The sequence below is a fragment of the Platalea leucorodia genome, assembly GCF_965183815.1.
Source record: "Platalea leucorodia genome assembly, chromosome: 5".
NCBI classification, from domain to species: domain Eukaryota; kingdom Metazoa; phylum Chordata; class Aves; order Pelecaniformes; family Threskiornithidae; genus Platalea; species Platalea leucorodia.
Genome location: NC_138827.1, coordinates 78,359,932 through 78,504,110, shown reverse-complemented (window position 1 = coordinate 78,504,110; position 144,179 = coordinate 78,359,932). Strand labels below are relative to the sequence as shown.

The 144,179-nt window shown below is 39.6% G+C and overlaps 1 protein-coding gene and 3 long non-coding RNA genes across 8 annotated transcripts; all 4 read right to left on the bottom strand.

Annotated features, from left to right (window-relative positions):
* Window positions 1-10,916: 10,916 nt before the first annotated feature.
* LOC309590413 lies at window positions 10,917-36,625 on the bottom strand. The gene is made up of 4 exons (XR_014228142.1): window positions 36,523-36,625; window positions 30,742-30,932; window positions 11,891-11,987; window positions 10,917-10,987 (listed from the first exon to the last, which is right to left on the bottom strand). It is a non-coding gene; the product is annotated as an uncharacterized lncRNA (long non-coding RNA).
* A 21,831-nt stretch (window positions 36,626-58,456) lies between these two features.
* LOC309590996 lies at window positions 58,457-63,645 on the bottom strand. The gene is made up of 5 exons (XR_014228244.1): window positions 63,342-63,645; window positions 62,627-62,722; window positions 61,650-61,779; window positions 58,667-58,824; window positions 58,457-58,540 (listed from the first exon to the last, which is right to left on the bottom strand). It is a non-coding gene; the product is annotated as an uncharacterized lncRNA (long non-coding RNA).
* Window positions 63,646-69,346: 5,701 nt separating this feature from the next.
* On the bottom strand, window positions 69,347-75,838 carry LOC309590997. The gene is made up of 4 exons (XR_014228245.1): window positions 75,549-75,838; window positions 74,389-74,517; window positions 71,354-71,407; window positions 69,347-69,411 (listed from the first exon to the last, which is right to left on the bottom strand). It is a non-coding gene; the product is annotated as an uncharacterized lncRNA (long non-coding RNA).
* A 7,125-nt stretch (window positions 75,839-82,963) lies between these two features.
* Window positions 82,964-120,317, bottom strand: SP3 (Sp3 transcription factor). 5 transcript variants are annotated; one of them, XM_082311655.1, is made up of 8 exons: window positions 120,039-120,317; window positions 119,591-119,715; window positions 119,297-119,413; window positions 108,762-108,852; window positions 107,490-108,656; window positions 94,744-94,936; window positions 86,975-87,171; window positions 82,964-84,729 (listed from the first exon to the last, which is right to left on the bottom strand). In XM_082311655.1, exons 1-8 carry the CDS (start codon window positions 120,043-120,045, stop codon window positions 84,413-84,415), a joined length of 2,214 nt encoding a protein of 737 aa, XP_082167781.1. In that variant the 5' UTR covers window positions 120,046-120,317; the 3' UTR covers window positions 82,964-84,412. The 5 variants fall into 5 exon arrangements, 4 of the variants coding, with proteins under 4 accessions (XP_082167781.1, XP_082167780.1, XP_082167782.1 ...); XM_082311654.1 differs by having other exon boundaries at window positions 107,490-108,852; XM_082311656.1 differs by lacking the exons at window positions 82,964-84,729; window positions 86,975-87,171 and adding exons at window positions 87,702-87,759; window positions 89,478-89,580 and having other exon boundaries at window positions 107,490-108,852.
* Between the last annotated feature and the right edge of the window lie 23,862 nt (window positions 120,318-144,179).

Here is a 144,179-nt window from a genome sequence, read left to right as displayed (position 1 = left end):
ATTTCAACTGAATCAGAGAGGTCTCTGATCCTAGGCCAGATGAAAATCCACAAAAACAACCATTAAATACATCACCATTTTTCTCAGGAAGTACCTGCATAATAAAAAATAGCTCTGAGTTTCCATAACTGGCAGCATGAATAAGCAAGCAAGGATTGCAGACAGAAGGATGAGCTGTATGCCTGGTTGGGAGCAGGCTCAATAAGCCTTTCAGATGTTAGAGTCATGAAACAGTGGTACAAAAGTAAAGAAAGAGGTAGGAGAAACAGTCAAGAGGGCAAAGAGTACGAAAAACCTAATAAGGGCCTTACCATGCTGCAAATTGCTATCTTATTGTCTCTCCCCATCTGGCAGTCTGTTACTGGATCATCAGATACGCGGACAATTCAAGCGTAGCATGACCTTGTTCTGGATTTCAGTCAACTTTTGAGAATTGTGTAGCAAATGGATGATCAGCTGGCCTAGCTACTCACAATGGCACTGGCTGCTGTTTTGTTCATATTTGTAGCACTGGCCATCCCTCCTCCACTACTTTTGACACTCTTCCTCTTTGATTACTTTCCATCCCATTGAGAAGCTCAGGTAGCCAAGTCCAATTTGCCAACTACTCAGGATTCTCTGAGTCTGATATAAAGTAATTTGAAACATTAGCAACTCTCCTAATTATCTCAGTCATTGCAATCACCATGTGAGACAAAACAGTGATGCCTGGGGAAGGCACAGAGGCATGACTAGCCAGCACTGTAGACAGACGTGGAACAGAAAGACCACTCACCAAGCCACAGATGCTTTACTCTCTATTGATTTATACTTTATGTGTCTTGGTGTTCACTATAGCAAGACATATATCTCACATGAAAGTCTGTTTAGGGAGCTTAAAATGTTGGAATCGGTAGAGTGTTTTTATTTTACTGATGAATGAGCATTTGAGGCCACTATTACTGTTTCCCTGCAAAGGAAATTAATGTGTCAGACCTTACTTGGTGGGTGTTGCTATGAATTTCACTGTATCTGTGAGGAAGATAAGAGAAAGGTAAATATCAGTCCAATATAAACCTTGGTTATACAGAAATAAAATCCATGAGTTGATGTGTACAGGAAAATGACTTGCAACATACACCATAAAAAAATAGAAAATAAAAAAAGAACAAAGATCATCAGCTAACAGGAATCACAGTAGTTACACCAATTTTTTATTTTGCAAACAGCATTGTCCATTGAACTCCAAGCTACTGTCAGCATCCTTCTATTCCACCTGATCATATAAATCACTTGCATAGATCCTTAAAGCCTCTTGTGGCCGACATTAGGTAGTATTACTTACAAATACACTGCCAATTTGAAGACAATGAAGAAATAAAGAAAAATAAGTTTTTTAACTTCCCACATAGTTATTTCAAATGCTTTCTGTTTGTCAATCTTTTTCTGTACCTGTCACAGGCATTCTATTCAGATTTGTATTACAAATAAAACTCTGTGTAAGCACATATTTGTCCTACTATAAGAAAATCCTGAAATTACAAAGCTACAGAAAAGGAAAAATGAAGGTTTAATGTCACGCAACTTCAGAACTCAGACTTGGCATTAGTTAAAAACTAATTGCAAATTCACTATAAGCCGCATATGCTTCATGAACTTTTCTTCAGGAAAGATGACATAGACTGTAATTAAGGATAATTAATGTGTCAGATTCTGATAGCCTTAATCAGAAGCTTAATGCTTTGACCACTCTTTTTATCAACAGGTACTTTATAGGCCTGGCCTGAAGAATTCATTGTCTAGACCAACATGGCATAAACCGACAAAGCATCACATCTTCAAGGGCAAAAACCCATGACAAAGTTAAATAGTGACCATCAGACCCCAGTATTTTGTTTGAGTATTTTATTAGATGTTTGGGTCCAAATTCAACATAACATTTTAAGCCTATGATTAAGGTTCCATTGAAATCAAAGCATTCACAGCATGTGCCTACAGTTCAGTATGTGTTCCCATGGTTTTTTGAATATAGCTAGACTGTTAAAAAAACCAAACCAAACCAAAACAAAAACAACAAACACGAAAGTATAATGCTGTTAGAGATTTTGGCAATTTGTTTCAAGAATACCAGGCCAAGCTGCTGAATAAGTTAAGACAACACCATCTGGATTTCTAAAATGAGGCTTCCTAAACAGTTGTCATTATCTGGATTGAAGTACAACCAAGCAAAGAAACAACGTAAGTAGAGAAATCACTTTTTAAATTCTCTGTGAAAACATTATTTTCCAATTACGATTCCTGTTAACAATATTCCATCAACTCAATTATAGTACAGTGCCAGAACAGAGTAGTGACTTAGTGATTTAGTGAATTGCCTGCTGAAAAGTCAAGTATGACAAAAGTTGGTGTAATGAGGTCCATGATTTTCAAGGAGGTGGTCTTCAGCCTCCTTTACAGAGACCAGCTCTGTCAGTCTCACTAGTTCTTCCTTCTTGGTCCCTATATGAGAAGCAAAGCCATATTTGCTAATTTACTTTGGGTTAAAAGCTTAGGTCTGTAGGCAAGAGTAGATTAAAAGACAATTTAAAATAATTCCAATTGTTAAAGTAGAAATCGAACTCAGGTAATGAAAAAAGAAAGCCCAGTGTTGGCATGAAAGTGTTATATCATTATGTAATATTCCGTTTCACTATTGTGCAAATCAGATATTAATAGAGATGCTGATTTACATATATAAAGTATATATATGCTTTCATATGCACACATCAAACTTATGTATTTGTGTATGTACAAACATATATATACACATATGCTATGATCTATTTAAGAAAAAGAAGCAGAAAGCCCCATAGTGCCTTTTCTTACTGTTACAGCTAGTAAAGGCATTAGCCAGATGTTGAAACTCATAGGTATCAAACAACAGTGATCATTATAGTCTTCAATCACCCCATTTAGAATTTACAATAAGCTAAGCAGAAAACCATTATTTCCACCTTCAATATAAAGTTTTCCTCAGGCTGCAAACAGAGTTCTGCAATGGACTGATGCACCATCTGTTCTAACTTCAGAACCCTTTTCCGTGAAACTTCCAGCAAGGGGAACAAGCTATTGATGAGACCCAGGAATATAAGGACATCATTAGTTAGTATCATAGTAAGATTAAAATCCCTTGAGGGCTCTCATCAAAACCTAGATTAAAAAGAAACAAAGGGAGAAAAGACTGACATTATAATAACAAACCATAATATAAGGCATAAAATTAACAAACATTATGAATTAATCATACTTAGACAATTACAATCCATATGGCTAGTTAAACTCAATCTGCTACCTGTAGTGACATAGTCTGGATACTGTATATTCAATGCCAGTGCGTTTCTCCCAGGATGTAATTACTTAATTTTGTGAATGAGAAAATGATGTGTAAAAGCCAATGTTTCCACAGATCCAATGCCCTAAGTCAGATAAAATGCATGAATGCTTATCAAATCTCATGACACTTTTTAATCCTATTTCATCACACTCATATTACCTTTAGGTATGTAGAAACAGTAAATTCACATTCACACTAACTACTACGGTTAATACAAGAAACAAACTGGGTTCAAAGTGTAGGTTTCTGCAAACAGGACTCTTAAGATGTAGATGCCAATGAATGGCATAAGATTGATGAAATCAGTAATTCTTCTGAAGTTTTTTCATCACTTGAAGGATACACATTTGGATCCTGAGAATAACCACTTCTTTCCATTCCACCTACATTCAGACAGGAGATTTCAATCTCTCAAAGGACTTGGCCTTGAGACTCTGGTGTAGTACCCTCCTTTGTCACATATAGCACGTCATATCTGGTGACATTATACATTCTAAATTTGGGATGTTAAGACCTCCTCAAAAATAAAAAAAGGACCAAGCCAGCTCTCTAATATTTTAGTCCTAGGTGGACTCTGTAATGAATTTCAAGCTAATGCTTGGTCTTTCCCCATCCCAGTCTTGAGGTCCAACCTGTTCTTCTAGAACATCTGGAAGATTCTCCTAAAACAGCTTACATTCAACATCAGCAGATCAGTTGGGCAATATAACAATATAGTTCATCAGTTTGCTTGTACCCTGAACAGACATGAATTAAAAAACCATGAACATTAAAAGTAATAACATACATGCACAAAAAAAAGGGAGCTGTTACATGGAAAAAGACCAACAGGTACTGTTCAGACTGGGCTGCTAGAATGAGGAAAGACAGTATTCTTATATGCCTACCAGAGGATTGGTTTTGGAGGAAGGAGAGGACATCACCTTTCACTTACCTCAGAGTGACTTTCCACAACGGTGACAGAACATAAAAGATTGATGGTAGATGGCATTCCTGGTCATTTGTTGTGGCTTTAGTGCTGAACAACCACGAGCTACTTGGGTTTGCTTTCACTGGCACTCATGTAAAATGTTAAATGGTTATTACAAATAGGTAGGACTAGTAAAGCACACTGAATGAGCAACCCAAAAAAAAGAAACATTTTATGAAATAGTAAGGGTTTAGCAGAGCTATGACAGCAACATGCTCGTAGGTCCAGAAATTATGATCCACTCTTCCCTATTTAAATATTCACAAAGTAATATCAAAACCCAACACAGCCCTACAAGATCCAGGTTTACTTCAGTCCTTTCATTTCAGGAGCACAATCACAACCAAGACATTTAATTACTTTGAGACCCTGGTCATAGAAATCCAAGTTACTTTGCATCTATAGGTGAAAGTGCAAAAGAAATACATAATGACTGTTTGAAACAAACAGACATTTGTTATCCCCAGCATTTTATTACTTTATATCTTAACACTGATGCAATCAGATACAAAATAAGTTACACACAAAGCATTTCTGGTTTTTTTGTTTTGTTTTGTTTCAGTGTTTTGTTTTGTTTTGTTTTGTTTTTTTCCACTGGACAGGCACAAAGAAATGGAACATTTTCACTTTCCCAATCTCTGACTGGAGAGCATTATTTAGAAAATATGTACTTTTCTTTGGGTCCATAATCTCATTTATCTTCATTATTTCAGACTTGTGACACCTACTACATTATGCGATTCCAGAGAGGACATTTGGTTTCCTTCATAGGCAGTATGATGTGCCCTGAATATATTTAAAAGTTACACTGTGCTGTCATAAGTAAACTAATCCCAGAGACAGCACAGAAGGCTTTAGAACACAAATGGAGCTTTTTCCCTGGCCAAGAGCAGTCTTGGCCCTGATGACTATGACCAGGACAAGTCTCCCTTATTCAATAATATGTATTTCATTAAAGAAACCAAAGGGCGCTCTAGTCAGTCTAGAGTGATTATTAATGTACATTCTGAACAGTTAAAATCATCCAGCTTTCAGCCACATGCTTTATAATACCTTGTGAGGAGTGCTATACTCACCATGAAATCCTGTGCTTGTCATGTCTTATTGCTTAATTAAAATAATGTAATCAAAAACCTCACAGAACAAATGTTGACTGAAAAAATTATGCTAATCTTATATGTATCTACTATTCACATATTACTTTGAGCAGAATAAGTTGACTAATATGTTAATAAAATGAAACATACCCAACTATCTTGTCAAATGCTATTTTTATCTCAGCATTTACATACATTTGTCATGAAGAGGGTACATTCTGAGTAAAAGGAATAAACACTGTTATGATTAAACATGTCTGACACGATGTTCTCATCTGAGCATCAGGCAATGCCACATGCATAGGAAACTCTCACTCATGCAGTCATAAGGCCAATGGCCTTACATCAAAATTGAACATATAGTGAGGGGGACAGCTTGATTTAGTAAGGAGATGCATCTGATTATATTTGCTCTGAATTTGGCCTTGAGCACTCAGGTGAAAAACGTGGCACAAAGCTTGAACCAAGTACAGCCTGGTAGGATTGAACAGTGCATTTCACTGAGACCAGAAGAATTTTTGTATGGAAGGGAGAGACTGAGCAGAATCTTCTCACTCTCTGCAGCTACTTCAGGAAGTTATCAGTGTCAGGAAGCAAGGGGGACCTGGTCCCCTCACACAAGCAGACATGCTTGTGTGAGGGGGACCCGGTCCCCTCACACAAGCAGACATGCTTGACTCTCTGCACCAGGAAGGACTTGAAAAATGTTGCACTTACAAAAACTGATAGTTAAGGAAAAGGGGAATAACAGAAAGACTAGTAAGGAGAGGGACTGGAGAAGTGGTGCCATTTGTCCCTTTGGAAAAGGCCAGGTAAACCTATATAATTATGCACCCCAGTTTTCTTAGAAAGGACAGGTCTTTTAGCAGCCTTCTTTCCTCTACTCTCTGAAGGCACTGGAAAGAGATAATCAAGACCTGAGCTCATACAGGAGTGTACACTAATGACTTGCCTGCTTTCTCTCGTACTGCTGCTGGTATTCAAGTACAATGCGAAGAGTATTTCTCACATTCTTGCTACTGAATATGCTGGGAATCCTCTATAGTCCATTTCTAATGGATACTGCCCTGCCCCCCAAATTCTTTAGTATGCTTGCCTAGCAGCAGCATTACCAGAAAGTTTAATTTTTTTCCCTCCAGCACCCATTTAGATACAATATAATGTGTAGAGACATATTAACTTTCTTACAAGTCTCCTTGAATTTGCAGCTCTTTTGATGTCAACACTGTTTCACACAGAAGTCTGAAATCACCACTGTATAAGCTTTACAGGGTGGAAAGAAAACACGAACATGTGAGACAGAGTTGTCCTGCCACCAGCCTCTATGTTGTTGATTATGAGAATTTGTGCCTAATCCGTAGATCAAGCAAAAGCATCAGTGGCTTAATGACAACATCAAATTAACTAACAAGATATCTATGAGCAATAGGGATGTTTTATAGTAATCTTTGAACTTTTACATTTTCAGACTTAAAAATGTACAGGAAACAAATTGTTAACGCTAGCAATAAAAAAGACAAGATTAAGAAAACCCCATTAGTAGTTCACATAGCAATAAACATTTTCTTGTCTTAGATTAAAAGACCATAAATGTCTTGGAATTTGATAAGCACAAAAGATTGTTTTTGTACTAAGCCAATTTTCAAAAAAGGAAGCCTATGTGCTTTTCTAGAATAATGATAAAAAAAAAAGAGAAAGACATTAAAACCTGAATTTAGCATATACACACAACAAAATTTGTAGTAAATCTCTCTTGGAACAGTCAGAAAAAATCCTCTAATAAGACAGTAATTCTTTAGTACTATATGCCATCTTTTACCTAAATATTTCAGATACTCAAGGGGGAAGAAACCTTCCAGATTTTTTTTTAAGTTAAAGAAAAATTTTGCTTCTCCCACACAGTATCACATAGCTCAAATTCTTAATACTGCTAGTTCCCTCACAGTCTTCTGTAATCTGTTTTGCAATGGAATATGCCATTAGATCTTAAAGTCTTACTTGTCTCAAGTCTTTCTAGCAAACTGCCCTCATGCCAGTTTCTTGATCTTCAGCTCTAGCTTTTGCTTATTTCTTATTAGTGGTAGCTTTACTTTATGACCTAATGCTATCATTCAGAAAAAAAAAAGGAGGGGGGGAGGGGTGTTATATCCACCAAAAAAGACCTTTAATATTTTCTGGAAGACCTCTTTTTTCTGGATTTACTGCTATGAAAATCTGCCATTTTCAATTCAGTAGTTTCACCTAAAAATCAGAAAAAGGTTACTGTGCCACAGGAGAACACAAAAGTAAGCCTGAAAAATCACTGTATTTCTGATTTAACTTTATCCTTTAGCCAAATACCATCCTGCAGTATCTTAACTTAAAGTACCACAACAGAAAGCATATCTACAGAGATGAGTTCATAAAAGCATTCCTATACTCCAGTTTGGCATAAGCTTTTATAGATACTTCAAACTAGTGACGGTAAAAAAGAAAAAGAGCCAGCTGCAGTGATGAGAGCCCAGAATACCAAGACAGACTTTTTTGTAGAGTGTTCTAAACATAGTTCATTTGATTCACAGAGATTTCAGACAACATTATAGGTACTTCTGTTGCTACATATGTTAGAAGGATAACCCTGTCAGCAGAAAAACTCTAATGGCACATTGCATCTTTTCTGATCTATGACAAAGGGATACTTATTCATTCACTGCATGGTGATAAGTAAGAAGTGTACCTTCAAAAGAGGGCTCCGTTGTGCCAAGGCACTTATTTATTTTGGAAACATGCTACTCTAGAGAGACTGGGAAGTAGCCTGCCTTTAGGAGAAGGTTATCTGCCAGAGATCCACAGAAGCGTAGAATCATAGAATCATTTAGGTTGGAAAAGACCCTTAAGATCATCGAGTCCAACCATTAAATGGACTTGCGATACCCAGCACTTTCAAAAAGAGCAAGGCACCACCTCGTATCAGACCTGAAGTAACTAACTTCACACATTGCAGACAGAAGCACAGAATCACACAACAGCTGAGGTTGGAAGAGACTTCTAAAGATCATCTAGTTCAAACCCCTTGCTCAAAGTGGATCAATTACAGCAGGCTGCTCAGGACTATGTCCGTTTGGGTTGTGAATATCTCCAAGGACAGGGACTCTACAATCTTTCTGGTCAACTTGTTCTATTGTTTGACTTCTCTGACAGTAAATAAGTTTTCTTCTTATGTTTAAGTGGAATTTCCTTTATTTCAATTTGTGCTCATTGCCTGTCATCCTGTCACGGGGTACCACTGAGAAGAGTCTGGCTCCACCTTTTTTACTGCCTACCATTAGGTACTTATACACATTGAAAAGATCTCCCCTGAGCCTTCTCTTTTCAAGGCTGAACAGTCCCAGCTCTCTCAGCCTCTCCTTGTATGTCAGATGCTCTCATCCCTTAACCATCTCTATGGCCCTTCACTGGACTTGCTCCAATATGTCCATGTCTTGTACTGGGGAGCCCAGAACAAGAACATGGTCTTGCTGCCTTCATCTCACTTCATTTCGTGGTGTCTTATGCCTCTTATATACTCCTAGTGCTATAAGCTTTACCATAAAATTATTCACTCCTATTTATATATCCGACCACATGTTCTCTGCTTAAACTAGATCTGCATTTTTATTTAATGGATGTGAGACTTCATATATCACAACTTATGACAGTTACTTTTAATCTCCTCTAAGAAAAACACAGAATAGTCCAGCAAGAGGGTTGTTTAATTTAGTTCAAGAATTTTTGGAATGAAAACAATTAGTAGAACAAGGTAAATCATCATCTATCAAAGCAGTTCTAATGTTGTAGTGACTTCTAGCAAGCCCAGTAAAACAAGGAAATCAATTATCACATTGTGTTAGATTCAGAAGTAATACAACATACATAATCTCATCAGCAACAGTGGATATATAAATTAAGAGTATACAATTAATCAATCAGACTATTCCTGAATTAATTATGTAAAGAAAAATCAGCAGGCAAGGGCAGGATTGTATATAACACCACACTTCTCTTTTTACTAACACTTTATGTAATCATAAAATCAGTCTGATTTTAAATTTAAAGCAAAGAGTGCAGTCTCTCTAGGGCAGGGCCAGTGATGAATTTTACTAGCATTTTGGTCTTTGAATTATTTGTGTTTATATGAGACATCACTCTCGTGCCCTTTAGTTTCACCTGCTGTGTGTACCATGGTGCTCTCCTGTGATCAGTTCCACTTCTCTAGCATATTTCAATATATTATATGTAATAGCCATATCTTCATTGCAGAGCACTGTTTACTTACCTCTGAAGATCCTCAGGAGCCCATTCTGTGACCGCACGCTACATTTGTGGCAGCTCTAGGTAGGTCATAAACACATAAGGAGTATCAGTCCTCATGCTTCACGATATAAACTGTATGTCTGTGGGATGCTGCAAAGGGTTTCCACAATTATCATCAATGACAACATTTTCCACAACTAGATAATTCCTATCCTGTATGTAAATTTTTAAACTTCCTCTAAGTATTCAGTTCTAGGACACTAAAGACAGAAGAGTGTCCTTTTGGTCTGACCTATAGTCTGTTCTGAATCAGCATTTCCCTTCCTTTCCTTTCAAATTACTACTTTGATAACTATTCCATGACTCTCCCATAGGCTGCTGATATTAAGACAGAGTTAGTTTGATACCTACAGTTTGGTAATCACTACAAAATTCAGTTAGCCAGGCCTACTGGCTACTTTATATGACATAAATTCTTGTTAATTAAGAAATATGAAAGTGTTGCAATTGCCATTCTGGCAATGAAATAGATAAAACTGCAAGAAAAAAGTTTAGTATTTTTAATACTGAGGACCAGACCACCAGCAGATAAAAGGACCTGGTTCAGCTGACTTGAGCTTTGTGTTTACAACAGCCTCTCCTGTTCAGATCATAACAAACTAAGCACATGGAGGTGTGACTACCTTGCTTTTCAGTTGCACTTATTCTAAACCGACATAAAGCTTCAGGTACATAGGATGATTTTATCATTGACCTGAGTGAAAGAACTTGTCTATCTCCTGCCTACTCATCTGAGGAAATAGGGAACAAAAATCAGCAGCATAAACCAGGGATACTGCATGAATGCTAGCCAAATAAGCTTCAGCAGAAAAGGCTTCTCCCTGTGTTTCTTTGTACCATCAGATTCCACTGAATTCTAGGCTTACTGCTAGATTGCTAAATAGTGTTACAGCTAAGGAAAATCAGGCTGTCAAAAACATTTCATTTCAAAAATACTACAAGTGAAAATTTTATGAAAATTTCTTTGTACTTTGTCTCCTTCCAAAAGCAGTATCATTTCAGTGCGAGGTGGTCACAGGTTGCAATACTGCTATCTTTTTTAACAATTCACTAATTGCTAACAGGTTGCCAGATTTTTATACAATCTTAGTCAAATACATTACTTTGTAGTCTATTCACTCAGAATGGCTGAAAAGATAGTTACCAGAGATCACCCGAGATTCTTGGCCATTTCTGTTTTCATGTTTCAGCATGACTCACAGATAAATGGTGAGATTTGGTAAGGGTTTCATATACCTGCAGAAACATTCTTTTTCACTTTAGTATGAATCAGAACTGAAGTTACATGACACAGCTAACTACAGAAGACTTACATATGCTTGCCAAATAACTGATTTTCACAAATTAGAAAATACCGAATGGGCAAATACTGCACTAGATTAACCGCAGCTACGTATCTGTTCTTTACCATGGACCAGTACCAGAATCTTTAGAACAAAATGCAACCTACCAATATAGACTGGAAGGGTACAGAACAAGACAAAATTATCTTACTCATTGTATTGTGAAGCAGAACAATAGTCTCTTTGCTCTCTTCTTCCTTTGTATTCAGTGGAACATTAATAGATTTGAACTCACAGTTCATCTGATTAAATTACTGCAATTTTACATACACTCAGTAGTACAAAAAAAAGCAAAATCATTACTGAAAACATACCAACTATATCGAAAGAGGAAAGGTGATCTTATGGAACAGCCGGTCATAGCCACCTACATTGTTAACTCTCTTAGGTGTTTGCAATTGCCTTGATCTCAAGACCATGGCCAACGACCCTGCTATTGCCAAGCTAATTGTAATGTGACTGCTCACAAAGATAGGGACTTTAACCACCAGTGGGAACATTCTGCTTCTACCAGCCTGGACTGGCTGTTGAACTTTTACGTCTATTATGGTCAAGACAAAATTTTCAGTAGTAGTGACCTCGGCTATATGTTGTCGCTCAGATGAACTGGGTGCGAGTTTTAAGTAGCAATTTGTTACTCATTTGCTTTTGCTTCTGGTGCTAATGACACCTGGCCAGCTTGTACCAGGTGTGCTTTAGGTTTTTTTCCTGTTGTACAGTAAAGTTGTTCTTTCTCCAGTTGATTTATAAAAATCAAGGAGTGCTAGCTAATGCCCAGCTCTTGAAAAATGCGTACCTGTGAGTTATTCTGCCCATACATTTTCTTCCTTGCCTCCTGCTGACCACAGACTTCAACAAGATATTCAAGTATTTGCAGGGCCAGTCTACTGACTCTAGAAGGGAAAAAAAAATAGAACTGACTTACTAAACTAGAGTGGTGTCTGCTACATAAAACAATGCATTTGAAGAAAGAAAATATCTGCCTATTATGGTCATCTTACCTTTTACAGTGACAAAATTTTAGAGCACAGTGTAACTTGGAAGTGGTGAAGGCCTCTTTAATGAGTGTGGAATAGCACTCTTTCATCTCAAAAGACAGGTTTATGGAAGAAAGTGCACTGCTACAGTCTGATTTTATGACTTCGCTGTCAAAGGATATCAATCACATATTTCCTGAACACTGGCCTCATTGGCTTCACATAGCTCTTGTTACATTGAATAAATAAAATCAAGAGAAAAGAGAAAACACTTAACATTTGTACATATATAGCACATGGATTCTGTGTGCTCCTGTCTCACTCTGCTGGTTGCTTAGCTTGAGAAACACAGCAAAAAAGGGCAAAAACTATTGAGATATGTCAGTCCCCATGACTCCAAACAAATAATTTGTCTGCCGCAGCCTATTCTTTCCTATGGTTTGTTATTTTAGATGGTAAATTTCAAGTAACAATTATGATTGACAAGGTACCAGTAAGCAGTGAAATAACTGATACATAGTTTGTTTTCTTTGGAATTACTCTAGTAAGAGTGACTTCACACAAGCACAGTCAACATTTCAGAGGTTCCTGCAGAACATTTCTTTGATCAGCTGAAAAATATGACCTCAGCCGAAACAGCATAATGTATATTCTTTGGAAAGTCTAGCACTTAATTGTACTTAATGTTTCTGCAAGTTCCACCCATGAAAAAAAAAATCAAAATAGAAATTACTACTGAAAGACAAAGCATCACTAGGGAAGGGTGAGCGACTGACACCTTTGATCTTCTGGCTCATCTGGCCCAGCAGGAAACATGAAGCGTTCCTGAGGAAAAGCCTTACACACTCTGGCAGTTTGAACCCAAAGGAGAAACAGCAGCTACTCCCAGAGCAGGCATCGTGCCAAAATAGATGGTTTCATCAAAAAAATGATAAATTACTCTGGTTGAGTTTGCAAGGTTTTTGTTGTTGTGGTGTTTTTTTGTTTGGTTTGGTTGGGTTTTTTTACCTTAAGTCGTTGTTTTTCAGAGTTAGGTGTGTGAAACTGAACACAGGCTAGAACTTTTTGCTATGTTAAAGTCAGAATGCCACACTTGCAACACTCAGCTCTTAGTCATGCACTGATTAATATCACGTCTGTTTCTGTTTTGATCCGCTGCTTTCTTTAATATTGCCTTTAAGAAAAAGAGAGGGTCACCAAAATGAAGTTTTTCCTGCTGAACGGGTGAGCACTGGCACATATGTAGACATTTCCCATCCTCACTACAACAAAAAGCAGAGAGTGAATTTAAGCTACATGTAGATTCATATGTGAAAGAAATGCACCGTAAGTATTCTTTACCACTTTAAAGTTGTCATGTGTTTTTCAAGATTTCATTTTTCAGATGATCACAGATGAAAAAAAACATGATTCCTTAAATAACACAATTTTGAGGCAAGAATCTAAGTATCCCTGATGCAGCATGGTTCCTACTGATACCAACTTATGATCTGGCTGTATATTGAAATCTCGTTTCCATTTTAAAAACTCTGAACTCCCAAAGTGAGTGTAGAGACTATCCAAGGAGCTTCTTTCAATCACGTATGAGTGAGAATGACTCTCCTCAGTCTATCACCACAAGAGAAGAGAATCTGAAACAGTGATAAAAGGAGAGTGAGTTTGAGAACCTACTGATGAACAGTACAGAAGTATTTGAGCAAAAAAGTGCATCATCATCTGGTATACAACCTCTCCAACAAAAGAAGATTAAAAAAATGTTCTTTACTGTTATCTCTGGCAGAAAAGCAGATACTTTTGCCTTGATGGCTCTGCCTCCACTTGGAGACCTGAGCTTCTTTAAAAACATCTTTTCCCTTCTCCCCGCATTCCACTTTAGCAGGAGGATGTTACTTCATATCACTTGATGAAGTGGATACATAGAGGGACAACCATCAAAAAATCAGGCCTCCTTGTTTTGATCTACTTAAAAGTATTGACTTCAGGGTAGGTGAGAGCATGCTCTGAATCATGTTCAGTAATTAGGGTTGATAACATTTTTAGTAAAGGTGAGATCATCCAGATAAATTAATGCAAAGGTAAAATATTTTTGTTTGGTTAGAAAGGCAGGGCATCTCAAGTCAGAAGATGGGAAATGTCTGCTATCAGTTAAATTACAGTTTTATCAGACTTTTGATTTTCCCACTTTACCTAGTGCACAAGTAGCTTCACCTTTTTAAATAGCACAAGGAGGAGTACAGATCAAAGCCTTAAACAGATGTCATCTCATGCTGGTCGTTTTCCTCTGTGTATTTTGCAGTTGAGCTGAGTAAGAGTTACTTTGTAGATCCACAAAAGGGCATTGAATATCATGAACAGAATGAGAAAATGTTTCACACATCTAAAATAGAAATGTTTTAAGTGTAATCTGTTTCTGTATTCAGTTGCGATCACTAAATATGAACCAATGTTAGAGAAGGGAGAGCAGAAATGGGCTTGGGAAGAACAGTATCATTTTGATTGTGAGTCTCCATAAGAAAATTCCACCACACATACACCTTCTTTCATTAGGTGTTTCCATAATTCTATCCATAGTGCTACTTCGCCAACTGTCTAACCACAAAGCCATCTTACCCAGGAACAGCATACGCCAGCATTCCCTCCAAATATAAGAAAGTAGGAATTTTGTCTCTTTTCTTACCACATGTAAATGCTCTTGAAGAACTCTCACCTATTTCTCTGTTTCCATTTTGTCCCATCAACTGTTTCCAGCCTCAATCAAGGCACATTTCTTCACTTCCTACCCACTGATGTTTTTCACCAGCTTGAAGAAATCCCTTCTCCTATTTAGCAATCTGTGTTCTTTCATCTCCCATGCTAGCAGGCACCAGCGGTTCTCCTTGCTTGCTCTAAATCTCCCAGGCTCATTAGTCCTCTTCTCCGCCCTTGATCTTCATCTTCTTCACCTTTGTGATTGTCTTCCACATGCTTGCTGATATCTGTGACTTTCTGAAAACCTTTTCCCTTAGCACTGCAGTACTTCTGCTTTCTTCTGTGACCATCTCCACATGATCCTCTAACCCTGCAGTATTTCTTGTTATTGCTGTAAACTGCTCACCTTGTACTTTGCTTGCAGGTCTGCCTCCATTGGCTTCTGAGGAATCAGGCTATTTCTTTCGTCCTTTTCTGATCAAGATGCTCTATCTTTCTGCCTTCCGCTCCATGAGTCATCCTCCTTTGTTTGTTCTTGTACACCTCTCTGACACATTGATCCCAGAGCTTTACTGAGATATAATTGATCATATCTCCCTCTTCCCATTTAGCGAAATCTAAGAGACCAAACTTTCCTGTCTTTTCGCATCAGCTGTTCTTATCATGTGCAAGGAAGTTATCGTTCTTATAAGTATTTCTAAAATTACGAAATTATATTTGGCGAGTGATAGCGTTGCATTAAGCTGTCTCCTTTATTAAGTAAGAGGACTAGCATTTATAAAAAATTACCCACCACAGTTTCCTGTTCAAACTCACCAGAAACTTTTTATAGATAATGAAGAAAGAAACATGTTTTATAATTGTAATTCTAATTTCATGCTATATTTGTTCATGCTTTTAGGGTTGTAGCTATTTGGAAAGTAGTGCAGAATATGATTTCATTAGGTCTTTTCTACTGCCATGGAGAACAAACCTTGCTGTAAGCTTTGGAGACGGACATTTTTGCTATACACAAAGTAGTGGTGCAACATAAGCACTATTGATGGAACATTGCCCACTCTGTATTTCAAGTAGCTTCAAGTCTTAACTTAGGGCTGAAGTGATGAATCAATCTCTATGCCTGCTCAAAACCTTGACCTCTTTCTTTAGACAACAAAGGCTAGCAATGGGGCTTCTGAAACACAGACACCTATGCACAACCACCTGACTGTGCCCCCAGTTCTGTTTTTTTAACTCTGTAACAAGGCCATGATAGCTTATGGAACATAAACTCTTCAAGCTGATATTAACATGATAGAAACACGAAGAAGATACAGTGATTCCATGTTTCTGGCCAAAATACCTTTAGCTGAGCTATGTGAAGACACAATCAATGACAAGGACACCCATTCTCAGACAACCTCTTCTACCACCTATGGATGTCAACAAGAGACTTTTCATTGACTTGGAGCAGGTCCTAATTAGCTGGGAACAGCATGTGCATGCTCCAGCACTCAGGGGATGAAATGGTTTGTTAGCAGAGCACATGGTTTTGATTAGTGGTCTAATGAACTAATGCCTCAAATCAACAGGAAATGCAGCATCTGGTCAGTGTTTCATTGCTTCCTTAAGACCCAGCCACACCTTACTACCCCTCCAGCTCTCTTATGCTATATCCCAGTATACAAGAATGTTAAGAAAGTAGTTATTTAGAAGAAATAAGTAGATATTAATATAGTAATTTCTAGAAGAGAGACATGGGGAAAGAAGTGTTGCTGTTTCCGATATTCTATGGAACATGTTTCTGCCAACTGAGGCAAAAATCTGAGGTCTTCTCTAGTTTTAACTGCCCAATATTTCCCTTCAGCTTGTTATTTAAATAAGTGACTAGCGTTAATGATGTAAAACACATTTATTCATTCATAAACGTATTTGTATCTAGTAGTTGTTGAAGTACTCTTTACTGACATTTACAGGCTATAACGTATTGAGATGGTTGTATGTGTGGCAAATAATTTTACTTGGTTTTTACAGAGCCCCCCTACCCTGATCCCTACCCAAAATTCTAATTAATAGGGATTCCATATTTCCACACAGCTTGTCAGTTTGATTATTTAAGTACTTATTCAGTGTACTAAAGACCCTAATCACCCCTTCAAAGCATGCAGCTCTGTATAAGGCCTCCAATGTCTGAAATACATAAGGATCATCATCATCATAATAGCATGGCAGCTGTGCTTCCTATAAGCCAGAAAAGTTGGTCCTGTATACAACAGACACACCTCAGCTACTGTGTGCCATCTGCCTAGTTAGCGGTTAGACAGCCACAGCAGATAGAAACAGCTGCTCCTGACAATATGAAAAACATCAGTACTTCCTTAAAGGCTTTGGCAATGTGGATAAACAATTTCAGTGAAAAGAATATTTTAAATTGCTGCAAATTTTCGATGCAACTGCTATTATGCATCACACCACAACAAAGTGATTATGCTCCGTAGAATGGATTTTGTTCAGCAACTGTAAGAGTGTTGAGGGCTTTTTTTGTTGGTTTTTTGTTTTTGTTTTTTCAGTTTTACAGAATACTAGTTAACAAGGCTAAGAGACCATTGTCCTGCACAAGGAGGTTTCATGGCACACTACGATAATTTACAGTGCCTTTTTTCTATTTCGCTCTCTCAAGTAAAACAATTTTTACTTTCATGAGTTTATTGTGGACTACATCTTGCACTATTTATTTAGGTCATTTATGCAAAGACTGGATTTCTGAGAAACCTCAATACTATGTGTCTGGCCTACAGCAAAATTATTATTCACAATAAAGCAAAGCATTATTATACTGAACTCCTTACCATCATGGGGATGGAAGGGTGTTTGGAAATGGGGGAAGGCGAGGCAATCCTTGCTCTTGGCAGCCCTGTGTCACTAAAAGGTGAATTTTACTATGAGTAAACATGTTAAAATGCAACATGTAGAAGGGTGACAGAGGATGTGTAGAAGGCTGTAGAGGATGGATGAAAAGATATACACTACACACACACACAATTCATAGCTACACAGTTTTTCTCTTCTGCTTTGTTATTCCTCATGAATAAACAGTAAAGCTCTAGGTGTCTGACTCTGGAATGAAGCTACCCATTCAAACTGAGGGCTCTGTGCCCCCTTGGAGGTCAGAACCATCCCTTGCTTGTGCAGCTGGTTGCAGATAGGAGGAGTGGAAGATACAACAGCTCTCTCTCACCTGCCTAACCATGCATAAGGGAGCAGACATTGCATGGTGTCCCTCGCCACCTCCTTCCTGTCTGAGTGGTCATGGTCTGAAGATGGAGTAGCAAATTACTGTCAATAGGCTGCAGCAGTGCTGAAGTCAGGCGTGGAAAGAGTTAGCAGTACAGACTCCACCTCAGAAATTGATAGGGAAATAAAATCTATTTATAAAAGAAAAAAAAAATGCTGTCTGGAAACGTAACACAATTGCTGGTTTATATTTTGTATGTATTAAACTTTCAAGCTATCTGCAATAAATGTGAGGTTTTATATTAATTGTGAACAGATCAGTAATTGGAGGCAAATTAATGAAAAACCTGCTGTCACATTACAGCATACGTTTTTAACGGATGTCTTTAAACATTTGGACAAAATATCTATAGATTTTTAAGTGGTAATTCTTTAACTGGTAAACGTAATTACCTAACTTTAAAGCAAAAAATATGAAAGGACAAAAATGGATTGAATCAAAATATTCTGTCATTGCCATACATAAGCCACCAGAATATCTTTTCAACAAATGAAATTATTCTTTATTTTATGCTTTTAAAAATGCATTAGTGTAATTGCTCTGCAACAAATTACCTTCTGTGCTATAAGCGTAGCTACAACATCCCTTGCATGTACATCAATTGTGCATATTGTCATGATGTTCTGATGATCACCAGGGGTGAGTTCCCCTAACAGCATGTTTATAAGGGCATTCAGTTGAGCAAGCTGCAAAATAATTATATTTCAATGGAGATATTACACTGTGGGGGAAAAAAAAAAAAAACCTATTATATGTCAAGTGCTAAATGGAGCAGTTATAGAACCAAGACACATTTATTGGTGCTTTTAATCAAAGCAAATAACTTCTGCAAACTAATAATGGTGTTGTTTTCTTACAATTTTAATTTGATTCCTTAATAACAAAAATACACTTTTCAGCTGGTGCCCAGAACTTAATTTCAGAACAGATAAATACTAGTCTGGTACTGCACTTGGAATGCTAGTCTGAAACACACGTGATAAAGCTACTAGATGTTTAAAGTATCGCATGTATACTTTTAAACACCGCTTCCAAAATAGTCACAATACATGTCATGTTTACTACAGGAAATGCGGGGGCGGGGGGACCTACTTGGGGCCTGATTGCCTTGGACATGATGTCTCCTTTGTGTCAGAGGAACATGAAAAGCAGGATCCCTGAACAGCCTCCTTCATCAGACTGCTATGTAATTCCCCATCCTGATGAGAATGGTGACACTGAAAAGGTGTCCCAGAGTGCCTGCTTTCATGGCCCTGGAAGCCACTGGCAGTCACTATGAATTAGATTTATTCCAAGGCATCCAGACATCTTATTAAAAAAAGTGATGCTTCTGAACAAAAACAATAAAGTATTTGTGGGTTTTTTGGGGGGGTGGGAGAAAAGGAGGGGGATGGGGACACTGGAACAGTCCTTCTAAAGTCCACTTGCTACTACAATAACAATGAGCACAAATCTGCTTATTAAATGGCTGCAAGACAAATCTTTCTGACAGAGCCTGCCAAAAATATTAAGGCACCGATTTTGCAAAGCTGATTCATGCAGAATCCCACCTTTGCCAACAGAGGAAAGCTTGCACTGATGCAAGAAACAGAATTTTAAATACACACATCCTTAGTAGATTGATACAGAGGCAAGTAGTACAATGTTTTCTAGAGATCACTAGATTTTGCATTTGAATTTTGTAAGCCACTAAGGTGTCACAGATTTGATTTATACTGTAAGACTTATGTCTTCTCTTAAAAATACCATTTTTATACATTTTGTATATAGGAGGTTCACATACCTCCTTGTGGTTGCAGTCTTTCAGACAATTTCCAACCATTCTTCCAGATTCTTGAAGGAAACTTCAACATCCTCAGCTCACCAAGTCTCAATATCCATCAAAGCATTTGCGTTGAATGGTCAAATAACCACTGATTTTGTAGTTTATCCTCATGTGCTGCTGCAACTTCCAAGATTTTTTTTGCTGGAAAGTTGCACAGAGTTCCTTCTAAATACATTAGCCAATATTCTGCCTAATGTAAATACTATTTTCTCTAACATTATAGAGAAGCAATTTATATGAAAACCATTGCAAAATGTTATTAACATCACACTTTGTCATGTTGCGTCTGAAGATCTGTCTTGCCAAACCTGCTTCCTGGCAAAAGGCAAAACACAGAGACTTGAAACCCGTGCAGGCCAGATGACTGCGCTTCAGCGCCCTGGAGGACAGACCAACCTCTATCCTACCTCCAGGCTCCGAGCTTGAGCTACACTGTGAAAAAACTCTATCTTGTGATCTGCCTGCTTAGAACACAGGTCCGTTATGAATAAAAACTTTGGTCTTCTACTCTTTTCACCCAGTCTCCTTTGACTAAAAAGTCCTACTTCACACTTTGGTCCTGTTATTATGACAAGGGATTTCAGCTTTTTTTTAGACTATCTAGCAGATCCGTGCTCAGCAAGTCAGACTGCTGACAACAGTTTTGCTTTCTTCATTACCCTTGCAGAGTGGCATGTGAACCTCGTATGAATTTGCAGAGAGCAGGATGAAAATAACTGATTTTTGGTATGCTTATCTTGAATTGTGCCTCCCTCCCTAAGCTCTAACAATAGACATACAAAAGTTTGTGAACAGAGAGAGAGGATTTTATGGAGATTTCACTGAGACTGGAACTGAAGAAATTCCCTCAAAGGAGAAAACGGCTATAGAACAAAAAATGGGGTAAAATCCCTAAATGTCGCTTTCTGTCAGTATACTGTTTACATGGTTACATGGCTTATACACTTCATAATGTACAGCACTGACTGGATTTATAGCCTGTGTTTCCTACCAGTATGAAAAGAATGATTTTGGTGGCCTACGTCCAAAGACACAGCAGTGGATCACTGTTCATATTACTCAGTGATTGCATATAATTTGGCATCACTGAAACAATCACAGCTCTGAAAAGGTTGAGCTCTGGGCTATTATGAAGACTAAATTAACTCTCATCACTTGAATGAATGATCCATTCACACCAAGGTCAAAATCACTAGCTGAGCAGCATGGGAAAGATGACACTATAGCTGACTGACCTACAGTTGTGTATGGATAAGACTTTAAATTTATTATTCTCTCTGACAACCTGGATTTTACTGAAAACATTAAATTAGCCATTTACTGTGAAAAATAAAAATGTCTGTGGACAAAAAATTAAAATCCAACCCATTCACCTTCCCCCTGCCCCCTCTGCTACTTGGGTTCAGACAAAAGTATGAGCACTATGTGTGAGTGACTGACTGAAGTTGCTGAGGCAGGAATGAAAGTTCAGGAGGAAAATGAGGTGAGACTTTTCTTGGTTTCCTCTTGGAATCTCTTAAACTAGCCTATAGATCAGATACTTGAGTGCACTGGTGAGACAGGATAATAGGGAAGAAAGGAGGTTAGCAGCTGCTTAAAAGAAACAGAGACCAGGGTCTCTCAAAGAATGCGAATTTCTTTTTCTGGAGGAAGAAGGGTTTTCTTTTTATTAATCCTTCTTTCCTTTTCTATCCCAAATTTGAGTTGATCAAATATGAAATCTCCATGTGGTAGGCTAGTCTGATATTGTTTTTTTCTGAATGGCAATTAAGAGATAAAATAGAAAACTTCTTGCAGAACAAAACACTTTTTTTTAAAAGTAGCCACCTGAAAAGGTCAAATCTTTTAACTTTTGAGTCATTATTAATCTCTGCATCCATCTGCACTGTCCTAAGTTCTGATCCTCCATGGCTCACATTCTCTACACAGCCCATATTTCAGATTGCAGATTGCTGTGTGATTGTGGAACATCCTGTTATTGGTGACAGTGGCTGAACTACAGGAAGACAGCATGGTATGTCATGGGATACACAGTCCAGCAGAGACACAGGTCCCACTGTGGGGGAGTGGGAAATAAAAATAAATAACTACAGTTTCCAGTATAGGCCCAAGGGTGCCAACAGCATGAGTTGCAGAGCTACCTGATCACTGGGACCTCTGCCTCATGCCACTCCACAGTAATGTGACTCAGTTAAAAGCAGCTGCTGTTTTTGATCCAACATTATATGGTTTGTTTTACTTTTCCTGACAGGAAGTTTACCCAAAGCATCATTTTCCCACAGATGATGATAATTTTTTTTTTTTTTTAGGGGAAAAAAAAAGTTGACTAATTATTTTTGATTGCCCAAACTCTTCCTGCTCCTCTTAGGAGCCTAGGCTGCATGTCAGGCGATTCTGCCTAAACCTCAGTACACACTAGTTCTTCCTCCTAAACCTAGGTGGATTTGGTTACGCTGGCTCCTCAAACTTACTAAGTTATTTCATTTCCAGTGTGTGAGGATACTTTCAATTAGAAGGATGAGTCTTTACATTCTGAGATTACTAAACTAGCTTCAACAAAATATCTTCCCATCACCTTTGCATACAGTTACACTTCAGTGAGGCTCAAGGGGAGAGAGAAAAGAATGCAGACAAGAACCATGCTTTATACAACTGGCAAACAGTTCTGAGATAACAGGATGGACAACAAAGATTTGCATTTTCCCTTGAGTTCCCCTCAATGCTGCCTAATTGGCTCTGACCTCAGGACTGATGGAGCTTCTCTTATTAGGAGTAGCAGATAGTGTGGTCCAGACCGGGAGTCTCAGGTTTCTAGAATTATTTGCTTCATATCTTTCTAATTCAGCAGAATATTAGGCAAGCAAATACACCACTCAGTAATCTGACCTGTTCTTCACAAAACGCTGGGCGTTGAAAAGTATGTATAACTGCTGTTCATACTGCCAGATTCTTATTCTCATCAAATTTTAGGTAATATTGTCGAATAACTTCAGCACTTTGCAATCTGTTGATAGACATTCAAGAAAGCTGCAGTTAGAATAATTTTCCTGTGGCTAAGCACAGCAATTAAAGAACACAATAATCTAGGATGAAAAGTTTCTCTGCTTTGAGCGATTTCCCTCAGAAATTATTTTCAGTAAAACTACCGCAGAGAGGAAGCAGCATCATGGAGGAGTAAGACTCCCAGGTTCTGTAGGGATTGCAGAGTCCTTCTGGTAAAGCCCAAGTAAGGGAAATTAGGGTAGCACTTTTTAGAACTATTTTTAGAAATACTACAGTTGTAGTGTTAGAAATAGTTAGAATTATTAGTTGTTATTGAAGGAACCAAATCAGCCTGAAGATAATGACAAATGAAACCAAAACCAAACAAAATGAACAGAGCCAAGTATTTCTTCCACTTTCTATACTGCAGTCTTTCTATACAATCTTACTGTCTAAACAGGCGTTTGAGATCATCAGAGGAAAGATGCTGTAAAATTGAAAGTATTTCCATTGTTTTAAGGTCCTCTGTGTTTCCAAAGTGTGTATAAACCTTAAGTACTAATCCGCAAAACAGCTCTGGGAACTAGAACAATTCCCATTTTGCTGATATACAAATAAGTTGAGCCATTTGAGCACATATGCACAGCTGGCCAGTCTTCAAAATAATAAAGAGTTGCTTCTGTCTTTCTATTGCACTTCTGAAGTGTGTATATAACAAAATCATTCTGTTGGTAAACGGTTCACCAGTAAGGACATATTTTCTCCAGATGGATTCATATTATTTTAAATCACAGTATTTGCCAGCTCATTTCTGCAAAATATTCTTGGTCTGTCAATTTCTAAATAAGAAGTTCCTTGAAAATTACATTGTCTTGATAAGATATTAAGGTTATCTACAGGACTTGAAATGAACTTATTGCAGTGGTAACAGAAGACTTGTAATAAGAAATGGAGTGCTTGTTTCCAAGAAAGGCTAGTCCAATATTAAGAGCTCTGGCCCAGGACTTAGGAGATTTGCTCTCTCACAAAAGTTCTGCAGGTGAACTTTGATGAATCACAGAATTTTTTGTTTCTCAGCTGTAAAATGGAGATAACAGCACTTTTCTATTCACAGGAGCTCTTATGAGGGTAAGTAAATATATTTCTTGTATTTAGAAAGATCAGGAGATAGAGATATACAGTAGGAAAGCTTTTCCTGTGGAAATCAAAACCTATAAAGTGTTTGTCTACAATTCAATAGATAATTTCTGTTCAAATGCTTGGGGCTCAAAGAGTTGCATTCAAACAAAATCATATGATAGATTCCCATTCAGTTTTCTCCCCTAAGCAGATCTCAGCCATTGTCTTGCCAGCCTTTGGGAAGTGCCCTGACTACTGAGACATTCTTAAATTCCACTTTGATGTTACCCCACACTGTACAAAATATTTAAATACTCAGTGACCTGATCCTTGTGCCCTAAATGAAAATGAAATTTTCATCCTAATATGAAAAACAAAGATTTCATTTTGGCGCAACCTAAAACGATTTTTGATCTATTCACCAAACCCCATATTCATTATTTCTGAGTTTAACTTATTTTTTTGGCAGAGGAACACATGACTTTCTAATGTAGATACATAATAACTGTTCATAACATTCTAAATATTTGTTTAGCGTTCTTTCAGCAAGCATCTTTCTCCAGAAATTAATATAGCTGAATATTTGCAGAGAGTAAACACTAGGAGAATCCATCAGAGGCAAAGCAAATGAATAAGTGAGCAAATGTTTTTGCCACCTGTCCACTGCCGATATCTAGCTTTCACCACTTCCTAGGTAAGACTCATTCTCTACAACCATTTGACAATCAGTTAGGCTTCTAATCTGAATAGGAATTCTCTGGAACAAGACCGTGAACAATGAATGAAAACCTGGCCACTTAGAAGAAAGTCTCTTTTTGAAACAGTTCCATGCTATCTATTGTCTTACTTTTTATCTTGTCTTTACCACTCCAGCCATGGGTTCTTGGTGTGACCAAGTAAGAGAAAGAAGAAGAGAAAAACAAAGCATGATACTTTTTTTCTTTTCTTTTTTTTTAATAATAAAATGTAGAATTTATACGTAGAAAGACAAAAATTGCCCGTGGATCTGGTCTGGGGAGCTCTATATAGTAAGAGTCTGTAGACAAAGAACCCTGAAGAAACTGCAGATAACAGTATAAGAACCCCCTACAGAGAAAAACTGGAGTGTTTTCTAGCTGAACCTCTGCTATTACAAGTAAAACCAGCAACCAATTTGAATATTATCCTATAGATATTACCTTTAAATGTATTAAATTTTGGATCTACACACATAAATTGAAATGTTTGTTTTGGGCTGGAAGTAGTAGAGCTGAGAAGTGTAGACTAGACATTATGATGCTGAGTTTCTGAAATTACTGAGACTACCTGATGGTGTCATTCTGTTGTTCCTTAGAGAAGAGGTGAAGATGTCATATAGACATAACATAATGATACTGACTTTATAATTTGTTTACAACTGCATATTTGAATTTGCACACATGTTCATCATTATGTTTTTAGGCTACTCAATGAGAATGGAAAACAGATTAACACAAAGCAGATTACTCTCCAAAGTACTCTCTGCCAAAGAACAAATACCCAAATACAAGTTTTACTGCAAGCTGTCAATAACAGCCTTAAATTACGGTGATACCTGCTCACATATATAAATAATGACAGAAGCTGAAGTTGGACTTTTTCTTTCATCTACATAGACTTGCTACTTCTCAACATTTGGAGAATCGACCAATGGTATCTTTAAGTTAATGTAAGTACCCAATCCATGCAGAAACTTTTAAGAGAGGAAAGGATGAGGATTATTACCTTCTACACTTGTTTCCTCTATGTTTAGCAGTTCTTTCCCTGATCATGCATATTCCCAAAACACTGTATTTTTTTTTTTTTTAATAGTTCAGTTTTTAAAATAGTGTGTAAGTACAGAGGCACCTAGCAGATTCTGGATTATTGACATGTGTCCAGATCATCTCACATTCCTATAAACCATCCTTGGAACTGAACTGGGATCGAAATCAAAGCAAAGTGAAGACAGTTCAGATCTTATAAAAGCAATAAACCTTAGGTTTATTACAGACCTGAGCTACAGCCATCTGAAATCAGTGGAAAGATACGTCTGTCCATACATACATTATTTAGCATACTTTGCTCAATAACATTAGGAAACAGAGGAAGACCTTTTATCATTTGACCTTGCCGTTTCCAACAGTATGCATGAAAAAGGAAACATGCATATTTTCTAAAAAATTTGGAACAACAAGGAAATAAACCCTTACGACATCATCTTCTAGGGTGTCTGAGATTTTCAGCAGAGGAGCACCTAACCAAGAGCGTCCAAGAAAGACTTGTAACTTTCCAGGTTTGTTTGATCTCCATGAGTTTCTGGGAAATACCAGAAAGGCTGAAGTAGCCTTTTAAGCCTAGTAAGGAGTTAGTTAACATTCACCATTGTCTGCATCTACCTTTTCTACTGCCATTTCTACTACTGTTTTAGCTACATTTTTCTGTTTATCTTGCAGCTTGTTGGTGCAGCTGAAGAATAAAAAGGTCCTCCAATGTGTTATTCACCATTCCTGACAAAACTTACCTCAGAAATAAGGCACAAACAAGTCAGGAATAAAGGTACCCAAAATTCTGCAAAACCAGAACATAAAGACTATTGTGTTCATAATTGCTGGGTTCTGAATTATAAGAAGGTTTAATTTCTTGAACTTCAGCTGTTTTCAGACACTTAACCATTGATTTGAAAGCAACACGCATCCCGGGCCCATAGTGCTTTGACAGGTCTTCATTTCTTATGCAGCAGACAGTTGTGAACCAAAAGACAAGCAGTGAAGAAGTAAGCAGGCTAGTGAATGCATCTTGGAGTTTGACTTCTGACTCTCATGTGAAAGCCAGCTGGGTAATTTGCTGGTTACCAAAGAAAAAATTAACTCGGAAGGATATTTTCAGAAGTACTTTGAGATTTGGGAGTTCAATCCTGTAATACTTGTTTCCCCAGTTTTTGAACTCCTTTGAGTTCAAAAACCCTCTAATGAAGGGAATTTAACAAGCTGCAGGCTCCTACATAATGCAGAGTACTCAGAACAGGAGAGATTATTTCAAGTAGCAAAACACCGCTCATTAGGGAAATGATCACATTTGCAAATCTTCTGAGCTCCATCTCCGTGTGTTCAACATTTATTTGTTTCCATGGAGTTTTCATCCAATCTTTAATACTTGTCTATAAAATTTAAAAAATAAACAAACAGCTCCTACAACATTCTAAGCAAAGCCTGAGGCAACTGAAAATGGAAGGAAGGTTTCCAACTCATCAGCAGGTGAATATTTATAAATATGTATGGTATACAAATGCAACAATAGCAGTTTCAAAATTTGAAACCTACTGATGCTGAAATTTAATCTAAGAGGATTTATATTCTTTGTTCTTTGTGCTAGAATTCTATTTGTTATAGGGAAAGAATCCTGCCTAAACGTCATGGTTTTGATTTTTTTTGTTTGTTTTCAAAGTTTAAAACATGTTCAAAAGTATCAAAATTCCAGAGCTAGGAACTAGTTCACCTCCTATACGATGCCTTTTCAGTAGCATTAATTGATGAAAGGGCTGAAAGTAACAAAAAAGAACTAAATTTCAAACCTGAGGTAAGCAAGTGTATCTCTCTTACAGTCATAAAATCTATTCCTGCTTTCTTTAGGGATGAATTTGTCTCAAGAACCTCAAAGAAAATTCAATTAAGGTAAATGTTTGATACTCAGAGAAACTGAAAGGAAATGTATACAAGATTTCCCTGCTTTAGTATAAGCAATGATTCCAAATAGAACCGGATCTTTTAATGAAATTGCTCATCTGGCAATACTAATGCAAAACACAAAGCTCTCGCTCGAGCATCTTCTCTGGAAAGTCACCTGGAATATGTATTCAGTAAACAACGTTGCAGTACTGCTACTTTAAGTATCTTACTGCATGGGTGCTCTACACCAATATGAAGTGACTTTGTTCCTGAGAAATTAGTCCACTATGAAAACAACCCTAGTGGACACCTGAATGAGATGTATAACTACAATTATAAGTATCTCCCATATGTAAATCAGTGGATTAGAATGTAAAAGTCCATCTGACATTCAGAAACATATGGTTTTGCTTTGGGACTAAGGATTCATTGAATTCAATACTTCAAGTAAATCTCAAGTATCCCAAATTCTCATTAATGAAAAACAATTAGCTGCAATACTCCCAGGTACTGTCACTGCAATTCTGTTGCAACGGCAAAATCATTATGGTATAGATGATACCAAACTAACAGAATGTATTTAGAAATAAGCTTTACAAAAGATCTGGGTTTTGTTGATAAAATGAGCTCAAGCTTAGATCGACTTGTATTTAAACGAACTGAACAATGGTTTATTCATGGGAAAAAAAAAAAAAAACAAAACACCAAAAAAAAAAACATCAGGAAGATCTCTTGGTTCCTAATCTTGTCAGGCACTCTGTTTCATCAGAACAGAGGGAGCTTTTCCTATTCTTCCACAACAATACCTTCACCTCTGAGGTAACTGTGCCCTCACGGACATTAAAATAAATTTTGCCCTCTCCTGGAGACTGAATGACTTGTGTACAGCTGCAATTACCTCTGAGGAAAAGCTGGTGAAAAGAGAAATGTGTGATGACCACTGAAAGGGACTCCTGTCATTCCAAACAAATACAAGTGAAGCTGGAAGCCAGATTAGTGACTTAATCATAAACTATAAGTCAATAGACAGGATTCTGTTATAATCCATCCAAGGCCAGATTTTTGTAGTTCTTATGTTATAAAATAGGAGTGCTACAAAGGTTATTCTTCTAGGAGATTATTAAACGGCCATTTTGAAACCTCCTTTCTTTAGGCTAAAGAAAATATAGAGGAAAACAAAAAGGAGAGACAGTTGTATAATTTCCTGAAAGAGACTATGAGAAACTTATCCCCACCAGGAACCATGTTATCCATCTGAATCCATAATAACGTGCATTTAGGTTTGGAACTTCTCCAACTTCAAATTGATTTGCCAAATTTCATAAAAATAGTAAAAAACCCACTTTGTTTCCTCCTTGACGACCTCTGAAACACATTTCAGCCTCAGGCACTTTTTACAGCCATGCACAACAATTCAGAAAAGAAAAAAATGACAGATCCCATACTCCAGCAGTGCCGGTAAATGCCATTGCAATAATGTTATCATTCACTGTCAGATACTGAAAAGGTACAAATTGAGGCAGAAAGTATGACACTGTGGGTGCACACGGTACTGTGTGAGGCTTTTTCTTCTCACTACTCTTCGTTGCTTATTCGTGCAGACACCACTAATGCATTTCCATCCAAAGGAGGGTTATGATAATGAAATACCAGTGCTTGTTTTGCAAAATGAGTTAAACTAAGTCTGAAGTCTAAGCTTGTAACATTGTACAGTTCATAGACAGAATAATTTCAGATTATCTCTTAGACTAGTTGAGAACAGAGTTCATAGGTTCAGAATACTTGAGCAAAAATCCGAACTGCATATTTCAAAGTTCCTTCCTCAGCCATTCACTCTTCATATGTGCTAAGCATGAGGCACACCCAGAGCCTGTTCTGTGTCCAAGCCTGTTCTATTTATGAGATATCGCCATATCTCTGGTGTTTCCTGATCCTGTCCATTCAAGAACCGAGCTGCAGGCCTGGGAATCAAGCCAGATGCTTTCTTGTGGCAACACATGGTAGTAGCATGCCTGGAAAACCGAATGCTCTCCAGTCACTTAAAGCCTTGTTTTCATACTGCACAATCTTCAGAAAGTCCACACTTTATTTTTGTATCACAGCTTATGTCTGTATTACTTTGTTGCTGATAAGCCATATTTCTGTGGCTTTAATGCTGCAAACACCTAAGAGCTCATCTAAAGCTTGCTTAACTAGGTTTGCACTATCATACAGGCACTGATTGTGTTTATTTCTTTGAGTGATGCTACAAGATTTGCGGATGAAAAACATATTCAGAGCATTAACTTTATTTCCTCAGTTTGTCCAATCAAAACAATCAATTCTGCCGTGAAAATTTAATTTCAAAGATTTGTCCTTCCCACAAGATTTTTGCACTTTAATTCATGTATGAGCTACAGTTCCAATCATACATTTACAAACTTGTGGGAATCAGTCAACAGTCAGGCCATGTCTTCAGGTCCCACTTTATACCAAGGTGCCTCTGCTCAATGCTACTGCCTGTGACTCAGCAGAGTTACTGCCCAGTGCTGTGTTAATCTGGATGCCAAAGGAAATATTGACTTCCCTCACCTTAATTTTAGAAGTGTTAATGTCCTTTAGATAAGGTGAGGCAGAGCCTTCTCGCATCCAAGAGGTAATCAGAAATGTGTTAACAAGTATCCCAACACTTTGCTTAATTATTAATAAATTCTATGCAACACATGAAATAAACGTATTAAATCCAGCTGTTGGAAGGGAACAGGAAGGTATTCAACTCACATTTCATCAAATCTCCAAACCTGCATTTCATATACACAGACAAACCCACTTTGCTCGAACCAATGAGCAAGAATTATGCACACAATTGTGCCTTGATCTGGACATAGCGGCACCCAGAAAATTTTGACATGATCATAGCTCTACTTGGGTTTTGAGGTATAGTGTGACATGGACCCAATGGAACTTGACAGTGCTCCTTATCATTGACCCTTAGATTGAAACAAGCAAGAAAAAAATTCTTATGGACAGATCGTCTTTGCAGGAAGAGCAACTGAGCCTTATATGCAAAAATGGTGTAAAACAACAACTAAACACGCATTACTTGTCTGCAAAAGGAATAACATTTTCTGTACTGACCTTCGTCTCTCTTCCTGCTGTGCCTTCCCATAAAATGCCTGTGGAGGTCAGTAATGCATAAAGCTGGCACAGGATTGTGAATACCAGGTCCATGCAATGTACCGATGATGGAATCTTTCCTCCACAAATAAACAAAGGTCTGCTCACTGTCAACACTTCACAGGAAACTGCTGGAGTCATCAGCCATACTGCTATAAACAAATGTGTAAGTATATACATATTTAGACATATACACATACTCCCTTTTTCACACACACACTTTTAAAATCATGAAGCCTGAAAATTAATATGAAAGCAAGATAAAATAGATGATCTCTGTCCTGGACAGCTTGCTATCCAGTCTAATAACAGAACTGGCAGACACATGGGAATATTTAAAATACGATAAGGGATAAGAGGACGACAGGTTTACAGAATTACAAACATTAAGTGACTTGGTTTAAACAAATCTATGTTTTGGGGTTCCAAGTGTATTTTTTGTTTGTTTGTTCATTTGTTTAATTAGAGGTTAATTGCTGTACATAGCCCTATGGAAATTAGTCAAGAATATAGACAAGATATTTGGGGGAAATTTGAGAAAGTTATTCCTCTTTTGAATAATTTTTTTCTCTCTTCTCATTCATGTAGCCAATCATTATGCTCAGTGTGTCACACAGGTAAGTGGATTTGTTTGTCTTTTTCTAAATCAGCAGATGTATTCATGTCACTTAGAACACAATATTGAAATGGTTCTGATTAATAGCTCATTTTGTCTAAGTATGAAGAAAGGCATTCTGACTTTTATCCACTTTGCTGCTTAACAGTCAGGTGAATGAGACCATTGCTGAGCAAAACAGTCAAAATGAACTTTTTCCAGGTACATAACAGAGCAAACAATTTGTATATTTGGCACTGGAGGACAGACATAAAGCAGCACCAAAAACTGAGAACTGTAGCCATAATACAAATTAATATAATTTTATGCTGGTTTATTATAAATAAAATATTAAAGAACACCTTTGTCCTCCAAGTGTACATATGTAATTTTATTTCCTGGGTCTGTCGTACAAAAGCACCTAGATTAGGCTGTAAAAGTTATCTATGCACAACCTTGAACAAGCAACTCTTGTTCTCAATCATTTTTGGTCATGATAGATGCTCATTAGGCACACAAACACAAGCATTTTGCATGTGCAAAGGGATAAAAGTAAGTTTACAACAGGTGACGACAACGGTAGTAATTTTACATTTATTAACATCTGTGCATGGATGTTTCATCTTATCTTCATTGGGAGAAAATTACACTGTCTTATATCAAGTTAGTTAGCTAATTTGATGCAAAAAATCTAGTTAGAAGCAATTCATTTTTACAGTCAGTGAAGATCTAGTTAAGAGTCATCAGTGCATAGCATGTAACCTATCCTGTCCTACAGGGCATATCTAAATAGGTCAGATGGACTGCACCCAGAAAGTCCTCTTTTCTCTCCATTGACTGTAAACACAGTCTACAATGACTAGTTCAGGTGTCAATAACTGTCCTTAATTCAACCTGCTAATTTATAGGAAGGCTACAAATTGTCTTGCTGCCACTTGATACTTGGATGCTTCTATTTTAACATAAGAAAACATGTTAGCCTCAGAGATACTGAGGACACAGCATCCCTGCATGGAGGCAGAGCTCCTGAAGAAGCTTCATGCAGAAGCAGAGATGCCATAAAGTCCATTTTAAGAAAAGAGAGTGCCAACACAGATATTTAAGTTTGGATCTGAATTTTCCCATAATTTGGAAATACTAAGTTCCTGATTCAAACCCTTCTCAATTGTTTTGCTGTTTAGGGTAAGACAAGGCTCGCTTGGATAAGCATGGAATTATACTATTCCAGATCGAGTTCACAAAAGATGACAGCTCAGGTCTGTTCAGCACTGAGCTCTCTGCTGCCCAGAGGATGAGGACCAGCCCAAATCACACTTCAGCTGATAGAGCCTGTTCCATCAACTGTCTCTGCTAGTGCGTTCAAAAGAGGACAAAGGCTCTCCCACAGAGGAAGAGCTAACAAGCCTCAAGCAGCTGTTTGTCCCCTCCAAGAAGCTTTCCTAGCTCTTATATCAGGCAATATGCTAAAATGGCAGCTCTGCTCTAGTCAAAGTTAATAAAAACTTGAGGATTCTAGCTGCGAAATAATTTGAAACAGCACAGCTACACAGGGCTTGATATATCCCACCTCTTGGGAACTCTGGACCCAATCCAGCTTGTTACGGTTCTTTTCTGTCTGGACCCATCACAATATAACATGGTGATCTGGGTTCTGTTCTGTAGTGACAGGCTATGACCAATTCCCTCTGAATTCAGAGGAAACTAGTTGCACACATCTGGCAGCTAGAGTCAGTCTCCTGGATTACCAGCTACTTGTACCTTTAAGGCATTCATTTTTCTTATTCAGCATTTCTGTTTTCCATATGAAAGTGTAAAGACATTCAGGATAATCTGACGCTCTCTCATAGCATTGCTTTTCAAGGCCAAGTGGTAGTAGAATTTTTTTCAACTAAGTAGGACTTGGGATTATTTTTTGGAAATCACAAGAGTGATGCTGCAAACTGAGATTCTTTTTATAAAGAGTTTCCTTCCATATATGTTTCCATTATAGCTCTTGCAAGCCTAAGCAAGGTGAAAATTACAGTAAAAACTTAAGGGCTTCATTTTGAAAGCAGATAACTTTACTAAATTCTACATTCTTTCATTTAACTATTACAAACATACATATTTATGCAATATATGTTAACACACACATAGGCAAGGAAAGAATAGAAGGAAAGCAAAGCTTCTCTTCTAATTTCTTTGTGGAATGTTTACCATTGTGGTTCAGAACTCTAGTTTTTCAAAAGGTCAAAAGGGGAAAAAAAAAAACCAAACCAAAAAAAACAAACCTTGAAAATGATAGCATCATTGGAGAAAGATCATCACCAAACAGCATATTGATGTGTTTGCTCAGCATCTGGTTTTTCTTATTTTGTCTGCTTTGCAATCATTTTTGCTTACATGTTCATAAATAGAGTTGTGCTTTAAAATACACTATTATTCAAATGAGAAAACAAGGTGCTTTTTAAAGCAAGCAGTAATCACAAGAAAGTAAAAAGAAATGAAATAAGTTTCAAAGGGTCTTTTTCCCCTCTTCTCCTCTTATACTAACCATCTAAGGGATGTCTAAATTCAGCAATACTAAACAATAACTCCTGAAGTTGTCTGTCCTTTTCTCCTTGGTGGTATTCTCTCTTCTCTTTCCTTAAGCAAGGAGGATGAACACCTCTTTTTCCCATTACAGGAGAGGCCTTACTCTTGAAAAGGCCGCTATATGACACACAGACTTTAGCAAAATGGCATCAACAAAGAACTGTTTCAGCCATCTCTAATCTGGTATGCACACTTCAGAAAGGTAGCCAGAAACGCTTTCAGCTCAACCTGCCGCTTTGCAGTATCTTTATGAGTTTGCACAGAGAGGCGGCTTTGTCTTCCATCATCTACCAGTACCTTGATATACACTGTGAGAACATTTTACGCTTTGTCCAGAAATTTCTTTTCTTCACTTTTTCCATGCTTTTTTTGTCATTACTGGTTGTCCTGGTGGGAAAGCTAGTAGGGGAGGTAGGTCATCATGTTTAAAAGAAGGATCATTGTATGGTCCTAGAACAAAAGTAAGACAACCCATACTGAAGTATTTGGTCAGAGGAGTTAGCTGTTCTTCCTTCTAGCAGACACACTATGTTCCTACCATTAAAAGTAGCATGACTTCTGTTGGAGACTCTTGCCAGTGCCTTTATCATAGCTGCTTCCCTGCCACAGAAAACAAAGCTGTCCCACACATATGTGATAGGTTTATACTCTACAAAAGTATTACAGTTACTATGCTTATCTAACACAGACATGGCACCTCAAGCAAATCCTGCTAATTCCATTCTGTTTATTAAGGGAACCCAAGAAAGAAAGAGGCTAAGACTTGGCTGCAGACTTGATAAATTGCTCCTGCCAGGCATATCCAGCTTGCAGGCTCATTGGCTGAGCACCTGTGTGCTAGAAGGACAGCGTAGCCAGCTCTCCCACTGAAGAAGTACGTGAAAGAGTGAGTACACAGAGACTCCTCACCACCCTTTGTCTGGTGGCTCCTCCTAGTATTTACAGAAGTTCTCAAAGGTAGCACCAAAGAGCAACAATGAGAGAGCAGCATCCATATCCTGATAGTCACATCCTTGGGTTGCCTTATATTCCTGTCATAGGGTGGAGTGAGTCAGCATTAGTCAACTCCAGAGGGAACATTTATGGAGAAAGGTTGTTCCTTCAAATGCAGAAATGGTGTCTGTGAATGACCTTTCTGCTAGTGCACCTGAGGTAGATTCCTTCCATATTCCATATTCACCAGTTGATTCACAATTAGCACCTGTATGTGTGTATAACACAGAAGATAGGTACAGGTCCCCAGCAGGCTGAATCAAGATCTGAACCATAGCAGGGGGGAAAAAAAAAAAAAAAAGACAAACCAAACCAAAACCCAACCACCACCACAAAATAAGTAAACAAACAAAAAAACTCAAACAAAACCACACACCACACACTTACATCGCCCCTCTCCCCTGATTTTGATCTATTCAGCAGTCACTGAGCCCCACATGCCCAAACAATACTCCATTGACAAATCAAAGGACAAGAAGAAAACGCTGATAAAAAATAGACTTCTAACTTTGGTCTCAAGTTCATAATCAACCTGCAATTAGAATATACTTTAGAATAATTCCAATATTTCACCAACAGAATTTTGAAAGAATACAGATGGATTCTTAATTTAGGTCTTGATCATGGCAGATAAACAAATGCATTTTTAAATAATTCATCAGTTGCTGACTTTAAGATGAGACTTGTGAATCTTCCTCAAGGCAGGGGTCATGAGAATGGACATTTAAAATGCAATGTACTCAGGTGAGCTACTCTTTCTCTAAAATTTATTTCTAGTTGGGAAAGCTCTTTTTGTTATGTTTTTCAGTTGCACATTGTGGAATACTTGGGAATACACATTGATAAATAATGTTGATGCAGTTTTTATTTTGACTGTAAACTGTGATTAGTACTCCAAACTATTGACAGTGACAGATATGTCATAACACTTCATAAAATAATAGTTATGCTTAACTTATCCCTATTCTGGAAAGGAACTTGAGCATCAGACCTGAAGATGACTTTTCTTAAAATCTGTTTCTAAAACCATGCTGTTTAACCTGAAAGATACAACTTATTTATTGAATTAGGGTTCCTTAGAGGTTAAGCAGGTAATCCATCGAGACTGTTCCATAACTTTTCCTTAGCTGCCGTTCATTAAATATGTTCCATCTCATGAACTATGAATCATTTCATTTTTAAGCACTCTTATTTCCTTTAAATTTACCTAAAACTTTATTAGATTCAGTCAGTACAGCCCTGACAGACAGCCCGCATACATTTAAAACATTCCCAGTGGAGAAGCATAAAACATTTAAAATCTATATTTGATCTGACAACAGCAGCACTGTGCTTGAATTAGAAACAGATTAGACATAATTGAAGATAAAGAGGACACAAGCATCACTCCCATTTTGGTGGAGTGGGCTTTAAATTATCAGATTCATCCAGAATACATTACTGAGAAACATTGAATTGTTATCTTTAGACAGCCTTTTCTAAGAGTTTACAATTTCTCAGTTCAGTGAAGCTTGCCACCAGCTTGTTATCAGAACAAAAAACGAAAAATCATTCGGTTCAGAGCACAGAACTGATCTCACCTCCAAAAGTACACGTTTTCTTCTGATAACAGACACTTCTTTGGACTGCAGAGGTACCACTTCATGCTTTACAGTGAAGGCAATCTTTTTAAGATTCTTCCACTTTTCAGATAATTCCTAACAACATTACAAGTAGATATTGTTTGTCAGTTTGCAGAGCCAACAACCCTCCCCACAGAGAAACACACATACACATACTTTCATTCTCCCCTCGCTTTTTTCCTTTTTTTTGAAAAATATTAGTTGACTTTGTGTCATTCCTTCCCTATGTCCTTATGCAGTGACAAACATGGACTCATTACTCGGGGTAATTTGCAAAATGTAATTTATGCAAAAGATTAAAGTTTGTTTACAATATTCTGCATTTTCTAGTTAGAACATGTTTATGTATATTAAATTTGGAAATAAACCTCAGCAATACAGAAAAACACCCCAATGATGCAACTCACTATAACATACTTTTGATAAATACGTTATTATTTTGACCTGCTCCTAAGAAGAGTGCAAAAATGCACATAGTGACAACAATGTATTACTAAGTCCCAAACTCGGTGTTAAGTGGTTTCGCTTAACCTGCCTAGCTCTTAGGAAGGGTGGACTTGACCCCAGTCCAGTCGCCAAAAAGTCATATTCCTTACATTGTTTTTAGACATCCCAAAGGCTCATCTGCTCTACAAGATATACCTGTCACTGACAGAACATGCAGTTGAATATGCACAAGGACTTGCTCACAACATGCATAATTAGACACCGTAGTTTAAAGGCAACTACACAAAGATAAATAGTTTTATTGTTGTTTTGGAAAACTTACATAGGGCTTTTGCAAACATTTGTGTTTACTTTGAATCTCATTCTATATAATTCCACAATTCTGCAACAGAGCTGAACCTCCTTGCTTCCATGCAAGTCATATTGCTCAAAAAGGTTTCCAATCACTATCTGAAGCAAGTTGGCTAGAAGTTTAATAAACACTAGCAATCCTCTAACAATGCATTCATAAATAAGAACACAACAAAATATCTGTCTATAAACTGTACTTTAAAAAGAATATTTCCATAGTGAAATTTATTTTTCAGCTACATTAAGAGGCATGAAAGATTAGAATTGAAAAGTAAAGAAATGATTTGAAAAGATTCCCCATTTTCATATGCACTGTAAGTCTTTACACTTCCTGCAAATCATGCTAGGGAAAAAAATAACTACAGAAACACCTTTAGTCATTTGGAAAAATCAGGTTGAAAGCAAAGCTCTGATTCATAAAGAACTAGTGTTTTACATACTAAACCAGTCAAATATTATAATGGTGCTATTTTTACTGCTTCAACTTTTAGTCTGTCAACACTTCCCTAATTAAAGGGATATTAAAGAGCATGGCTCAAATTTTCAAGAAGATTATCTTCAATTTGCACGTACCACCTGAGACCATTTCTGCACCTCTGTGTGCAAACAGGCACATACCCCTCAGGGAGCAGCAAGGGCTGGCTGCTTCCCAAGGGAAGGTGAGCCAGGAGCAGAAGGTCACCCCAGCACAGACAATGTCCTCACCAACCAAGGCCACAGTCCCACAGGGCCTTAAGCATGGCAGCAGAGCCAGGTGCTTCTAACTGGGTGCATCAATAGCCCCAGATGCAACCAACAACGAACCAGGTCCTGGGTCCCTCCATGAGGTACAACCAGGAGGGGCAAGAGGGACAGAGACAAGGACAAGCTACAGCATACAGCCATGGGGGTCTATCCAGGAGAGGATACCTACCTAGAGCATAAGTCCAGGTCCAGATCCACCCAGGAGGCAGGGCCAGAGGCAGGCTTGAAGCCAGGGCCACCTACCACATAGCTCGGAGAAACTGAAGGTCCAGGGCTGAGCTTAAATGGAGTCCCCGGCTCTGGGGTGGAGCCCCCAGGTGAGGCTGGGCAGGACCATTAAAGGCCTATTAGTGCACTCAGGACCCTGACAGTTTGCACACAAGCAAAGTAATTAAGCTGCTAATTACCTGACCTACCTGCACAAACAAGGAATGCCCTGATCCTGCAAGATTAAGACTACTCAGCAGATTTTTACAAGATCAGGATTTAACCTGCTTCAGGTTATGCACAGAAAAACCTTTTAATTTCAGGGGCAGAGGCAGAACCGAGACCTTTTCAGTAGCTATTTGCCAGGTCTTATTTATGAAAACTAAAATCAAATGTATCCTGTGAGTTTCTTAGCTAAGATCACTCGGAAAAGAAATTTTCATTTAACCAGAAATGTTCATGTTTCAAAAATTATTTTTGACCCAGTGGGGCAGTAGACAGAATCAACCTTTTGACATTTTTTATTCAAAAATATGAATATATCAAAATGCAGCAGTGGATTACCCCATGTTTCATGCGTTCATCTGGAATGTGAGAGTGCACCAAGATCAAGGTTCTGCTGTAAATCAGACACTGGATTAAGTCCACCATTTATCACATCCCACCCTTAACCCTCTGACCAAGAATCTTTGGCTATTTGAGCCATGTGGTCCCTCTGCATCTCTCAACTCTGCTCTTAGCCCCAAGGATTGGAGAGGAGCGCATGTGACGTTTGTGCCTCTGAATTTCAGGTTTAATTGAAATGCAAGCACAAAAAGAAAAGTAAAAAATTCCACGTGTGCCTTCTAGGACACATTTGTGCAATGTGGAAATCCTATTCTGTGGAAGACAGACCACATAAACTAATGATCCTGTCTGGCCTTAAAATCTATGTTTCATTAATAAAGGAGGTCCATAGTTAAAAATTGCCTTAAAAACTGACTTTAGCTTATGACTAGTGAAAACACTGCCTCCCACTGACAAATAAGTTTTTCTCCTAACATTTTAATTGATTCCTAGGAGGTCAATGATAGTACAGCATTGACTTCTCAGTAAGTCTTTTGAATGAAACTTGGGAACACAAAGAAAAATCTACAATGTCGCTATTCTAGACCTAATTAAGTCAACAGAGTTTTAGAGTTTTTACCTTAAAATTGGGAACAGACAGCAGATATCATTCTATATTTAAAAATATATCCAGTAAAAAAGTGTCCAAGGTAAAGAGCTCTAAAAAAAAAAAAAAATCATATAAGCTCATTTAGGGTTATTTTTATTCTTGCTCCTGTTTAAGTATGTGCCAAAGTTTTATAGATGTTATGTTGAATCCTTACCTCCAGTTCTGTATAGGATCCTCACCTCCAGTTCTGGCAGCTGCTACCCACAAGTTCTCAAGGGCTCAGTTTTAAGACTTTGAAAATGTCATTCTACAGATTCCCGGTCCTGTATAGCCATTGGATGTCCCATTATTTCACCCAGAGCTGTGCACTCTCCTCCTCACACTTTCTTAGTCAAACCTGTCTCCAGTTTCATGAATGAGTCTCTTCATTCAGTAATACTAATAATATGTAACGTAAGAAAATGTCAAGTTGATTAGCACAGAGCACCTGAAAACTTAAGGCAAACCATACACATAAATTATATTAATGAACAAGTAAATGCAATCAAATCAAACATAGAAGCATTGTGTCAAGGCTTAGTTGGTGGGCTCTTTTTTTTCTCTTTCTAAACAAGAGAGAAATGCATTTCACACGTATGACAAGATATTCTTGAGAAATATCATGGACTCATTTACACTTGTCCATCTCTTCCTTTTCTGCATCTACTGCATGTGGTTCAAGTAATAAGTCTATTCGGGTTCTCAGTGCTACAGAATCAGGGGCATGCTGTCTGACAGCAGGAAACAGTTCAAGTGGGCATCTGAGGGGATGGGTACAGCACCGTGATCCACATCCATCTTTTAGAAGAGTCCAGGATTGCCACTATTTCAAAGAGCTCCTCTCCCAGAGAACAGATCGTCAGAACACCATACACAGCCAATTTTCAATCTAGACACCAGCTCTCATGCTCTAAACAGTCCTGCTTTAGTTTTTCAGCATGGTGAGAAGTGCCATTTTGAAGTGCATTTTAGATATAAATTTATACCAAAGATGACACAGAAATGTTAAAAGTCCTTAATACAGTAATGAGTAAAGAATCCAGTCCACATCAATCAAAGAAGAAATAACTATTTCTAAGATATTATGAACACCTTAAAAACATCATCATTTTTGTGAACTTGATGTTTACACAGAAGAAATTTAAAGCCAAAGAAGTTATGCCTATTGTCCCGAGGACACATCCAAGGCAGCAGGGAGACCAAAGTCTGCAAAAAATCTCTGTTGTCTCATAGCTAAAAGGGATGGGAGGGACTTAGAGATCCTTCAGTCCATCCTTCTGAATTTAAATACAAATATATATACATATACAGAAGAGGATTACATATATATTTGTGTGTGTGTGTTTGTGTATGTATGTATACATAAAAATATATATGAAACAGAAACCAAAGAAGCTTGCCTAAACCTGAGCTGTTTTCCTCAAAAATTCAGACTCATTTTTTAATTAAATTCACCAATTATATTTAAAAGGCTTATGGTCAACTTGATTGGAACCGCTATTAAAAAAATCTTCTGATTTTAAGATTGACTAACTTCTTTAGAATATTGGCCCTAAAGAAAAAAAAAAACCATTATGAACACTAGATTTTAAAGAAACCAACAAAATAATGTAATTATTTATATTTCCTTAATAGGCACAAGAAAGAAAAGTAAAGAAACCTCTGCAAAAATGGAAATACCTGTTCTTTAGAATGCACTAAGTCTCGTGAACATTTTGGAAGCTCGTAATTTTCATAGAATTCCAGCACCTCTTTACTAAGAAATTGTCCACAGAGCAGAAACTGCTTCACACATCCAATTTTATCATCCATCCATTAAGTACCACTATTTGTTAAAGTGTTGCTCCAGAACATAAATAGTGACAAAGTTCCCCTTCTTCATAGCTACTTGAGTTATTTCTTCCAGGGTATCCATCTAATCTATGTCATGTTAAATGAATACCGGAAAGTGAAAAAGCAGTGGAGGCAAAGATTAAATTAAAGAAAGAAAAGATGTCCTTAATGCCAAGTCACATGCCAAGACCCAAGATATTGTACTGATGGCAATGACAATAATAACTTGTCAGTTAGCAGCAAGTTTCCTGTCTGCTCCTAGAAACAAGTTAATAGGAAATGTCTGCTTGGTCAAGTATTATAATTTCTGTTTCATGCATCATACTAACATCAAAAATTCAAAGTACCTACTGTCATCAGGCAGACATAAAACATTGCACTTGTTATTACTCACATGCTCCAATATGTTGATTTAACTTACAACACTTGCTAGTGAGATGGGTTGTGATTCAGATCCTTATGACCATCAGTGTCACTTTCCAGCAGAGCTCAAAAAATTGGAATCGTCAGACCAGGCATCTTCACCAAGAGTTTTCTTTAGCTCACGAACAGATTTCTGATCCCGTGGGGAAATGATGAAAATATCCCAACTGGCTGGACTGCTATGGCTAGTAGAGAGTTCAAGTGAGGCTCACAAACCTCACCTTTTCTAACACTGGGTTTGAAGATATTGTTTTGCTGGCAAAGGCAATGGACTCACTAAAGCCCAGCGTCAAAACTAAGGGCCCTTCCTGCTTCTGAGGGTACCAGTGAAGCACAGTTTACAAATACAAGCTGTTGCCTGTTGCAAATAACACAGCAATTTCCATTTCCACAGGCTGCATCACCTGGTGGAGAAAGAAGAAAGAGGAAATCAACATCCATAAAGCACAGATTATGCGAACATGGTTCTGTGTGTCTGAGAACACAGTTTAGGACCTTCATTTCCACTCTTTTCTCTTTCATCCTAGCTTAAAAAGAGCCAGCCAAGCACTGACAGACTCGTAAGGAACAGGTAAGTCCTGCTGTCTACTCAACAGGCAGTGCTGGTAAACCTTCACATCCTTGCTACTGAGTACTGTGGAATCAGTAGCCATGAAGGTCGAAGAAAAATCAAGCTGGCAGAAACCACAAGAGCTTCAGGAACAGAGTTTCCGGGCTGACTGACTATTTGCTCCTGTCCTTTTCTATCTTTTCCTTTGCTATCTCCACACTTCATCGTTTCTCCAGCTGCTTCCTTTTCCATTCTCCCCTGTCCTATCAACATCCCTTCTTTTCTCAACTTTTATTTTACTCTTCCTTTGTTTACTTTTCACTATTATATTGTGCAACCAATTTACAGTTAATCTATTTTTCCCTGGATAAACTATGATATTTTGATATATTTATTTATTGATATTTGCTTCCATCTCATAAAAAAATTTTGAAAAGGAAGAAAATTGCATAAAGATTTTTGCATGTCCTGCTAGTCTGGCAAAAATAGTTAATGCAAAAAAACTTGCATTAACATTAAATCTCTAGAAAAAGTGTTTCACTGTAATTCACAAACCACTGTTGTCTGCTCTCTGTGGACATAACCTCATAGCTTATAGAGAAGAAAGTGTTGTGGATACATAAGCTCAGTGGTACTTGCTGGTCTTGGAGCAGAAACAGTATCAGGTGTCTTGATGAGAAATGAGGCACCAAGAGGCAAATATTCAACCAATAATCATAAAGAAACAAACAGTTCTTGAGAAATACCCAGCCCAGAATATAGCTATAGAAGTCATCTGACACCAAATGCTCAGTAATACATGCACTGTAAAGCTAAAGACGGCCTGTGCACAACACACAAGCAAAAGTAGAAGGTAAATTCATGAACCAGCTTTGCAGACAGTCCATCCAGCTTCAGACTTCAGTGTGTATTAGAAAGGCACTATTAATTGAGCAAGTGAACCAGAAGTTAAAAAAAAAAGCTAGCCAATATCATTCAAAGAATGTGTGCTGCTGGCTGATGGAAATGACTGGATGCATTCATAAAACAAGAGAGGCAGGGGTTAAGGAGGGCAGAATATGACAGCTCACAGTGAACAGATGGGAAAAAGCCTCACAGCCTCTCTTGAGATATTAGCCTTCTTGTCATAAACCACTGGATAGAGGTGACTCGGAAAACAACTACATTGAAATGCCTAGAGGAAAGGTCAATTGTGACACTTTTTTAGAAAAGAAAGGAAAAGTAGCAAAAGTAACAATACCTGAAGAGGGTCTTTTCCAAGGTATTTGACAAATCTGTCTACAGATGATGCAGTATCATAGATGTTTTTGATTAGTCCCTCCATAATATCACAGAAATTGCCATTGACATTAAGTCTAAAGAAGGTTTAAAAGTCGTTTCACTGCTATTAAGAACAAGCTGCACTTCAAATAAAGGAGTGGATTTAAATGTTGTCTCAGTGTTTTCAGTCAGATACTGAAGCGAACACTTGATAGCTTTGAACAGCCCATCTACAATCATGTGGTCTATGTATTCAGTGTAGAGTTTCCATTCATCAGAAAGAGGATCTGCCTGGAGCAAATACTGATTGTCCTGGAAAGAGTAATTTAGAGAATCAGTAACAGGGGTTTAGAATTGCTCTTCCCAGTGTAGATTTCTTATCCCAGCTAACTGATCAGTCCAGGAATAAAGGAACTCTCACTTTGATGAAGAAAAGCATCCCCACTATTTACGACATAATTACCTTTTCATTGTAACTTTTACAAGTACATCTGGAACTAATTACTGAAAGGTATTTGCCTTTGGAGTTAAATTTGCATCAGCAAGTGCAAATATTTGAAAACAGTTTTAGCTTTTACTTAATCCTCGTTTTCCTAAGTATTTACACCTATTTAGCGACAATAGCAACTCCCAGCACAAAATATTTACTGGGCCTACTAACATGTAGACTATCTAGTGGATCTTTTCTACTGTTTCTTGAATCATACTCCATAGTTTGAACTTTTTTTTTTTTTTTTTTGTCATCAAAGGACAGAAGAAAGGATTTCTGCCATTTTTTTCTTGACAAAAAAGGGTTTGACTCTATCTATACAAGTTCACATTATGCTTGAATATTCAGATTCTCTCATCCATATTTTAAACAAGGTCTCCCTGTCTGCTCATTACAGTCCCAGAGATCTGCACTCTGCCAAGTCAGAGGCAGGCATAAGTTGTTTGTCAAAACTCTGCAATTCATGTATTCTACTTCTCTTTGCAGCATGGTATTCCACAGCCTCCGGCACAGCTTTGCAATTACAGTTAAATTTGCAGTATAAGGAGAGTAAGAAAAACTCTTATTCTTTCTAGGGTTATCAGAAGTATTTTTGACCAGATTCCTTCCTTCTTTGTTCAGACTTGTTTAGTCAAGAAACCCTGATAAATTAATTGTACCAAAACTGAGTTTACCTGTTATGCTGCAATAAACCATTGATCTTTTCCCTTAGGAAAAAAAGACAAAAATCAAATGTACTCAAACTTCTAGTTTTAAAAATATCTAATGCCAGGTTCTCAGTGAATTCAACCTTGTTCTTATTAAATTAGCAGAGTCTGCATCCTATTTATACATCAGTAGACAATCTGGCTTTCAGTGTAAATAACATGTGCCAAGATAGCCTTTAAAACTGAACATCTCTGGCTCTCCATAAGACGGATGACTGGGCAAAAGCAGGACAAGTTTCTCTATCCTGCAGCTCCTCCTTTGTCTTTCTGCCATAGCTTCTATGTGAAATACCCAGATTTTAGTTCACAGGCAACACAGCCAAACTGGTACAATTCTGAATGTGGACGTTACCCTGTTTCAAAACTGGATGATATCCGCTTGTTCCTGTTATATAACAATCTATTTAGACCCTAAGAAAGCCTATTTTACTGGCTGTCCATATGCAGACTAGAAGCATTTTAACTAAAATCAATCCAACATCACAACTTTGATTTAAAAGGTCCATATTAACTTTTACAGAAAAATCCAATATGTATCTGCACAGTTCCTGAGATGCCATTTCCATCAGCGGGAAGAAGTCCCATTAGGCAATTTTTTTTTTGTTTCTACAGGGGAGGCTGCAACACTTCCAGTCAGTACTCACTACAGTAATGACAGTAGTTTTGTCAGTATACATCTCTGGGAACTGGACTGAAATCACCAATAGATTTTATTCCAGTCCCTGAAAAGCATTCTCTTCAGCCTACTAAGAGAATTTTCCTCATCTATTACTAGTCTCATAAACCACTCATGCTTGATTTCATAAATTCCCTGATGGGAAGAATTAGTTCTGTCCATGTATTTACAAATTAATGCATTAGGAGTCACCTTTTTGTATTCAAAGGAAAACATACATACACTCAATAATACTACAATGTACGATTAACTACAAACTACAGAGTAACAACCATCCAGCAGACAAGATAATTGTGAAAAATACTTGAACACAGTTTGGTTTTGGTTTAGTGTGGTTGAAGATTTGAAGAGATTATTATGGTTATGTCAATTTTCTAGCATGTCTTTATATTCACACACATCTGTCAAAAAGAATCTTCTTTATTTACCTTGTAAAGTGTGTGCCTCTTGCAATATGAGAGCACTGCAACTGCTTGGTGTTAGAAGGATGTTGTAAAATCTCAAGATATTACACCCCTTTGAGAAACAGCAGAAAGCTACAGAATTACAAAAGATTTTGTTATTCAGAAAAAGGCAATCAAACACTAACTAAAAACCTTTCTCAAGTTACCACATCATGAATACAGAATTTACTGAAGCAGAATTTACATCAGCCTCCTGAAAGCAAGGGCTACAAGTCTTTGCCATCTGTATCCTGCAGTTCTAATCACTTCCTTTAGATCCCATGTACAATACCCCTTTTTAAAAATGAAATCTAAATAGCATTTCTCTTATTTTAAACCACTAATGCTTCTCAGGGAACATGTATTGTAGTACAAATACACAATCCTGTTACATTTTTTGTACCCTGAAGTAAAAATTTATGAAACCTGATACATAACTTGTGCTCATCTCTAGAACAAAAGAGAATTCTGACCATAAAAGAAGATAGTTGCTAAAACAATTAAAAGAAATCCTTAATGCCATGCAGTGAAATTTACTACTGTGTTACTTTCTGATTAAAATTACTTCATACCATCCAAATTCCACAGATCGATTACATTGAGGTCTGAGGTACAGAGAAGGTGTGGATCCTGTGCCTAGCAGAGGTACGTTTCTTCATTATATCAATCCATCCATTCCAATACTCTCTCACGTTTTTGCACAATAGGATTTGTTTCCTCTATCTGCAAAATTCTAGAGAGACAAAAGAGATTTCACCTCAATGTCATTTCTAAGTACACAGGGCGGCTATAACTTCAGAAAGAGCCTGAAGTGTTTTAAGCCCCATTGTACAATGTTTTACAGCAATACTTACAGATGATTGATGTGCTTAAAATGTGTTCTGTGCCTGAGAAGCCTCTCATAACTCCTGAGACCATTTTAAACTGCCTGCAGTCACTGGCATGTGTTTATAAAGTACATCACATCCATTCCTTAACTTAAATAAACAGAAACATTTATGGTGATAGACTGCCAGTTTTACCATTATATAAGCTGCACATAAAACATCAAATCTGCTCTCAGTGACTAAAGAGGTAGCAGCTTCATATCCAAAACACACTGTCTCTGGGCAAAATACCCAAGGGCTCCCTGGGACAAGTAACATTGGGTGACAGAGGAGTTTCGGGTGCTCCACAGAGATGCTTTCATTCCCCACTCTGTGAAATGCCCCTCAATCCAGAAAGAATGAGGCCTTTTGCTGGCTGCAGGCAAGTCCAGTGATTGTTTAGGAATGCCAGTGGCTTTTCTGACAGGCCATAGAAAGGAAAATGCATTTCCGAAGCCTGGAGAACTGCAGGATGTTCCTTTGGCAAAACTTCAGCCATAAATGTATGGATGACACTAAAACAGTGGACCACAAACACAAATAAGTACACTGTCGTATAGTCACAAGGCCCATGAAGAGGAGAGATCTATCAGACCTCATGTGGTTTGTCACCATGCAGATCTTGACCCTTATTTTAAGAGCATTCTGAAATCTGATTTCTGCTGTAACTGCCAAGATAGCCAAATTGCTCTTTCTTTAGATTTTTCTTACAGAGAACAAGTTTCTTCACATTTTGTGAAGAAATTTCCCTCTCTTCCACATGATCCCTACAGAAATCAGAGAAATCAGGAAAAAAACAATTCAATGAGGAGGATACTTCCAAGTATGATTCAATGCTCATGGAACAGTTTATAAAAATGAAAAAGCATCCTATGAGAACTTTATGAGCATGTTTCTGTATTTGTCACTCATGTCAAAGTATACCTGTAATTGCTTATATAACGATGTGCAGATTTGAGCTTTTAGAGACAGGAAATAGAACCAAAATGTCACTGGCTACATCAGCTTTCTTGTACGTCTATGCAATCTCTGCTGTAATTATTTTCCATTGGGATTCTAAAGAACTGGAAATGGCCTGTCAATTTTTTCTCTAATTCCATTTTATCCTTTAAGTGTTTTGCTTTCACTGAATTTCATCAGAAGGTAATTTGGTTGTGGGGAAAAAAAAAATTCTGAGCATCTGCATGTTCATTTTAAAGTGGAAGTTTAACATAATTTGAATTTCAATGAAATAAAATGAGAAAGTGTATTCAAGTATTTTTAAATTTCTCATGAACATTTCAGCAGCCTCCAGAACTTGTGTTTTGGTTCACAAGAGCATCTGCCTTTTAAAATCTCCCTGTTTCCTACTACTATTACTACTCTTTCAAGTTCCTTTTCATAGTATCCCCTTTTTCAAATCCTACAGCAGGGAGAAGTGATCTGCCATACTCTTAAGTATGAGTGCCTCATTTCCACACAGGCAATAGGTATCATTACAAACTTGATGAGTAAAGAAGGAATTTAAAAATATTTAACTTCCAAAGCCTGTATATTGGCCAGAAGGATTGGCAAAATACCACAAATCCTCTGAATGGTACAGTAAATCTCCTCAGAATGAACTAAATCATGAAATTCCCACAAAATCTGCTTGTAATCAAGCTAGAAATACTATGAAAAACTGCCTGTCTCATGACATTTCAAGAATTCTGACTTTGGTTTTGCTTAGAAGCCAGAAGTGCCAAACCGGGCAACGCATGAAAATGAGCAATGTTCCAAAAGCTGTGGCAACCTTTTGAGAAGATCAGCAAAAATCCACTGCAGGTTTATTTTGAATTCTGTTCAGCTTTCTCCTAAGTTATTTGGCTAATTTCAGTATATGTGGAAATATGTTTCCTTACTTTCTGATTACTTTAGAAACAGAGTTATTAGCCATACAAAATTTCATCTCGTATACTTTCGTAATTGCTGGCTTGAAAATGAAGATGCTGTTCTAAGCATCTTTGTTTCTTTCAAGGAGAAAAGATTTTTAATTTCTATCACCAAAGTGTGAAAATGAACAGAAAAAAAATTTTGCTCCTCTTCTTAGCATATAATAGATTCACAAGTATGTACTTGCAGAACAGTACTACTACTAAAAACACGGCACAGCAGAAAACAAAAGAAGCCCTTGGAATTAAAATCCAATGAAAATATAGCATGTGTCTAACGGTAAGAGAGAAAATCAGTAGGCATAATCCAGAAAACAGGCAAAGAAAATTACTATGTTCCTGAGACTGCACATAAAACTGTAAAGAATATGAAAAATATAATTGAAAGTATCTAGCTAATTACTTAAAACCTACCTGAAACACCAATCCAAATAAAATACATCTCTCTGGGGGAAAAATTATAATTAATTATGTTAATTAATAAGAGATATTAGATTAATGAAGTTAATAAATAATAATATTAAAGTAAATTAATAATTAAAGTAAAAATAATAATTAAAATAAAATTAATAAAAGAGGGGAGATTTTCCCTACTTATTGTCTTTGATTCTCAAAGATCTCTTTGTAGCAGGTAATTTCCTCATCAAACATTGACAGAAGAACAGCAAAACTGGGATAAAAGCTGGAACTGGTGGCAAGCCTTCCTAGCAGATTACTAAATATCTGCAAATTTGCAAAAAACTTATTGAACAATAAATAAAGGACCGCACTTTTATTCTCAAACATATTACTCTAAAACCTGCATTTTCCCCACAAGTTATTTTGTTAACTTCTAATTATTTTACTAATTAATTGGGTTTTTTTCTTTTTAGCTTGAAAAGTAAACTAGGAATTGTATTAGGAACTGTACATAGAATCCTATTTTACAGTTACTTTTATTGCCTCTTCACATGCAAGATTAACGTTTTGCATGAAACGTAATGGCATTGAGGAAGAGATTATTAAGAACTGAATGATGGGAACGAATTTAATAAAGCTATTAAAAATTGAATATAAGAAAACAAAAATAATAGAAAAATTTAGGTACCTTTAGTATGAATGGAAGAAAATTGAACACAGGAGAAAATATAACTGTTTATCATAGAATCATAGAATGTTTTGGGATGGAAGGGACCTCTAAAGGCCACCTAGTCCATCCCCTCTGCAATTGGCAGGGACATCTTCAACTAGATCAGGTTGCTCAGAGCCCCATCCAGCCTGGCCTTGAATGTTTCCAAGGATGGGGCATCTACCACCTCTCTGGGCAACCCGTTCCAGTGTTTCACCACCCTCATCATGAAAAATTTCTTCCTTATATCCAGTCTGAATCTACCCTCTTTTAGTTTAAAACCATTACCCCTTCTCTTATCGCTACTGGGCCTGCTAAAAAGTCTGTCCCCATCTTCCTTATAAGCCCCCTTTAAGTTCTGAAAGGCTCCGATAAGGTCCCCCCGCAGCCTTCTCTTCTCCAGGCTGAACAACCCCAGCTCTTTCAGCCTTTCCTCATAGCAGAGGTGTTCCATCCCTCTGAGCATTTTTGTGGCCCCCCTCTGGACCGTCTCCAACAGGTCTATGTCCATATATATATATATATATTAAAATACGTATATGAATTATTTCTATAACTAGTTCTTAGAATAGACTTTATCTTTGCTCAGTTTGTAGGAGTGGTTCTGAGAGACAGTTAAGAATGGTGGCTGGAACAGCACTGTGAAAGATCCATATCTTGTACCACTGGAAATCAGAATAGACATCATGCCCAAAAAATACCTTTTAAGAAGGCATGAAGTATTTGGGGGAGGATGGCAAAAGTCTCTAACTTGCATTAACCATTGTAGACCCATTCCAAAACACAGGACATTGGAATAGTGATCTATCAATGTGAGGAAACACTTTGAAGTAGCATTGTGAGACAGAGCTGCAGCCTCACAAGTGGCACTGGCCAGGAATTGATCCTTTTTTAGACATTATCCTCAGTAGCTCTTAAACTACAGCAATGGGTCAAAAAGCCAGTGGCACAAAGCTCCAAGAAAACTATTCTGGCAGAAAACAGGAGAATAGCTGTCCTAAAGCACCAGACAACCATTGGTCATAGTTTCTCCACATACCGAAACAATTTCAGAGATCTTGATGGACTGAGATGACAAAAATTCTTTTTCTCCAATCTGGTTGCACTTTTCAGTTAACATCCCTTGGAAAAAAATGCTGTAGGAAGTAATCCTAGAAATTCTTAACTGTTGTGCAATTGCCTGTTGAGTTTGTGACAACCCAGTTTGTTCATGGGAATACTCACAGCCCAAAGTAAGTCTTCTTACCATGTAAATGTAGTTGTAATTATTCCCATGATACTGTGGGAAATGGCACTGAAGCTACCACTTCTTCATATGTCAAGTCTGCAAAAGACAAATTGCAGATGCCTTGTGGACAAATTCAAGAAATACAACCAAAAAGTTTATAGTGTGATTTTATATACTTTTCCCCAATAACATGTTTGCTGTATTTGAATATGTATTGCCAGCAGCAGCCTCTGTTTCTGGCAGTTTGTGGCTAAATATCCCATAAAAGCTAACTCACTTGTTCTATTCTGAACTGGCTACATTCATGCTGACAGCCCAAATTACAGTATTTTATTATATTGCATCTTCACTGTGTATTTTATTTATCTCTGTTGTGCCTTCTAGTTTTTGGCATCTATTCAAAACCTTTACCTGTGTTCTCCTGCTGTTTGTCCTTCTGGCAAACTGTTCTGGGTTTTTTTGTAGCTTCTTTTGCTTTGTACTCAGAGCAATATCCTTTACTTTCATACGCTACAAAGTTCATTAGAGAGCTTATGCAGCCTCTCAATGACACTAAATTGTGCTTCTGAATTGCTACACAGCTGCAAAGATAGCCTGTGTATTAAATCACCAATTTTGACAACCTGTGAAACAGTGCTCATAAATATGCTCTTTATGGCATAAAGCCAGTTTAATTTAGCAGTTAAATTTTTTAAGTGAAATATCACAGTAAATAGGTATGTTACCTGTAAGCAATTCACAATTCAACTGGTTTGCACACTGTCCATTTACTCTTTGTTATAACTTCATGTCTTGGATCTTTATGTCTCTTCACACGTTCCAATAATGGAGCATCCATAAAAATCGGAACTTTTCATTGGGCATCTAAGTTTGCTCCCTGCTGTAACAGCTACATTGACTTCATTGTTTCTGAATTTCCTTGAAAGAGGAAATTTTCCCTAGATCTGAAAAACTTTAACAATTAATGCTTTCATTTGGCAATACGTTCCATTGTGTAGCTCTTAAGAGTAAGTACTTTGTCTTCAATTAACTTTGGTTTTCCTCTACAGTCTGAGATTACGGCCCAGTCTCACCGCAAGACATAAAATAACATGCTTCTAGTCACTTCAACAGTTGCACAGATATGAACAGTTAGTTCATTTCTTGACATTTAACTTCATCATTCTGCATACGCATTGCAAAACCTTGTCTTCTTTTTAATGTTTGAAAAGAGATTTTTATCAACAACAATTTCTTTTTATTTATTTGCTTGCCTCTCTGGAGGACCATTTCTAAATAGTAGCTTTTGAGGAGAGAGCTTTTATCTATTTCTGTTTGGGTGAGATTTTATAAGGGTCATAAGCACCTGCGTCTTGTAAAACTAAAAGGAATGTAGGTGGTAATGGCCCTCTCTTTCCTCTTAAACTTCCTACCACAGGTTTGAAATCTTATATTTTAGAAGTGAATTAGACAGAACTTGAATTTACAACATTTATGTCAGAGAAGGTCCTATGTTTCACTGTAATACTTTTTATGGGACTAGTGAGTTATTTTGCTGAACATATCTGCTGGATAAAAAAAATCCATGCTGCAAAGAGTTAGCTTCTCCCTGCACCAATTACTTTCATCAGAATCACCCTTCTTCCACAGAGGAAGTATGTGCTTCCCATGTTCCTCAGTCAGCCATATCCTATCATCTACTTTCTTCCTCAACGACAGTAAAATGTCCATGTTTTCCCATGTTTTCCTTTTCCCCTCCAGTTCTCCCTTTGTTCCGTCTCTTCTCCATTACATGAGGTATGTTTGTATGCTTATACAAACTCCTCCTACCTCTTGATTTTATGATGCATCTACTTTTATGTTTGTTGTACTTGTTGGGATGCATTTGTACAGTGCTGATGGTAAACCTCTTCTGTCTCAGCAGGAAGCTGTTCCTCACAGCAATTATACCTGATGGCTTTCGTTTCATTTTCCTTCAGCTTCTCAAGAAATTCTATTTTCTGAAACCCTATGAATTCTCCCTTAGACTCTTACATAACTCAATGTATTCAACCATCTCTCTTCCATCCATCCTCTGTTTTCCATCACGTTTTTCATTTTGTTAGATATTTGGCTCATTTACTCATATATTATCTACTCTGATACTTTATATTTTTCCCCACTATTTTGATTGTTATTTTCTTAAAAATTTCCAGAGTTTACATGAGATCAAGGTACACAACTCCCACTGATTTTAGTAAGTCCCATTGACTTTAATATGAGTTTTGTGGCTAACTCCCTGGCAGCTCTGAAAATACAGGGTCTGGTGGGTATAATTTTTTTTTTTTTGTATCTTCTTTCAACAGGAGTTTAGAATCACTTATTTAAAAGAATAATCTTTTAAAAGCTTTTTCTGTTTTTGTGATCTCACATTATTATGACTTTTAATAGCTGAAAGAACAAAGAAGACATTTTAATGTAAGTTAGAGTATTTGAGCTCTGCATATCCAGATTCAGAACAAATTAAGAAAGATTAGTCATTTCCCCTTGAGTCACGGCCAAATTTTGCCCTTGCTTTTATCATTGCACTCTATGGTGGTCTTCTCTCTTCTATTGCAGATGAGCACATGTCTTGAATAATGAATGAGTCTGCCATCAAAAATATGCAAATCTTGTTCTTCATTTCAGTATTTGGACATATCAATTTCAATTTCCTAAATCCTCTCTTCTAACTTGAGCTATTAATGATGCTAAGACAATTATCTAACTCTACCAGACTGCCTATTGTTCATCCAACAGAAACTCTTATTTTTACTAGAATGTCAAACTATTTCTGTAATTTTTCATATATCATTTCCTTATTCTTCCACAGTGTTTCTGTATCTCAAGTAGTAGCCAGGGTGTCTACAGCTATAAGACAAGGAAGCTTTGTCTGAAAAAGTAATGTATTCTTATAGACCATCTGATATAACTGAGAAGAACAGGTGAGCTTTTAGGCTCATAACCCCTTCATCTATATCTTAATCTTGTGCTCTTTCCAACAAGACTAAAATCCGCTGTCACACTTTGGTCACCTAAAAAAAAAATGTCCTTTTCTTCTACCTTCTTCATGTATCTCCAAAGTCAGTTTCTCCAAACCTGGGTATTTTTGTACCCATTTTTCATTCCAGACATCAAGCCAATTCTCACACAGCTACAATTTCTAGTGCAACTGAAGACAGCAGGTTTTAGCTACTTGTCATATTTGCTTTTAAAGTGAATCCAGGAGTTTACAAAATATGAAACTGAACATTAGAAATATCTACTGTAAATGAGAACATAAAGTCTTCATTTAAGGCCAGACTGTGATTATCCTTTATGTAATTTCAAGGGAAAAAAAATAACAGAAGGATTTTGTATCATAATATACTGGCAGCCAACTGCTGCTGTGGTCCTGAATACTTCCTATGGAGCAAAAGACCAAGGTGTTGGCAGAGCCCTGAGTCGTCTTCCCAGACCAGTAAGGAAGCTGGCCATGGAGAAGAGAATTCAGATTCCAAAAAGGCCAGGTTACTTTACTGCACAAAACTTTTTGCATCCCCTGTTTCAGAGAGATAATACATACAGTATCACTTACTGTGAGCAAACAACAGGATTACATTCACTGTCTACCATTGCTTCTTAGTCAAATAAGCTATGATTGGAGTCAGGGTCACCATATGTCCCTGCATATAAAGTGACTTGCAATCACAATGACTGATATGATATACATCTTGTCTTCAAAATACTGCAAGGTTGTGTTGTAAACACATTTTCAGTTATTAGCATTGATTTTAGCTGGGGCTGACGAGATATATCTCATTTGTCCGTATTTTTCAGATTTTCTTTCCCCACTTTTTCTTTACTGAGGAGACATTTACTCCATGTGAAAGAAAGCATTATATAAAAGTTGAGAGGATTTATCCAGCAACAAGTCTTGGGCATTGAGAAAAGAATATTTGCCAAAATTATTCATTTCCCAACATTTTCTGTTTAATAACACAAAGGCTAAAAGCTACACATGAACCAAATATAAATAAATTAAAAAATCAAGCTATACAAGTACAAAAAAAAAAAAAAAAAGAAAGAAAAAAGAAAAAAAGAAACCTGTAGGTGTGGAAAACAGGCTAGCTGCAGCATGATTTATTTTCATTCTGCCACCCTTATTCACACTATGTCAAATTTTAGCTCCAAGTCCTGAAAATTGCTCAAGGCAGCTAAGTTTTTATTGGAGGTCTGCCCTGAGCATTTTTCAAGATCAGGGCCTGCCTCATCAGGTGGTCCCACCAACATGAATTACACTAGTTCAAAGTACAATTCTAATACAAATTAATCACAGCACGTAATCAAATATTTATCGAAATGTTTCTCAACCTAGTAATTTCAGACTATAGAATTTTGAGATATGAAATAGATTAAATATTTTACCTTAGAAGCAGATTCCAGTCCTTTTGACTCTTGAAATGCAGGATTTAATATTGTTCCTAAGTGGTGACCATTCATCTGCCAAGTGAATCTCTCATAATGAGAGCGCTTCCTGCATTACAAATGTATGGAAAGTTCTATCTCAGAATTCAATTACAAGTATCAATACTTGCTATTCAGAGCAACAGCTCCAAAATAAAGCTCTTTAATTTCAGATTATAATTGAAAGTGTAACCAAATTATTGTATATTCTGTCACTTTTGGCACCACTGACAAATACAGGAACTAATCCTGTACCTGCTACTTACATTAACACTAATGCAAGTAATCCCATTCAAATTAAGAATGTGTAAATAAAGATTATTCATGTAAGTAAAAATTACAAGATAGGGTGGATAAATCCCCTGAAACTGAATGATACAAACCATTTATTTTGTTTCTTTCTCCAAGGTATGTGGCTTCACATGCCCGGTTGAAGCTAAAAGTACAACTGAGAATACAAGACCCTAAATAACAGATACTGCACAAGGTGCAGTTAGCAGCCCTGATACCAGTTGTTGAGCTTATGAAAAAAGCAGCTCCCAAGAGCTCCCTGCATCCCTCAATTCATATTCTTCCAGATGTTCACAGAGTCTAGGAGGCTCCTGACATAAGCATAAGGCTCAACCTGATGAACTATTACTTAAGCAGATATAGCTTACTGTTATGACCAGTCCCCTTAGAGGGAATGACACAGAAACAAACGCTGGCAGGATTACACCTAGCATTTTCTTCTCTATTTTTCTGCCTCAGTTTTAGATCCTCACCCCACCGCTACTCAGTTACAGCACAGATGACTCACCAAGAAATGGCATTATAACAAAGATAGTAACATCAAAGGAGCATCTGAGTAAGAAAAAGTTTTAAAAATCATATCACCATTCTCCTTAAAAAGGGCTGAATAAAAATGCTATGGATGATAAAAACCAGTTAGGTTTAGACTAGTTTTCCAAGGTGCCTGGTACTTTCAAACATTGGCATGCTTAAAATCTTCTCATACACAGATCCACAACCATTCTAACCACACATCTCCTGCCACATAGCTGGGAATGTAACGAGCACAGCTGAGCTGGTGAAGAGAGGAATTCACTTATGTAGACCCAGAGCTTAGTTCCCAGTCAGCTTCCCATGATTTCCAGTCACCCTGAGCCATCAGTCATGCCTCAATCTGCCTCTGTGGCAGTTGGACTTCTTGCCAGACCTTCCTAACAGTCCAGTGTTATGTGAAATCATCAGTCCTTCAAATGGCAAGGTAAAGGCAATTAGTTTGTAAGGTTAAAAGAAGAGTTCTGTGGATTGACTCCCTAATCCGTGTCACCACTCTCAGAAGGATATTTTTATACAGTTTGTTTAAAAAATAAGCAAGCCATATCTAGATCGAGCATGTGTCTTCTGTGCAAGAGTAATAATCACATTTCACCAAAAATTGAATAAATCTATCGTGTAAATGAAGGACTCCCTAAGCACACATTAGCAAGAGAGAACATAGCAATCTATCATTTCAATGATCCCTGAACAACAGGATTTGTAAGTAATTTTGATAGAACAGATTGTAACAGCTTCATAGGAATTATTACAAGTTGCATAGGCAAAAATCCACAGAAGAAAAGGAATCAAAATAGGCTGTAGGCTGTTGTGTTAATTCACATATGATCAAGCATTGAAAGTAGCCTCGCTAAAATCGGTGAAAGGGTTCACTAGAATAAAGAGACACAGTGATGGTACAGGAGTGAGTAAAGTGTCACATATGAGCTAACCATACTGAGAAAACCAAATGAAGATTTTGTTGTTAAATGAAAATATAAAAAAGCCAAAAATATTTTTCATCTTTCAGAAAAAGCAAAACTAAGCACTGTACTCCTCATCACATATAAAAACAGTATGCACACATGTATATTAGCTTGACTGGCCTCCCAGTCAACCTACCAGTCCTGTAAGTTAACTGCGTAAGAACAGAAAAGTCTGTATTTTTTTTTTTTTTTTTAACAAGAAGACAAGCCCAAGTTATTAATGCATGGCATAGTCTGGTATAGGTGGAAGTAGGCGTGCTGGCATTATTCGGGTTATCAGTCTTTTACCCTCACCTCCTTCATTTGTCCTCCTCTGTCATCTTACACAGAGATAGTCACAAGAAATTTGCCAAGTAGGACAATGTTAGAAAGCTGCACTAGGCTTCTCCTTGAGGAACAATTCTGGTTTTAAGAAAATTTTTCTCCATTTTACAGAACTCTCAAACAAGACACTTAAAATTAAATACTTCTAAGATAGTGAGAGCAGACAGCAAAATATGGTGCTCTCCTCTCAACTTCTCTGCAAAAGAGCTACGAAGTTGCTGTCTGTGGAAGTGAATGAGTGGAATTTATCTGCCAGCCCATACCTGTGAATAGTCAGAAAAGAAATAATTTAGAATAGTTCAGAAATGCTTGTCCACAGTAATTTAGCCTTTCATGTCAACACTTCTTTTACTACTGACATTAGTGTATCTTGCCAATAGAAAGGTGTTTACATTTTGACAATTTTGCACGGGTTAAAAAAATACAACAGAAAGCTAAAAAGGAGAAGCTGAAAGGAAGAAAAGTTAGTATGTCAATGCCCTAGCAAAAGGCCTGTTTTGGACTTACAATGGGCTGCCTAAATTTCAGCATTTTGATGTTAAATGACTACTTCATTTATGTTCCCTCTCCTCTGCTCAGGGATAACTCCATGTGTAACAAACGAAAGCAATTCAGACTGACACAGACCATTTCATCAGTACCTCATTGGGCTTGACAAAAGCTAGTAATTGAGCCTTCCTCTCCCTCCTGCTAAGTTCAGTGGGAGCTTTGCCACAAAGTTCCTGGGAGTTAGAGGTGTCTCAATTCCCAGCACTGTTGCGAGGTACAAGTATGGTTTACAACTTTAATCCATTACAGGAGACCTAGGCCACAAGATGGTGTCCTGAATGCACACTGGAAGCCAAAAACACTAGATCCCAACACACCCTGCTAATGACTGATTTACCTCAATTGTAACACCTCTTTTCCACATTTTTTTGAAACTTTGATGTCCCTCAGTGTTATTTTTCACCAACTTCAAACAACTTCCGTAAGTTAAGCAAGCTAAAAAGGAAGAAAGGCATTTAACTTAGTAAAATATAATAATAAACCAACATGATACATGGCATGTAATAGTTGCCTCTACAGAAAGAGCTCTATGGAAACGTTACAGCATTTCTATTTACTAACCTGTTGCAATCCAGTGGGTTGTGTTTACTTTCCTGTGTTTGCCTTCCAGCGCCCATGAAACTCTTCCCTCATGCACTGAACTTCACTGAACACCTTTCCTCTCTGACTCCCAATCACAATTTTCTCCAAGTGAGAAGGTCAGTAGCTGGTGTGAAAAGCTTTAGGGAACAGCAGTATAGTTTGAGACATCAAAGCTTCTTCTATCCTCTTTCACCAATAAAATGTTTAATTTTGGTGACTTCAGCAGAAGTGACTTCAGTCACTGTCAGTGGCTTCATTCATGTGCGACTAACACTGGAAAATGCTTTTTTTTTTTTTACCCAAGAAATAGGTGTGTTTGCTAAAAAATGCAGATTGAGACAACCCCAAAATAACTACCCACTTAGTAAACAGTTTGGGCTAGCTACAAAATTTTGGCTTTGGTGCCATTTGTAAAATAGCATTAGTATTGGCAACCTGCTCCTTGTACCCTCTATCATATAAAAACTAGGGCACTCAGTCAGGACTTTGCAGGCATTTGAAGTCACATATTTGTCCAATACTTAGCCCCTTCAGAGAGTGCCCTCTCTGAGAATCTTTCCCCCACTCTCTTCCTGCAATTTCAGGTGGGAAATTTCAAGAAATCAGTTGTCCTTCAATAACTTTTCTTCCATTAATCTATCAAAACTCAAAATTCATTTTCCTAATCCAGGCAGTCCACAACACATTTACAAAATTAAAATCTAATAGCAATAAAAAAAAAAAAAAAAAAAAAAGGTAAAAAAGGTAAAAAAGGTGAGTGCTATAGAATGCAAACCTGATAATGTAGTGACTTTATCCTGCCAAAGAGAGGATTACTTGGCACCAGGTCACAAGCTCAGTGCAGACACAAAAGTGAGACCACAGCAGTTAGGGTCAGACTCAAGAATTTAAGTGTTCACTGAAACACCTTCACTGAAAATCCAACTGTGTTTGATTTCCAGATACAAGTTCTTCTGCTCTCTGCTTCAGGGCAGTCAAATGCAAGTCAGCTTTGGTCCAAAAACCCCATATTGTCATAGTGTATATTAGCTCAGGACAAAAAAAGCACTAAAACAGCTGTGGAGCGCTTGGACTGAAGTTGCCTTCTGTCCAGAGCTCAGAAGAACTTGTGTCTGTTAAGATCAGTCTACACAGGCAGAGACAGCTTGACTCACTTGCTTATAGCTACATGTTCTTCTTTCCTGATAATTTTGAAATCAATTTCACTGTACTAAAGCTATTTTTTTGAAAACAGACTGTAGCAACAATATGATTATGGGACAGTTTTGATTAATCAAATTTCAACTGCTGCAAAAAAGCCATTTTCAAAAGTAGAGTCCTTCTCTCCAATAACTGCTAATTACAGCCAACACATCCTGGCTTTCCTTGTCTCAACTGAACATACACATTGTTTTTCTGGCAATTCATACAGCATAGGCTGCACTATGTTCTTAGCCCACTGCTTTTTTTTAAATGTAAAAGATGTAAAATTGTATTTACTTTTGTATGCAGATTAAATATTACATTGATTACACTACCTCAATATACAGCAACATTTCAAAAATTTCATTAAACTGAGAAAATACCAGCGCAGAAGCAAAGTCCCACTGTTTAACAGCTTCCCCTTTTTCTAGGGCTCTAAGGAATTGTCGTCTTTTAAGTATAAAAAGCATTCTTAAAACTTCTGAATGCATACACTTTGTTGGACATTTTCAATTCCTTCTTCTAGGTCTACTTTGAAATCTCTGCATAAGCTCATTTCAATTTCTAAAAATACATATAATTATTCCCATAAGTTTGAAATTTTACACTTCTATATTTCAAAATGTAAGATTCCAGTTAATTATATAGCTGCGCATTATCAGCCTGTGATAGTGATGACATCCCTGTAAAATAAACAAATACAAATTGCTTTGCTCTTCAGAGCTTGATGTATAATAATCAATATACATTTTGTTCTAGAAGTGCATGAAATACAGAAAAACATATAAATCTTGACAGAAAAACTGGCGAGAAATGCACATGCATTACTATGACAAGTCAGGGCACATACTTAGTGGTATCAATGAGACCTGTGGTAGAGTAAGCTGAATAAATGAAACAAATTTCTGGAGCAGGGAGGGAGGCAGAAGAAGCAGCATTTGGGGTTTGAGGAGGATCTCTTGTATAAAAAAAACCATGGATTGGCATCAACCTGAAAGTATTTTCTTTCATTCTGAAGAATTTTATCCTCCTTCTTTTTCCAAACAAATGAAAAATACCGTGGGGGAAGAAGAAAAAAAAAAAAAAAAAAAAAAAAAAGCAGAAACCTTTTTGGTTTTAATTTCTGAAAACAGAGCAATTCAGCTTTAAAAAAAAAAAAAAAAAGAACTGCGGCCAAACTCAGTATCAGATGCTCTGACTTTTTTTAAATTTCCTTTCCTTTTTATCCTGACAAGAATGTTTGCCAACGTTGAGCAAAAGTTAGGAATGGTTTGAACTTTTCAAAGATCTTTTTTATGATGAGTACACTATGAACAGTATAAACCATCATCCTACCCTTAGAGCTATCTTTTCCTCAGCATCGTGCAAGATGTAGTAAATATTTACATCCTCATGCTTCACTCTACTCCCCTGTATAATGATATGCTGCCATACCTACACTGTCTTTATCTAAGTCTGATTCATTAATGATTGTAAGGCACACTGAGAGGCTCACTTAAAAACATAATATCAGAAACAGCTTTTGTTAAGAGCATCATAAATGAAGTGTCATTAAAATAAAATTCAACTTTTTCTATAAGAAAAGGTACAATTACATTCATATGTATTTCTTAAACACTAGAAAGAATGATAAATGATATTGAAAGTTTTCAATCAACAAAAATATACTGCTATCCACATTTAAGTACAGAAGAGATCATTCAGTAATGATGCTATTTTTAACATCTTATATTTGTGATCTGGAAGCCAAGTATAAGAATAGGCTTAAGCTGATCCTTACCAGACACCAGACAACTGAGGGTTAAAATCTGCATCTCTGCTTTGTTCCTGCTCTCCTATGCCAAGGTGCAACAAAGAGGCCTAGCTCCAGGTGATTCGATGTGCCATATGTGCTGCATTTCCTGCACACACTAGGAGTAGAGAACGGCATTTCCAGGTTTACAGCTAGTCTGATTAAGAAAATCAGTTTTGTCAGTTTAAGCCTGCCCCCTCCTGTTGTTTATACATTTTATTTAATTTGTGCCTTTCTTTTTTCTTTTTTATACCAAGGACAATTGAAAACATACAACAAAAAGGCACAGGAAGGGAAAATTGAAGTATTCCCTGAAAGACTTACAGCCAAATTCATCCCTTTGGAGAATCTGCTCACAGAAGCATGAAATTTTCACAGATGTCTGGGTAGCGCAAGGGTAGCATGACTGACATGTTCTGCTGCCCTTGCTATTCAGAATATTTTTGTGGGTGGCTCTGGGTGTGGGAGGGGCTTCTCTTACAGCATTTCAAGATCAGCATAGCCGTTTTCAAAAGGGGAAGACATATACTAAAAATGCTGACCCATATGCTGAGCTTTAGCCTTTCTGAGTGGTCCTGCTGACTTTGAAGGGGCCATTCGTATGTGAAAGGTACAGCATTTGGCATGGGATCAGTTGTGTGGTCAGATTTTGGGAGGTACGCCAGCTTTGCTGCGGCACCTCAGACTGATGAACTGGTTCTGAGCTCTGCCGTGGAGGTGCAACAAGGAACACAGGAGGCAGAGCTACCCACTATTGTGGGTCATGCTACTGCTGTGCTCTACAGAGCTTCAACAGCAGTGATGCTGGCATGGGAAGGAAAAGAACAGGGAAACAAGACCATTCAGACTATAGTTTTGAGGCTATTATTATAGCTGCCGTGCAGCATATCTTCTACTACAAGAACACCCTACGTGCAAAGGGTAGTTCCTCACACACAGACTCTTCATGGAGCAAGCATATTCACCCAGGTTTGCAGAGGCAGTAAGATGGGAATCGTTGGCAGTAATTGTCCTCCAGCCACCACTTCCCCTTGGGATTTGGCATGATGATGGTCCAAGCACTGCCAGAAACAACAGAACAATGAGATAAGTCCAATGCTACAGACTAACCACTTCTCAGATTAATTTGGAAACTAAAAGTCTACAAAAGCAACTAGCATTGGTAAACATTTTACATTTGTTAGAAGTACTGTGAACCAGATTTCCCCCTCTCCAAATATCTCTATCCAAATCTCCTGAAAAAGACCAAAACATTTTCAAATAAATTCCATGCATAAGCCTATTTTTGGCAACCATGTTATGTGTCTACAAGAACACTCAGGGTCAACAGTGCTAATCCAAAAAACACTGCTTGCAACAAAACAATATGCTTAACATCACAATCCTATTCTGTTTCCACGTTCGGGTCAGTAAGACTGTTTTCTGACCACATTCATGTAATTAAATAACAGTGAATCTCATATTAAATACAAGGCCTGATTCTCATTTCACAGGAATTGATGGCAAAGTTGTGAGCTGAAGTTTGGAACTGATCACACTCTATTTATATCTAACATATATAACATGTTAAGGGTTTTTTGTTGTTGTTTGTTTTTTTGTTTTTTTGTTTTTTTTTCTCCACAGGAAAAAGATCTGGCAGCATACATCTGTTTCACAGTAAAAACAAGATATTAATATTACCCAGTAATTCAGCTGCTTCCCAGCCTTTGGGCAAACTTTGGTGAAGTGAGCAGACTCCCTGTTTTCATACTTGTTAATTCTGCCAGCTTCCTCTTGAGGAATTTACATGAGAATATGTTCATTTTCATGCAAGTTAGAGCCTGGGTTTTTTTTCCAAACAGCTTTCCAGAGTAATAAATATCATCTGGTTGTAAAGCTACACCCTGCACTACAAGTTAGGTGCTGAGTGTCTGTTTAGTAAAGAAAATAGAGTAAACCAATATCATAATTGCACAAAATGGAATCCAGATACAGTTCCAGCAGGTTACATTGAATGCTGATCACTGGGGAAAAAGAAAAAAAAAAAAAATCTTTCAGATAGTGTATTAATAACTCACAGCAACATTGGAAAAAATAATAAACTGTAAATTGCTTTTTGTACTGAACACATTCACCACCAAAAGAGGAGGAACTTTCTTGTTATAGAAACTTACACCAGCGCAGGAAATATACCTTCTGGAATTCCAGCTGAAAAACAGAAAATGAATTATATTTTCTATTTCTCCTGGCAGATCTCTTTAAATTATCAAGGTAGAGACTCGGTAGGACACTATTTAACATACAAGTTTTATCAATCATATCTGCCTTTGGAGTGAAATTGTTGTCTGCAGCTGCCTTGATTTCAGCCACTCCTGGCTCTCCTTTTGCCACTTACCAACCATTAGTTCAGTATATCAGCACAGGTCAAAAGACGAACGTGCGCTTACATGCACTACTCCCGCACTTCCAGTTCAGAACAGGCTAAGCAAATGCAACATTTTTTGTACTGCCAGGGCACTGGAAAAGGGCCTTTGTGTAAATGAAATACAAGTCTTCAAGTTATGGCCTAGGGAAGACTTAAATAGTGCTGACACCTTTGAGTTACCCTCCATGTGTATCCTCAAACCATTGACTGAACTCCCAATGTCTTGTCCCAGCACGCACAGGATTCAGAGTTAACCCTGGAGCTGGCTGCCTGAGAAGACAGTTGTTTCAAGCTCCGAGTCAAGATTTTGGAAGTGACTCTGACACAGCGATTGATCCCGAGAGCCAAAGGTTAGCTAGATAGATACAGATAACCTAAAACATCCATCTCTTAAAGAAAAAAAGAGTAGTGTTCTCTCTTAAATGTGAGAGTGTGTACAATAGCAAAAAAAAAATTTAAAAAAAAAAAAAAGAGAGAGAAAGATTGTGTGTGAGATATTCTGGGATACACAGAGTTAATTGTTCGACAAGAAATTCTATCACTGTTCAGAGATGATCTACATAGTTCAGAGTATAATGTAATACGCTCCTCTTAAAGGAAGTTGTCAGTGTCTGATGAGTTTTTATTACAATTGCTCACTATAAAACGCACTATTTAATTACTAGCATGAAAGTGAGTCTAGCATAAAGGAAGAAGGGGAAATGAGACCTCTCCACCTTTCAACAGTTAATGCACTTGTGCACATAAAAATACAATGCTTTTTCATATGTATTTTTAATGATGCATTGCATTTTCTTAGATCTATGGGATGTAATTTCTCTGTCAATGTCCTTAGATATGATGCAATATCTAAAGCAATATATGACCACAATATATAATTTAAATAAATCTAAAATTCTTAAGATACTGGTCAAGAAGAGATCAGTGATTTTGTGCCCAACTTGACAGTCCATTAAATGGCACATGTCCAAATGCTCAGCTTCTAAAATATGCTGTCTTTCCTAAGACATTTCATGTTGAACTTTTAAGATAAGACAGCTGTTTCCAAAATGTTGAATTAACACTTCTGCAATGCTGTGTATAATCTGGAACTTGACATTTTTTCTAACCAGCCAACCAGATTTCAAAACATCCATTCCTGAAGATTATACAGATACCGTAAGAAATTGTCAAAATAAACAAACTAACACAGAACATAATGACAGAAAACACAAATATTTTTAACAGTGAGCATCAGGTTTTCAACAAAGCAGAGCACAAGTCAGAGTTTCTGAAAAACAGAGGTTTTTTGGTGTGCATCTCAAAATCTACAAACTGTAAGTGTACGTGGCCATTCAATATTTATATGCACTATCAAAGAAACAACTGAACATAATGTGAATTTTCCTTACCCTGACTGAAAACTCTTGTACCAGGACAACCATATCCATTGGGAAAGCAGTATTATTTGGAAAGAGGCCAGATCAGACAGATGGCAGAGAAAAGGGGATCAGTGAAATGTTGAGTATTGGAAAGTTTCAGTAGCAATGTAACATTTTAAAGGACAAAGAAATTGGTCAGTCTCTTCAGCTTCTGATATTACTAAAAACAAAGACAGGTATGGCATAAACAAAACACATTTTTCTAAATTAAACCAAAAAAGTATAATCACCTGTGGTTTTGAGAAAAATATCTGAAATTTTTAGTGAAACAAGGTATCAAAATGTATACATTCTCTTACTATATAATCCAAAAATATTTTCCTGTGTTTTCCAAATGAGTATACATGGTATAAAAAAAATCATGCCTCTTAGCTTCCTTGATTTTTAGGTTTTTGAAACTAGATAATTTGATTCTTATTATCTTTATGATCTGTACGTCCGTCTGTAACTTTCAGCTTTTTAACTATGATAAAAACGTGACAGATTCAGTTCAGGTGTGTGATCAATAGGCTACACACTTCAAGTCACTGCTTTTTATTTGACATAGTACTGCTCAGAAAACCTGAGATAAACAAACAGACATTGTCTGTTTTCATGTTTCATGCACTGAGTTTATGGATGCCCAGTGAAACCCTAAAGTAAAGGTTTAACCAGATCTAATCAAGCTATCAAACAATGATTCAAGCAGATCTGTTTCTGTTGCCAACAACACCCAAAGTGTTGATGTGGCTCCATTATCCAGCCACTTTGACTCCCCACCCAAGTGACTCCGGGAGATTGATAAATTTGGGAATGAAGCTCTGACTCATCCATAATGCTCGGGAAGATAGGTGGCAGTTAATAATGCAACAAGCATCTGCTGAGACGTTGGGGGGGAATCCTGGTGAACTACAGTGAAACCAGTTATCTTTTGTAGACCCTCTGAACTGTTCAGGGGAAATATTTTAGATAGCCACGCTATCAGCGCTCCTGCAAATATTTTCATATTAAACCCAACTCATGTGTATGTACATATTCTCTGTATTGGCTCCTATCCAGCTCAAACACATGAGCAATATGGATCCCACTGTGCCAGTCATCATGCTATACAATTATTTTCATTTGTGCTGCCACAAATAAAGAATTAAAGATAAAAGTGGTACCTCTGGTATGAAATCTAGCTTTTGTTGTTAAGATTATTTCCTTGCCCAGTGACATGAAAGTGATCAGTATGCCATTATGTGGATAAAACAATTAAAAAGTTTCTCAGAACTAACTCTGTCATCCTGGACAGCAAAATTACTGCTGCAAGGAGCCACCAGCACATTTGTTTTCATTATAACCAAATGCACCATTCTCATCAAAATGATAATTTGACAGGGTTTTTTTTTGTTCAACTCATGACAATTTATCCATGTCAGTGTTTATTATCTTACTGTCATGAAAGCTCCTATGCAGACTGCCAGTTCATTATCTATACATGAGTTTAAAGCAGTATTTTGCTTGATCAGAAATGCCAAGCAACTTATCATTTTGCACTTGCCAAAATTATTTTCTCACTGTTTTTTTTTTTTTCTTAGAAAGCAATCTGTACTGAATCTTTTCTTAAAATATTAGATAGCCAGCGCATCTACTGGATTAGTATAGTTTCATTGGAGTACAGTGCCATAGTTTCAATGGAACATACCTTGGAACAAAAATTTTGGCTAGTTGTAGTGAAAATAAGTATCAATTCTTAACTGTATTTTCTATTAAACACTTATAAATTCTCAGATGTCAGTTCTTTTGTCCACTTACAAGAATATAAAGCTGGAAAAAAAGTGGGTTTATTATCAGCAAAACACCAAGATTCATAAATGCTGAGCCTCAGTACAAATCTGAACATTTTACATACTACTCTGGGAAAGTATCAAAGACATGGCAAAATATAACAACAAGGATACAACCATGTAAAGAAATACAGAAGACTACATTAGTGACCTGTGTTTCGGTTATGAGGGAATTGGATTTCTGGCTGCAGTTTGTGCCTTCAAATTTTAAGATCTATCTTTAAAAAACCCTCTCATAATCTCTGTTGAATGTTTTCCTAACTACCACCGACCCTCAGTATGTTCACTTTCATGTGATGTTGGTATGTACGTTCTAAAGCTGGTTTTCTGCCTGAAATTTTTCTGAGGTACACCAGCCCCGACTCACTGTGTTGGCCTCAACAGTCAGCAACACTCTTCTTGATGCCCTCCCTGTTCTTTCTTGACCTGAGATTTAACATTTTATTTTATTTCTAATATCTGCTTGCCTTTGCAGGGGCTCTATGGAGAAATCCCTGTGGTTGTGCCCTCCAGCCTGCCAGCTCTCTATCAGGTATCTTGTTTCCTTGTGCTCCCCTGTCCACACCTGAAGTCTCTAATCTTACACCTACACAGCAACTACTTTGGGCCTCTGTCCTTGGTTAGTCTTCCCCCCCTGCCCCAATCATTACCTCTTTTGAATTCAAACACAAACCCCTCTAGTGCACACACGCCAACACAAAATACCTCAGTTCCTCAACACCTGCATCTGTCTGTACATACGTTCTCGTCCACTCTCTGACAGCTCCCTCTGGATCACTAGCTGAAATAGAGCTATTACTCTTCCCCACCCTTCTCTCTGTCCAAGTTAACCTTGCACAAGGTCTCCTGTCATAGCCACAGTGGATAATATGGCCATCCTGCCAATCGTTCAAACACATAATCCAGACATCATCTTCAACTTCGACTTCTCTATAGGTCCTCTCCTAATAGCTATATATAACTATTACAGAGCCTTGCTGCTTAGTGCATGAGGTAAAGTTTTCCCACCCATACATATAGATAGAAGTCTTCTCCAAGCTCTCATCATCTCACATCTTCGTTATTCTAGTATTGTTTCTTCCAATCCTGCCAAATGCTACCTTGTTAGACTGTCAAATAAGAACACATACACTTTACCCTACACTGCCCTTCGCACTTGGAAGGAGCTTTTCAGAAATAACTGTGCAGGATCCTGTTATCTTCAAATCCCTCCTTCAAACTCTCTTTTACCACTGTGCCAATTAAACGCTGAGAAAACTGCTGTGCTGTGCTCCTGGACCCACACTGTCATTGGCTCCTTCTGCTTCCCTGTCTCCATGTCCACCTGCTGTCACCTCTCATTTTACACCTACACTGCAAGGTCTTTGGGCCAGGGACAGCCTCTTGTGTTTGTATAGTGCCACCCAGAGCAAAGCCCACTTTATGACCGGGACTTCTAGAGAACATAAACCAGTACTGCAAACCACAGCAAAGCATCACTGTGATAACAGCAGCTGTCTCTGTCAGCATAGCTTTCCTTACTGCAGAAGGGAGAGAAACCCCAGCAGACCTTTCTTCCCAACACTTGTCTGCTTGCAGCTTCTCTTAACAAAACAGTGCCTGCTTGACTTGGAGGCAGTCTCTCCAAGGGACACATCAGTGTCTTACACTTTGAAGCCTGTCTAGCAGTCAACCAGCCCTCTTTCCCTCACCAGAGAAAGAATAAAGTAAAGCTTTAAGAGATACAGCAAACAAAAAGTGTCAAAACAAGCAGGGGCCTAGATCCAGAACCTATTATATTTAAAGGAAATGCTAAATTTACTTTAATGGGCTTTGACAAAGGTCTGCTGTTATAAAGAAAAACAGGCTTTTGCTGAAATTAGTCGAGTCATCACAGTAAGAGGCAGAGCTCTCTTCCAGTCCCACCACTGAGTTATTCAGCCATTCCCAGCCACCTGCTGGCAGTTCACACTCCCTCTCCGGGCTGCCTTCCTGTAAAACTAACATATTCCAGCTGTTCTGTGGTCCCAGGCCTTAACCCTTGCCTCCCCTTACTAAGTACTTACTGTCTTCCTCTGCATCTTCCCTTTTCCCAAGCAATTTCGTGTCATGCTCTTTATGCAACTCCGTGATGAGGCCTAAGAGAAAGGTGACCCATTTAGATTGCAGAGTAAAACAAACAAGACCCAGACTGGGATCTTCTTCCTTTGAATTCAAGCATGGGAATGCTGGAGGGGTGAATAAGATAAAAATAATGATCTGTTCTGGATCTGAATATTTTGTATTTTGCAACCACTTGGTATTTTACTTCTAATGAGAACATAAAAATAAACTATAAACAGGTCTTTACCATTGCCCTTTCAAATTTATATCTTAGGAAACAAAATTAGTCCTTGCCACCCAAGTTTTATATATATACTTGATCTACAGTTTTCATATATATATGGATACACACTTCCTTATTCTAGTCCTATGGGAAAATTGCTGCCTTGGTATATTTATAACATCATATTATAGCAGATACAGCCTTAGTACTGTTGCCATGTGTTACTGGTCATCATGAGAACAAAGTCAAGGGAAAAACCCTACAGTTTCTTTATGAAAAGAAAAAAAAGTCTTATTTTGATTTCACTAAACTAAACAAAAAAGTATTGTGAGAATTTCATATGTGTCTTCTTGTCATCCACTTCTGTTCCCAGACACTGTGGTTTATACTGATAATCAGATACAGCACACAGAATGAGTACTTATTCTTCAGCTCCATCCTTGGTTCCCACCTATTAGGGGAAGGGTAAGTAAGTTCTTGCTGCCATTAATTCTTCAAGAAGATTGCTTTACTTTGCTGCTTTTCAATATACATTTTCACATCCTCAGGCACTGCGTGTGGCCAGCCATTGTAACTGTTTGAGTTGGAAAGAACATCAAGTAGAATCTGTCAGTAAGTCAAACGCAGGGAAATAATTGAGGTTCTAAAATGTGAATGTGGGAGATGGTGGGGGGAGAATACTTACACTTCTGAAAGAAACCTCTCAGCAATAAGAGGTCTACAATGACTGTACAGAGACCAGAATAACATGGTAGCATACATTTAAACCCCCCTTGCATTCCAGCTGTTCACATATGAAGAGTCAATTTATATTCTGTGTGTTCTGTCTGTTTCGTGACAGGACATATACAGTTGATATTACAAAGTCATTAGCTGATATACCTTATTACAGGACTAATGTACTTTGTCAAATTCCTACACACGGAAGCACTTGGGGCTGAAAGTAAAATATCCATAAGTGTTAACATTGACTTGCACCTTATTGGAGGTATTTACATATAGCAAGGCAGCTGCTAAAAGGAGAAAGCTGATTCAGTGTTCTCTATAAAGCCTTAAGACAGTTTGAGAAACAGCCTTGCTTATCAGGAACAACAAGGTTTTGGTGATCATCAAATCATAATAATAATATTATCATATAACATATAATATATAATATATAATATAATAATATAATAATAGAATGTTAGTATAATTATTAATAATACATAATAGTTACACTCATAAAATATAGAAAATATAAATATTATACTATTATAATTATTATAAAATATATAAAATATATACATAAAATGTATATAAAATATATAAAAATGTATAAAATATATAATTATCAATAATACAAAATAATATATAGTATATAATATATATAATATATAATAGATAAAAATACATAATAATATATATAATATCATATAATATGATTATCATCATAATAAGAGGCTAAAGCGTGCCTGGGCCTGCATCTGAACTTTCATGTAGTTCAGAGTCCTTATCAATAAAGCAAAAAGGATTGGAATAGCATTTTTTACTATAGACAAATAGAGCAACAAATGACATTCATTCCAATTTTGAATTTTTTACTGGTATACAGTGATATATATCCACATTCTCAATCTTTAAAAATAGTTTTTAAATTATATATTACTTCTAAGGGCATCAGGAACTGTACCGCATGGAAAGTAATTAGAGCATTGTACATCCATAGGAAGTACTCCAACAGATAGCTGTAGAAAAACAGCGATAAGATGGATTACCTTAAAGCATGCAGGAATTGGTTCAGAGGTGTTTCAAAATTTTGCAATTGAATTCTGAAAGAAACAATGAGCAAATATGGGAAATCCTATGCAAACCACAAAAAAAAAAATTCCTGTGGATGAGGACTCATCTTCTCTACTGAGCCCATATCCAGAGGCTTTTCCCTGCACCTAAGGAAGCTAATCAATGAGATATGGAATCTAATTTGGATATTTATTTCTAGATCAAGGATAAATTATTCCTTGGTTCCTTTTACTTTTTGTAATTTGGGGGTTTCAGATTCTGCCTCTTAACCTTTCTAAACTCAGAGTCCATTTGAAACTTCACATGAGTACCTTGTGAAAGAAGAGAGCCAGTAGTGTCTACCAACCTAGACTACAAGCGACTTTCACAACAGCTAAGATGGCAGTCACATGGGTTTTGGTATCTGCTTCATTTGAAGATGCTAAAATTATATGTCTGAAAAGTAGGAATTTGAAAAGTATTGATTTTAACCCTGCGTTACAAATCTGTCCAATTTATTTTTCTATTTGACTCTTTAGGGAGATTTATAGGGAAAATGAAAACATGACTTTCCTACTCAAACTTCTTCTTTTTATGGAAATTGGTATGCTAGTAAAATAGCCTTCAATTGCCACACTCTTAAAATAGCTGCAGGAAGCCCAAGGTATGGGGACACAGGGCGAGAGGCATAACTTTGTCTATCTTCTTTTTACCATTTAGAGTAACTGGTGCCCTTACTATAAGCTAGGTTTACAGTGATGATTATATCCTTCTAATATACTGTACAACAATGAAGTTTAACAGAGATGCTTCAGCAAGCTCTTGCAAAGCAATGTATCCAAAAGCAAAAGCTGACCAGTCTTTAAAAGCATAGTGATTGCTATTACAAGTTGCCAAGTAAGGTGTTTAGAAGTATTTAAAAGACTTCATCTCTGGGCTAGCTGGCATTTTTCTGAAGAGATTTTCTAATTTTTTTCTTACTCAGATGGCTTCAAATGGTGATTTGGGCAGCTGGAACCTGGGGGCATATTTGCTTCATTACATACATTATTTTGTCAGCTGGAGCTGATTTTTTGTTAATATACAGATGGACACAGAAAACCTTCAAAGACCTTACAAATATATTTTGTTTTAAATGTAAATACCATCCTGGTATCATTAATAGCCAAGCTAGCTTGTTTCTCTTAGCATTCTATGCCTTATATGCCAATAATCTCAGGGCTTTATTTTGCCTGATATAAATTTTCATTAAGCCTGAGGAGGGCTCTTTCTGTCTTTCCTGACTGATTCAGGTTTAATTGGCCTCTAAGGATAGTAAGCTGCTTGAGGGTTCTTTCAGAATCTGTGTTCCTCTGCTTCTTTGCCAAATATTTTTTTTATTTCATCTAGCAAATTGTTTCTATCAGCTTCTTTTCCCCATTTTCCCTGCCAGAGACAAAGCTGCTACGTTTTTTCTCTCATTATATTTTATAAGCATTCCCCCCATCAGTGTTCTCAGAAGGAACACTGTTTCTCAGGTAGCTCCACCTTTTCTTTCGAAGTCTATTCTGATATGTCCTAAAAAAATGTTTAGTCAGAAGATTTTTGCTGTTTGTCTCCACTCCTGTCTAACTGAATCTCCATAATAGATGTGTGGGCTGACCGTGCCATTTAACCTCTTTCCAGCAAGGCCAAACTGAGTGTAAGGAAGTCAGAACATAATTGAATCTAACATAGAGACAGCATGGGGGAGGAAAAAAAAAACCAACACCACAAAAAAAACCAAACCAAAAAACCCTCTTATATAAGGAATTCAAAATTATACAGAAAAGTACTTTCCTTTCAACTTCCTTTCTCTTTCTTAATAATTGTATAGAATTCTTGGAGCTTTTTTCCCTTCTTTCTGTCGGGGAAGACTAGGATTCTCCTATGATTTCCTTAAAACCAAATTAAGAGTTTTGCTATCATTGTGCATTTTCCTGATTTTTCATTCTCTTCTGTGTGGGTACAGAAGCCTCCATTTCAGCAATATATTATTTCCATAAGCAGTACTGAATCTATTATTTGCTTGCTGTACCTCTAATTGTGCTTTCAGAGTTTCAGAAATAGTCCCATTCTGCAACAGTAATTAGCAGATTTCTAAGCTGGTGGCTCACAGTTTGCTTTTTCAGGCTGCCTTTGTAGACAGTACTCCTCTGTTCCTCTATGCAGCTTTATTTATTTAACAAATTTCCAACCATAAAGTTTGTGGCAGTCAAAGCCATCTCTCTTTTCACAGATGATCACAACATTCAAATTAATGGCCGTTTCATATGGCTGAGTACTCGGAGAGCCAAGCTTAGCCTGAGATGCATTCTGGTCTCTCACAGATGATAGTTGGGTTTTCAGTAAACTACAAATTTTGAACCATGACATTCTCAGATACGCTCTCATGTTCATGTCATATTCGGGCGTTCAAGAGCCTTTAAAAATGGAAGAGACAACTACTCCTGAATTCGGTGAAGTTCTGGATAGTAACAGCAGAAATTGTATCAAGAGGAGTCTAGCAAAAATCAGTAATTTTTTTCTAAATAACATTTTTTTAAAATTTTTAATTTTTTTAAAAAACATTTTTTAATGTCTAAGAACTAAAAATTGCACAGAAAGGCTAAAAATGTATACTTTGTACTTTCTATAACAGTGAGAGAGGACAGAAGAAAGACTCCAGAGAGATAAAAAGAATGGGAGGGAAATAATAGGGGGGGGATAAAGAAATAAAATGTTAAGACAGAGAGATGACTGACAGAAGCAGTCTGCTTCTGACCCAAATGTGGAGGATGCTTCTCATTAAAGCAGCTGTCTCAGGTTAACACCTTGAATGAAATTATGCATCCACTGAACATCAAGGGGGACAAGATCCTATCACAATCTCTGAGATAAAACCAAGTAACTGGATAGATGTTTAAGACTGCCATTAGAATGCTTTCTGCAGTCTCTCTTGAAATTAGAAGAATGAGAGAGAAGAACATGGAAGTAAATAGTTAAACAGTTTCATGCAAGTATTTATGCTTACCTGGCTGAAGAGAAGCAGGAAAGCATGTTCTCCTAGCTCAGATACTTGCTTGTAGCTCGTCTTGGACCCTTTCACTACCTTTGTCTTCCTTAGAACATGCAAAATTTTCATGCTCCAAGAAATAGGAATCTAAGATAACAAGCAATCATATTTCTTTACCTTAATAAGTTTACATATACAAAGGATATATATCAAAGGATATAAGAGCTCTTTTTATAAATAGTGAAGCCCCACATTACCCGATAAGCATCAAATATTCTGCCTGTATCTCAGCCTGTTTTTGAAGTCTTGGGATTGCAGGACCACATTTCACTTGTCTGCTATGCACAAATCTTCTGCGCACACTAAATTGACAGATCACAAACTGTGCTGCGGAACATACAAACTAAGCAAGAAAAGAGTAGAAAACTTTTGGCCTCTGTGGTCTTTTTCGGCTATTGCTATTTCAAGTGTTCCTTAGATTAAGTGCAGGTTAAAATATACTCAAAGAGAAATGTCATTTTAAATTGCAGGGATCACTAATATGTACTGAACAGTGCACTTGAAAAACAAATCACATTTTGTGTGCACACACCAGTCTTTAAACATTCAGATTGCAAACTGTTTACATTTGACATGTCAAATGTTTAGGAGTTTTTGGTGTCTTTTTTTTTAAAAAAAAACTTACATAACTTTATTAATATTTTTAAAAATTTTGTTGTAATCTTTTACAGCTGTTTACATGTTCTGGTCCTGAAATATATAATCTTCTTACAGTATCTGGTACTGAATTTCAAAACTAGCCTGTTTGTAAAGTATGAAAAAAGTCATGAATATTGGGAGAAAATTTATAACCATTACCCAAAATAATAAGTGTTTCACTTGACTCAGTTTTTGTAGCGTAACACTGAACTGAGTTTTACTGTGGCAATCCCTCACTTTTGTCATAAAAGTAGATGTGAGTCTTACCAAAACAAAAGCATAAAACTTGTTTGTAAGCAGTAAATTATTTCTGAATTTGTATATTTAATTATATTTTTTATAAAAGTGAGAATGAGGGTTTTTTTCCTAGTTGTATAGGCTTTATTGTACGAAATTATATAGATGGGATAATAGTCTTGCATGGATTTTAAAACCTATGCGCTGACTGGACAAGAGACATTCACAAATAGCTCTTTTACCTTATTTAACATTCACAGATGCGAAGGTCCCTCACAGTGACATCAGGTCACAGTTAACTCTTTGCCTCCTTTTTACATGTTCAGCATTCAAGAGCAGGGTCCTCAGTTGTTTTTTCACACTGTCTCTCTCATAAGCAGGACAGAACAAAGTTTTGACTATTTCTACCCCAAAGCTTTCTGCCTCCCACAAATAAACAGACAGGAAACATCTGTTGCTCTTGTTCGAAGAGGCAGGAGGAGCAAAGGGCCTTCCTTCTAAGAAATTCGGAGAGCTGCGGAAGAGGCGTGTGTTAAGTGAGGCTGAAAACAAGGCAGTGAGAGGATTAATGCTGGGAGGTGACAGTTCACCTCCCTTACTCTGCTCCTGAAGTCGGAGCTCATCCACAATTGTGCTGTATTCCCATTCACTGGTGTTTGGTATTGTACACGTACTGAGAGGAAAAACTGTAAAATATCCCAGATCCTCCAATCCTCCCGTGTTTGAAATATTTCTCAGAGCTATTCCTTCCTCTGAGGACTGTTCAGACTTCCAGGGAAGCTAGAAAACAGCTCCCGCTCCAAATCTCAGATGAGCAAATACATAATTGGACATATAAAAAAGTTAATTAGCACAACTGAAAACAGTACTATTTTAATTTTTCAGGTAAATGCTGATGGGGGGTGTTGTTTTTTTTTAAGGAAATGTACGAGAAGTCCCAAAATTACATTAAATATTGATATAATTTTAAAAGGTGTGTTATTTACAGAAAAGACTTGAATAGCTCCTTTGGAAGCATTTCAAGCTGTTAAATAATTATGTATTTAGGACACATTATGTTTAGTAAAAACATCTACAAACGTACATGGAAAAATTACGACTAAATCCCGTTATCTCAGACGGCAGCTTTGGCACAAATAACCCCAGACAGAGTTACGGATTTAAGCCAAGAACATAGGGCACTGGCCTGCGTCTGACACCCCCTCTCAGCCGCAGCAACCCCCCTCACTTCTCACTGGCATGGCGGCACGCTGACCAAACGTCACTTAAAAACGAAGTCCAACGCTGACCAAACATCGCTTAAAAATGAAGCCCAACGCCACATGCTCGCACCCTTGGCCCACACCCCCGCCAGACCCACGCCACCCTCAGCCCCTGCTCGCCCTTCCCCTCCTCAGCCCCAGACACCGCTTGTGCCGCCTGGCAATGGTGAAGGGGCGGGGGGAGCTTGGGGCCGTAGCGCTCGCCCTACCGCTAGGCCGTGGATCCCCCGCTGCAAGCAGGACCCAGGCCAGCCCTTTGGACTGGTCTCCAAAATAAATAATGTTACTCGAATTGTACTCTCTATGCGTGTGTGGAGGTGGACGCAGTGCAGTTGTGGCCGGGGAGCTGCGGGGCTGTGGAGGTGTGGGGGGGGCTGTGGGTCCTCCGCCTGGCACAAGCGTCCCTGCGGGCCTGGGCCTACGCCGCTGTCACAGGCCGGCTGCAGCCTCTTTATAAGGCAAGAGAGTGGCGTAGACCAGCTCTAACCACAGCAGACAAACAAAATAACCTTTTTTTCCAGACAATAGATAAAGCCAACATGCAAAAGAGCCATGGAGGTAAAGAGGCAAACTACCCCGATTTTGCCACAGGACCAAGCCCCTCTCTCGTACTTAATTTCCAAACCAGTTTCTAAACCGTGGTATCCCTGTATTTAAAATGACAGGACAGGATTCAGCCAAGACACCGCTCAAGCAGCAGTCCACAGCTCAATCTTTAACGCATATCTATTTTTCTTCATCATAAATCGCCTTGAATAGTGCATATTGCGAGATACAAGCTTTAGTAGTCCTCAAGCAATAATGGCTATCATCTATTGCAAACCTCAGTCTAGCATGTGCTCTCCTGCTGCGTTTACGGTATCTGGTGACCTGGCAGGAGAATTACAACAGGAAAAAGAGGTGCACAAAGCAGTAAAGAACCAAAAGGCAGCAAGGACTGCTATGAAAGCACCATGAATGCCGGAAAGCTTTATGCAGCACTCAAATTTTGCCTTTCGGCCCCCTTTCCGCTCTTTATTGCATCTTGTCTGATCCATCTACAGCTGCATTCACACCTGTCTGGAACCTGGGCCCCAGAAGGTTTTGCGGGGGACACACCAGGGACTTGGACCCATAAATTGCATCAACTCTTACTGTTATGTGTCTCCACAACCTTCTGCAGTCCTGCTCCAAGTTGCTTGTCCAACCCATCTGTTCCTACCTTTTCCCTGCCATCCTCACTTCGTTCTCTTGTTCACAGGTCTTCCTACCAGCCCATAAGCTGTGCCACAAGAGCACTCTTTTATTAACTGCTTGTTCAGTGTCTGGTACTAACAGGATGCTTGTTACCAGCTCACTTACCTCAGCTCTTCTTACCCATTCCCCAGCACTGCACTTGAAAAATATGGCAAAGCACTGCCATGCAGCCCCGTGTCTGCTCCAACCACACTTGAACATTAAATGTTTCTTTATGAAAGGCTGTAGCAGAGGTCCCAACAGGGATCCAAGGCTTACATAGTAAGGGATACAGCTGTGTCAGATTAGCTTGTGCTCAACACCTCCAAAACAGGCAAAGAGTGTGACCAGAAACAGCAGGAGCTCAGAGAAGTGGAAGGGCTCATGGAAGGTCCCAGAGCAGGTTGCAGTCAAGCTAACAAGACATGGCTTCTTACCTTTCAGGAGCCATTGTTTTCACCAATAAACCTTCCAGCAGTACGATTTGTAGTACTAGAACCAGACTCTAGTACCAGGGAAAAGAATGGTTCACAGAAGACAAAAAAAAATATCTCCCAAACCCATAGTGAGCAGAAGCAAAAGGATTTTTTTTGTATTCAACTACCTTCCCTATGTTCTGATAATGACTCATGCAGTGGCCTAGACAGAGAGGATAGAAATCAGGAATCAATTTAACCAGTAACCATGTGGATCAGTCCCATCGGAAACATCATCGTGATGCCTCCACCACGGGAGAACAGAATCCCAGTGATTTTCCCTGCAAACCTCTACTATGGTGTCATCTCTTAACACAGCAGAAATGGTTGCTTGCAACATAATGGAGTAGACTGTTATTCTCCTGAGTGTTTGTCTGTCAAATCAAAACACAACGTGATGGGAGTAAAAAAAATCCAGTTAGGAAGCATCTGTGATGAAGTAGCCATTTGTGGGTTTTGTGCATAAATTATGAATAAAATTCTGTGAATACCTTGCAGCGCAGAGTAAGTTCTATAGAAACAGAAGGGAGAACTTAAGAATGTGGGTGGCCCAGCATATGTGAAAGCCAGGGACTCCTTTGGATAACATAAGATTTCAGTGATATTTTATCCAAGCCTGGAACCCAGCTCAACCACCTCTCTGATGGTTCTTTTCTTCTCAGGGGCCAAGACTTGGATTATATGGTGCCATTTATCAACTACTCATTGGTGTATTACTTGCTACAGTGATCTAGCAGCCTATAATCCTTACAAAGGTATTGTTCTTCAAGTAGTTTTGTGAAAAATGCAAATACATTGTAAGATACAGACAGAAATAAATCTTGCTCTATCTGTAGGCATGCCACTAGCATGCCCAAGATTTGAGCTTTCAGAGTAAAGCTCTGTGCACAAACAACAAATAGTTCTGCATCTTCCTTTGGAACCTTTTCCTAGTGGTGTCCATCTCATGTTGAGTTCAAAATCTGTGCAATAGACTTTTCAACTAAAGAGAAAGCATAGCAGGGGAGGGAAGGTTATTTCCTTGCAGATAATTTTCAGAGCATTCTTCTGCCAACTCAGCAATGATAGGGCTTGAGAATGTGTACCAACTTGTCCGGACAGGGGCTCGCTCAGTGCCAAGGTGCAAAAGCGAGCTCTGGAGTTACATAGGCATCTCTGCTTTGAGTCAGAAAGGGGTTTTCTTTTCTTACTTTCGAGATTAAAGAAGGGAACATACGTAGAACCCCTTGTATAAAATATTTCCTTTTGATACGATCTTTCAGAAACTAGAGCACAGAACAACCTGGTGCAACCCCCCAGTACCCCACTGGTGAGGAAAAGAGATGCAGTTCCTGTCTAGTAGAAACACTAAGGGTAGCACAGGGGCTTTCTCTGCCAGCTGATCAGAGAAGAGCTGTGTACTATTACTTTGCAGACTTTGTTTTACGTTTTCTTTACTTTTAAAATATGCAAACCTTAAACTGTCTTTGTATTGGCAATTTTAGGCCCCAGTGACCACCAAACTATGGGATTTACTATACCAAGTTTGTAGCTAGGTATGACTGTCAAGACACAGGGGAGACTTACCACTGAAGTGAAGGATGGGTTTTCACTGGCTTCCGGGTGAATATGAAGAATCTTCAAATAACATATTACCTCCACACACACATTTACAGAAAAATGTGTGTAAAACATATATAATACAGTACATCATGTATTGTGTACCTAAAAATTAAATTATGTACACATTTTATAAATAGTTATTTTCCAAGCACAAAGGCTGAGACACTGTGCAAAAAAGGCATGCAGCACAAGGGAAAACTTGAATCTTGGGACTGCTGCAAAACCCCAAAATCACATGCAAGAGCTTTTTACTCTTACTTTTTTTTTTTTTTTTTTTTTTTCTTTTTGCCTGTGGCCTCTTGAACATCTCAGGAATTGGGAAGGATCGACGTATCTGGACCAGAGAGGTGGAAGGCTCCCACAGACCACTGCTTCACTGCCAGGAAGAGGTGTGGTCGCAGCTTCTTGTGATAAATTACTGATCCCATTTGGAGCAATACTTGAGACTGCATAAAGCACCTACACATCTGACTAAGATTCTAGCAGACGTCCTACAGACACAGATTATAGGAAAGATGTACCAGAATACACTGACGTAGTAATGAACGGCAAGTCTGGAGCATCAAATGGAGGTGGTCTTTTTATAGAAAACATCATCTGCAAGATAAGATCTGAGTCAGCCACGTCAGCTTCTTCTGCCCTGTTCTACAGTGCATGCTTCACACTCCTGGTGGCAATGGTGGTGGTAAACGCTGGAGGAAAGACAAACACCTGTTCGTTAGATTTTTACTTAAAAGAACTAAGAACCATTTGACAGGTGACGATTAGCGCCATTCCCTCATTCCCCAACACCCAGAACAACTTGTTAGAGAACCTATCAGAGCTTTCCTGAAGCCATTGGAAAAGCTTATCTTACTGATTCCAGCATCTCAAAATGCCTCAAACCAAAGCCTGATATTTCTTGTTCAGACAAGCCGGAAGACGAGCTCTGTGGAGTCCCTTCCCAGAGGAAAATCTGAATCTTCAAACCAGAAATCCTGCTCCTCACAAGTCTTTCAGTGATTGTATCATTCTCCTTAGTCATATTGCCCCTTGGCCTGGGAAGTAGCAATGATTAAACCCTCTTGTTCTCTGCAAGAATTGGTAGTAGTTTGTAACTTGCAAGGATCAAATCATTAGTTCATTCAGGAATGAGCCCAAGAATACTTAGATTATAGCAAATGTATGTACAGGCCTTGTACTTACTGAAAATAAGTACCCTGACTGTTGAAATTGATAACAAGGGCTGCTCTCAAGCTCATGCTTTCTTGCAGAACCAGTTTTAAGGTCTTCTTAATTAGTGATTACATCAGACTGTAAGAGATACAAACCATCCAAGGATCTAAAGGCTACCGTACCAAGAAACTATACAAGCGAGGAAGCCTGATGTGAAAATAAATATGTAAAATGCTAGAGGTTGTACCAATAAGAAGCAAGAAACACACCAAGCAGCCATCATCAGGAACCCATGAAGAACTGATTCACAGATAAACTCAGAAAGCCTTTCTACAGAGTGCACAATTCTGCCTTGGTATCATATGAGTTGCCAGAGCGACCACGAAAGCAAGCCATGAGGTAGCAACAATCCACAATCCAACAATCCACAATCCAACAACACACCAAAGATCTTATACTTGGGCTTGTGAACCTTTGCCCTGGAGGTGAGCAGAGATCTTTCAAAAATCACTACCGTGCAACATGTGAACACATGCAGCAGCGTTCTCAAATAACACAAACACTATGGCTGTGAGCCATTAGGCAGAGGGCCCTCAGACTGCAGGCTTCCCATCAGACTTTTACCTACATGTTTCCAGAGTTACTTTCTTCCAAAACGTCTACCTTCTGAAGCTTCCTAACAACAAAATATCCTTTGAAAAAATTCTGCCAGCTAAACATTAATTAACCACCTGATGTACTGAGCATTAAAGTTCTGAGAAATAAGGCAATCTCATCTTCAGCAATGAGGCATCAAAACCCTTGGCACCAAAACACCTTCAGCCACAGATGCACATCAGTGAACGTATCATTGCATAAAACTTTTGAAAAGCAGCTTCATTCCCTCTGTCTTAAATAATGCACTAATATAGCTACAAATGGCTACAGAGACGAGAAACAGAGATGAGAAACACAACCGAAGTATTAGAAATGGAAGTAATTTACACTAACATGCCCTGTGAACTAAACCAGCTTTTGGAAACCAAGCCCATTCACCTGTCTACAGGAAGTGGATTCAGAGTATGTCAAAATATTGACAACATCCACAGAACGGTGCAAGTGTAAGCAGAACCATCTTTTCTCCCAAGCTGCTGCTCTTACAACTGCCCAACCAATTTCACTCTCCCATTTTATTCAATAGAAGATTAAGCTGATGGTGAGTTAACTCCCTTTTCTCTGTACCTGTCAATTCCTGCTACTCTGAATCTCAAAAGATTTGCATTACATTTTTTTTCCATTAAACTGCAAATGCAGAAAATCTTCCCTTCATGAATTTTTCCAGTTCTTTCTTTTCTAGGCTGAACTCTACCTGGTTTACCCTAAATTGTCCTGTCTGTCCTCTGGCCACTTGATACTCTGAGAATTTAAACTTCACAAATAAAAGCGTTTCACTTTCATTATAGCATCATATACAACCATCACTCTCCTTAATCTCACAGTTCTCACTGGTCTTTCTTACTCCATCTAAAACCATCACCTCACTCTTCCAGTCATATTTTCTAAGCTCACAGCTTCTTCCTCCTTATTATTTCTTCCTGTGCCTTAAGCCAAAGGCCATTATCCCTTTTAGCCACAATTCCCTATCAAGACTGTCTGTATTGTGGCATATAACCGTCAGGGGACTTTAATGCAACTTTATTTTCATATTCTATAGGACAGGGCCTATGTTTCCTTCGTGCCCTGCTCAGCATAAGGTCAAAAAAGTTACCACTACACCAACATAGTATATAGCACAAGCATGTCCGTGCACATACAGATGAGGGTTTGGGTTTTTTTCTTGCCCGTAAGGAAAGGAAACATCATTTCTACTTCCCACCATCTAGTGGAAAACAATAAAACATCTCAGGCTATCAAAATATATTATGAAATTACACCTTGTTAGTTAACAAGAAGTACAGTAAACTCAAGTCAAAAGAAAAAAAAATAGTGTTTTATTAACTACCACACTGTTATAATACACTTTAAACGTACAATAAGGTAGCCTTTAAATTCGAGGTGGTTTTAAGAATAACAAATGAACAGATTTCCAAATGTCTGTAAATAGGTGAACTGCAGTAATTATTGTTGTACATTTTTCTGAAAATGGTATAGCACTTACAGACTGGCTATATAACTTCATTTTGTACATTTTTCTATAATTGAAAATATAAACAGTAATTAAAAAATAAAAAGAAAATTCAGCATAATAAAAAACATATATGTTTATCAGTTAAATGTACTGGATACATACAATTTTTAAGGGAAGAAGCAAAAAAGGAAAGATGGCTGATATTTAAATGCAGATTGACTAACCAAAAACTAAACAACAAACAAATAAAAACCTCATAAAACCCCTAGTTCACTATGACTATATCCATATGTTTGGGAGTACTGTCAATATGGAAGTGATTTTTCTATTGTATTTGCATATGTTATATTTTACTGGTAATTTACACGATGGCTTTTAAGGCCCTGGCAGACAGATGTTTTTTGGAAAAAGATTTGATTAAAATCACTGCTGAGACGCAATACACCTTATTTTTGGTCCTCCAATGTTCAAAAGAAGGGATATACTTCACTATAACATTTGCCTTACCACCCAAATGCCTCAACCTATACATATTTTTTTTTTTTTAAACATTTTAAGCTTTTTAAACATTGGTTATATTGCCCACCTTGGTTATTGAAAGAATATTAACAAGACATCATTTTGGCAAATTAAATCTTAAACATGGCTTTTCAATAGGATTTAAAAGGTGACTATCCCTAGAGTTCCATGTTAAAATGTAGTTTTCAAAATCTTACAAGAGTAATGCTTAAAATATTGTACATAGTTAACCTAATTAAAATAATTAGCTTCAAAATGACAAGTTGATGAGCTAAGTAAAGCCTACACTATGTAACATTTGCTTGGAAACTTGATTTGTCAGTTATGCATAATAAAAATTCCAGTCATCAAGAAAATTACAAAATTTCTTTTATCATAACATGATTTCTTTTCACCCATCAACTTCTTTTATCTTACAATAGATAAATACCAACATGTTCTCATTTTTTTACACTAAACCACACAGGATTGATGCATTTGGTTAGACTACCATTTCCATCGTTAAATTCTTTTTTTTTTTTTAATATAACTTGGTAAAATTTCATCTCTTCTAGATTCCAAAAGTACCTACAAAACCCATGCAATTTTACCATTTTAATATACTATGGAATATCATACAAAGTAAGGCATTTCAGTGTCATGTATAACCAAGTTACTGTCAATCCAAAAATTTTTGCACATCAATAAAAAGATATCTAAGAACTTAGGAACAATATTCTTCTCACTACTGTATAAAAATAACCACAATTAATAGGTATCTTGTGTAATATTTACTCCATTGTCTCGTTTCCCGAAACTGTGACAAGCTGTAAAGGTATTTCAGTGTTGGTAAGAATATCCTGATTGCTGGTGCCAGATGTATTAACAGTTCCTATTCCTGAAACAGAACCTTGTTGAATATTTGCGAGGATAAGCGTTGTTCCTCCTGCAGTAATCAAAGTATCATCAGGTGTTGCTTCTACTGATGCCAGCACTGTACTGCTAGAGTGAATACCTTTTTTATTCTGATGTGTTTTAATGTGTTTGGCAAGGTGGTCACTTCTCATAAAGCGTTTTGAACATTCTGGACAGACAAATTTCTTCTCACCTGTCACAGAAGATAAGAAAAAAAAAATGTTTTCAAGAACATTAAAAATATCATATGTACACCAAAAACTGAGATAACTTACTGCTTTTAAGAGTCAGAATTCTACCAACATCTATACTGAAGAAAAAAGTGATCCAACATGATAAACTTGTGTGTTAAATTTCTAGACACCCATACAAATGCCTTAAAAGAATTTATTTATTTTTCTGCGTCACTGAGTTTGGGGAGATCTTTCAGGCAAGCTAAAGAACATTGCCACCTCACATCCTCAGGCTGCTAAGTTTCACTGCAATTATCATCAATAAATAACTTTTAAGAGGAGAACAAAAGCTACCGAATGATGGACAGGGAAGACCACGTGACCTCCTGCAGAATTACACTTGAGATTGACAGACAAGATCATAGTGTAATTCAGGTTTGAAGGGACCTCTGGAGGTCTCTAGTCTGATCTCTCTCATAGCAGGGTCAGCTATGAGGTCAGAACTGGTTGCTCAGGAATTTATCCAGTTTGGTCTTGAAAACCTTTAAGGATGGAGACTGCAGAAACTCTCTGGGCATCTTGTTCCTCACAGTGAAAAAGTTTTTGTTTATACCTGGTCTGAACCTCTCTTGTTTTAACTTCTGTCTGTTGTCTCTCATCCTCCCACCAATGCACCACCATGAAAAGTCTGTCTTTGTCTTCTTAATGGTGGCTTTGCAGGTACTAGAAGATTGCTATTAAGCTCCTCCCTGCCCTTACTCTTCTCTTTGTGCAGCTGAATAAGCCCAGTTCCTACAGCCTCTCTTCATAAGGCAAATGCTCCAGCTTCCTGATCATCTTGGTTGCTCTTTAGTGAACTCAATCCTGTTGAGCAATGTCTTTCTTATATTGGGGGCTGAAAACTAGATGCAATATTCTAGATGCAGCCTAACCAGTGCTGAGAAGGGGATAATCACTTCCCTAGAACGAGTGTTTCTCCTTCTGCTGATACAGCCCTGGCCATTTTTGTTGCTAGCTCTTACTCATGTTCTTGTTGTCTGTCAAGACTCCCAGGTACTTTTCAATAGAGCTGCTTCCCAACTAGTCAATGCTTAGTCTGTGTTGCTGCAAGGGTTAATTCCATCCCAGGTGCAGTACTTTGTGTTTATCCGTGCTGAATTTCATAAGGTTCCCATCAGCCCATTCCTTCAGCCTGAGTCCCTCTGAATAGCAGCCTTGCCCTCAAACACATTGACTGGTTGCCCCAGTTTTGTGTCATCCGCAAACCTAAGCAGCGTGCACTCTCTTGCCTCCTCCAGGTCAGTGATAAAGATGTTAAAACAGGTCAAAGGATAGATGCCTGCAGTTCTCTACTTTTTACTGGTACGCAGGTACACTAGGAGCCATTAACCATACCCTCTGAGCTGCATCATTCAACTGGCCTCTTTTTTTTAAACCCATCTGGCTGTCCATCCAGATAGACTGTAACATCCCAGCTTGGGTTCAAGCATCCAACATGTCTAACAAAAGCACACCATTAGGTACAAAACATGAAATATTTTTCATAGACATTGCAAAGACAGTTTTCTAAGCAATGTAAATGCTGATAAGCACACAAATTATTTATCTATTGTCACTGGGTTTTTCAAATAGTCTAATTTTAAAAGGTAAGCATCCTGTAGAATGTAACTATGGGTTCAGTTTGTAGGAAAATAGGTAATACAGACAATAGATTTGAAACAAACTGCTCCTTGAAAAGGTGGAAGATTTAGACTCATTTCTTTTCTTTGTATTAGATAAAAGGAGAAATGTGAACCTGGAGTCCCTAATGGGTGGCCTAACCATGAAACTAGAAGATGATGCACCATCACATGCTCTTCCTTGATTTTGTGAATGACATCTAATCCCTTGGACATCTAGCCCTCTATTTTTTTTTCTTTTTTAAAATGAGAGAAAATTATGTAAGTTTTAAGCTGGAACAACAGTTCTAATCTGGTTCAAATTAAATGCATTGCTGAACCTGAATCAAAGTATTCTGATTAAGTTATATTAAATATTAGCTTAAATGTCAGTTCTAAATCAAAAAACGTAGCTGGTTTTCCTCCTCAGACCTACTAAAGAAACCGAAGTATATACATAGCTCTAAGCATTAGCTGATTTCAGAAAAGTCACACTACATTAAAATCAATTCAATACAAAGATCTGTTCTCCTCTTAAAAGCTATTTATCCAAGCCCTCTCCATGACATGTCGTTAGTTAAATGCACCAGAATCAAAGACTGAAAACCTGTGTGCGTTCTTCGGTGTCGCTGAAGCTCATCACTGCGAGTGAACCTTTTGCCACAGAACATCCAAGTACAAACAAATGGACGCTCTCCAGAATGCCAGCGGAGATGAGCTCTCAAATGTGAAGTTTTCCCATATACTTTGCCACACCCTGGTATGTGACAAATGTGTTGCTTCTTTTTTCCCAAGTTGGAGCCTCTGTTAAAAAAAAAAAAAAAAAAAAAGAAGAGACGTTATTCATTCTAATATATACCTCCTAAATACTGGTCATACATATAAGTGGGGTTGCATATACCAATAGATCTGCAAACAAACCTCAGCAGCTTCCCATTTTTGTTTCAAATACAATCAGAGTCCAGTACACTCCATAAGAAGCTGGAACTAAATTCTATAATGCTATCCCGATTCTGCAACAAACTATAAATTCAACAGCATGTGAAATTTAAATGATAGAAGTGTAATCTTTAGCAAGCATACATGTATGTGAAGTTGGAAATATAGTTATTACAGCAGTTTGTACTACTTTGATGCTGAAGTGCCCATATTGTAAATTTCAGTTTTTACCATACCAAAGACAGTTTTGGCAAAGAAAAACACAAATGACTGCAATTGCCAAAATGGAAACTGGAGATTTTGGCAACTGGGAAGAGAACAGATGGGACTTTTGGCATCTTGGGAAAACCTGAGAAGCAGTTTGGGGTTGGAGGACAAGCATACTAACCTGAATATTTCCACTAGGAGGAGTGGCAGTGAAACAGCTGATCTTGCTGACATTTAAATTAATTCCTTGGTATTTCAGAAAAAAAAAAATCCATCAAAATGAACACATAATTCACAGATAATATAATCCAGACTACTGAGCTTGATGCCTGTTTTAAGGTGCTGCCTTACTGACATGGTAGGTGATTGATTCAGGGGAAGCACCTAACACAAAAGCCTAACTTTTTATTAAAAAAAAAAAAAAAAAAAAAAATCACCAGAGAGAGGTAAGAGCCTCTGAAGACTCAGAGAAAGAAATCAGTCTGGCCAGCCCAGGGCATCATGATTGATTTTAGCCAATTTAAGTGTTTGCTGCTGCTGAAAGGGGCACTCCAGGGAACAGATCTGGCTGACAACGCAACTATATGAATGGTAAATGCTGGTACAAGGGAGGAGATTGGAAAATGCAGCCAAGCATCAGGCCACCTTATTCATCAGCAATGTTAACTTAGAAGAGCTTAAGTGGATTCTGAAATCACAGTCTTGGGCACTCCATCCTCCATGACTGATTATACAATTTTCGGTTGCCTCCCCAGGGCAATTTTTTTCATTAAATTGGGTGCTCAACTTCTGCTTAACCGTCCAGTGGCTGAAGGATTTCCCAAGCTACTATTAGACTTAGATTCTCATCCCTGCTTTCAGAACAATTCTGGTTTACATCTAATGAGGGTTCAGGGTAAAATGCATATACACTTTAAGGGCCTAGCACCTGGAGCAAGCATTTTGGACCAGGCACAGAAATTAACTCACTCTAAAAACTCACAGCATCTAAGGGAATTTCAACCTAAACACATATGCACCTAAAACATTCCCAACGGACTGGCCAGAAAAGTAAGGAGATAAAATTCAATTAAGTCCTACAAAATGTTTCTAAGAAGTCTCAATATAGAACTTCATAGTGCTTCACTTGTCATTTTATAGAATCATAGAATGCTTTGGGATGGAAGGGACCTCTAAAGGCCACCTAGTCCATCCCCTCTGCAATTGGCAGGGACATCTTCAACTAGATCAGGTTGCTCAGAGCCCCATCCAGCCTGGCCTTGAATGTTTCCAAGGATGGGGCATCTACCACCTCTCTGGGCAACCCGTTCCAGTGTTTCACCACCCTCATCATGAAAAATTTCTTCCTTATATCCAGTCTGAATCTACCCTCTTTTAGTTTAAAACCATTACCCCTTCTCTTATCGCTACTGGGCCTGCTAAAAAGTCTGTCCCCATCTTTCTTATAAGCCCCCTTTAAGTACTGAAAGGCTCCGATAAGGTCCCCCCGCAGCCTTCTCTTCTCCAGGCTGAACAACCCCAGCTCTTTCAGCCTTTCCTCATAGCAGAGGTGTTCCATCCCTCTGGTCATTTTTGTGGCCCTCCTCTGGACCCTCTCCAACAGGTCCATGTCCTTCCTGTGCTGAGGACCCCAGAGCTGGACACAGTACTCCTGGTGGGGTCTCACCAGAGCAGAGTAGAGGGGCAGAATCACCTTCCTCGACCTGTTGGCCACGCTTCTTTTGACGCAGCCCAGGATACGGTTGGCTTTCCAGGCTGCGAGAGCACCTTGCTGGCTCATGTCCAGCTTTTCGTCTATCAGTAGCCCCAAGTCCTTCTCGGCAGGGCTGCACTCAATCCCTTCATCCCTCAGCCTGTATTGATACCAGGGATTGCCCCGACCCAGGTGCAGTACCCTGCACTTGTCCTTGTTGAACCTCATTTTCTCTCAGAAGAAAAAACTATCACTTTTACATACTAATTACCTGTCATGACAATGGATGTTTTGACTTCAGAACAAATTCAATGGCAGTAGAAGTAGAGTCCAGAAGGCTTTTGACCCTGCTGTGGTAGCAGACTCGTATGAGCCTATGGATATAGCGACAGAAGAGATTCTGCTTATCTGTCAAATTTTTGGGGTTTTATTGCCACGCTTCAATCCTTAGCCTCACAGAAAATTCACCTGCCTGTTTTATCCAGCTTGTTTATAAATTTCATGCAAAAAATTCTCTGACATCTGACCTGACATCTTAAGCTCTTGCATCATCATTAGTCTTGGCAAGAATACTTTTGACTTAATTTTCCTCTTTCAAATGTCCCATCACTTCTTTGGACCAGTACAAACATTGCCTTTTTTACATCTCCTACCTCAGCTGAAACATCCATTTTTGGTAACTTTTGCTACATCTGAACTGCCAGGTTCACACTCTTCCACGGCCTTCCCTCAAGCCAAGATTAAAAAGCAAAATTAACTGTAATGTCAGGCATTTAACTTTGTACTATGCCACCTACACAAAAGCTCAATATTCACAAGTTTTAAACGTTCAGCCAATCTTAAAGACATTTAGCAAAATTTCTTTAGATTTTCCCCTTTCTTTTCTAGTTTCTTAGCCTCTGCAGACGGCTAGGCCACCACACAAAACTCAGTGTACCTGTAACAGTTGCAGTGGCATTCATCTATCAGCCCAAAACACACAGCTCCCTGGACTCCAAGGAAGAAATTTTCTGTATTCCTCCTTTTGCCTTACTGCAACCAGTTCCACAGTTCTCAGGCTCCGTGTTCACCTTCATCTAATGATTCAGTTCTAGACAGCTCTTCTTCAGGTTCTCATTTGGTGGCTCAAGGCATCCAGAAATTGCAGTGCAAGGCAAAGGAACATCCATGGCTCTTCTCCGTTATACAATCTTGGTAACTGAAAGAATTCTGCACAGAATCCTACTATCCTGTGTCTTTAATTGCCTGTCCAACTTCACATAACCCTAAGAAGTGCTCAGCCTGTGCTTATTATAACAAAATTTATTTCTGTATTTGAGAATATATTTCTGTACACAGAATATTTTTTTGTATTTGGTATTTCATCCTCACACCTTCTCCAAGTATACTATAGTCTTCCCCTCCCCAATAATCAGTACAAGTATTTTGTAACTTTGTACGATACAGTACACAAATGTGACACAAATGACATGAAATCACACCAAAATTCCCTTAGAATAATTTTAAGATTCCTAAGTCAATCATTTGAAGTTGCTCAATTGCACCTTTAGTCTAGACCGAAGGAAAAGAAGGTTCAACTCATGGTCAGCTTACTGTGCGTAGGTGGTGTAGCATACGTAATCCTAAGCACCTCACCTAATTGGAGACAGAATTCCTTAGCGGAGTCTGAAGTTCAAAGTGAGGGGAAAGTTCGGGATTCACAAAATGAAATCCGCAAGACTACTGTAAATGAGCAACTACGTGTATTTATTCTACACAGCTTCGTATAGACGTCTGCATGTTTGCTTCATGTGTGCTCTAAACTGACTGGATATGAGCCAAATTCTATCTGGACGCTTTGCAGCTGTGACAGTCTGGCACTATGCCCTATCACGTCATAGTAAGAGGCCTTTCTTGCTGCGCTGGCCAATAACCATCATCACTGAGCAAAAGGATATGACTCAGGCCTATTCCTCGACTGGAGTCTTCAATTAATATTTAAGTATTTTGATAATACATTTTAGCTTTACAGAGATTGGAAACCAAGTTTCTCAGTAACCATGCAGAATGCAATGGTTTCAGCAGGAGACGCTTTCATCCACTGAGAAACTGGACTTTCAGTCCAGCGGTACTTCCAGGAGGAACATGAAGTATTTCAATGGTAAAACATACACTTATTAGTTACTTTAAGAATGTGTATTTTAGAGTTACGTACCTCAAGTGGTACTCAGAAGCACTATTCCTCTATAGTTCCAGACAGTAGTAGTTACATCTCAAGGTAACTCCAGATGTAACTGAGAGGAGGGTTAACTTTCCACCTAACTTCAGACACCCTAACTAGAAGCCTAATACAGTCTGTTTGGGATCAGAATCATCCTTTGAGGTACATCTCTTTCTCTCTCTCTCTCCACTTGCTTATCCCCCATTTACTATATAAGCTTGAGGCTATAAGGTTTTAATTTACACATCTAATACATCATCCTCTCCGTTTCCTACCTTCCCACCTGCCAAGTAAGGTAAAGATAATAGTGGCTTCCTACTTCACAGGACTGGTACAAATAGAAATCCTTTGAAGACTGCAACGTAGTCTAATTCTGTACCAAGAGTCAAAAAACCCCAACAAAAACCAGCAACAAAAACCAGAAAGAACCCCTCAACTCCTCTTTGCATCCAGAAAACAGAAGACAAGAAATGCCAAAACTAAGGCTACACAAAAAATGAAATTATGATGAAGTCTGCATATAGGACCTTTTCCTACCCCATTCAGTGCACAGGAGGGATAGTATTCATTGAGTGAAATGCTATTCAGCTTTTTCATACTGATTTAATGTGCTTTTCTTGTCTTACTAGTTACATATTATTTAAGTACTATCTTAAATACGGAATTATTCATTTCCCCAGGGTTTTCTTCTTCATTGTGGGCACTCACAACACGTACAGTGTCTAAGCAATTCACAAACATTAATTAATTTATCATCTTGCAACACTCCTGTGTAGTGAACTTGAACTAATACAATCACTTCATACATCCAAATATGTGGTAGAAAAAGATTAAGGCCAAAATTGTCCAACACCCACCAGCGTGAGGTGTCAAGTTCAATACAGCAGAAGCATATTTTCTTAGAGTACTGTAGATGGTTACAATTCAGCTCAATCAACTTCTTTACAGGAATGAACTCAGTACTTCTGCAGTGGAAAAGGTGGGGTGGATAGACAAACACCTCCAAAACTTCAGAGCCCTGTTGCTGCAGTCCTGTATCTCATTCCCTAAATGCCTTCCAATTTCTGCAATAAGTGAAGCAGGTGCCAATCATTACACAGCCCTGATTCACTCCCTGTGCATCATCCATCCCATCCACTGAACCGCACTGGGGTCATATGGAAAAAATAGTATGCAGTCATGTAATTAGAAACCAAATGATAATGTATATGCACAAGGGATTAAATTAAAGTTGCCCAGGATGTCTTATCTTTGGCATTTGCCAACTTCCAAGTTTTCAATTTTGCAACTTTAACATCATTCTAGGAATTGCGAATGCTATCTGAAGAAATTCATAAAAGCAAATGTCCTATTATCTGAAACTCCGCAAGTCATCAGCAGAGTTGAAAGACAAATCAAAACTCAGAATTACAGCACTAGAGATAAATAAGTAACTGTAGCAGCTATGGGATATAATCAACATGTATCAGAGGGAGAAGGAAAATATTCTTCCAAGTGGGCTTACTCCTTTTTGCTAGACTCTGAAGGAATTCTGCATTCCAGTGGGAAAGTTGCTCTAGCAACTGTAGGCACTTTCACTCTTTTTCTGTTTCCCCACCATTGTCTCCTTCATTATCCTGTTTCTATTCCAGTCCTAATTCTTCTCACATCCTGACTTCCTGTCCTACTTTTCCTACTTACTTTGTACATTTGATGTGTCCAGTCCTTCCTTTACAGTGGATTTCAGATTCTCACCTATCTAAACTCTGTCCTAGCTCTTATCTCATCTCCTTCCCAAATTCCCATATGTGAGTTTCAGTCAGACTACACCCTTTTCCAGACTTCATCAAAACCATCTCTCAAAAAGATTCTCTCTTGGGCTTCGATTTTAAAATCTGGTGTTATAGCAACTCCACTTAGGAGGAAGAGGACTTTAAAGTAAAGATATCTCTATATTAAAGCCACTGTAGTTTGGAATAGAGCACGAGGAAGATGCAACATGGGAAATCTCTCTGTTTCGTATGAGTACGGACAGTGCAAATCACATTTTCAGAGTTTTCTCCCAGACTGAAGCAAATTTCAACCCTGGGTGTACTTGGGCATATCTTCATGGCAGAGCCAAGGTTCACCAAGAACTTAGAAACGTCTGTGCCAGGTTTCAGTGAACTATACATAGGAATTTAACAAGAGGAAGCTGATGGACAAAGATGCTATATAGCCTTAACTGCAGATATTATCACTAGCTTCATCTGTGATGTAAATGTATGAAAGTGTTTTTGTCTTAAACACTTAATATTTACTCGGCATGGCTGCCCAAGATATTACCTCTCTGTGCTTGCAAAGAACGTATCTAGAATATACAGCAAAAAATCACAGCAGACTTGACAATAGACATATTCAGTCAGTACTCTTAGCACTCTTAGAGCCATAGGATACTGACAGGTTCTTAAAAGAGAACTCACTAATTTACACTACAGTTCTCACATAAATAAGAAATCCATTTTAGAGAAGAAATTATTATCAAAATAGACAAATTTTAGTGTACTGGAAAGAAGCCCCTGCACAATTATATCAAGCATAAACACATCTAAATATTTTCATTGTAAAAGGCAGCCTATTATCCCCACTTCCTCTCTTATATGCATAATCGAAATGTTTAAAAGGAAGTGTTCTGGAATAGAATAAAATCTTTATAATAACAAAAAGCTGAAGAATACTTTCATGAGATGTAGAATAAGAAAACATTGCTTCCTATGCAGCCCTGAAGTTTCATAAAATTGGAACTTCGTACCTCTTTGTTAGCCAAATCTCCACTGACTTTGACTGAAAACAATCAGTCAATTCAAAATTTGGTATTTAGTGTTATTATACAAACCTTGTTTTTCTTAGGAAACCAGTGAATAAGAAAACCAGGATAACTGTATTTTTATAACACTCTAAAGCAATCAAACTGTGGGGAAAAAAAATGCTCAATCAGTGAGGAAATGCAGGCACACAGGGTTTAATCAAGTCCTTGACAGATGATAGGAAGCCAATCACGGATGTGCATATTCCAAAATATTTCATTTTCATATTATTTAGGGCAATGTTCTATCCCCCTCACTTGTACTAGGTGGCATCTAACTCCATATTTTTCCAGTTAATCTCAATGGAGTAACTCAGAGAGGATGGAATAATCTGCCTGTCCATCTGTAAACCCAGAAATAAAGGTGGCAGTCCTTTCTTGCATGAGCTCTTTTGCATAAGCCTCTAGTTTTCTCTCACTGCAGGCAACTGCTGTTAACTAAGGCTCCTTTTTTCCTCATTCATTATTTGTTTTCATCATTACATGCATTATATGACACTGAACGTTACATACCTTCCACCACCTTCTTTGCAGTTGGGACACGTGCAAGCTACTCGTCGCAGTCTTTTTCCCTCTTGATGTGGTTGGTCCCCTTCCTCATCTACCACCTGTACTCTCAAATGTGTTAGATCATTGGTATTCAGTGTAGAATCACCACTGAGCTGCCACTCTTCTGGATCAGGCTCCTCTTCTTTAATCCTAATATCTGAGGAAAAGAACAAAAACAGATCCATAAGTAGCCCATTAAATAGAGAGAAGGAAACCATAATGATCAAATCTTTTTACTGTTGAGAGCACTATGTCAGTCAAAAGTCAACATCCTTTAGTGCATACTGACATTGCTTCTGTGCCCTTGTAACCTGTAACGTATTTAAAAAGTTTACCTTACTATACATTTCAAAGTTGAAGACAAGCTATAATGAAGTATTAAAGTAAGTTTGAACTGTTCTTGGTAGGGAATGCTGTCACCAGGAGGATTTTGCTTGCTTGAAACTTGGGAAAAACTGAGGAACAAGAGGTTGGACAGAGGTTGAAAAAAAACGTAAACGCATGTTTCAAATGATCCTGAGTAGCCATTTATGTTTCCACAGGATTTCTCAATTAGTGTGACATGTAGTAGAAACAGCCTTTCTCGATGATCTTCAGAAGTTTTCAGTATGCACAGTGATATATAAAGTAATATGAGAAATCAATTAAATAAAAGGTTTTGACCTAAGAAAGACCAAGATATCTAAGGAAAACAAACAAAAAAAATAATGCCTTTGTTCCATTTTCCCCTTCTCACCTCAAATTTATGCCTTTTCCACTACACATAGAGAAGAAAACATTTAGGGACGAATGTTATTTAGCATTAGAGAGAGGTAAGCAAGACATGAACCACTTTAACATTCTGATGAGCTAGTAGTCAAAATAGGTCTTTGCAGTTTCATGGATGCAAAAAAGACTCTTAAGTTATCCTCATAGGATGGACGTTTGCAAGTATGTGTACCTTCTCCCTACAGAGCATTCATTCAATCTAATCCAAGAACTAATTACAGCATCATACTACACTGTAAAACAACAACTATTTTAACAAATTTACATTTTAATAGGAACATTTTTCCCCTCAGACACTATTCTGGATTCCCAATGAGCTGAAAGTCTGTTAGTCTGGATTTCAAAAAAAGACAGTTTCTATGTATCATTTTAGAAAGCTGAACCCCAGCCCCTTCTTTGGCTCAGCACAGTAGTTTACTTGTAGTTTTTTTCAGTGAAAATGATTAGCCACTAGCACAAACTACTAAGCAAACTGTCAAATTTCTCTTTTTTTTTTTTTTCTTTTATTGAAGCTTCGAACTAAAAGGTGTGTGTCTTTCTGGATGTATTTAAGAGACTGCTTTCTCTGCAGAACAAACTCAGTTATCATGTAGATTTTTATCCTTAACTCAAACCCCACTCAAACACTGAAACCTTAACTGAACACTGTGGCCACTCTAAATTCTTTCTGAGAGTCAATGCATCAGCCATCATCTGTATAATGAAGACAAAGCTGCCCAGATTGCATGATAAAACATAAGAAAAACTGTGCTGGGTCAGATCATAAACAGCATCCTGTCCCAGTAGAGATCAGGAAAGAAATTAATGATAAAACATGTAAAAAGTAATAGTTACCTGGTCTACCTTCCAAATAATCTCCAACATTCATTTGTTTAGAGACAAAGGATGTAGCTACACACAAAAATTTGCTTGGTGCTAATAAAGTCTCAGTCCAGTCTTTCCCAACACCACAGTTTGCCTTCCTTTTACTTGCACATGTATAACCATTTGTGGGACTGTGCTGTAAACTGCATCACTGATGTAAGTAAAGTCAAAATAATTCCCTAGGAAACCACTGCATTGGGAAGAGAATTCCAGGTCAGAAACAGGGAAGTCTAGAGTATTTACCCGGTTTGGCTGCAAAAGTCAATGCTAGAAATTAAGTTTGCACGAATATGACAGGCTCAGAGCTGTGGGAATCCAGGAGCTAGCACACTCACTGTTGCTGCCTCTTTACACACGTGGTAACATCTGGCAGAACTACTGTGGTAAGCCTGTCCAAAATCACCTGCACCCTGAGCTTCACTGTTACCATAAGAAGTCCACAATTTCAGACAGCAACATCACAAGGATCTTTCACGTGAAGACCTAGAAAACCTCTGCGGTGACTTCTAGTGTTCTGCATTAGCCACCAAACTATCTTTCCTAACAAACTAAGTAATTTTCTGAGACTCACCTATGAAATCATCTTATTATCTGTAATAATTTGCATACACGTGTTACATATAAAATTCATTTTACATAAGCAAAGATTAAAACACTATACAACATACAAAGAGTTTATAAACTGATCTTTCAAATTGGATACTATTAAGTATACTAATACATTCACTTACAGCAACTTTAGGAAAAGGCAAAAGTCTGATTTACTCTTATGCAACAGGGCACATAATAGGAATTTAAATACAGCAAAGTGGCAAGGCTGCCAGCACAGGCCAATTCAAGCCTCCAAGCAGTTCTTTAGGACTGGATATGTTATGCACCATACCCAAAATTCTTTTACCAATTGAATGTTCCACAAAATGTACGTTGTATAAATTCTGGTTTTATTTAAAATAAGAATTAAAGTAATGTTAATAAAATAAAACACTGTATTAAGAAGATAATTTCATTATGATCTTACTAACATTAGACACTGGCATATAGCGAGTTTGTAAAGTCAGTAGCTGAATCCAGTTAGCACTGCATACACATACTTCAAAAGAGGTATCAACATGTCCTAGCAAGGATGAATGGGTAAAATTGGGGTATGGATCTGTGCTCCCAAGACCCAACTCCACTACGGAAGTCAAAGATTCCATATGACATATGATTTCGCCTGTTATACTGACACCCCAAAGTCACGCTCTAATAACAGAGATACACCTAACAATACAAACATGTCCAGAATGCCTATCACTGCACACCAGTATCGAGGACTTTCTATCTTCAACTCACACAATGTTTGTTCCGATTCACAAACTTTCATCATGAGTTCCTTTGACTTTTTTCATCAGTCTCTCTCTATTCCCAGTCCCTCCCAATCACCACCATTATTGCAGCAGCACAAAGGCTCATAATAGCTTATAATGGTGGAGGCATAAATGAGAAAGTTATTTGGACAAAAGAAGGGGGACAGACAAAACACTCCTAAGAGTTGAGGATACTGGAGAAAATAACAATTTGCACAGACACACAATAGTTTATAGTATTGTTTTTAAAAAATGCAAAACTGAAATGAAGTCAAAGCAGTACTGTGTGTGTAATTTTGTGCTGTGTTTCCTGGTTATCTTGGTAAGGCAGAAAGCGTAGATATCGCTTTAGGTATTCCTCAGCAGGACCACCTTCTACTCCAGGCACACAGAAAAGTACAATGTAAACTTGGCAATTTACAGACAGGACTTTTTAATACTTAATTATGTAGATTACACTTTAAATAAAACAAAATTAAAAGAAGTATCAAAAGATGAAGTGTTTATCTAGCCTCTCCAGGACGTAGTACAGTGGAGAGTGGATTGTATCAAATCCCAGAGTGAATCCGTTTGCCTTAACAGGGTCCTTAGAACCAATATGTCTGTTGCCCTCCAAGTGGGTTTTACATTATTGCAAGAGATGAAAATTCCATCGCTATTTTTGTGGGGAGGAGGGGGTGCCACTGTAATTTAGACAACAGTAAGAAAATGAAGGAGTAGAAGGGGCAAACTGTGGAGAAGAGCAAAATATAAGAGTCTTCTCCAATGCAATGGAACTGGAGATTATGCAAATTCACATAGATAGCAACAACTCCACATTTCTCCCTTGGTGTTCCTCCATTCTAATTCAGTCTCAACTGACAGAATACTAGGTTTTACACACACTCTGCAAAAAATTGGACCTAAAAAAATTTTACATAATCCCTAAAGTCATGACAAGCTGATGCAAATACTGGTATATTTGAGGCAACTATTGTTTTCTACCAATTAAAGACAGGCTAAATGAAGGTTACGTTTTCTTTACTACTATTTTATTTCCACGCTTTCACATTTCTATATGGCCTTAGTTCTTAATTAAGTTCAAGAACCAGTACTGGGTAAGTATGAAGGGGAAATTCAGACAAAGATACTGTTTCAAACTGCCTACAGATTCTGAAAACCATATATTCTGTTCAAGTTCTTCTTGGTATCTAGTGAGCTAGATTTGGTTTAGGTTTTGCTTTCCTCTAAAGGATGGAAATTAGGATCCTGGTGTACAGTTCTATTCCAAAGGTAGTATTTCATAGTCACAGAAAGCCCAGAGCTGGCTACAATATGGAGCAAGTTTAAGTGTATTTGGCAAATAAAAACAATAACTAAGACATTTGTTTAAAGTGCTTCAGAGAAGACTAACTAAACGGACAGGATGAAACCATGCAGATGCAAATGCAGCTTAAACTACTCTTGAGTACATTTCAAGTATAATCTAGTGTGGAGAGAATTACTGCTGCCCACTGATACAGCCAGGTCATTTACCTACTTCAACCATTCATCAGATGAATGCATCAGTTAAGCTTCATGTTCTATCATGGTCTGTTTCAACTAGGACTGTAAGAAAATGCTGTTTTCTTCACCTATGAGAAAAGTTATTAGCTTACCCAACAGCCATAGAGACAGGGACAAACTGAGAAGGGAGGAAGATGGAGTGCAAGAAACGCTTCATTTGAGGACTATGCCACCACTTTAAATTTTTGATATATCTGCCTCTGCCGAATGTCACATAAAGGCACTCTCAGCATTACCTGTAACTGTCTCCAAAGTGCGGGCTTCTAGTTTAGCTGCTTTTCCTAGATGCTGAAAGCCACCCTTTTTACTCAGCTAAGCTTTACAAGTTCCTGATCTGAAAAGCAGAAATATGGTCTTTCAACTGAAAACAGATTTGCAGCAGCATTGCACATACCTTAACACCAATTTCCTCACAGCATCACAAATTTACTGTCTGCAGTTTCAACGTCTTGTAATCAGTCATGCCTATTCATTTATTTTTCCAAATAGATGCTTCCCTTCCCACCCCTCCCAAGAAAACAGATGTGAATTCCCATCCCCTTTCCATCTTCTCTTGTTAATTTTGTTTTCAGTTTTCTCTACAGTGCAACCCACATTCCCTCAGTATCTTGACTCATCTTGCCTTAATCTCTGGATGTAAGGAAGCTTTAATAAAGATGTTCAAATTTCTTAGACACTGTTCTTGTTCATTCCCATCTCAACTAAACTTCCTAAACTAAACTACATAAATGAAACTCTCCCTACCACTTGGCCAGATGTGCAAGTCTTTCAGACAGGAAACTCAACAAGGTTAATGATTTCTACTCTGATTTACCCCCCAAAACTTAAGTGTGAATTTAGGCATTTTTATTATGTAATAAATTACAAGGCAACAGAAGATACACTATAGAGTGTCATCTTGAAATACTTGTGAACCTCAACTCAGAAGAAAGGCTGTCATCTAGTTTCAATAGCTCTAAATCAGATTTTAAGTTTCTGAGGAGAACAACTGTTGTGTACAAGTCTAAGAGCAGCACCTCACAGTACTGAATATTTAAGCAGTACTAGCAAAAATAAGAATAGAGCTATAGACTTTTTTCTTGCAAGAAAAACGCCACATACTATATTTCCAAGCGATCCTATGCATTATTCTAAGCTGATTGTTTAAAAATTTGAATCACGGAAGTACTTAAGCCAGTGCTACCACAACACACATCATCCATCAAAGAACAGTTACTTACCCTACAGTAACTGCAGTTCTTTGAGATGTGCTGTCTACAAATTCTCAAGATTTTGGATTCTTATGGACAGTAATGCCTGCTGGAGCATGCCCTTATTTTTTCCTTTTTTCCCATAGTTGAAAATATAAGAGGGGATAACTAGAAAGGGGGAAGAAGAGTTGATCATGCTCAACACAGAAGAAGCCAGGAACTGCAGAAATAGGTAAGGAAAGCAGTAGGACACAGAGTATCCTGTGACCAGTGGGGTTAAGTATTCCTACATAAAAGAGTACTGGACTGCTGCTAGGGTCAAACAACAGAATTGTCAGCAGTAATTCAGGAAAGCAGAACTGTTTGATACGTATTTATGTTCTGTATTTAGGTAAAAGCCAAATAATGGTCCTATCCCTAGACGAGAATGAAAAGCTTCCCACTGACGGTAAGTCAGGAAGATGTAAAAACAGCTACTGAAATAAACACTTAATAAATCAACAGATGAGGATAATTTTCATTCAATAATTTTAAGAGAAGGCTGAAGAGCTCTGCAGTTTTAATGCTGCAAGCCTTTGACCATGTGAATGCTCCAGTGGGTTAGAAAAAAGCTATCACTGTGATAATACTGAAAAAGGGTAAACAAAGACTCGAGAAGTAGGGAAAGAATTAATGCCACTCAAAATGGGATTATGGGAACAATTAAATTCAAAAGTAATTTTTTTTTACATCAATGATGACACCATTGTTGATATAATATACTTGAGAGTTCGGCATAGCAAGTGACTTATTAGGATACAGTAAAACATTTTCATTAAGAAAAATGAAGTACAAAACATACGTGGAATACATGGATTAAAAACTGGCATGAAGTTTAAATGCAGACTGAGAACTACCATTTCTGTATGTTAAATACTGAGGACACGTCACTGACAATGTGTATTTTTTCCGTTTTTGGTCCTTAAAAATTAGTACCTCTTGAAAAAAACGTGTCTTCTACAAGCAGTGATAGACAATCCATCTACAACCCAGCCTTATCTTCAAGAGGGCAATCACAACTAGGATCCTGGTGAGCATTCCTTGCATTATGAGAAGACTGCCGTTGTCCTTGGTAGAAACTTCAGATACTTTTTATGAGCCAGATGCACTGACAAGTTAGCTTTAGAGATCAGAACCAAAGTATGTGATCTTGTCAGGAGGTTCAAAGGCAAGAAAACTGCAGAAAACCTGAAACAATGGACCTAAAGTGCTGAGACCGCAAAAAGACAGAAGATGAGTTTCCAGCCTCCTTTTTAAGTTGAAGCAGTACTGGAAATAAAACCCCTTGCCTCTGTCACTTCATGGATACTTGCCATACATCCCCACAGGTCTAAGAGAGTTTTCATTTTCCTTGAGGAGTATCTTGTAAAAAGGGTACTTGAAAAATGAAAAAGGAATGAGTACCTGAAACTGGGTAATATATTCTTTTGTGAACATCCTGAGGATATCTGAGCCTAAGATAACTCAGGCTAACCTCCTTAACCTTGAGAATCTAAGTTGCATCACCAGATACTCAGCATAAATCACAAAATATTCACTTAAGAGCAACATACATATAACAAAATCTCACCTCACCACCATGGGCTGTAAGAAAATGAATTAGACTCTGAGCTGTTTTGGAACACAGAGCAGAAAAGCACATGAAGTACAGACACAGAGGAAGGATGCGACAATTCAATCTTTTCAAGAATTTGAAGAAAAAATGCAATTCTATTCCACAGCAGTAGATACTGCATTGAAAAAGTAATCAGACTAACTAAAGTTATGCAAACTTTCTTAAACTTGAAGTGAGATAATTTACTACAGGCTGTTATAAGCAAGACTGTGAAACACATACAAGCATGATCGTCTAATTCTTCCAGAATTTATTAATTTCCTTTGAAAATGATGAGAAAATAAGGAATGTAATTTAAGCATGCTGAAAGCGAACTATTTACACAAGATTGGTACATAAATAGCTCTAATTCCTGCACTAACTTAAATTTGTCAGTTTCCAATTTAATTTTCATATCAAAAATAAAGCAGTGGGGGAATTGTTTTTAACTATTTGATTTTACAACATGCAAACTAAATGCCTCAAATGTAAATAGGATAGCCCAAAACGGATGTTGCCAGATGAAAATATTTACTTAACATCATTGCTTCAGTTTACTTCATGCATTTCATAAGACTTTTTTTTAATAGTCAGATTCAATTTCATAATAACACTATGCCCTTCTCTCAAAAGCTTGGTATAAAGAATGCCTTAGAAGGAAAAACTGCATAACTGAAAGTAAAGTTAATAAGGGTAAAAACTGGAACTTAAAAAGCAAGAGAAAAAACTAAGTTGTGTAATACTGAAAACCAGCCAAAACGTTTTATAAAGTTCTAGATGCCAGAAGAAAGCTATGCTTTAAGTAGCATTCTGCACCACTTCACCAGAAGCATTAAAACATTGAAACAACCATCCCTGCAAGTAAAACTCTAAGTACTCCATTTCTAATTTTGTTTGTTTGGGGGTTTAGACTGTTTTACCTAACAGATGTCAGACCAAAGCCTCACAAGATACCAGCAGATGAAAGAAAAGTTGTCACTTGGGCAACTATTTACCTTGAAAATTGTCAGCCAATTTTTGGCCGAATTTAGAATAGCTAAATTACTTCAGCATGATAAAGACTTCAGCTTCTGGCAGGAATGGAATGAAGCCCCCACCTCAAATAGCCAACCACTCCCACTCTCTATCAACTGGTATAAGTTGATCAACAGGCATGACTGTAAGCTTCAATGGCAGCAGGCAGATGAGTCTGTTAAGTAGCTCTGTATACTCCTGCAGAGGAGGAGCTGGGAAGAAAGATGTAGAAATGAAGACCTCAGTTTTGCAGTGGCACTTTGGGTCAACTCTTGAAAGGAATCCCTTTGACTTTATTCCAACTGCAGACCAACCTGGAAAAATGTTTGTAGGTCTTTTTTATTTTTATTTTTAAGTAAATGAATCTTCCAGCTGAGCGTGTCTCAGTTGATAAGCAGCAAAGTCCTTTTTCAAGCCAATGCTACTTTCTTTCAGGTCACTTGCTAGTTTCTTCAGATGCTACTGAAATAGTCAAAAGAAGTATCAAAAAAAAATGCATCCAGCATCTTATAAAAAGTTAAGCGACCTATATAAGGCCTGGTAAAATTGCCTTTTTTTCAGAAAATAACAAATCCAAAACTGTGATTCAGTACATTAATAAATTAGCTGAGATAATATTACAGTTAGATTTTGATCTAACACTGTTAAGTCTCCTTTGTCTGGACAACAGCTTTAGGGAAAAAAAAAATCCAGTCACTTAAAAATTCCTTCAAATCGACAAAACTTACAGGATCATAAACATGAAAACCAAGTTGATACATTTCAGTACCCTATATTTTTCCAAAAGGAATGCTACTTTATATGAAATCTTTGAAGAAGAAATCTATAAACATGCTAATAAATACCTTTCTTGAACAGGTAAGCTGCTAAAGAGTAATGTGAACTGTGTGCGTAATAGCTCTTTTTGGTACACACAATGCAGTATTTTATTACAAACTGCCAACAAAAGGAGTAGATTACTAGAGAGTTTTCTCAGGTTAACTTCCTCTTGAGACCAGAAGACTGAAGCCAGAATACAGGTGAGAAAGATATCTCTCTGCCAGTGTTTAACATGTAGATACTATTTGATACAGCTTTTTGTTTTGAAAGGCAATGTTCAAGAAAGTTTCAGCTATGACTAACCAATACTTTTCCCTTCTCCACTGCAAGACAACACTAAGCACAATGAGGAGGAATAAGAGCTCTAATAAACATTCTAAGATAAAACAAGCTCAGCCAAGACTTTTCAGAACAAATTCAGTGCAGTGGAAGTCTCTGTGTATGTACGCCTGGTAAAGCGGACATTTTGGTAGAAACATGATTACTGGACATTTTTCAAAGAGAACTGTACGTTTACTGGACAAAGCTATTAGCTTTGTATTAGGGTTGTGATGACTTTCCATTTTGTAAACAAAATGTAGGACCTAGGTAAAGACATTTTTTCCTCTCACGCACTCACGAGAACAGTAAAGATGTCCTCTGCTGCTTACCTGGGAAGCGAGGCTTGGAAGAACACCTCTCACACGATGGGCTGTAGCTACCAAGATCGAAAACCTAACCCACAGCTTTCACAGCTACACCGCTAACAGAGCAATCTATGTTATTTGGACTTCAGATAATTACCAACCATCTCTGACCCAAGACTAGGAATACGTTCTTTTTATTTTTGCCTCAGGTAGAAAGGTTTTGCTGAATGAAAACAGAAAAAACACAGCCTGACTGTATTTTTTATGGAAGGAAGTGCATTATCCGGGCTGGGGGTAGAAAATGCAGGGAAACCCTTCTCATCTTGCTTCAAAGCTTGTTTGTAGTTTGCAGAAAAGAGGAATCAAGTAGCCTATCATCCTTTAGCTTTAACTTCTCTCATTCTGCTGTCTCTTCCACATACCTTCCTCTTTCAGTTTAAAACTAAACTGTTTTTCCTCATTTTCAGATCAGAAGAGCAATATATTTTTGACTGCAAAAAAATTTGTAATAATTTCATTATCTGCTTCTAATTGCATATTTATTCTTCAACCTGAAGAAAGGGTGCCATACCATATTGTAAGGGGTTATAAATATGAAGGGGAGAAACATCACTGAAAAAGATTATCTCAGATAACTTCGATATAGACAAAATACCAGATGCATATGGAAAAGACACCAAAGGTCAATCAAGATAATTCAGTCTGATTCTGTTAGTTAGAAGCAGTTTCACATTGATCGTTACTTTAGAAAAGTGAGTTTCTTGTAACATAAAGGATGGACCAATTAAATTCTCCCCAAAGTTAAGGGATGGCAGTTTTAATACCTTCCAGTCCATTTACTATTCCTAGACAGGTAGGAAAAATGTCACTATAAACCTCCACCCTATCTCTAATATAACCAGGTGTTTATAGCTGTTCACTTCAGGCGATAGCTTCTGCTACTCATCTACTGCTTCTGCCTATTTAATCACATTTCATATATCCCATTTACTCTCTTCCCTTCCCATGTGAAATTCCTCACAGGAAAATACAGTTAAGGAACGCTTCATGGAACTCCCTTGCATTTTATTATGAACCACCATTAAAACACTCTCAAGGACCATCAACAGACCAACTAATACACACAGCAGGCTCAATTACTTTTTCATGTGTCTTTTCTTTTGGTTCCTCTCTCCTTTTCCTTTCTACCTTTCTTCTCAAGCTTCCGCTATGTTACTCCACAAGGAATAACATTAGCTACATGATCCTATACCAAATACAAATCTTAGAAATAAAGAAGTTCTCATCCTCCTTGTATTTCATATTAGCCACAGGGCCCTTTTTCCAACAGTTAGACTCTGACATCTGAGTTTAGCTGTATTATCACGCACAATACATGCTTTTTGTTACTGATATCTATATCTCATGTTCTCATAGGTAACAAGGTGTGATAGAGACAAACCAAGACTTTCTGTGGTCACTGGAAATTTAAGAATCAAGATTAGCCATCAGAGCAAATGCTGTGAGCAACACACTCATCTGTTTGGTGCTGTTGCCTACAAGCCAACGAAGAGCAGGCTTACCTAGGTCTGGGTAATTTTGTCTTGATAAGTTCATAATATAGAAGTCACTTCTAAAACAAAATGAACTAAAAAAACCCATCCCAGCTTATTATTTTAAATTCAAATTTTAGATTCCAAAGGGAAAGCAAGTTTCCTGACATAGAATATACCAATATCAATAACTATATAAGTATTATAATCAGTAGGCTTTTGAAACAAATCCAATTCAGCAGCTCCTCTAGGAATTTTTCACTTGATATTGCGTTCTTCTCACATGCTTAAACAGGCATACAATACAAAACATTTGTGTTTTACTTAAACATTTATGCTTCAGTATCTTAATGCACAAGAGCCTTGGATCACATGATTATAGTAAAACAGCAATTCCCAAGCTATTTTGTGCAACAGTTCCCTCCCAAATTACCTCTACTGCTCCCTCTGCCCCTCGTAACGAGCCTGGGCACAACCCCGCAATGATGAGATTAAATGGCTTCTGGTACAGCAAAATATCTTGAACCTCAATCATCCCTTATTCTTTCTTTTAGATAGTTACACCCTGAAATCTGAAATGCACTGTATCAAATTTACCAAAAATAAACAGGCACGTTTATTTTTTCTCACATTAAGAAACACCTATTTCAAGAAAATAGCCTTTCTTCTCTGCTTACAGAGATAGAACACACTGTGAAGTTTATCATTAACAATCATACATTCTGAAACATAAAGCAAAGAAGTAGTACTAGAAATTCACATACGTTCTTAAGCACAGCCTCCATTTTGATATCTTGTTTCACTTCTGCTTACATGAGTTTTGTACATCATAGTTACACTGATATCAAATCAGTAGGAAATGAATTTAACAAAACAACAGATGATTAACAGCACCTCAGGGGGTCTGAAAATTTTCAGGGGGAAAAAAATTATATCAACAGAAATATTTGGATTTTCCATGAAAACTTCATCTATTCAGGACTGGGAAGAATGGGGTATGCTAATGACACCGCTGCCTTAGAAGAGTGGTAGTTGACAGTCAGATTTCCCCCTTCTCAATTTGGTATGCAGATCTTCTGCGTGGTAAGACTTACAAGCACCGATAAACATTGTATTAGAAGCGCTGTTAAGTAATATGACCAGTTGGGAGTTACAGGAGCTTATACTAAAAGAAGCGAGGTGGGGCTATGTTCTACCATTACAGCAGTTTCTAACAGAACAATAGTTTCAAATAAAATCTATCATCACTATGTTTAACCCACTGTATTTTGTAGGCTTCCACAGCAAGACAATAATGTTACAATTATCACCATTTCAACCAACCACATGCAATAATAAAAAACAATTTTCTGCAAAAAGAGTAAAATAAATACCTGCAGGACTGCCAGCATTTTCTCCTTGATGCAGCTGAATACCAGCAGAATCTATAGAGTTTACTGTAACTGTCTGTAGATTTGGCAATTGAGCAGTGCTTAGACTAACTGGAGTTGACGTCAACGCCCCACCTGCTGCAACTTGACCAAGAGTGAGAGTCTGCACAGGGGTTAGAGTTATTTGTTGACCAGGTGCATTCTGAATTTGCAAGTTCTGCAAGTTCTGAACTCCTTGCACTTGAAATGTCTGCCAGGTTATCTGCCCAGAAGGGGTCACTGTTTGTGCCTGAATTAAAAAAGTTCCAGGATTCAGCTGCAGCTGAAGATTTTGAAGAGCCTGTTGAGATATACTTTGACTTGCTTGCACACCATGGATTGTCTGTTGCGCAATACCTTGTACAATCTGGGCTTGACTGGTTGGCTGCTGAGACTCTTGAAGCTGTATGTGTTGTACAATTGGCTGTGCTGTGGAGACCTGAATATTCTGAGCCTGTGTGTCATCGGAGACTGATGTCTGGATGTAATTTCCCTGAAGATCAGAACTATGAACTTGACCACTAGTTGTGGTCAAGTTGTTTGCATTTTGTTCCAATATACTTGAACTGTCTATGGTAACGGGCAACTGTGATGAAGATGATGTTGGCACAAATAAGTCATTATCAGTGGCGGTTTCTGTAATTTCAGGAGAAACTTGCTCACCAGTCCTTTCAGAAGTATCTGAACTATCCATGGCCTGTCCAGTATTTATCAAGTGCCCATCTGCATTAATGCCTGCTGTCATGGTTTGAGAACCACTGCCAAGTCCCAGAGAATCTAGATCAACGCTATTGATGGGTACAAAAGTAATATTTCCTGGCAGTCCAAGAGGGACGTTAGCAACTACTTGTGCTTGGCCAGGGAAAGACGAACCACCAATTGCAACTCCCTGAACCTGGACTTGACCAGACTGTGATAAGATATTCTGAATATTAGCTGAAGGTGTTCCAGAGGCAATGATGGTTTGATTAGAGCCGGGAATGATCTGAATTTGACCAGTTTCTTGATTTATACTGCTATTATCAGAAGAGGCTGCAAAGCCAAGTTGAACCTGCTGACCATCCGCTGTCTGGATCTGGGGTATTACTTGGTATTGTACGTTAGACACTGTACCATTCGACGAATCTGATCCTGGTGCAACAGAAAAGATTTGTTGATTTTGCAAACTCTGAATAGGAAGGACATACTGCCCACTTGAAGTTACTGTGGCAGCACCTGGAATCTGTACTATATTACCAGCTTCATCCTTTATAGTGGCAGGAGCTGCAGACAAGACCTCCCATCTATTTGGAGTTCCTGTTAATTGCACAGAAGCCAAATCCCCTGTCTGAATAAAAAGAAAAAAGAAAAGACAAAATTAAAACAAGAGACGTACACACTATATGCTAGAACAGTCATGCAATTCAACACTAGAGATTGATACACTACTGGAAAACATGCAATGCAGCCCATATGAACAACGGCAACTGGATTAGAACTATGAAATACAGATTTTGTAAGTGAGCTAATGCCTAAGTCAGGGTAACCAACCTGTGGGTCGTGAGCTGCATGTTGCTCGCGAGCAGGTCAAATGCAGCTCCTGTGCCATGGCTACGTCAGGTGACCAGCAGCAGGGTTATTCTGGTGTGGGGGCTGCTGAGTAATCCAAATCCCTGGCTGTGGGAAGAAGCGAGCTGGCAGGGGCTGCTGGAGCTGTCATCACCAGGTCACCCTGGGACTCAGCTACACTCTTTACCTAGCCCGGCACCTATCGCACAGAAGTGGAGGAATCACCATGAAGCCAGGGTCGCCTGTATCTCCTGGAGCTCCGCTGCCTTTTGACTCTGTGTTATATATGGTATAGGTGTGCATGTTGTGACTCTCAGCAGTACGGAGAGTGTTAAGAGGTGACTTAGTCACACAGTTGGAAAGATTGGATAGCCTCAGTTTGTTATGCATAATACAAAGTCCTAGTATTTATAAGCTTGTATGAGTTACTGTTTCACTAGGGAAGAAGGCCTCTAAACTAAGGACTTTTACACTGAAATCACAGCTGGATCAGTCATATGAATCTGTTACGGGGAAAATAAATTTAAAAAAATCTATCTTCATTAAGTTGGAAAAACAGAAAAGGCCAATGTTTCAGAACAGACCCCCAGATGGTTGAAGAATAAAGAACCTAAGGACTGATGTAGTACGCTTCTGTTTCTTATTCAGTAAAGAAAAGGTAAATTGCACTTACCTTTCTTTACCAAAGCAAGCTTTTTCAGAATAGACTAGTAAGAATTAGATTTAACATCCTGCAATGCTTGGCACAGATTTGTGTAGTCAGCCAACTTGGTATTGTAAATAACCATCAATCTAAAAAAGATGTAGTTAAGTTTCTCCTTATCTGTTTTACAGCACTACAGTAAACCAATGGAATAACTTAATATTTAGCAACAAGTAACTTGTCTTACAACTCATTCAGCTCTGTGAAACAAATTTTGTCTCTTTGGCAAGAGTCCACAGGACATAGAAAGAAAAGCTCTAGTTTGTCCTGCATTGATCCTGTGACCACTCCTGGTAAGGAAGTTACCAGAGCATATCACAGCTCCCATCTGATGCTGCACTCTGACTTCCTTTACAATAAAACCTGGATATGCAAAATACAGCACACCTGTAACACAGCATCTCTAACACGGCATTGAGACTTAGCCAGGTTGAATGAACCCTGTGGCATGCATCCAAGCGAATTTAGTCCAGTGTAGGCTGGGACTTTGCTAGTTTCACTTTCTTATCCTATTCTGAGCCGCAACACTAAAATGTTTACATGTACAAGAAAAATACTCTATTTAAGTCTGAGTACTTATTAAAAAAATAGTTTTACTGTGCTTGGCAAGCTTCGTTTCCAATAGGGAAACACACATCTTAGTTCTAAATTCCTCTCAAGAGCTGTACAAATAATGATTGTGAAAAAAAAAAAGAATGCTAGCCGCCTTTTGCCCTCAAAGATATATATAATCTTTGAGGTAGTTTATTAGTAAATAGATACAGCATCACCAGAACAAAACTAATTTTATGGCCTTAATGCTTCAAGGATCAGAAAGAGAAAAAGGAGTAATGGTAATTCCATGTTATTATTTTCTTTTCCTTTTATACTGATTAGCCTTTCATTTAAAGGACATATTTAAATCCTTTAGTCTTTCAAGTTTATAATTTATGATATTAGAAAAAATTATGCAATATTCCATATCACACCATCTTACCTAGAAAAAGGCAAAAAAATCCATTTTCCTCTACTACCACATTAGATTTATACTCTTGTGTTTAATATTGTTTACACATAGGTACCGGTTGCTGAAATGCTGCTAAGAAAGTTCATAACTACTCAATTCACTAGTATATAAATACTTATTAGCTGAAGGTTTTATAAAGTATCAAAAGACCCATAAAAGTCATAGGTAAACATCAGTCAGAAAATACCAAAAGCAAAAATACGATTGTTATATGTTTAATATGTGCCATCATAAAATAAACGTATAACATAATGTGCTGATAGTATCTGTTAGAACAAGAGAGAAAGAAAAAGTAATGGGAACCATTACAAGTCTGATGTAGTTTCTCACTGAGAAATTTAAGATTTAAGACTATGTACAAGCAAATGTTGAATGTTTAGGCTATAACTGGACTGACCTAATACCCAATCGTATGTCTATGTCTACTCATACATAATACATATGAGTATCCTCCACAGAAATAGTTCAAAGGGAACCCATCTCCTTCATGATATGGAAATGACCTACATTATTCTTCTCCCCAGACATGTTGATTTCCGTGTCGTCATTCAGTGGCCTTTGCCCTTTTCATGTGGGGCACACGCCTCTCCTCACCTTTTCATGATCTAGTGAAATCTTCCCTCAAATCCTGCTTCGTAAGGGTTTTAGCTCAATAGAGCCACTCTTTTAGTAGGTGCACTTATCAGTCCATGGAGGAGTTCAGGGTAGCCGTGCATGTGGATATGAAGCTATGGCTACACATAGTACACGAAACGCCTGTTATTCACATGTTGCTCATACAGCTGGCTATATCAGACACTACCAGATGAATCATGAGGAGGGAGGGGCAAAATGAGGGTGAGGCTTTCACGAAGCTATCTAGCAGCTACCAAACTTACTAGTATTAAAACATGAAAAAAACCCTGTACGGTAAAGAGTATTTGAGGATGATCTCCTACCTCAACTGGTCATCAACCTGTCATAACAAGTTTGACTGTTGTACCCTTTCTCAAAGTCTGCTGAGCTAGTAGGACGTTTCTTGGACTCTTTTTCCTACTAAAAAGAGTAGTAACTTTTCACTGCATCCTCAAGCAATTAAGCATTGTTGTAGTAACTCAAAGTTCTACCACTGATGTACGAGCAGCAACATCTACAGCCCACTCGCTTACTGATCTTTACAGCACAGTCCTAATAGACCAGAGTTTGTTTGCTGTCTCTCAGCCATCCGTGAAAAATACTTAGAAAGCAACAGTTCTTTTCCTTATCAACTGATACTCAGACAGCAGTTATTTGGAAGCTGCTCCTTTAAGAGAGGACTGGACGGTTGCAATCCAAAGGCTCTGTGTCAAGAGGAAGGGACAAAGATCTGAGGAAAGTTCAGCATTAGCACTACTCAGCCAAGGAGGAGAGAACGGGAAGCAACGGGGAGTTCACTGGAAGCAGTATCAGGAAACAAGAGAAAGACAGGAACAGAGCAAAGAGAGTAGCTGGCACAAGGCACAGGAAGAATTAAAATCAAATGATACGTCCACCTGAAGAAAGGTCAAGTACCACCAAAGAGTGGAAGCAACAACCACTGTTCAGCCTGTCTCTTGATTCTTTAACAAGCCTTGTATCATTTCCAGTGGGTAAAATAAAGAGATCTCTCTGAACCAAAATTCTCATCCCTGAAGAAAGAGGGGTCATGATAAATAGAAAGCTAATAATTGTCTTGTTCAATTTGTTTAGAGAAAATTAGAGCAACGTTAAGTCAAATGTGGAAGGAGATAAGAGAAACACATACAGAAGATAAAATAACTTTAAAAACTGATCTAAACCATGTTGAGGGATGGGACTTGGGTTGAAAAAAATAAAACATCCTTCACCAAACTAAAACTGGAAAGGGGAGAAACATCCCTGTAAGAACTGGTAGATGTTGTAGGCACCTGCATTTCAACATGTCAAATGTGATCAACTGGACACATGCCATTAGCCATCAGTATTTTATTGCTAAAGAACTACCAAACGTTTATCTGTGCCAATCTATTGTGGACTGCTTTTTGCTGCACTTTTCAGAAAGTCACTTTTGCCCCATTTAGTCCTGGAGCAAAAGCATCAGCAAAACAAGCAGAGGTGGTCAGATAATGAGTCACGAGCTCCTAAACATTTAAAAATCACATACCTAATGAAGATGATTGGCCACTGCCTCATCCAAATTGTTGTTTTATGAAAGAGTTAGGGCTCTAATGCATGAGTTTAATACCATGTGTTTACCAAGCTACAGTAAACTATCTGTGCATTCTTAGGTCATTACAAATATAAGATAAAATGCACTTGCTTCAACTCTTTCATTAAGGTATGAGCTAATACATTCTATCTTGTATTTGCCATAGGTTAAAAACACGTTCAACATCAGTCACTGTGGTTCAGCTGACACAAAGCTGCTTGTTAAGGCAAATTAATTCTGTTGCATGTTTCAGCCCTCTGCCAATGAAGCCACTCAATTCAGAGAAATACATTTGCCCAAATAAAAAGTTTAGAGAATCAAAGAATGTTTCAGGGAAAAAGTATTATCTGGGGCTGCTTAAAATGTTATTTTAAAAGACAGTTCCAATTTGGTGAAACATATCTAATATTTAATTGTGTCTTATTTAAGGAATGTCTACATCTTTTTTCTTGAGATGGACAACTGGACCCAAAACTTTAATAGCTTGTTTTTAATCAGCAGAAGTGCAGAACCTGTCTAAATTAAGACAAGACAATGTCCTTGACATTAGGAGAAACAAGAAAGCTGCAGTATTAAGGAATGAGACATGGCAACAAGGAGGCATTTTTAACTAGATTGCATGGAACTTCATTTGTTTATTAATTATTAATCCATGTATGTGTATTAATCTCTACGTAACTGTATGCCAAACTAGAATTTTGCATAGAAGTTTGTGTGAAATGGTTCATTTTCCTTGTGCCTTCAACTCAGATGCTGAAGGCTCTACCAAATCATCAAGAAGGGCAAGAAAGAGGATCTTTGGGAAGGCACTGGAACAAATAACCTTGAAAATAACCTTGCAGGGGGTGGGGTGGGGGAACCTTCAAATAACTTTGGCGAGGGTAAAAAAGGAAGGTGATCAGAAGTAGTCAGCCTAGACTTAGGAAGGGGAAATGATGCTTCATTAACTAACCTGACACCCTTCTATGATGAGACAAGTAGCTTGGTAGATGGGGTTAGGCAAGGGATATTATTTATCACTACTTTAGTCGGGCTTTTGACTCTGTCCCCCATAACATAATAAAAAACTTTTCCTTTTTTTACCATAAGGGTGATGGAACACTGGAACAGGCTGCCCAGAGAGGTTGTGGAGTCTCCATCCTTGGAGATATTCAAAGCTCACTGGACACAGTCCTGAGCAACCTGCTCTCATTGACTGTGCTTTCAGCAAGGGGGTTGGACCAGACAATCTCCAGAAATCCTTACCAGCCTCAACTGTTCTATGAAAGCTTACACTCCTTGCTAATATTTAAATATCAGAGAGAGAACTTTTTGGTTTATGCTGTCTTTAAATATGGAAATGTTTGAAAACATATATTTTTTCACTTTCTCTAAAACAGTAAAGGGAAATAAAACAAATTTTTTAAGAACATCCTAAAAGCACCTGTAAAAGAACTTCTACACTTGGTTCTGATCCAGCACTAGGAAGACATAATCGGAATGCAAAAATCGAAGAACATTTTAAAAGGTGAGCTTCTGGACAGCAGCAGGGGAAACATACTGGTAGGCAGTACCTCCAACCTGAAACTTCTCTGTTTTGCAAAAGTATAAAACTGAGAAGAGCAAGACAATCCCAGGCAGACTTTTCTATGGTGGCTGAACACGTTCTGGTACATCTGTTCACATCCAGAAACTTAGCATCAGGAAGCTATATTATCACCCATAAAGGAGAAAATGGATGTCAGAGTAACTTTGAGCTTCTTCAAAACCATCATATAGTCCTGACAACTAAGAAGTATGGATAATTCTGACACATGGCATTCATCCATATTTTTGCCTAGTGGAAAACATGAAATTTAAAATGTCTCCATATTTCTCTGTCCTATCAGCACTATTACTGTTTCCACCTAAACCGAGGTTAAGCTGGTTGCATCTCAGATGGTTAAAGTAACGTTCTGAGGCATAAACAAACTGGAATTCCAGATTTTCATTAAGTTCTGTGAAGCACTGATACTCAATTCTAAAACTCAAGATATGCCAATGCAGTCTTATAACACTCCAGCCTTTATTTGTAGAAGATACAAACAAATGCTTTGTCTACAGCAGAGAAACGATACTCATCTTCCCCACATTGCTAATTATTAACCTCTCCAAATGTTTTCCACATATTGTTGGTAAGCAACAACACAAATAAATCATTCCCTCCTGCTTTTTTTTTATTTTTTTTTAAAGACTAAAGAATCAGTGCAGCCTGCAATGCACTAGATGCAACTACGTACCACAACTGGGGCAGTGACCTCTGACAGCTCCCATTCTTTGGCGGCTCTCAGAGCCAACAGTTTTCTCAGCCAGCCTGCCACTTCTCTCAATTCACCCGCCTTCCAGTCTTCCCACCCTGCACTCCCATCAGTCTTGCACTGTATCCTCACCTACCCCAGCCATGCCCAGCACAACCGTAAGAATGGTCCTTGGGAGCATGACAGTTCAAGAGAGTGTCTTTAGCTTTGCATTGCAATGAAGTAAGAGAACATAAACTACTGGTTATCATGTCAACTTTGTAGCTTCTTGAACAATCATCTGATCATGCAACAACCATACAATTGTCCATCAAGACTTTGCTGGACCTAAATTTTAGAATGTTTCCTCTTTTTGTCTTCTCCCCTATGGACGGCTCTGCCACCTTCTACTTTGCTCCTTCTTTTCACCTAATGCTAAAGTCTTTACAGATGTTTAAACTGGAATTAAACTAGAGTATTTATAACTAAATGCGAAAGAACCCTAAATATGAAAGTTTAAAGTAGAATTATTAGTCAACGATAAACAGTGAAAAGGCAAGACCCAAACTAAAAATTCTCAGACTTTAAATTCCCAAGAGAGGAAAAGACATCCAGAGAGGTCAAAACATATGAGCTGTCATTCTAGGTCAGGCAGTAGCGCATACCATCCCAGCAAGGCTTTCATACACACCAGCAGGCAGCAATATTTGAGGGGATGTTTCCATGGCAAGCATTTGAACCAACCATGGATGCAGCAGTATGGCAATCGAGGAAAAGATTCTCAGGTAAGCAAGCCACCAGCTAAGGCCGTCTACATTAAAACCAAACACCAGCGGGCAAAACACAAAGCATTGGTGTCGGATGGTCGTACGCAGAATAAATTGCAGTGTCAAAGCCTAAGCTGAAAGACTGCAATCTCCATCAACGCACAAAGATGAGATCAGCAGTAATGCCTGCTAGTATTTTGTCATCCAAAAGTAAATATAGCTCTAACCAGAATCCTGGGCTGAGCTGAAAACCCTGTGGACTAGAGACAGCCTGCCCAGTTCATTGACAGGATGGAAGGGAGAAGAGGGTTGAGTTTAGTTCTGTCAACCGTCTTGCTTTCCATACCAAGCAGTTGCCACGTTCACTAGTCTTTTTATTTCCACACTAATCCTGTCAGTGGCATAAAAGTGGCGTCCATTCAAACAGCAGGCTTGGATTCAGATACCAACATAGAATCATAGCATAATTTCAGTTGGAAAGGACCTCTGAAGGTCACCTGGTCCAAGCCCTGGGCTCAAAGCAGGGCCAACGAGATCACAGCAAACACAATCACATTTGCTCCAGCTCTTCCCCAAATCCCAGACACTCAATATTCCCTGTGTTCCTATGGGAGTTTTGTTGTTGCTGTTGCTTTTAAATCATACTCCTGGTCTCTTGGGGAGCAGCTGCAGCATACCATTTCAGCCAGGAAAGCACTGTGCAGTAACTGGCTAGCCTAGCATACTGGCTCCAGCCCTGCCAGTTCCTACCAAGCAAATGTCAGTAAAGCATTAACAAAATAACGCCAAAAACACAGCACCACTATCCTTATACATGCAAGCTCTTCAAATGCTTCTAAAAGGAAACGCCTATTTAACTTCTACTATCCATTTATATGGCTTGAGCGTTCTACCAGATGTTCAGCAGTCGGAACTGCAGTCCGGGTATAGAAGACATTGGGAAAGGACTGCACCCCCATCGCTACATTAGGCACCATCACTCATATACAGATATCAAACTGATTCATCTATACTCCTGGGAAAGGGATGAGCATCACAAACCCCAAGAACACAATTTATCTGTGTTCATGCATATAGATTTCATTTTCCATATGAGTTATGAGGCACCCACAATTTAAGCCTTTTTAGCTCCTCCCTCCTTCTTCCACACCCAATAAGATACACTCAGGGGACCAGGGGGAAAAAAAAAAAAAAAAGAAAATCTTTACTGCACTAAATTCCCTTTAGCATTCTGTTTTTCACAAGGAATATATTTCAGAGACTTTAGTCCCTCCCCTCCCTTTATTAAGGTCATCTTAATTAACTCCAGTGTCTAGTTCGGCTACTGTAGGTATCTCCTCCAGATTATATTTAGTTTCCACCCAAAATATTCTGAATCATTCAAGAGCTATGTTGTAGGAGTGTAAAAATTACCAGAATGCTATAACCTAACTCACAGCAGATATGTAGGAGGGGCCTAACTGCATGTATGAAAAGCAGCGAGTGAGTTTATACTCGTATTTAGTTTTAGCTAAGATTTTGGCTTCTCTTGAATTGCTTCCACCTTGCCCTGACAAGCCCCTTATACATAAACATAAAAACAGATGAATTTAACAGGAATAAAGTAGTACTGTTTCAAAACTGCTTTTCCCATTTTGAACTATCAGGAACCGTTTGTCCTGTAATAACACTCTAGTACCCCGTCAGACCTAGCACCGCTCGTGCTAAGCGATCAACCCATCCTCAAGATGCACAATTCCAGCTTTAAAATGAGAACAACCTCAAGGAAAGCAAGCTATCATTTAAGCATCATTCATTTTTCAATGTTTATGTTTATGCAAGAGACAGATCCAACATTCCACTTTTCAGCACTGTATGCATCTGGTATTATGAAACAAATTTTAGAGGTATCAGGCACTTCACAATGTCTAGAAAGATTTTTAAAAGTATACTGCTTAAGAAAATAAACAGGTTCAACAGAAAGGACACTTGAAAGGGGGTCAGAATCTTAATATTTTTTCGAGCTCTGTCATTAGTCTACAACCTGCTGTATGACCTCAGACAACTATTTTGCTGCAGCTTCCCTTTATGTAAAGTGAAACATACAGATGAAAAGAATTTTAAAGTGTAGCACTCGAGTATTTAGTAAACTTAACATTACCATTAACATTTTGACATTTGTTAAAAGCTTGCCAAAGCTACTTCATCCACCAGTACAACACTTTGCAGGTTTTTTTTCCTATTTGCAGAATCCTAAAAACATACAAGGCTGTTGTACAGCAAGTTTAAAAAAAAACAAGACTTGCTTTAAAAGCAAAAAAAAAAAAGGAGCTTTTTTTTGCTTGTTTTAAAACCCTTTTTGTGAAACAAAAAAAAACCCAAACCAAACCAAAAAAAACCCCAGAGGTAATCTATGCGATTTCCCAAGGACTAAGGCCAAAAAATACTTCATCATGCCATTTTAAAAGGTATTTTGGAACTCCCTTTTAATATATAGCGATATTTTTAGGTATCGGTTATTTAGGAATGCCCCATCTCTTTTAACTTTATGAGCATACATCAACGAGAGAGTTTAGCTAAACCAATTAAGGAACATACGAGTTTCCATTAGGCTTTTGTTAGGGAGATGGTTAAACTAGCTTCAGCAAGAATACATTTCTAGTCTGCAAGATCCATCTCATCACGCAAGGTCCCAAGGTCATCAAGGCTCCTTTCAGAGCCGACAGCGCATGAGAGATAAGGCCAGAAATTCAGTTTGCAATACGAGGGACTGCATGATAACTGCACCTAGAAAAAACAGCGTCGATACAGGAAGCAGCTTTCCACCACCGCGTTCGCTTCTAAACAGCCATTTTACTTCTAACTACATCCTTCCCCACAGCCAGCCTTCATTTTGTGCTGCTGCCCGGGCGCGCGGTTCCAGGCTGACAGCTAAGGAGAGGAGTCCGGGGGTGCGCTCAGGTGGAGGTGAGATGCCTCCCAGCCTCGCCGGGTGCCGACCGAGCCGCTCCGGTGCCAGGGCCGGGGGAGGGAGATTTCCCCCGCCTCCCCCCCCCCCCCCCCCCGGGTTTGAAAGTAAATGAAGGCGCCGCTCCCAGCGGCGGGAGAGGGGGGAGCCAGGCTCCCTCCTCCTCCCGGGAGCCCGGCTCCTCCTGGAGAGGCAGGGGAGCCCGGGGACCCCTCTCCTGGCAGGTCGGCCCTGCTATCGTCCCTCCCCCCGGGCGGGCAGTGCCGTGTGTCCCGTCCCTCCCCCCGGGCGGGCGGGCTGGCTGGCTGTGCTGTCTCTCCCCCCGGCAGGCCGTGCGAGAGCGGCGGGGCGGGCACTCACCGCTCCGGCAGAGTGAGAGGCAGCGGCGGCGGCGGCGGCCTCATCCTCCTCCGGCGACGGCGGGCCGATCTTGCTGCAGGTGGCCGCCAGCAGAGCGAGCGGTGACGGCTGAGCGTCCTACCCACAATGGGCGGGTTCAGGGAGAGAAAGTGGGTGGCGGTTAGTGCGGGACAGCGACCGGGCTCCTCGCAGACGCGCACACAGGAAGCGGCGGCGGCGGCACCGGCTCCCGCACCCGCTCACAACGTGTCACTCGGGGGAGGGGGGAAGGGGCCCGGCCGGGCCTGCGCTTACCTGGGGGGCGGCCGCCCCGGCGGAGGCCGAGGCGGCGCCGTTGCCGTGCTGGAGATACTCGCTGTGGCTGCTGCTGTCCACGTCTAAGGCAGCCATTTCCTCTTGTTTCACGGGCTTCTCGGGAGCTGCGGGCACAGCGGGGAGGGGGAGGGGAGAGTCACTGACGGGAGCGATCACCCCCCTCCCTCTTCCTCCCTCCCTCTCCCCCCCCCTAACCCCAGCGCTCCCCCCGCCCTCCCGCACGGAGCCCTCCTCCTCCTCCTCCTCCTCCTCCCCGTGCTGCTGCCCCTGCCCCTCTTCTCCCTCCTCCCCCTGCTCCTCCTGCTGCTGCTCTCAGTGCCGCTCTCGCCTCGCTCGCACACGGACGCTCCGGGGCCGGAGCGGGGAAGCGCAGGGCCGGAGCAGGAGCAGGGAGCCCCGCGGGGCGGCTCGGTCGGTGCGTACGTACCGGTCATGGTGTGAGTGCGAGCGGCCGGCTGGCTGGCTGGCTGGGCGGGAGGCAGGCAGGCAGGCTGGCTGGCTCGCACACAGGCCCTGCTGGCTGGGGCTAGGCGGCTGCCGCCGGGGACATGCTTATTGTGCTCACGGGCTGAAGCGGCGGCGGCGGCCCGAGCCTACTCCGGGGTTTTTTTTCCTATTTTGATTGACGGTGCGGGAAAGCCGAAAGGTGGGGCTTGCAGCGGGAGAGGGGGCCCGGCCGACACCGCCGCCCGCCCGCCCGCCTGCCAGCCCGGAACTCCCGCCTACGCCCGCGCGCGCGCGCTCATTGGCTGCGCTTCGCCGCCGCCGCCGCTCGCACTGGCCGCCCGGCCTGCCAGTCACTCGCCAGGGGCGGGGGGGGCGCCCCATGCCGAGGCGGCTTCCTGTTTGCCAGGGCTTGTGCGAGGAACAATGAGCGGCGCCCGCCGAGGGCCCGCGGCCTGCTACGGCCCGGGCCCGCGCGGCCCCCGCGCCGCGGGGAGGCGGCCCCGCCGCCGGGCTGCCCCGCCGCCGCGCCGGGGCGAGGCGGCCCGCGGGGCCTGGCCGCCCGCCCGCGCCGCAGGGGTCAACGCAGAGGCACAGCTGCGCGGCGGCCGCGCTCTCCCCCCCTCCCCCGTCGCCCCCCCCGTCCCCCCGCCGCGCAGGCGGCGCGGTGCGCCTGTGCCCGGGAGGCGCCGGGCCGGAGCCGCGCTCGTTTGAAATCTCCCCGCGGGGGTGTCACTCACGGCTGGCGACAGCCGCGGCTACGGGGCGGCCGTCGAGCTGCGCCCTGACGGCAGCCCCCGCCGCTGCTGCCGCCGCGCTTTGTCCCCGCCGGCGCTAAGATGTCGGCGCGCCGTCCCCAGGGGAGCCGGCCCGCCCGGGCAGGCCCTGCCTGGCGGCGGCCCCGCGCCAGCGCCGGGCGCCGGAGGCTGCAGGGCCGCCCGACCCCTCCTGCGGGACGGGGGATCCCGGCCTCGGGCCGGCGGCGGCGCGGCCCGGGCAGCCACACCTCAATGGCCGGCCGGCCGTTGCATAAGCGTCTTGGCCGGCGCGGGCTCACGCCCGGCTGCCCCGGGCGGGCCACATCGAAAAATCTCCTTTGCCTCCTCTATAAAATAAAACCCGTCGAGGATAAGGCCGCGAGTAAGGTTTTAGCGCGACGCATTCTTCCAGCAGGAGTGTCAGCGGTTAACAGCGTGCTCTGCTCTGAGCTAGGGAGCCAAGCCCTAGCACAGATAGAGTATTTATGCCAGCAGATTTTATTTTAGTCATATTAAGGGGAATTAATAAGATCTCGGTGTCAGTTTGCTGCTCTGTCCCTCGTGTTATGCAACACAAAGGAAACCGGGAGCTCTCGATTGCTAAAGTAAGGCAGGAAATACGTTTAAAGCATTATATAAGTATATGATGATACAGAAATGGTTATTAGTGGGGCCTGTTTCCCTGCTGCACCGTGTAGCTTGTGAAGGGTTCCTGTAAAGCGGAACAACTTTAGCTTGGCCTTTCCTCAAGTCCAAATGCACATGCAGGGTGGTAGGACAGCGCGTAGGCTGAGGCAGTGATTTTGACCCGTAGCTTGTAAACTCCCCTGATGAATGAATTTCTCTTAGTTACCTTCCATGTGGTGTTCCAGGGAGTCTGTGAATGAGGCTGAAAAGCACTGGATTGAAGAACTCAAACCTACTTTCCGGTTACGATATTTAACGTAATTATCACTGAGAATTACCTAGGAGATAGAGTGAGCATAGTCTCATATGTCTGTAGTTGTGCTGAGTATTTGAAGCCACAGGCCAGCCAGATAAACCCATGGAGAAGCTGGTAACTAGGAAACCCGGAAATACAGTTGGATTTTCAACAGCCTCTTTGAGCAGAGAATAAACAGTGCCTTTTAATCAGTCCAGCACTATGACCTTGCAGTAACTGCCCAGGCTTAGCCTAGAAACTATTACAGAACAGGAAAAAATGCACTGAGAAAATGTGACTTTAATATCAGGAAGTTATGATGGAGGAAGACTGCAGTATCTTCCCTGTCTGAAAGATTGCTCTTACTGTGTGATGTATAGTCTTATTTTAAGCCCATTTACTTTTGCCGGGATGTTCAGAGTGCCTTCGGGTGACTTTTAATAGGAAGTTGTAAATTAATCTCAAAGCTGTTTGTCACAATTCATTTTTACCAGGGTAGTAAAAAAAAAAAAACAAACAAACCCCACTTCTGTTTTTAAAATGTCTATATTTGTTTACATAGTCTCTGTGAGTCTACTTTACAATCAGTTGTTGGCAAGTTAAATAACATCGATAGAAGAGAGGAAGCTTTTTTTGAAATTCATTATTTTTATTGTAAGAACACTCTGAGAAGCAAAAGTTGTAACTAGGAACAGAAGTCACGTTTATTTTAACATAGTAATATAATGATGTCAGAAATAATTTTTAGCCAGTAAAAGCTAGAATACACAGTCTCTAAAAACGAGTCAGTATATATACATAAGCAAATTTTAGAAGAAAGAGGAAAATGTAAGATTACATGATCCACAAGACTACTGTACTATCTAAAAAAACCCCTTCTACAGCTGGTATAGAATCTGCAATTGGTTTTGCAGTACCAGAAGTTGTTGGTGAAATGGATGATAGCCTGTCAGCCTGGAACCAGAACTATGACAGATGACTTTGGACTTCTGATAACCTAGGAAGTGGTTCATTTAAAGGTTGATCTGTAAGAGAAATAATTCCTGTTCATACACTGGAAAGGTGGGAATGATATTAAAAAACTGGCCCTTGCTAATTAGCAGGGCATCAATGGCATTTTGCTTTAGGAAGATTACGTTGTCTAGGACTTAAGCTAAATACGAATGCTGGTCTTTATTCTGCAATTGGATGTACATTGAGAGCTCTGTGACTTCAGTGAGATGTTGTCGGTAGAGTAGTTTACCTCTATGGATTTGATTGCAGGCTTGGGACATAACTGCAATGCTTTAGGGCAGAATGATTTGAAATATCAATAGTGGGATTGTTTTTATGTATTAAGGAGTTTTTCAGTGCAATAAAACTCAGATGTAAACAGGCTTCACAGGACTAGTTGAGGACAAAGTTTTTCTAGTCAAGTACCTAAAATTAGGGGGTCACCATGATGATAGTATTACATTCAAATAAAAAAGAAGCAAAACCTAATAGAGTATTAACAGACTATTAAAAATAAGTTAAATTACAAGAAAGTTGCAAAAAAATTATGCTATTATGAAAAAGGGATGTAAAGAAGAGACTGAATCAGAAATGCTACATAGAAACTGATTGGTAAAAAAAAGTGTGTTTGTTTACCGCTTCCCAGTGGAGATTAAGAACATGAGAAGCAAAAAAAAATTCAAGGAAAAAAGGAAATGAGAAAAGACATTATTCATAGCTTTTTGCTTATCCAGCTTATACTAGCATCAAGACATTCACTAGAAAAATCGTGGATGTATCGGGGAGATCTTTGTATCTATGCTGGATGGAAGTTCTGTTAGGTGGTGGTCTTTCTGCTGAGTTAGCACCGTGCCGATATCCCCACAGAGACTGAGCTCCATGCCCAATTAGAGGAGCCATTGTTTCCTCTTACTTGATATTACCCACCAGATGTACTGTATCAGTATGTGATCTGAATAAACTAACCATGACCGGTTTATTATTAAAGAGCCTTGCCTCTTTAAGCCCTTGCCTCCTGCTTCTAGGCTGCTTGTGGTAAACTGCAGGTCCTGGGATGAGTTCTCAATCCGTTTGCTGAAAACGGTGTGTTGTAATTTGAGCGATGTAGATACAGAGAAAGCAACACTGGTCTGTACGTAATGAGAATACCTCCACCAGATACCAAAATGCAGCTGTTTCAGAATTGAGATGCAGCCTTTGCGGTAAGTAGCAGTAGAGTTCAGGAGAGGAAGTGATGCCTGCCAGCTTCTGATGAAACTTAAGGGAAGGTTTTGAAAGATCAAATAAGATGCAAATTGGAAAGAACGCTAAAACTAACATCTACCCTGTAGTTCGGTTGTAAGCTCAATGCTGCATTTGGCCACTGTAACTTAAATCTCATTGGTTTAGGTCTTGGAGCTCGGTCTCTGTGAGGATCCGTTCAGTGCAAATTCAGAAGGAAGCGCACCACCTAACACCACTTCCATCCAGTACAGTGCCGGCTATACTTGAAAATGTCTTTTCTGTCTGTATGCTCCTTTGAAACTTCTGAGTTATGACATATTATTTCTGTCTTTAGTAGTCCCCTTCTATTGGTGACCCTGCATTTATTTAAAGGCACGTAGTATTTAAGGGTCGTTGGTATGTGGTCCAGTTCAGTTTTCACATCCGTGTTATTCCGTTCCTCTGTAAAGTGGTGGTTTTGCCATGCTGAAGCCTAGAATGCAACTGGACAAGACGGGCGGGAACGCATTCTGCTGTGGTGTGTTCTGTACCACTGGGAAAACTCGGACTCGGGTCGCTTTAGTTTGAAAGGCTGGGTTTAAAATGGCAGTGAAGAATCAGTGGGGATTCAATTCAGCAAGCTACCTTAAAACGCAGTCTTTACTGAAGAGACAACAAGCAGAATTATCTGTAAATCTCATGCCTGAAAAAGTAACTAGGACACAAAAAAACAATTCAGAGGAGGTATCCTTTTGAATTTGAGGTACCTTCTTTTACTTTAGTCATCTGTTTAAAATTTCAGTAGAATCTGGAGGGCCATATGTTTTGGTTTCTGAGTGCCAAACATTTACTTGGTACTACAAAAAACAAGATAATTACAAGGTTCTGAATCAGACCTATTAAACTTACTAGAATTCAACTTCATTCGGAATTTTGGCCTTCCTTTCCAATTTGTTTAAGTCTTAGCAAACAGGAAAAAGAATCTAGCTACTAGTCCTAGATATCGCACTCAATTTCTGCGTCATGTATGGGCCCATTTGCTTAAGAATATTGGGACATCTTTACATAGGGCTGCAGGAGGCACTGGCAGGTTGACTTGTGAGGTTTCTTGAGTCAGCGTGTAGTAGTTGGAGATCGTTGTATGACTTGAGTCCACCCCCTTAGAAATCGACAGAGAAATGATTCCTTGCTCAGCATAAAATCAGCAAGGAAGAAGCAGTGGTCAGAGGAAGGTGTTGGCTGGGATCGTCTTGTCATCCCCCAGGAAGCACCTTCCTATCCTGAGATGAGTGGCTACGAGAGCACAAATTTTGCAAGGCGGGAGCAGGCTTGAGCAGTAGGTGTGGTTTGACCAGAAGAAGCTGAGCCAGCCTAATAGCTCATTGACCTTGCCATAATTTAATCAACTTACACAACTGCCAGAAAACAAACCCTGAAAATATACTGCCCCCCACGCTGCAAGCTAAATTGAGTCAGACTAGACACAGTGGGGGACAGGGCTCCATGGGTGGGAGCACACGAGGAGAGCTAGGACTCCCTTCAGCAGCAGCAAGTAGATTAATTCAGGGTGTCCAGCTTGCGAGACTGCACAGGAACTTGCTTTTGGCTATGTTTGTGTAAAGTGCCTGTCAGTAGCCCAGAATTTCTAGCCTCTAGAGGAGCACAAACAGTACTTGAGAGCATCTGAAATATCAAGGCATTTGTATAGTCTGCTGCACAAGTGTGATGGTATCCGAGTGTAACCGTATAAAAGACAAATAATGTTTATTAAAAGTGAAATTGGATTTTAGAAGGCAATTTTTCTGTTTGAAATGGGAAAGCAATTCTAAAAATACTAGTTTCTGCCTGAAACAACTCCATTAAAGAGAGGTCAAAGAGAAATCTGTGGTACCTGGATCCAGCTGTTAGCAGGGGAGACATTTACTTCCACTGATCTGCTCACGTCCAGTGGAAGCTGTCGACAGGATAAAGAAAGGCCTAGCAAACTAATGGGCAGCACAGGATTCATAGCAGGACCATGCCAGCTCCAGACACTTTCTGCACTTGACTGGAGGTCTGAGACACGCAACGTAGCCACAATAGGAGGAAGAACCTGTGAATAAGTAGCCTAACTACCCAGTCTGCGTACAAGTCTAAAGGCTGTGACTCTTCACCAACACAGATGACAGATCTTTAAAGAATGGGGCCAACAGAAAGCCTGTCCAAGCTCTACACATGCCAATGTGTGAGGAAGGTCCTCTGGAACATTGTTTCTGGCCTAGTCACTGTATTTATGATTTTTTTAAGCAATTAGGACAAAATAAGTCATGTTCCCTTTTAGTCAGAAATTCTTCCTTGTTTGTTACAGCTGCAACTCTCCCTGGGTGATATATTTTTCGATATTTTGCAAATTGTCAGATTCCAGGGGGACATCTAATATTTGACTGGTAAACAGGCTCTGTCCTTAATAACATGTTAGAGAAAACTAATTCTGCTGTTTTTTCTTTCTCGTGTTGTACTATGTGACTAAGACAGGAGAAGAATTTCAATGTACTTGCACGAGGTTTTTTTTCCCCATTAATTGTATTGTTCTGTTTTTAGTTGTGTATACAAATAAATAAAGAGTATATTAGTTATATCTTCTCTGTAAAATTTGGGTGGTTTTTATTTAATTGGCAGCTTATTCCATCTAAGTAAGAACTTCTTTCATTAACAAAATTTGTTTCTTACAAAAAGGAAACAAACTCATCTAATTTCTCTCCCATTTGGAGAGAGGTGGCAGGAAAAAGCAGATAGGTACATAGCTGAAAACTTGCCCCTTAGCAGGTAAATCACTGTAGATGACTTTTTCATTTCACCTCGCTTAAATGAGAAATACACATCTCTTTTTTTCAAGCTTCCTGGAAGTTACTGCCTTTGGGCCTCATCATTATCTTGTTTGTTTATGCTTAATTCCTACACTTCAAGGTCATCACAACAGATACAATTTAATTATAGAAATAATTGGAAAAAATCAGATCCTTTAGGTAAGGTTAGAAAAATTGTTCAGAGGGAGCAGTCCCTAACCATGACTTGCAGAATCAGTAATACGACATCTAAAGATCCTTCTCCATAGCTCGTCACAAATTGGAATGGAAATAGATAAATAGATACATAGATAAATTCACCTGAAAGAAAAAAATGTGTGTTGTTATGTACTTCCTGTCTAGCATAATTCTGTCTTTCTCCCAGTTTGGCATTTTATTTTTAATAGCACTGATGTAAAAGTAGGCCATTCTGGAAATGAAAGAGACTGGCAAATTATATACATGCACATATGTTTACTGAAAAATTGAAAACTTAATAGCAGGAGTTACGTACTCCGAAAGGAAATATTTTTAGAGGGTTGAAGTGACATTTTTTAGGAATCTCAGCCTGACTTCCCAGAGCAAGAGCAAGCAGGGCCCTGTGGCTCCCTCTAGGAGAAGGAAGGCTGGGGCTGCAGTCCAAACCACAGCCCGTGCCCTCTGGCAAGTCCCAGGGTTGTTGGTGAGCAGCCCCAGTTCCAGCTGCCTGACGGCCAGAGCGTTCAGGTGGGCTGAACAGTGACGGATCAAGTGAGTGTCCATTTTTGTACGTAAAGGAGATCCATAAACCTGGATAACAGCTCTAAGCTCTTACATATCTTTAGGTGAGGGAGGGCTTTTTGTTTCTTTAAAAAAAAAAAACCAACAACAACACAACAATCCTTGACAGGATCTTTGAAAGAGGAGTTGTGGGCAGTGACTTCCAGGAGAGGGCTGGGGGCCGTGTAGGGCAGGAGAACCTTCCCTGGGAGGTGTCTGATGCAGGAACGACCTGACCTCGCAGCAGTTCTCAGCATTTTGTTTTAGCTGGCAGTAGGGGACTGCGTGCAGCCCATGCCATCTCTCGATCGGCTGGCTTGGATGCCCCCGAGGTGCCTGATCTGCTCTTGCTTCCCTGTGAGGAATCCCCGTTGTCGAACAGAGTTCTGGCATATCCACAGTGACATATAAAGCCTTTGTGGTTTTTCCTACAAGCATAATTTCATTAAAGTAGGCATGAGCATTAAGAGCAACAGAACAAATTAGGTTTGTGCCTTTCTACTTACTAACTTTGAAAGAGGAGGTGGAAAGTTCTAGGGTTCATTTAAGGTTTTTCTGTGTCTATGTTGCAGAGAAGTCAAAATTTTAAATTTGGACAAAACCATGGTAACAGCTATGTTCGCCTTACCTTCCTGCAATACCACAGACAAGTGAAATTGCATCACAAATACCAAGGAAGAGAAAGCTGAGTGAGATTTGAAATTCCAGTTCTGGTCGTAGAAAAAACTTTTCAGGCGAGAAAAAGATACTAATTAAAATTTATCTAAGAAATGCCTCAGTAAAAGAATCATCAATCTATTTCAGCTTAAGTCTGGAAGAGGCACATTTGAGGCTTGAAAATGACAATAATTAACACACTGATGGTGCTGACGTAAAACACGAATAGACATTTTTTAACTGCTAATTAACCTCTGGCTTCTATAGACATGTTTAAAAAAACGTGCATCTTCATCACCTTTTTTGCAGCTCACTAGCAATCACATAGTCCACACTACTTCTCAGGCCATGCTGCAGATCACTCTTGGTCCTTTTGGCCTGTTTTCATTTCAGAATTACTGCACAGCCTTCCCCATCTAATGACACTTGCAAACATCTGTACTTGCTGCAGGTGTCCTTCCTATTTCTAAATTTTTAATGTATTGTTTCTGTCTCTCGTGTCAATTAATATCTGAATTATTCAAGTGGATCATTGCTATTAGTTTGTTTTCACAAAGTTGGAAAACTCAGAAACTCCACTATCGTCTTAATTACTTACAAATGAAGGGTAAAATGCCTTCCTTTCTGTGGCAAAACTCCGAAAGATGTAATGGAGACAGGAGCTCAGTGGCAAGCCTACGTTGCCTACGCGTTCCTCGGGTCTCGGCAGGACCACTCGGCAGGCACTGGAGGCAAAGCATGCGTGCTGTGCGTAAGCACAAGTATGCAGTTCCAGGACAAGGATCCCACTACATCTTTTACTTTACAATAGTAGTGCCAGATTTTCAGCAACACGTTATGTTTAAACAGAGTGGTAACTGAATATTCTGTCTCCTGCATAGAAAAAAAAAAAAAAATCAGTCCATCCTCCTTTTCCTCTCCCAAAGAAAAAGCATTACAATGCTTTTTTCCCTAGCCTGGATTCCTACAGAAATTAAAAGGGGTTTGAGATCATTATCTCTTCATATGTATAATAAATCTCTAGTGTGCGTGTGCGCATGTGTGCACACGTATGTGCATGTACATACTTGCACGTTGTGCAAGAGAAAGAGGGAACAAGAACAAACTAGTCAATTTTAACCACATCTGACAGAGCAATAAAAGGCTAAAAATGTTACATTCCTGTACATTTCATGAAAACAGGCTGCTAAGTAGAAGAGAGACCCACTGCAGCTTCAGTTAAACCCTTATTAAACACCAAGAAAGCTACAAAGATGAAAGGTATAATGAATACCCACCCACAGGAAAAGCTGCAGTCGGAGCTTCCAGCTATGTAGACCTAGGAGAATCCACACAAGAGATCGCCCAAGGGAAACCAAGTCCCATCAGATCCGTAGCTCACGGGACTACTGGTTTGTGCTGGATTTCTATCGCATTGCTGTCCAGCTCTGAAGATGACGTACTCAATGTTTGCCCTTTGACTCTGGGGAAGAAAAGATTTATTTTTTTTTTTTTCCCCCATACAAACATGAGCTGAAACCCAAGATGAAAGGAAGGACCAGAATGTGTTCTCAAAGACCCCGTGGGATATTCTCACCAGTGTCTCGGTGATCCATGTGCAGCACACCAGACAAAGAGGAAACAGCATCTTCAGGTTCTCGAACCCTGGAGACGAGAAAAACTTCATGCCCTAGCAGCCTGGTATTGTTTAAGTTAGCAAGAGCCAGTGCTGTTAAACAGCCTTTCATCCCGCTTTCTAACCTGTCACATCACTGATGTCCAAGGATCTAACCGTTCTCAGAAGTCTGGTGAGGGATACACATCTTAGGCTTATCGACTTTCCTGATTTTTCTGTAATAGAGGTGCAGTATCCATGCAGAAGACACAGCTGGAGGAAGGAGTAAGTCAGGCTTCTCGGCACTGTTGTCCCTTGCTGGTGCAGTGCAGGGCCCTCAGCTCTGCTGGTCTGCGGGAGACAGGCATGCCAGTGCCACACGTCTTTGGCATCTGGCTTGGATGCTGAAGGAAAACTGAAAGCGAGAGGGTCCAAACCGGGTGCTGCATAATGTACCAATAAACACACCGTCTTCACGACACTTACCCACTACAGTGCTTGTCTCGATCCCATTTCCTCCCTGTTCCTAGCTGGGGCGCGTTTGAGAAGGTTTGTTCACTTCACCCCAGAGTTGCACGTTCATCACCTATCGGTCACGCATCCGGAGACAAACTCTGGTACTCCAACACCTGCAGTCCCCTCTGGATGCCTGCCTCCCTTTTTATGTCCTAGTCACAGTAACTCATCTTTCATCTATACCTCTCTTCTGCACTGTACACTTCAGACCCTCCTTTGCTAGGCACGTTCACATCTCTAAAAATACCATCCAGGAACTTTTTATTCTTCTTCATGTTGTGTAGCAAGGAAACTTGGCTCTCAAGCTCAGCAATCTTGCTCGTAGGTGCTGAGGCAATCAATGCACCTAGGCTGCCTTGGATGCCTGTAGCCATATCTAGCAGTGCTCTGATTCACAGTCCTTCATACCCCACACAAAGGAAGGAGGCATAATGAAAGAATTCAGCAGCCAAATCCTGCTATTCCCCTCTTCTTCCCAAAAAGGTTAACTCGAAAAAAAACAGAAGTGCCCAGTCTTGTCACGGGGTGACAAAGGCATGTGTGTGGCATTATTATTATCTTGCTGCTACACATGTGTGAGGTTAGCTTGAGATATTTTTAATGAACTTTTTTTTAATCTTTTGTTGTTAAGATAATAATGACCTGGCACAGTAGTAAGAATCTCCAAGGCTTGGAGCAATAAAATCAAGTTACAGTCTTCTAAACTAGCTACATTTTGCAATTTTATGGGAAAATAAATATCCATTCTCTTCAGTACATTATACTTGTCAGTCCCTGGTTTTCCTGCACTAATCTAAAATAAATCAGACAAGTAGCCTTCTTTTTGTGGTCTGTCATTCATTACTTACTGATATAGAGAGGAAGTTAGAACAGCATGTTTGTCAAATAAGTAAATATTTAACAAATTGACTTTAACAGTATAAGGGAACAGTATCATAAAACCTTAGAAATTTGGCTGTGCTCTTATTGTTTTTTATGTGACAATCAAGTTAGTCATTGGAGCCATTTTCTTTCCTGGATGAATGATAATTCCTGTAGTAGGACAATTCAACATAAACATCTGCAATAAAACAGGTCAATTAAATCTGCAAGTTAATTCTAGGCCAGAGGGAGAAAAAGCTGCCTTATTCTTATTTACTGTTCCCTAAGGAGTTAAGACCCCAGGGCAGTACAATTCTGCATGGACTAGATGTTAAACATGCACTTGATTTCGGAGTTTCTGGGACCCAGACACTCACAGTTCTGTAATTCACTATAATGCTCCTAGTTGGAAGGGCTGTAGTCAGAAGATGTTTCCTTATTCCCATGATTTTCAGGCAATGAAGGAGGCAGGCTGGGAAGCAGGTTTCTAAGCCCACAGAAAAAGAAAAAAAAAAAAAATAAAATTTTAGGGGTTTCCAAATGATCTGTGAAAGTTTGTAATCTGCCTCTGGGCTTCCCACGGGGAGAAGAAACTTATTTCTGAAAGTCAGCCCCAATTTGGCTTCTGTGAAAAGTGTGAGTTAGATACTACTTTTGCCACACAGAAATCAATAGGAATTAAAGCATGTTAATGATTTCCCATGGGGTCAGAGAGGCAGCCACTCGCGCATCAAAAAGAGTGGGAGCCAACACGACAGTGAGCTAATGCTCCTTTCTCCCATTTCCTCATCGGTTCGTCTACTATTTGTCCACATTTGATACACAGGTCATCAGCATGGTGATGATTATAAGCAGAGAAGAGACTTCACAGAGAACATAACCTGCTGTATCCTGAGCGAAAAGGCCTCAGCCTGCCCAGTATCCTGCATTTAATTCAACTCCCCATTCCAGTCTGTACCAGACCGTTTGGGATGTATTAACAGAGTCTGAGAACTCCCAACTAGTGACTATGCAAAGTATTTTCATTGCTGCAGCTAATCTACAAAGACAAATATTTTCTTGTTTACACTGTAAGAAACAAGATATCCTTATCTCCCAATATAAAACATTTGCTCTTTGTTGGATACCAACACTGCTCAACTCCAAAACTGTTTGAAATCCTGGCTTGTCGCTTATCTAATTCAGCAGTGCCCGTTATAGAAATCAGAGAACTCCCTTCGATACTGCTTTACCTCCCTGTCTGAGGACTCGGTCCATTGAGGATGTTCTCCTCATAAAACCTCTGTTGATCATGGAAGAGATATCCCCATTTCACAGACATGAATGAGACGTGCAGGAGTATCGAGAGCCTTGCCAGAGGTCACAGCAGAACCAAGAACTAAACTCCCATTTTTTGAATCCAAATCCATCCTCCCTTTCACCATCTTTCCACCTCAATGAAGAAAAATGGAACAACGTTCTTCCTTCTCTGTTTTAAGGAAGAGCCTAATGACTTGGCTACTGCTCCATTCTGTTCTTTGGAAAATGTTTTTCCTTCCTGTTGTAGATTTTCCACATACACATGCCTTCACAATTTGCAAATTGCTGCCACACAGCATCAGTTAACATCCTGGGAAGCAGCAGGCCAGCTACGAATGCAGCTCCCAAGCAGCACCAGCCCAGGTTGTGCCTGCACCACACACCTGCAGTTACGCAGAAGGAAAACAACTCAAGGCATTAATGGCGGGAGCAGCTCTGAATTCATCAACAACTCTGTGTCCTCTTGGGCCCTTCAGCGTCCGAGTGGGCAATCCTGCTAAGCCCACACAGAGCCTGCCACTGCCTGGCTGGCGCTCTCCGGTTTGGACCATTTCACACGCACTTGTGCGTAGGAAGCTTATCATTACAGCCCCTGGGCGTTACAGCCAACTTGTGCTTTTCAGCCTGGCTGTTAATAGAAGCCATTCCCAACATTTTGCCAATTGGTGCTATTGCCAAGGTACTGGCTGGAGAATATTTAGATCTGGTTTTCTACCTTTTTTTTTAAGGTTGTGCTGTATTTAAAAAAAAGACAAACCCAATTTTTCCACGTCCATCTGTGCAGCGTTAGTAACTGTTCCTTGTGGGGCAGTGCTCCTCTCTCAATCATCTCTGTACGGTTTTCAGGCCTTGCCACCCGCCCATCTAAGTTGTTAATTCTCTCTGACGTTTCCCTGTATCTTTCTTCAAGAGAAGAAAGGGGCCATTGAAGAATATCGTGCAGAGTCTCAAGCAGTTCCCGAATTGATCCCTCAAGGCTCAGGCTGGTGAGAGGGCAGCACGGCTCAGAGGCAGAGCCCAGCAGAATTTGTGGAGGAACCTTTGAGCCAGCAGCATGCCGCTTGAAAAGCTTTTCTCCTTCAGACACGTTCGTGCCTCGAATCATTACCAAATATAGAATGTATTCTTTAAAAGATACTACTTTCCCCACATGAGGTATCTAAAACTGTTGGAAAAAGCAAAGCGGAAAAATACAATGATACCCCTTGCCATATATGAGACATGATTAAATCAAAATGCCCCCACAGCCTGACCTGGCGGCCATACGAACCTTCACTTTACTCGTCCACGTAGGCGTATGAGATGCAACCAGACTCCTCAGGGGCACGAAGGTATTCACACACGGCCACAGGCTGGGCTCCTTGCACGCCACCGGCTATGTAACGGACTACGCTGGCATGCCTGCGGTCAAGCAGCCTGTTTGCCTATAGGAAGGGGCATTCAGCAGGATGATTGTTAATAATAGGAAGATATTAAAAGTCACCAAAACAAAGACGTAACATTCCCTTGCCTAGAGGCACTGCGGGTCTCACAGTTGCTGCTCTCGCTGTCGTCATATCTGGCCGTCACAGAAATGGTCTGTCCCAATATTTTTCCTCTGTCATGTAGAAAATAGCATTAGCGGCTCCCCTCCCACCAGAGCTCCAAACCCAGGCACCCAGTGCCCCACGGCCTCTTGCCTTTCTGCCCTGTTGCTCTCTGGCTGCTCTTGCAACGCCGAGCATTGCAGGGTGGTGGGTAAGGCAGTGGTGCGTGCCTTAGGCACGCGCACTTGCCCAAGAATCCCAGAAAAAGCCTGGAGCGTCACATTTGTTTTTATGTTTAAAGTGAAATCATGATATAAAAAACCAATTTGCATGGTTTATATGACATATCCTTCCATCAGGAAAGGTAGTTCTCAGGAAAAGTTTAAGGATGAATAGGAGAAGGATAAAGTCCTTGCTCCTGCTACTTTTTAACCCCCTTCTTGCTGTATAAGTTTCCTTTTTCCATTCCAGGAAGCAGGCTTGCATTTTAGTGGCGGTTCTTGATCTAAAAAACATTCTCATTTATTTCACACAAAGAGGAAAAAAACGTTTCTGATGCAGTGCTTACAGTGGATAGTTGTTTTAGTCCCCAAAACTGTCAAAAAAGCAGGAATAACTCTCCCTCCCTTTGTTTGTTTTCCATTTTTACCCAGTCCCTGGTCTACTTCCCCTGTGGCTGATCTCGTCTCCATGTTTTTCTCACATATCTTGTGAAATTACTCACTCCATCCATCACCTGTGCATTTGACACACGTTTATTTTCCACAGGCATTTGCTTCCATGCTGAAGTCCCGAGTGAGCTCTGTTATACAGCACAAACCAGCTGCGTATCAGGTGCCCAAAGCTGCGGTCACCTACCTTGTGTGCCAGCCCTGCTTAGGCTTCCCTCTTTTCAGGTGCATCCTCGAAGCCCTTCCCTACTCTTCAGGTAGGGATACAGCTTCCCCTTCTTCTAGCTCTTCTTCCAATTGTGCGCAGTCTCCTCCAGGAGAGGAACCAGGTGTTTTGGGCTGACCCAGGCTTCGCTGTGGGGGCCCAAGCCCTTCAGAGCTGGCAGTCCCAGCAGGGCTCCTTTGCTCCTTCCCGCCAGTGGTACCCTGAATCACGTTACGGTACAACATTGACCAGGAAACAACCACCCTTGAGCAAATACCCTCTGCTGTTGCAACGCAAGAAGTGAAAAGCAAGATCGCAAATACTGCTGCAATAAGGTATTCTGTATTTTGATGCACATTTGCTTGAACATTCAGAGATCTCAGCTCATCTCAACAGCTGTCTGACTTGCAGACATTTATTTGGCTTTGTGTTTCTTTCCCTTGCGTGTAAAGACTAACTAATACACTAACTTATAGTAATACACTAATAGTGTATAAGCCACTATTCAGGCCAGAACTGGAGGCTACACAAGCAAGTGGACTGTTCATCTGCTGTGTAATGTTTAACCGCAATATGAATTGAGCCCTAAGAAAATGGCAGCCATTCACTGGGAGTAGCACGCCTAGGAACAGATTAGGAGAGTCATAACCACAAGATGCAACGTATATACCAGAAAAGCCCATGCGCTGCGTTGTGTGTGTCTGTTGCAAAATAGCACTTAAATGCTGCAGTGCTTGGTGGTTATGCTGCTTGGTTGAATGAAGGAAAAAAATGGAGGGGAGGAGGGAACGCAAAGTGTCACCGCTCCTGGGGTCGGAGCCCCGACAGTCTGCCCGCTCTGTTGCTCTGCCTGAGCACCTGAACATTATCACGCTTGCACTTCTGAGACACGGATACAAATACATCCCTTAGATGCTGGCCAGCCGATCCCTTCCACCTTGCAACGTTCTGCATATTCGTTTTGGTATCCTTTTATTATAAGGCTGATAAATACAATCCGGACATTGAGGAAGCAGGAAGACCCAGCATTCTTCCACACTGACACTGCGTTCCTAGAAGGTAGACCTAGTTAAGGCAAGGCTTACCTCCCTGCAGGAACTGAAAAAAAACCCACGTACTCCTAGTTTTCATCTTTGATCTTTACACGTGGAGCACAGCATGCCTCCCACGGAATTTCGCTGAGGTTCTATTTTCCCGTTGTGCTGCCAGTGAGACCCCGGGAGGTGCAGTGTGCGTCTGTTACAGCTGCAGGACAACAGCTGGGGGTCAAGAAAATCAGAGGCAGAAGGGGCATCAAAACTATTTTCTGACTCATCACAAAAATCAACAGAGGAAAAATAAATCTTTAGAATCCTCTCAGGATGTTTTAATATTAAACATTAAAAGTTATACAAGTCGCTCCCAAATGAACAAGAACTTTGCAATCAACTATTAAAATACTACACAGTTTGTAGTAACACTATTAAAATCCCCTAAATATTTACAGTCTTCCCTTCTAACCCAGGGGTGTGCCGAAATGCAAAAAATAATTCTGGTAACAAGACTTACAGACAAAATGGTCTTGCAGCATTTCCCAAGCTGTGAATAGTGGAAACGCATTGGGATCCTGCTTGTTCATACACACCATTTGAGCAGCAAACATCGGATTTAAATGTCGGGTCTCACCACGGGAGAGACACTCTACAGTTCCTGCTGGCCGTCTGGCAGCAGGCATCTCCCAGCTTGGTTCTCAAAGAACTTAAAAGCAGCAAATGAAAAAATATATCAGACTATCTAGACTCTTATTAATGAACTGTTTCTAGCTGATGACTGTTTCTAGCTCCTGTAAGTTGGAAGTCTCTGAGCATGAACTGATGCTAGTCTTTTCAACTCCAGTGGTGCAAAGAAAACCAGTATCTGCTCAAAGGTCAGAGAGGATTTAATGCTGAATGCAGTGCTAACAGATAAGTGAAAAGTATAATTAATCTATTTCACTGTTACAGTAAGATCAAGTTTGGGATTCTGGAGGAAGCCTACACAGGCCTTTCCTTTTCAACACAAGGCAAGGATCCAAGTATCTCCTAAGTGAACTGTGTCTTCTGGTGTTGCTTTCTTAACTGCTATACTGGATTAGCCACTAGGGACTGCAAAAGAAAGTGTCCCGTTCTGTTCAAGCCCGGTCGAGCAGGCAATGGCAGGACTACCGGAGTCATATCCAACCGGCCTTGCAGGGAAGGGCACCTCAACGGGGCTGTGCCATAGCCAGCATCTTGGTAAGCGGGACCAACAGTGGATCTTCCTGTGACATCTCATGGTTTCTTATACTCCACCCCAAAGGTCTTGCTTTACTTCCCTGACCTACGATACCTCCTTTCTGTTCCCTTCATTCCATGCTTGGTATTTATAGAAGTTTTACTTCTCTTTTCTTCAGCTTTGTTTATTCTGTTTTCTTGTTGTTCTCAGTATTTCCACCCGAAGCCACCATGCTTTGTTCTCTCCTTTCAACGTGCACATTTGGAACAAACAGCACAACTGTGTGAGCTCTGTACTTGTCCCTGCGCAACCAAGGAGAAGAGGGACATAGAGTAGAAATGAGAAAAAGAAATAGGGAGAGAGGTTGACTTCCTTGCAGCCGCTGTGCTACCTCCGAGCAAGGCTAGTCCTCCCACGTGAGCCCAGAGCCACCAACCCGCTTCATACCGAAAGCAATGACTTTAGCAACCGAAATGTCACAAGGCTTTGCCTCCTCCTGCCTGACATTCAGATAGTGGAGGACATGTGGGAAAGAACTCACCCATTAAAATAACACCTTCAGCAGATCTTTCCTGGACCCGCTGAAATGCCAAACAGCTGCAGCATTTCCAATAGTTCAGCGCAGAAAATACGTAGCTCCCTGGGACAAATCGCCTTCGTTCCTAGCTCTTCTTTTTCTGAAGTCTGATGAGTCCCGGTGGCCTTGGCATTGCACCCAGCCCAGATGGCAATTCGAGCTGGCTCTCTCCTACTGTGCCGTTGCACTGGGACCTGCAGGGAAAGCTCCTGTGTAAGGTGCCAGTTCCTCCACCGTGCTGGTGTGGGGGAAGCAGGTTGCTGCCTTTGGTCGGTGGCCTCCAAGTGCTCCTCAAAAACCCCAGAGAGACAAATGGACCTTGTGAGCTCTTGCATACACCTACCTTGATATAATTATGGGGTCGTAAGACTTCAGGGGAAAAACAGACCAGTTCCTCCCTTCCACCCCTTCAGTCAAAGTAGTCTTAGAAATTCCTTTTAATAACAGTGAGCAATTTTTAAGTGGCTGGCATCTTTCAAATACTGAGTGATATCATGTATTCAGAGAGTCACAGCAAGGTTTTTGTCTTGAAAAAGCTTAATTTCCTGAAGCACATATCAAAATCCCACCCTATGATTCCCTTCTGTGCAACAGAGCTCCCCTTGTTAAAATTCTGCGCAAGCATATTTCCTCCCTGCTCCCTCAGGTACCATTCTCTCTATGTACACTACAATAACAACTGCGCCTTTACTAAGATTGAACACAATAACCAGGTCTTTGTAGAGGATAATTAACAGCCAGCAGTGAATCTTAGCGTTTATTCAATGGGGTATGAATGAGTTATGAAAATTCTTTTTTGCTGGAGAGGTAATGGGATATTGTTACGCTTGCATATGCTTTGCCTCTTGCATGATAGCGTCTTTATGGTGTTCATAGTTTAAAGTCAGAAATATGTACACAGATATTATGCGTTTGTATTCAGGCAGTTATGCCTCAACATGTTTGCCTCTCTTTCTGTCATTAACAAAATCCCCACTCCATCTGTATCTAATCCAAATTCCTTGTGTCCATTCTGAGCAGGATGAGTAGACCTGAGCCTCTCCAGCTGTTCCTAGAGATGCGAAGGTTCATTTCTGGAATTGAATTTCCACAGTCTTACGTAAACTATCTAGATTAGTGCCCTCACACAGGCTACTTCACAGAGTACTTGGAGGTAAATACAATGACGTTACACAGTTCTGAAATACTTGGAGCCCCTAAATTTGTGTGTGCTTTTCGTTTCATGATAGAAAACTGTCACGTTGTTCTTTACTATTGAGTAGCTAAGTATGTGTGAAAAGCAGCAACTCCCACTTGCAGTAGTGTATATATATCTATAGACTGTATTTGTGTATGTATGTGTATGCATTATATATATATAAAATACAGAAATATCTCTCAGCTCTAAGACTAAAACCCAATCGTAGCATAATTTAAATGAGAACACAGCCTTTTTAAAGTAGAAATACTAATGACCATTGGTAAAAAGGCAAAAGAAAGAAAAAATGTCCAGGTACATTTAAAAAAATAAATAAATAAAACAAAGTTTTATTGGGACTGTTCCCAAAGCCCACAGTTTCAGTTCTCCTCCAAGCTACCAGGAGATGATTAAGAGAAGAGGGGACTGGGGCTGAGGAAATGCACGCTTTTCCTGCTGACTCACAAAACACCTTTTCCCCACTTTTTGGCAGCTCAAGAAACGTTGATGTTCCAGAAGCTACTGCAGAAAGTGCAGAAACTCTTACCTGGCTGTGCGTTGCAGGCACGCTCCTGCATCACCACGGCATATCGCGATGCAACTGCTTGGGTGCAGTAGCCGGATCAGGATGTGGCAAGCTTTGTCGCTGCTGTTACTTGGTTTTGCATTGCTAAGCACACACAAAAACTTGGGAACGCTGCCAGAGAAGGAGCCTTTTGATCTGACCTTGGGCCTGTGAAATGGTTGGAAAAGCAGTAACGTGATTGCTGGCATGCCAACGAGTATGCTAGGCAGCCCGGGCTGGTGTAGGAGTCCTGGCTGTAAATGGGCCACGACGGTGAGTTTCCCATTGCCGGTCAGGATTTGCTGAAGCTGGAAACATGGCTGTGCGCAGGCACTTCACACCAGCGCTCCTGACAATGGACTTCACACCATTTCTGTAATTGTTGCTGAGTAGGTGGGGTTTTTTTCTTCTCCACTGCAACCTAAAAATCCCCTTTCAGTCCAGCGAGTCGTTCACACTGAAGGTGCGTTTCCAAAGCGGCGATCTTAAGAGAGGATGGGGAATGAAAACATTGCAGGGCTCGGCTGCAGCGCAGCAGCCCTTAAAGGTGACCTACAAAGGCAGCCCGTGAGCCTCTGACCTCTCCTGCCCTTTTATCGTATTTTAAAGGAGTGTTGAATTTTTTTTCTTTGAAAACTAGCAGGGATACATGAGAGGTTCTGCACAATGGTCTGTTTATTTATTTGTTTTCCTTTCGAAATGTAGGTCCCGTCTCTCCCAGAAGGGATTCTGGCTAACTGGGCAACTAACGAAACGATAATATTGCCTGAGACGAGGCAGTGAAAGTCTAGAAGGGAAAACGCATTTTTTATTTATTTTTTGGTTTTAATCTGACCGCTTAGCATTCCTTCTTCCTAGTTAACCTCTACTGGAGGTCAGTCATCAACTGACATTTTGGAGAAACAAGCTCTTTGTAAAATGTCCAAGAGCTCCACTCCTCCTAGCGAAGCCTCTGTACTAAGCACACAGCTGCCAGCCCGCACGATGACGTTTCGGGCAAGACCAGCATTTAGTACTGTGCACATTTTGGGGGTTAAACAAAGCAAAAAAAGGGGATTTGTCTTTTAAGTATCTGTCCACTGCCTTTTTAACCATCACGCAAAAGAAAACAATAAAAAGAAAATAAGAATTGCTCTGTAAATCACCTGTGGACAGCAGACATTATGAGTTGGAGATATTTAGTCCATTTGCAGGGATTTCTTGTATGCATTGTAAAACGTGTGCTCTGTAGTCCTTAGCTAACATATCGTGCACGGTGGTATAAATGAATGTGTAACAGTTTGAACTGCTGGCCAGAAGGCCTCTCGACAAGTACCGCACTTGAAGTTATTCATCGCAAAGATGAGTTCAAAATGAGTCTGCTTCTGCACAGGTGCAAAAAAGCCATTCTTCATACAGGAGGGGTTTTTGACATTAAATTAGGTTCAGTAGATGATGATGGAGATGCACATAATGAATTTGTAACTATGGGGAAGCAAAGCATCATTTCCGACCCCGATAAAATCTGCAGCGCTTTGCTGATGTCCTCCCTGGCTCGCCGGCGGAGGGCTGCCCACCCAGCCCCGCGGCCCCGCCGGCTGCGCAGCTCCCTGCCTGGGGCTGACAGTGCTCCAGCACCTTTCCCGGCTCCGGCAGCCTCATCACGGCGACAAATACAAACACAGATTACTACACTAAACACGTCAGGCTAAGTCAATAGTTTAATAACCACTATTAAGGCTTTTCCAAATCCATTTAACAACTGTAAATTATTCCAAAAGAAAATAGCCTCAGCCAATCAGCTGTGTAGTCACTGACCCACAACTATGTGCTTATTTCTCAATTAAGCAAATCTCCACACCCTGGTTGGCTTTAGCTGCTGTTGTGGTTTTGTACGTTGCAAGATCCAGTATATAAATCCCTGTCCCCCGCCTGAGAGCCTCATCTGGCTGTGTCTGATGCCAGGTACCGCAGCTTCGCCCCCACTGGCAGCGATGCTAGTGCTGGGATAAACCTCTCCACTCCGCCTGTACCCTGCCATCCCCTCCTGTCGCATCCCCCAGCTAAAGCCATGCTGCTCAACTGCCCCTGCCCTGCCAGGGTGCGGTACCACCCTGAAGTCCTGTGCTTGCCTGTGCAAGGAGAAGGGTCACTCGCCGGCTGGCGCCGTCCCCGAGCTCCCCAGGACCAAGCCAGGGCAGCCGCCCTCACCTCTTGGAGCAGCATCTGAACTCCCGTCGGGCTCCAGGGCTCGCTGGGTCCTGGGCGCTTGGCCGGCCCCAGGGAGGCGAAGCGGCAGCGGCAGTGCCGGCACCGACAGGGAGGTGACGGGGCGGGGGAGCGCGGCGAGGCAGCGCCGTTAATGAGCCCGTGGCACCGCTCAGTCGTTTAAAGCCGGAGAGTTTACAGTAGCCAATCAGCCCGTCGGGGGGAGCGGGGAGAGCCCGTCAGGCACAGCAGGAATAATTGGAGGGAGCTCCTAATTAATTTGATAATAACCCTATCCTGTACTAACACACTCCACATGCAAAAATGGGTAAAAAGTGCCAATTAGCGGTAGAAGTGAAAGGAAATGTGTGATGGGGATTCAGGGCACTTCGCAGCCAAGGCCTGACGGCACACAGGTGTGCTGGGCCCTCGGCGGCTCTGTCCCTCCTCAGGCACTGGAGTGACCTGCGGCGCCTTGGATCTGCTGTAGCCTGCATCTCCCGTGGAATGAGTTGGCTTTCTTCTCGGTACTCGCATCCACCAGCCAGCCGTAGATGGGCTCATGATACATTTCAGGGGTGCGCTAAGCTAAATTGTTTTCCTGGTCAGTTTTGCAAGACCTAAGATCCTCATCCTCCTCAAACGCTTGGGAGTCTGAGGGACCTGTGTGCCTGCAAGCCGTGGAGGGAGGAACAGCCAGCGGAGCAGGGCCTCAGCTCCTTCAAAAGCAGGGCTGTAGCTGCGTGGCCAAGCTGGGCATCAACAGCCATCTTAATCCTTCCACAGCGGTGTCGTCAGTTTTCTTATATTTCTCACCACTCATCCAATCCATCGGGAGGTTTGGGGCGAAGTGGGCAGAGCAGCCCTCCTCCAGCCCCCCTGCCCGGCTCGCACCGCCGCTGGGGTGGTGCCAGCAGGTCGGCCCAGAGAGGCCACCTGGAGAGCTCGCAGAGAGCCAGGACCCCGCAGGGACCCCAGGGCTGCCCCTCGCCCCCCACAGCGCTCCTCACAAGATGCTGCTAGTCCACAAATCAGATTTAGGACTTCTTTATTTCTAAATACTGGTGTTGGCCTGCCACCAGCATTTAAGATAGGCTTTTTTTTTTTCCTATGAGTCTATGTCAAGCTGGTTTGTATTTTCGCTCCTAAATTTTCTCAAAACTCTCAGCATTCTGTATTACAACCTAATCCCAGGGCCAAAACTGGCAAATAATTCAATATATTTTTCAGAAAATAGGCAACCCAGATCTAATTATATGTTGTTAAAGTTTTACCAGGTATCTCATACTCACCACTTTTAAAGCTCCCATAGAGCATGCAGCTATAATGAGCTCCAGCTTGCTTTCTGGGCAAATATGAAAGAGGGATTTTTACTAATATTTGTGAACACGGGCAAGAGTCTATGCTCTGTGGACGCTATTGTGATCGCTGGAACAGACAGGCGGTGTTTTACTTATTTCCTAATTTGTGCCTTGCAAAGCAGAGGGCACATGCAGGAACTTGTGTATCCCAGGAATTTGTGTATTGAGTATTTGTGTAGCCGAGTGGTTCACAAAGCCAGCAAGGAGAGGAGCTTCAGAGAAGAGAAAGGCAGTCGCTGCCGGCTCCTGTCAGGGGCAAGAGCAGAAAAAGGGGACCCGAGTCCAATGGCCTGTCCTCACAGCAGCTCCGCATGCACAGAGCAAGGGGTGACTTCCAGCCACTCGGTATCCAGCACTTGCTTTCAGCCACAGGATAAAGATGGTTGGGGTGAAGTGGGTGCCCCACACCCCAGAGTCTCCAGCCCCTGGGGACCTCAGCCAGGGGATAAATGGATGGGAGGGTAATTGCGGGAGGCCCTTGCCTGGGTGGGGATGCCTGCGCCCAGCATGCCGGTGTGGACAAGCTGCGCCCTGGGACCCCTGGCACGCCTGTGTATCCTCAGATGGGCTGAAACCAGGTTTAACAAAGCCTTGGAGGACCCCCCCTCCCGGGCCCCCCCCGAGACGAGGATCAGCAGAGGGAGCCCAAAGCCACTGCATGGGCAGGGGTGGGAAACAGAGTTTGTATCTGTGCAGCGAAGCCAAGCAAGATTTCCCTCCTCATGGGGCAATGCCTTTAACATCGGGGCCAAATCTCCGGTTTAAAACAAAGCCAAAAAAGAAAACCCTCCCCCAATACTCATAAGCCTCTTTAAAAAGCTTCAATTTAAAATGAAACACAAACCTGGCACCTTGCCATGGGACTGCACAGCTTTTAACTGACCCCATATGTAAAAATCAACCTGAGCGAGCTGTTAAATACTTTAATCCAGCCCTCTGGCCCCCTAGAGGCACCTTCCTCCTGTGAACTCGGGGGCCAAATCTCTGCAACAGCAAGCTTTCAATCTGGAAAGATTAACTACCCTCCCATCTCGTTAGAGAATAAAAGTATTCGGCGGGACATAACGAACAGTAAACGAAACGCCCAAGTTAGGGATAAGGCAGACTCAGTCCTCCTGCAAGGAACAGCAGCGAGACACGATTTCAAACCCGCTCAGCATTGCTACGTGACTGTACATCTCTCCATCTCAGGTAAAACTGGGCCCACCTCAGGCTCCCCCCAAGCTACCTATTCCT

What these genes read in the sequence shown, in the direction of transcription:
- SP3 (XM_082311654.1), bottom strand. An exon ending in CCGGGGCGGCCGCCCCCCAG is followed by an intron (nt 119,414 to 119,590) that starts GTAAGCGCAGGC and finishes CATTGTGGGTAG; the next exon opens with GACGCTCAGCCGTCACCGCT. An exon ending in AAATGCTGGCAGTCCTGCAG is followed by an intron (nt 94,937 to 107,489) that starts GTATTTATTTTA and finishes TCTTTTCCTCAG; the next exon opens with ATATTAGGATTAAAGAAGAG.